Source organism: Bos javanicus, chromosome 27 (assembly GCF_032452875.1).
Source record: "Bos javanicus breed banteng chromosome 27, ARS-OSU_banteng_1.0, whole genome shotgun sequence".
NCBI classification, from domain to species: Eukaryota; Metazoa; Chordata; class Mammalia; order Artiodactyla; family Bovidae; genus Bos; species Bos javanicus.
Window position 1 is genome coordinate 17,717,111 of NC_083894.1, and position 144,179 is coordinate 17,861,289.

General features: G+C 40.0%; 1 non-coding gene across 1 annotated transcript; it reads right to left on the reverse strand.

Moving 5' to 3' along the window:
• Nucleotides 1-92,374: 92,374 nt before the first annotated feature.
• On the reverse strand, nucleotides 92,375-92,447 carry TRNAG-GCC (transfer RNA glycine (anticodon GCC)). The gene has a single exon. It is a non-coding gene; the product is annotated as a tRNA-Gly (tRNA).
• Between the last annotated feature and the right edge of the window lie 51,732 nt (nucleotides 92,448-144,179).

A 144,179-nucleotide genomic window follows, 5' to 3' on the forward strand; every position in this document is an offset into this window, starting at 1 on the left:
GGAATACCAGACCACGTTACCTGCCTCCTGAGAAATTTGTGGTTCCAAATAGGGAAAGGAGTATGTCAAGGCTATATATTGTCACCCTGCTTTTTTTAACTTATATGCAGACTATATCATGTGAAATGCTGGGCTGGATGAAACACAAGCTGGAATCAAGACTGTCAGGAAAAATAACAGCCTCAGATATGCATATGATATCACTCTAATGGCAGAAACTGAAGACCTGAAGAGCCTCTTGATGAAGGTGAAAGAGGAGAGTGAAAAAGCTGGCCTAATTTAAAACTCAGCATTCAAAAACCTAAGATCATGGCATCCGGTTCCATCACTTCATGGCAAATAGAAGGGGATAAAATGGAAACAGTGACAGACTTTATTTTCTTGGACTCCAGATCACTGCAGATGGTGACTGCAACCATGAAATTAAAAGATGCTTGCTCCTTGGAAGAAAAGCTGTGACAAACCTAGACGCCATATTAAAAAGCAGAGACATCACTTTTGCCAACAAAAGTCCATATATAGTCAAAGCTATGGTTTTCCAGTAGTCATGTACAGATGTGAGCGTTGGACCATAAAGAAAGCTGAGCACTGAAGAATTGATGCCCTTGAACTGTGGTGTTGGAGAAGACTCTTGAGAGTCCCTTGGACAGCAAGGAGGTCCACTCAGTCCATCCTAAAGGAGATCAAAGCTGAATATTCACTGGAAGGCTGATGCTGAAGATGAAGCTGCAATACTTTGGATGTGAAGAGCCAACTCATTAGAAACGACCTTGATGCTGGGAAAGATTGAAGGCAAAAGGAGAAGAGGGTGGCAGAGGATGAAATGCTTAGGTAGCATCACCAACTCAATGGACATGAATTTGAGCAAACTCTGGGAGACAGTGAAGGACAGTGAAGACTGCAGTCTGGTAGGCTACAGTCCACGGAGTTGCAAAAAGATGGACATGACTTGGTGACTGAACAACAACAGTGATGTTTCATTATAATTACAATTTCTGTTAGAAAAGTTTTTGGAGAGGAAGTAAATCTGTATTTTTCTATGGAGTATATAGTGGACTGGGATTGTCCTTTCTTAAATGATGCAACTCTTCCAGGTAATAAAAATAGTAAGTCTATATTGAGAAATCATACGATATAGCAGTGTGTAGATTTTGTTTTTTTACTTTCACTCTTTTCTTAGTCTTTCCATATGGTCTCGATTCATTTGATAGAATACTCAACTCAAGACATGTGAAACTCTGAACGTAGGTTAATAAGAAAGTTTCTCTTTCCTCCAGGTCAGGCATGGTGGACTGGCAGCAGCTGAGCAAAAGGGGTCTCGCTTGGGGGCCCCAGCATTCCCTCACCTTGTACATCTCTTGTTCTTCCCATTAGCTCACTGGAGCTTCCCCTGGTGCAGCACAGAGAGGGAAGAAGGTCACGCCTGACAACTCTTATGTTAGCAGTACAGAAATCCTCTCCTGATCCTTCACCACTGGTCAGCCACTCTCTTATGTTCTAGACACTGTGAGCGGGAGCCAGACCCTCAGCCATCAGCTCTTGAGCTAAACCAACACAGCAAGCTCCTCTGGTTCCCTCTGAAGCCAGGAGGAGACAGAATTTTCCTTCAGAGGGAATGAGTGAGGACCAACTCAGTGATGACTCCCACCAAAGAGATACTGTCTCTTGTCCTCTCTCCTCTCACTGCTCAGCCCTCTTCTCATGTCCTTGACATGCGTGAGGAGCTCAGTTGTTGTGGAGATGGTCCTTAAACACTTTCATTGAAAATCTACATATGTTGACATGAGATTTCACTTTGAAACCTCAGCATAGTTGCATCTTGGTACCTAGTAAAGAATTTACTCTTAAAAACCTATTGCACACGGTCAACATTTATATACTATAGATATCTTTTAATGTTAGTATGTTCTGCTCTTTTTCTGCAAGAGGACATTGAGGCTTAGAGATTTTAAAGATCTTGCTCATGTGTATACAAGTAGAGTATGCTGTGAAACAGGTGTTCGACCCTAAGTCACCTGATAGTAAAGCCTATGGTTATACACGATGTATGTGTTTTGAAATGGCAAACTGCTCCAGTATTCCTGCCTGGAAAATCTCATGGATAGAGGAGTCTGGCATGCTATAGTCCATGGGTTTGCAAAGAGTCGGACATGACTGAGTGCATAGGTGCATGTGCATACACATGCCCCCCATATGTGTTGTATCTGAATCTATGTGTTGTCTCCTAGCTTCTCAGAGAATACCCCAAGCTCCTGGGAAATAAAGTTTCATGTAAAGATAAAAACATTTCCCGATTTTTGTTTAGATGTTACCACGTCTCTAGGAGAGGACCATGGATGTTGATGACTTTGCAAGAAATCTGTAAATACAGGTGGTTACCAAATCACTTCAGTTGAATACAATTCAATAAGGAAGAGGGGTAAATAGACATGGCTTCTGCCTGCAAGAGGCTGTGGGCCTTTAGGTTGCTCGTTCATTGATTTATTTAATAATATTAATTGAGCAGTCTGTCACAGTAATTAAAAGAAAGACCAAGCCTCTGTCTCATGGAGCTTATTGTTTCTCTGGGAGAGATGGATACATATAAGAGGATTTCAGGTTGTAACGAAGGGTGGGGATCTGTCAGTCACACTAAGGGGATGATATGTGGCTGTGATGCTAAAGAAAGGCCTCTGTTATGGTTAGTTTGGCCTCATACCTGAAGGCAGAGAAGTAGCCAACCATGTGACAAGCTAAAGGAAGGCTCTCAGGGGGTCCACGGAGAGCAGTATCTGAGTCTGGGTGCACGTGGCTAGTCCCAGCAATTGTTGGACGGTGAGGTCAGGGCTCTGGGCTACAGCCGGTCCACGGTGGACCCCTGGGCTTGAGCCCCACGGGCGGGTCCTCTGTGGGCTCCTGTTTATCTTCTGTGTGGCCTCCAGTCCAAAGCCCCTGAGGGTGGCAGGCGTCCTTGACCTCTGCATCCCACCGCTGGTACCTTGGCCACTCCAAACAGACTACTAGGGCCTTAAGTATACATAGAATGTGCAGTCTTCTCCATTTTACAATTTGTAATCTTCACAACAGTTTGCAAGGCAGATTGTTGTTATCCTCATGTCTCAAAATTTTAATCTCGTGCTCAAAAGGACAGAGTGACACTTTCCTTGATGGGATTTGCTTCTTACTTCAAAGGAAGCACCCCAAAAGAGATTTTTATGTATTGTAGAGGGCAGAATTCTCAGAGTCCTGACTTTTGGTGTAAACACATCTTCTTCCAGTTAGTCGGTCAAACACTAATCTAGGATTTTCTGGAGTGGAGTTGGGAGATGGAATTAGGGTTCCAAATGAGTTGATCTGATGATGGGGAGGTGATCTGGGTGAGCCTGACCTGTGAACCCTTTAAAATAAGAGAGTTTCTCTGGCTGGTCATAGAGAGGAAGACAGAGAGACGTGCTCCGGCTGGCATGGACAAAAACACGTGTTCATGGTGTGACCCACCTGGAGAGCAAATCATGAGGCAAGGAGCGGCAGGTAGCCTCCAGGATGGAGGCACTGCCAGCTGGAAAATGGGACCGCCATCCTAGAGCTGGAAGGAAATACATCCTGTGATTCACAGTGAACTTGGACGAGGAACGAAGCTCCAGGTGAGGACACCTGGCCAAACCTTGATTTCAGCCAGATGAGATCTGGAGCAGAAAATCTGGCCACAGTGTGCCCAGACTTTGACCTACAAAAATGCGAGGGAAGAACATTTGTATTGTTTTAAACAACGTTTGTGGTCATTTGTTAGACAGCAAGAGGAGACTAGGGCACACAGGCTGTTGACAGGTTTTAGGGATCAGATGATCCAAAGAAGACTATTGTGGTTTGGAAGAGGGGTTTAGGCAGCAAATTTCTGACTGAGAAATCAGTCAGATGGCTGACTAGTTACTTGAAATCACAGATAAAGGTCAGTGATGTGACCAGCACAATGGAACATTTCAGAGGCATTCTTCATCTTCTTTTATTGCTGCAAATATTTGAATTCAGATAAGGTGATTGGACCTGTATTTGTTCCTCATGCTTGTTCCCACAACAAATGCCCTTACTATTAGAAATGCATTTATGATTAGGAATGCACCTATGTGTTCTCAAGTTCCAGTCTCTCCCTAAACATGAACAGATTAGCATTTATGGCCTTCACCAGAACATCTGCATTCACCATATGAAAGATAATATGGGTACCAAAAATGTAGATTGCTTGATGACCTGCAGCATTCTGTTTTGAAAAGCAAGTAAAAGTGTTAAATGATTCTGAGTAGAGGAGAGCAACTTTTCCCAATCCCACATATTTTTGTTATGCATACATAGAGAACAATGTGAACTGCTGTTTAGCAAAGATGGTTTATTTGATAACTGAGGATGTCAGCCTCGGGTGAAGAAACTGTGGATTTCATTGAACAGTCAAATACATTTAGAGCATCATCAGTGCTGACGTGTGGAAGATATATCTTGTCAGTTTTCATTTTTGAGGAACGGCAGGGCATGTACCTGTGTCTCCATAGAATGTTGAAAACATGCTGAGAATCATATCAGGAAATAGTGCCTTTTTGGAGGTGTTTCTGACTGGTTTCATAGCAGGGGAACATAGGAAAACATTGGCTCCTGTTTTTGCCACCACAGATTGGTAAGCAGCCATGAAGATAAGAACATGACCTGGGTGATGGTCAGCTGGGTCATGTCTGCGGGAAAAGGAAGCATGTTTTTTGCAATCATCTTGCAAAGCTGACCAAAGAAGTGAGCCAAACCAGATCACACAAAATAACTTCTAGAGTTATTTGTACAGCAGATTATTAAGTGCCTGATGGGAGCAGATATACTTATTATGAACTGCAGATTTAAAACTTCTATATAAAAATATCTGGGGTTGTTTTTGTGATCACCCAGTATAGTCTTTAAGCTGATGAATGTTGAAAACTTCCAGAACCTGATCACGTACTTATAATTTCCCCCCGTTCTTGAGTGGGATTTAACGTAGAATACAAAATGCTAAATGTAAAGCTTTATTTAAACCTAAACTTTAACTCTATATATTTGAACCGGTTGATTTTCTCTGACAGTACCTTTGCACATTTTAGTGCTGTACTTTGCTGAAAAATGCCTTGGGATGTGTTTGCATCAAAGGTGCTATAGAAGTTTATTTGTATTGTACTCAGAGTGAATGCATTCTCTCCAGATTGCAAGCACAATCAATAAGATGAATGAGTTTCTTGAACTCATTTAGTGCCTTGTCTGTAACAGTCCCATTACCAAGCCACCATGTAACTTGGCAACTGTTCATCAGGGGTGGCCTCCGGACTGAATAAGCAAGAAGGAAATCCAGCCACTTGCCTCAGCACTTCATGTTATACCTGATGCTCTTGGCAGGCTGTGATTGAAAGCAGGTCCTTGCCGCATGGCCCTCTTAAGACGTCTTTTCTAGAAAACTTTCTGCTTTAAAGAAACACATCTACATGATAGTTGAAAGGCTTGTGAGTTAGAAAAAGGCAAAGCCCAACTTGAAAAATGTACTCCCACTCAAACCTTTAGGATTGCCTCTGTATTTCCAAGCCACTTAACTTTCTTCTCTTTTCTACGTGGATGTTTATGTTCAGCATTTAAATTGCCAAGCAAAGAAACAAAGGATTAATTTGATTCACTAAAATAATTTCCCCCTCCCCCCAATTTAAAAACTTTTCTCGTATAAAAATTCAAGCCCAGAGATTCTCCTGCAACAACGAAAGACAATACCGACTTTGCAGTAGGCTTTGTGCCAGAGAGATGCATACCTTCTGATCAAATGGATCAGGCTGAACTAGCTGATCCCTGAGTATACAACTTGCTACATTTCAATGGGAAAATGCTCTTGACTCCAGCGGCCTAATTTGGGCCAAAGCAATGCCATTTGATCTTTTCAGATGTCATACGGGTGAAATAAACTCGATTTCTCTGAGCCCCTGGTCCTCAATCCACACATTGAGATAGCCTTAATCTGGTATCCATGGATGAACTTTAGGGCATCTTTAATCTCCTTAAATCTACTAAACATTGTTAGATCTGTGTGCAGATGTGGGTGTTTTCTGGGAATTAGGTTCTTTGTTCTTATCAAATTCTCAAAGTCGGCCATTAACCTTAAATACTTCACATTTTGGTAATTTTTTACGAATATACACACAGACATATACTATTTTAATGAACGAGAAAACAGTTCCAGCTTTCATTTTTTCCTCTTACTTCAGTCCCTGCAATCTGTCTACCTCCACCAGACTGATCCTTCCCTAGGCGTAACCAGCCACTCTTTGGGGGTAACTCATGGTAACAACTTGATTTGTATTACTCTTACTGTTCTTAATACTCGTATTATCACATATGAAATTTGAATATTTGTATATATGAATGTATATGCATACATTTGTATTTATGGGAGCTTTTGTTAAAAAGTGTATTATATTATGCACTATTTTTAAGATTCAATAATATATGATGGAAGTTCTTCTAAGTAAATGGGTATAGAAGACTTGCTTTTGTTACAGGTTACATGATATTCAAGGAAAGGTGTGACCTCATTTACTTGATTATTCTCCTTAACTGGTGCATATTCACTTACCCCCTCATTCTGTCAGTACTAACAATGCTTCAGTAAACATCCTTACACACGCATCTTTATCAGCTGTTGCTCTCACTGTTTAGGTAGACATTCCCAAAAATAGCATGGCTAGGAGAAAAGGTATGTTTTACATTTTAATAGGTGCTGCCAGACATCAAGTTAACAGCACATTTCTACCAGCGTCATACGAGAATTCCCTTTCACCTTTCTACGGTAGGTTTAATGCTCTTTTTTAAAAAAAGTAATTTATGTATTCATTTTGTTTGTGTTGGTCTTCATTGCTGCACCGGCTTTTCTCTTCTTGCGGTGTGCGGGCTTCTCATGGTGTCGGCTCTTGTGGAGCATGGGTTCTCGGGCGCTCAGGCTTCCGGAGCTGAGACACATGGGCTCAGTCGTCGCGGTTGCCAGGCTCCCGAGCACAGGCTCAGGACTTGCGACACACGGGCTTGTAGGATCCTTCCGGATCAGGGATTGCAATCGAATCTGCATTGGCAGGCAGATTCTTTGTCACTGAGCCACCAGGGAATCCTGGTTTAATGCTCTTTTAAAAATTTTGTGTGCCTGAGGTCAATAAACTAATATTTAATTTTAAATTAATTTAAGTTTGCATTTTCTGAAGACTAGTGGGTTTAAGTACCTTTTAAAATACCTACCGGCCATTTGGAATTGCCTTTCCAGGACTTTCACATTCCCATCCTTGGCCATTTTTCTGTTGGTTTCCTTGACTTTTTGATACTAATTTTAGAGATTTTCTAATATAGTATTGCTCATTAACCTTTTAGTTGTCATCTGCGGAAAAAGGTACCATTGTTGTTTTCCCAACATTTTGAATTTTTATGGAATATTTTGCTATAACTTAATTTTTAAAGTACAATTAAATATGGCCATATTTATTGGAATTTTGAAGTTTAGAAGTCTTCCCTAGCCTGTAAGGTATTCTAGAAAATCCTGAGGTAAAACTCTGCAATCTTTATAGCAAATACTTGGGGAGTAAAAGTTTGGACAAGGATACTTTATCATCAGGGCTTAGTCTCTTTATAGAGTTTTTCATTTTTTTATTGAGGGATAGTTGGATTTACAATGTTAGTTTCTAGTGTACAGCTAAATGACTCAGTTACACATGTATGTACATATTCTTTTCCATATTCTTTTCCATTGTGGTTTATTACCAGAAATGAATACAGGTCCCTGTGCTACACAGTAGACCTTGTTGTTTAACTATTTTATAGATAGTAGTTTGTATCTGCTAATCCCAAACTCAGAATTTATTCTGCCCCCAACCTCCTGCTTTGGTAACCATACGTTTGTCTTTTATGTCTGTGAGTCTGTTTCATAAATAAGTTGATTAGTATCATATTTTAGATTCCACACAGAAGTGATACCATCTGGTATTTGTCTTTCTCCGACTTCCTTCACTTAGTATGATAATCTCTAGGTCCATCCATGTTTCTGCTGATGGCATTGATTCCATTCTTTTTTATGGCTGAGTAGTAGTCCATTGTGTACACATAACTACATCTTCTTTAGCCATTCATATTGATGCTTCTTTTAATAACGTTTTAATGACTTGCAAAAGTTTTATCCCAAATTTATTACCAAACCACTGTCAAACTTTACTGTAAACAGTTTATTTATGCACTGTGGTGTTTCTCTTAGAATCTTGTCGTATACTGGGATGTTAAAAGCCTGTTAAACATCATTATTCATCATCTTTCCTGCTCTTCCCCTGTGATTAGGCCTCTGTGGGTCTCAGCATTTACCTCTGTTGATGTAACTTAGAAAGTATATGCAATATTTTAGGAATGTATATCTGTTGTGGTGTAGACCAAAACATTTCTAGCCTCTTAAGTGCAGACTCACAGATTATCATCCATTCAATGTATTGCTCAATATCTTATTCATTTAACAAATACATATTAACATTATATTATTTATCATCAAAATTTCTGTTCTTGTTATAACCCTATGAATCCATGTAGGAATTTATTTGTTATTAATTGAGATTCTTTGCTCCTAATGAATGACAGTGTATGGAGTCCATAGTGCAAAACTTATTAGAAAACAAAGTTTGGTTAAAATTTTCTCTAAATGTTGAATGGGGGAAAAAATAAAAAAACTTACCATTGTCTCATCATTATCTTTCTTTATATAAGTACAGATACTGACAATTTCTTTTTTTCCTTTTTATTTTCCTGCTTAAAACAGAAAGATAAGGGAAAGAGGAAGTTACTGAGGAAATAGAAGCATCTCAGGAATGTAGCCACGGAGTAACTCAGTAGGAATGTGAAGGAGACTGATTGTTAAAGCCTTGCCTGAGAAAGTCTAGGCAGGGCATTAAGGTATTTGATGCCCATTTTCTGTGAAGACTTAACTTCATAGTAAACAGGCTGCCTGGTTTCAGACCCTAACAAAGGGGAGGTTTAGGAAGTTGTGTAATTAGAGGGCTCAGGCAGTGAATGTGTGAGGCACTGATATATAATGCTTGCATTGCAATAATTCCAAGGCCAGCGCAGTCTGATTTCTGGATGTCCCCATGTTCCTGTGAAGTACTACTTTCTGAAATGTCTCTTAGGTGTGTGACATCACTCCTTTGTTGCTGTTGTCATGCTCAGTTGTGTGTTGACTTTTTGTGATTCCATGGACTGCAGCCCACCAGGCTCCTCTCTCCATGGGATTTCCCAGGCAAGAATACTGGAGTGGGTTGCCATTTCCTTCTCCAGGGAATCTTCCCAATCCAGGAGCACCCATCTCTCTTGAAACCCATCTCCTGAAGTGGCAGGCAGATACTTCAATCTGTCTCCATGCTATTGTTACCATGTATAGAGTCACAAGTCTTCCTCCCCAGCCCTGGATGCCCATAGATGTTGTCCACTTCTCCCCAAAGCTGCCTGTGGGAACAACAACATGGCCACTGTCATGTCCCGTGAGGAGACCAACGACCATGCCATGGCGTCCCCAGGTCTCCCCTGCTCTGTACTTCTGGGGCTGCCCTTTCTTGACTGCAAGGCTGTGATGGCATTCTTCCTACGGTGCTAGGCAGACAGATGCCATGCCCTGCTGGGTGCTGTGCCATGACCTGGGTGCACCATCAGGATCTTGTCGTGGCTCGGATCACATGCAGTGTCTTCTGCATAACCCTTAGCTTCAGATTTCCTATGGGCATCAGCTCAAAAAACATAAACTCTTCATGTGAACTCTTGATAGTCCTTAGGGAACAGTAATCTCAGTTCATGCTTTACATCCATTTCCCCTATAATAACAAGAACAACTGCAGCAGCAACTCACATAGCTGCAACTTACCCCATTACACAGATGATTTCTCCCCATTCTTGTGCTAAGCACTTTCTCTCCTTGAAGCCACAGTTATCAGCTGCTTTGCATTTGCAAAACTAAATAACGTATTCAAGTGGTTTCCAGAACAAAAAGAACAGTGTGTCTCAAGATTTTTTTTTTTTTAAACTGTTGGGAAACAGAGCATTGTTCTCTTTTAATTTTTTTCTTTCTCCTAACTCCATTCACGTTTCGAAGCAGCTCAGAGCGCCTGAGACTCCTCCTTCTCCCACCTCAGAATCTCCCTCACGAGGAAAGCTCTTTTAAGCTGAGACCTAAGATGGCCCACGTGAAGATGGCTGGGGAAGGAGAATATCTCCCTTTCAATGAGTTCAGTGTTGTTCAGTTGCTCAGTCATGCCCGACTCTTTGTGACCCCATGGACTGCAGCATGCCAGGCTTCCCTGTCCTTCACCATCTCCCGGAGTTTGCCCAAGCTCACGTCCTTTGAGTCGATGATGCCATGTAAAGTTCTGAGTTCAATGTAAAGCTCTTAGAGCAGTGCCGAGTAACCGGCAGTGTGCAGCCACCTTTAGCTTGTGTTGATGTTAGCCCTCTGTTCTTCTAGCCCTATTTCAGAAAGCTCAGCACTCTCTACCACACCCTTGCTCTTCTACTCTCTCCACAATCATTAAGTAGAGAAATGGGATCCAGCTCTAGGGCCTGGCTCTGGTGATTCAACAAGGCAGCCAATTCTTGCATCCAGAGGTCACTGTGGTCTGTGCCTTGTTCCAGGAACTATCGGAAAGAGAGATTCAGTCAGGAGGAAGCCTGTCCAGCTGCATACAGTCAGGCACGCCATTTAGACTCCAGGGTCAGGCTGGCTGTGCAGATCTTCATGTTTATGGAACCAAGATACTAGGTTGGAAGTTGGGTGAGGACCGCAGGTTTAGACAGCCATGTGGTTCCTAGGAGAGCACTGTGATGGGAGTCAGCAATGAGGATAAAGGGCAGAGGCCAGTGCCTCCTACCAGATCATTCCTACATGGAAGGACAACAGTGTAGAACTCAGAGTCCAGCTAGTTGACTGATTACAAGGCCAGCTCTGCCTCTTCTTTAATGAGTGACTTAAAAAAAAAATTTTATTTGGCTGTGCTGGGTCTTAGTTGCAGCATGTGGGATCTTAGTTCCCCAACCAGGAATCAAAGCTGGGCCCCCTGCACTGGGAGCTTGGAGTTCCAGCCACTGGGCCACCAGGGAAGTCCCTTGATGAGTGACCTTACTTGAGGTGTCTAATCTCAATTTCTACGTCTGTAAAGAGAGAACTGTCCTACTTCAGAGGGCTGTTATAAGGACTAAGTATGTTGTATACGCCGTATGTTTAGAACAGTGCCTGGAACGTTGTAAGATATTAGCACTTGTTAAGTATCGTGGGGTCTTGAGAAGAGCTGGGATGCATGGTAGGAGAAGTATCCAGCACTGGTCATAGGGATGGAAGGCCCCGCTCGGGAGAGGGGGCTGGAGGGCTTGTGGAGCATGGCAGTGGCTCTGCCGCCAAGGAGGGTACGTCCATCGTGGGGACCCAGTTAGTGGTGAATTTCCTGCTTTAATCATGTTTACTTGAGGAAAATACTTCAGTATTAGCCAGAGTTCTCCAGAGGATGGAGACATATATGTAGAGAGGTAGAAAGATTTATTATGGGAATTGGCTCCTGCGTTTATGGAAGCCAGCCAATCAGTACCATGATTTTTCAGCTAGTAGCTGGAGAACCAAGGAGGCCAGTTTTGTAATTTATTCTGAGTCTGAGGCCTCACAATTGAGAGCCAGTGATACAAGTCCTAATCCAAAAGCCCACATGCCAGGAGCACTGAAGTCCAAGGGCAGGAGAAGGTGGATGATGTTGCAGCTGCAGTAGGGAGAGTGAATTCAGTTTCCTTTACCTGTCTGTTTCATTTGGACACTCAGTGGATAGACTCATGCCCATTCCCCTTGGGGACAGATCTACTCAGATCCCCAAATCAAATGCCAGTCTCTTCCAGAAGCCCCCTCACAGACACACCCCAAAATGTTTCCCCACATATCTGGTCATCCATTGACCCAGTCAAGGGGACACAACATTAGCCTTCATGTCTTTATTTCAAGTCTTTACTAACACAAATCACACCCCTCTTGGGGGGATCATCTCTACTCTCTGTTCGAAATTCCAGTCCGCCCTGCCTCCCATTTGCTGCCGTTCACATTTCCTACCTCTGCTCGTTCTTCTTGGCACCTTACATCCATACTAGATAGAATCACTCAAATACCATGAGTGTTAGTCGCTCAGTCATGTCGGATGCTTTGTGACTCCGTACACTGTATCCCCCCAGGCTCCTCTGTCCATGGGATTCTCCAGGCAAGAATACTGGAGTGGGCAGCCATTCCCTTCTGCAGGGGATCTTTTTGACCAGAGATTGAACCTGTGTCTCTTGCATTGCAGGCAGATTCTCTACCATCTGAATCACCAGGGAAACTTCAAATACCATTTATTTTGCCTATTTGAGATGTTTGTTCTCTGAATATGAGCTCCTCAGTAACAGGATTTTTCTTCTGTTTTGTTCAGCGTTTTGTCACTTTATCCTCAGCACCTGTGGTAGACTCCAGTATATAGTAGGTGCCCAGGATGTATTAGCTGAAAGAATGACCGAATGAATTAGTGAATGATCACAGGACCGAGTCCTCATACAGATGCACAGACATGGATCTAGCTGGAAGGATGGGAGGGGGAGGGTAAGAGAAAATGCCCTCTTTTATGAGTGGGAGATATATATCACTTGAAGAGGTGAAGTTTTTACCACGTATTTTTAGTTCACCCAGAGTTAAACTGAATGGTCCTTACAGCCATAAGCCAAGAACTTGAGTATTAACTACTCAGTTGCTCAGTGATGATGAATATCACAGTGACTCACATTATAAATAGGATATGCTGTAGGGGAAATTAACTGTGTCTTGTTGCCTGGTCACAGAGGTGCCACCAACATCTGCTTTAGAAAATGTGCCTTGGAGAAGGAAATGGCAACCCTCTCCAGTATCCTTGCCTGGAGAATCCTATGGACAGAGGAGCCAGGTGGGCTACAGTCCAAGGGGTCGCAGAAGATTCGAACATGATATAGTGCCCCAAACTATAGCTAAGTCATTTTGCTATACAGCAGAAAGGGACATAACACTATAAATTGACTATACTTCAATAAAATATATAAATAGAAATTAAAACATAAAAGCTGATAAATTCCCCAAACATCATCACGATGTCCAGGAAAATAATATTTTTTATCATCTTGAGGTGATAAATTGAGGCTGATAAATCTGCACTGATGCGATGTCAGATTGAGAACAGTGAGAAGAGTAACAGTGTCGTTATTCTCTGGTCCTAAGCACAGAATAGGATACAAATTAAACTTTAGCAATCCTTGTCTGTCTTCTGTAGTCATAACACATGTATTTGCAGTTTATTTCTAAAATAAATGATTTTCCACAGAGGAGAAAAAAGGAAAATGTACATGTTCCCTTCTGGACTCTAAGCCTTAGGAGGGCAAGAGAGATAGCTAGTCCACTGTAGTCACCGCACCTAGAAGAATTAAGTGCCTGTTAATCGGAGGTAACTGCAGTTTTTTGATTAACTGATATAGAGACATTAATGAGTAATTTGATTGAGACAGTACATTGAAGAGACAAAAGTATTTTATCATAGCAAGCTGTTAGTGTGGCTCAGACGGTAAAGCGTCTGTCTACAGTGCAGGAGACCTGGGTTCGATCCCTGGGTTGGGAAGATCCCCTGGAGAAGGAAATGGCAGCCTGCTCCAGTATTCTTGCCTGGAGAATCCCATGGACGGCGGAGCCTGGTAGGTTACCGTCCATGGGATCACAAAGAGTCGGACACAACTGAGCGACGTCACTTTCACTTTCAGCAACCAGAAAGACTGACTTTAGTTGAACCAATTGAGAGAAGTTGGCAAAATTCCTTAATCTCTTCAAAACTTTCATAAATACGTATGTGCTTTAAAATGAACCATAAAATTATGCTTTGTAATTTAGGATGAAAAACACTACTTATTTTTGTTCTTCAGATAAATCAGAGAGTAAGTGACCTGAAGCATTCCAAATTATTATTTTGTGATGTCAACGGTATTTTAAAGAAACCATTAGTTAATTTTATCTGTCTGTAAAGTAGTAATAACTCAGATTTTACCTTCAGAGTGCAAATAAAATGATACACAATTTGCAGGCTGGGAAATGCTATTAAAAAGTATACTATTAAATTGTATTTTAGCTTCATTTATTTCTCCAGTAATAAGTACAATTATCAAAGTTTTGATTTAATATCTCTTCAGTTTTCATATTTTGGTTTTAATAGTATGACTGTATAGCTTTCAGGTTATTACTGAGTTAAAATTTTTTTCTTTCTGTAGAGTTCCTATAAAATTTTGATGAATTCTCTGTGTAACCCATGTTTTATTGTCTCTGGGGTTGTTATAGTTAAATGCTTTAGGTCAAGCGTTTTATAGGATACACTTATTCCAAGTAAATAACTCAGTGGGAAGCTCATTTCTGCATTTTTCTTTCTTCCTTGATTATCTACTGTGACAAAAGCCCTTTCAAAAGATTAACAACATTGAATGTTTAAAAATCTTAGGAAGTGATAGGAAATTAGCTTGAACCACAGATTTTGAATATTTAATAAAGCATTAGTGTAGAAACCAACCAGTCAAATTAAAATCAGCCAATTGTTATTTTGACAGATCTCAAACAAAAAAACTCATTTAAAATGGCTGCAGTCTTTCCATTTGTGCCATTTATGGTTAGAAGTTTGCCAGTAATTCCATTATAAACCCAGTTTACAGAGAGTGTCTACTTGGCAATAAAAAATTAATTCTAGTTTTAAGAGTTTTTATTGTTGTTGCTGTAATATACTGTGAGATTACTGTTCCTAAATTCATATAATTAGAGAATACCACTAGCAGTCTCACCTCTCCTCTGATGACCCCCTCCCCAACAACGTGGCAGAAAAGTGACGAGAGAAATTTTCATTTCTCTTTCTGGGTCTTTAAAATATTTAACACGCAATGGTATTGTTTGTTACACATATTAAAGTATTTGATATACTTTCTTTTTGTGCATACTTTATTTTTTTTAAGTTCTTCTTCTTTTTTTTTTTACTTTACAATATTGTATTGGTTTTGCCGTACTTTGACATGAATCTGCCACGGGTGTACATGTGTTGATATACTTTCTTGAAGTAACAATCTGATGATAATTACTTTTCTGAGTAAATAGTATCCATATAAGCTAATTCAAATCATTAATAAACTTCACAATAAGGGGCTGATTTGGGGTAGCTGGGAGATATTATTCTAAGTTTATATACTTCTGATCCAAATCCCTCCATAGTTGTGTGCATAGAGTAGTAGGAGTAATGCTAGCTTGTATAACAACAAAACTCCCCACACAATAACCGTTTATTTAATGCTCATGGAGTGGTATTGGATGGGAACCAATCAACAGGGAGGCTGTCTTCCATATTATAGCTGTTTAGTGACCCGGTTCAGAAGAGACTGTCATCTTCCCCACACAGCTTCCAAGATCGTCATAGTCGCCTTATTTCCTGGTATCTTGGAAGAGAAGAAGAGCATGCAAGACTATGAATGAGAGTTTTGTGGGTCAAGCCTGCAGGTGCAGCATGTCGCCTGCATGCAAATTTCACCGTCCAGAACTCCTATCAGCTAGGGCGGCTGGGAAAATGTCATCTGTTGATTGCATAGGAAGAAACACAGAAACATGAAAGCACAGATTCCTGAAGGTCACTTACTAATCTCTGCCACAGCCTGTATGATTGATTGACAGCACGGAGGACAAAGAAACATAGCTTCATTTAAACTTGATAAATTATGGTAGGCCTTTCTATTCTTCTTAAAATGCGGATACAACTTCTCTTTCCCTAAGCTTGTAAGTGTATATTAGGATCTGCAGAGAAGAGTTCTCCACTGTTCTGAAGTTTTCTTATCGATCACCAGCACTAGCCATAGTGGTCTGGCTGTGAAATATTTAGAGACCATTACTAAGTTGGTAATGAGAGTAGCCTTATTGTTACCTATTTTATCCTTGGTATCTTAGGGTAATAAACAGTGAAGGTTTCAGATGACCACTCGTCCTCTCTCCCTTCCTCTCCATATGGCATTCTCTAGGTTGATTTTCCCACCATGAACTCATATTGTGAAATTTCTTTCACTATTTCATCTCATCAAAAGTTATCTTTTCTGGAAATGATACAAATGAACTTCTTTACAAAAGAAGTTCTTTACTCACAGCCTTAGAGAACAAACTTTTGGTTGGGGGGGAGGAGGAGGAGAAAGGACAGTTAGGGAGTTTGGGATGGACATGTACACGCTGTTATATTCAAATGGATAACCCACACGGACCTACTGTATAGCACAGAGAACTCTGCTCAGTGTTATGTGGCAGCCTGGATGGGAGGGGAGTTTGGGAAAGAATGGATGCATGTGTATGAATGTCTGAGTAACTTGACATACAGATAATATACTATCATACACCAGAATATAGCAAAATAGATGGAATGATATTTATGTGATTAGATTATAAAGTCTCTGATTTCCAATTTACTGGAAGGCTGTCTCTGCTGCCTTCTTGGCATGCACGTTTTGATGAAGAAAGCTGCCATGTGGGAGAAGCTCACGGCAAGGAACTGAGGCTGACTTCTGGCCAACAGCCAGTAGGGAACTGCATCCCCCAGCCTGACAGCCTACAGAAAATTATGGCTGCCCAAAACTCCCGAAACCGTGGTGGAATAAGATCCTTCACTAGTTGAACCTTCAGATGGAACCACAAACTCTGGGCCAACATTTTTTAAAAAAAAATTATTAATTTTTTAATTTGAGAATAACTGCTTTACACAATTTTGTTGCTTTCTGTCAAATCTCAACATGAATCAGCCATAGGTATACACATATATCCCCTGTGAGATGTATATAGAGAGTAACATGGAAACTTACATTACCATATGTAAAATAGATAGGCAATGGAAATTTGCTGTATGTCTCAGGAGACTCAAACAGGGGCTCTGTATCAGTCTAGAGGCGTGGGATGGGGAGGGAGGTGGCAGCGAGATTCAAGTGGTACCAACATTTTGACTGCGGCCTTGTGAGAGACCCAGAAGCAAGGGCACAGCTAAGCCATGCCCATATTCCTGATAAATAGCAACAGTGAGATAATATATGTGTGTTGTTTTAAGCTGCTAAATTGAGGGCAGTTTGTTATTTTCAGCAATAGAAGACTAATACATGCCTCAAACAGTGCCACTTATACACTCTGTTACTTGTAAGTGACCTTCTAAAAGTAGCAACTGTATCTTTTTGATTTTGGTGTAATTGATGCTCAACAGTCAATATTTGTCTATTAAGTGCATGAGCTAATATATTTGTGTGTGCAAAACCTCTAGTCCTCAGTCCTCTGAGCTGTGCAGCTTGGGAAAAAAGTGCATCCTTGGAGTCTTCTTTGGCTTGACAGGGATGGGTATTGGTGACTCCATAACACTGGTAAAGATCAAGGGATAAGACCATGTGGTCTTGTGTCTTTACACCAATTCCTAACCCCCACAGTCCCTTCCTGTTCCCACAGACTTCCTGTTTATTTGTATCATTATGGAACTTTTCCACATATAGATGTTTTGTATCTTTTAGTTGTTACAGATTTAGCTTTCTTTTAGAGATGACTATGTTTTAGATTTTGGAAGCACATTATATGGTTGTATAACAGTGTATTATCTGCTTAATTATGTATTAATTATAAAACTTTATTATTCTATAAGTGTATTCTGCTTTAGAGCAAAAGAAGAATTACAATATACAAATGCACAATAAATTTGCGGATGTAAAACTCGGGGTATAGGTTTGTATTACTTTATGTTTATTATTAAGCAGTTAAATTATAAAGCCCACTGTGTTGATTTTGATAGAGTGTCCAAATTGATAATAAAGAATAATAATGATTAAAATCAATTGCAGGGCTTTATGGCTTGCCAAGGGATGGAAGCTCTTGATATTTTGAAATGAGGGTATATAGGAATAAAGCAAATTCAAACTGATGTGTTTGCTTTCAGCTGAAGAATATGAATTAGAAAAATCTAGAGGTGGAGAAGCAGTACTTGCTGCCTCTGTTGGAGATTAATGTTTATTCAGCAATAAACTACTTCATTGTAAACCATATGTCTGGAGGAATTTAGAGATTCACTGATTTTCCATGCAGTGTTTTGATATATGGGTGTTGTAAGTTTCTGAGGGCTTTTGTTAGTCAGTAGCATTTTGCAGTTGTTTTGAAATACTTTATGAACAAAGAGTGAAAAAAAAAGGTAGAACATAAGAGTAAAACTTACTGACAGTACTTACTGACAACCAAAAAATTGAAATATTTTCTAAAATAATTATAGTCTAGCATTGTCTATAATTTCACAGAAGTTTTAAAATGTTTAATTTTAGTGTATTTTTTAACCTATCCACCGAAGTCAGATACTTGTTTTAAATATAATGGTTTTTAAAGGCTTTTTTTATATCACAGAGTAATATTTGAGCCAGTGCAGTTATTATATATAATGATTATTAGCACAGTTACATTAATATAACAGAAGAGAGGTCTGTATTGTTCTTTCTCCTATAGATTTAATTTTGATATAATTTTTGAAGACAGGGATGATTGTCAACTTTTTTTCTCATTGAAATTAAATATTTTAAAGTTCTAGTACTTAATACAATGAAAGTTGCATAATGGTATAAGATCTGCATTATTCCCCTGAAAGAATCTGTAGAGCAGAATAATACATTCCTTAAAAGGAATATTATTTAAACAGAATTAGTGCCAACTTTGTCTCTTCTTTGGGGTAGTACCTAATTAGGTAGTACCTAATTCATGTGGATGAAGTACTAAGTGGACTGTATTGTAGCCCACCTCTGTCCGTGGGATTATCCTGTCAACAATTCTGGAATGGGTTGCAATTTCCTCCTCCAGGGGATCTTTCCAACCCGGGGATCGAACCCATGTTTCCGCATCTCCTGCATTGCACTTGGATTCTTTACCACTGAGCCACTGGGGAAGCCCCTATTAGGTGATACTTGGTCTTAAATAAAATAATATTTATAAAGTGCCGAGAGCAATGCTAGGTAGAGGGTAAGGGCTGGATAAACTTTAGATTCTCTTTAGTGGCAGAAGAATCTCTATTTTACCCAAGCTTAGCTCACACACAGAAAGTTCTGTCTCGAGATCACATCTGCTCTTCCTTGTGAGTCCCTGTATTAGTTGCCTCGGACTTCTCTCTCAAAGTACCACAGCCTGGGTGGCGTAAAACAACAGAATTTTTTTGGTCCCAGTGTTAGAAAGTCTAGAGACCCAAGGTGTCGGCAGGACCGTGCTGCCTCAGAGACTCTGGGTAGAAGCCTTCCTTGTTTCTTCCCAACTTCTGCTGGTGCTCCTTGGCTTGTAGCTGTGTCATTCTTTTTTTTTTTTTTTCCACTTTTATTGATTTTTTTATTGTAGTATAATTGCTTTACAATGTTGTGTTAATTTCTGCTGTACACAGCATGAATCAGCTCTACATGTACATACATCCCCTCCCTCTTGAGCCTCTCTAGCTGCGTCATTCTCATCTCCTCCCTGTCATCACATGGCCTCCTTGCTGTTTGGCTTGTCTTCCCATAGGAACAGCAGTCAGTTTGGATTACGGTCCTCCCCTTCTCCAGTATGACCTTTTCTTAACTAATTACGTCTGCAGCAACCGTTAGTCAGTCAGTTCAGTCGCTCAGTTGTGTCCGACTCTTTGCGACCCCATGAGTCACAGCACGCCAGGCCTCCCTGTCCATCACCAACTCCCAGAGTTCACTCAGACTCACGTCCATCGAGTCGGTGATGCCATCCAGCCATCTCATCCTCTGTCATCCCCTTCTCCTCCTGCCCCCAATCCCTCCCAGCATCAGAGTCTTTTCCAATGAGTCAGCTCTTCGCATGAGGTGGCCAAAGTACTGGAGTTTCAGCTTCAGCATCATTCCTTCCAAATAAAAACATTCTGCCAGGCTGGTGGTTAAGGACTTCCAACGTATTTTTTTGGAGGACATAGTTCAGCTCATTAACAGACCCCATTACCTGAAAAAAAGAATTTAAAGTATACATAAACTGTGTAACAATTTTGTTATAACTCAGAAAATGCAACTTTCTTGCAGTTACAAAAATCACCCCTTTTTAGGTAAAAGCACATTCTGTTTGGATAATCACATGTTGTTGTTGTTGTTGTTCATTCACTCAGTCATGTCTGACCCTTTGCGACCCCATGGACTGCAACGTACCAGGCTTCCCTGACCCCATGGATTATAGCATGCCAGCCTTCCCTGTCCTTCATCATCTCCCGGAACTTGCTTAAACTCATGTCTATTGAGTCAGTGATGCCACCCAACCATCTGTCCTCTGATGTCCCCTTCTCCTCCTGCCTTCAATCTTTCCCAGCATCAGGGTCTTTTCTAATGAGTCAGGTCTTTGCATCAGGTGGCCAAAGTATTGGAGCTTCAGCATCAGTCCTTCCAATGAATATTTAGGACTGATTTCCTTTAGGATGGACTGGGTGGATCTCCTTGCAGTCCAAGAGACTCTCAAGAGTCTTCTCCAACGCCACAGTTCAAAACAGTTCTTCGGTGTTCAGCTTTATTTATGGTCCACCTCTCACATCCATACATGACCACTGGAAAAACCATAGCTTTGACTAGACGGACCTTTGTTGGCAAAATAATGTCTCTGCTTTTGAATATGCTATCTAGGTTTGTCATAGCTTTTCTTCCAAGGAGCAAGCATCTTTTAATTTCATGGTTGCAGTCACCATCTGCAGTGATTTTGAGCCCAAGAAATGAAGTTTGTCACTGTTTCCATTGTTTCCCCATCTATTTGCCATGAAGTGATGGGACTGGATGCCATGATCTTAATTATTTGAATGTTGAGTTTTAAACCAGCTTTTCCACTCTCCTCTTTCACCTTCATCAAGAGGCTCTTTACTTCCTCTTCACTTTCTGCTATAAGGGTGGTGTCATTGGCATATCTGAGGTTATTGATATTTCTCCCAGCAGTCTTGATTCCAGCTTGTGCTTTATCCAGCCCGGCATTTTGCATGATACACTATGCTGAACTGATCTCTGCGTATAAATTAAATAAGCACATAATTTCTCAGAAATGGTGAGGGAGGCATATTAGAAAAAATGGGAAGAATGAGTAATGTGTGCAGATGACTGTGACCTCAATGTGATGATTCTTCTGACAGATTTCCTCTTATTTTATGTAACTAGTTAGCTGCCCATGAGGATTGAAAACTCTTGGTTTAACATTGAAGGTCAGATTTATTCATGGTTTACATCTCTACTCCAGAAAAGTTGGAAAGCATCCTAGGATTATTATTGGAGGTTCTGCTTGCTAGATAAGAAATTCAGGCTGCAACAAGGCTGGAATATTGCCTTGTCTAGGAGAGTAATGGTTATTATCAGGATTAGGCTCATAAGCTATAGCTCCAATCCCATAGCTTAATTGGGAAGTCTAATTCAATTGGTTGTTACCTCCTTATTAAACCAATATATGAGCATCATCTTTAACTGGAAGAATCACTGAAGAATATTGCAGTGTTTAGATTGAAGAGAAATTTGCTTATGCTTGCTTCCTTAAGCTGATTTCCAGGCACATATTTAAGGTCAGTACCTGTCCGTTGATTGAATGAAGTGACAAGATAATGCATAAGTTCAATGTGAAGGCATGAACAGAAATAATTACAAAGATATTCCAATAAAACATCCCTTGCATGCCTGAAGTATGAGGCAAAAGTTACTCCAGTTTAGATTGTATGTTATTTCTTCCCTTGATTTATGTTACTTCTCCATTTGATTGTTCTGTGTGTGAATACATAGGAGGAGGTTATTATCTAGTTCAGCCTCAAGATCTAGTTCTTTTGTTTACTTGCACCTTGTCTCATAGACACACGCTATTGGTATTTATCCGCAGGCTTTCTGTACTGCATTCATATGAACGTCATGTGATTCCTGAACTAAGGGAAATATAGTGTGAAACCCATTTTATCTTTCTCATTGCTAGGACTACAAATTTCCAGCTCTTCATGTTTCTCTCAGAAAACGGTCATAGTGTTCCTATTTAGCTATTTTAAAAGGATATCACAGCCCCTAGAGTTTCAATCAATAGTTTTGCGTTATAAAATTTCAAGAACGAAATCCTTCATTCATAGAAAATGTTTTCAGGATATTATACTAAGTTACATGAGTGTTGAATCCCGGTAGTGGAAGGCACCTCACAGTATCCAGCTCAACTCCCTCATGTTTCAGAGAAAGAAACTAAACCACAGTAATAGGAAGTGTATTTCCTTAGGTCACACTGCCAGATAAAAAGCTAATGCATTTAAAATGAAAATCATAAAGTGATACTTTTTTGGGAGGCTTATTTAAAATTGTTATTTTTAACAATTTCCTGCCTCATTTTTCCCCGTGTCTGCACAAGCATTTTGTAACAAGAACACAGACAACAAAATATTAAGTCATAAAAGAGTAGAAACAGAAATAAATTTAAAGTATACCAAAAAATCAAAAATTTTTAAAATACAGGCTCTAAATCTTCACACATTAGCCATCATTTCCATCTAATGTTCAAATTTACTATAATCCCTAAATCTCAGATTTCGCCAGCTTGTGCTTAAAAAAATCCACATTTACCTTTAATATCCAAGGTAGTGCCAGTGGTAAAGAATTCATATGCCAATGCAGGAGACACAAGAGATGTGGGTTCCAATCCCTGGGTTGGGAAGATCCCCTGGAGAAGGAAACGGCAGCCCACTGTGGTATTCTTGCCGGAGAATCCCATGGACGGAGGACGGGTCACAGAGAGACACAACTGAAGCAACTTAGCATGCACGCTCACACATGTGGTAGTATGAGGTGCCACTGGCCTCATTTTTGGAAATTGCATTATTTCAGAGTGACCCTCAGCATTTCCAAGAGGTCTCCAGAGTTTGCTTCATGTTGCCTGGGAAGCTTCCCCAAGTTCTCCATTTGTCTCACCACCCCCCCGATGGCTGGCCTTGCAGCTGCTTCGGTGGGCATGGATGTCCTTCTCCTGTGCCATAGGGGTCGTGGGTTCTCCATCTTCCATCTAAAGAATGGGACCTGTTTTACCTTAGTTGCTCACAGTACAATGAGGTCGAGAGGAAAGCATAAAATAAAATTGTTTCAAGTTTTTCGATTAAAAGGGAATTACACACAAAGACTAATAGCTATCATGGAGGTTCAGGATAATCACAAAATCCCTTGTAGACCAGCTCTCAGCCTCACTTCCGGTGGTCAGAGCAGCTCCTATTCACCAATGGGAATGACTCAGAAATTTCTATGCCTTAGATTCTTGAATTCAGGTCAAAAAGAGTCATAAGTCCTAAGGGAGAAGGATGCTTTTCTCATCTCGGTCTAAGGACTGTGTTTCACATTCTCTTCTCCTCCCCAGTGTTGACACCCTGTCTGTCCCAAGGGTGGTCCCATCCTCCAGCACAGTGTGTTGTCTATCCTAATAGCAACAACATGAGTCTCGCACAGTTCTTCATGAATGTATTTTCCGAGTCTGGTTGACTGAGGCTCATTACCATTGGGGGACATGACATGCCTGGATTTCATAGGATAATACCAAGCTTAGCACAATTTTGTTTTATACCCTGTATATAAATGATTCAAAATATTCTAATCACACCCAGGGTACTTTTCTCAGATTCCTTCTAGCCAAAACAAAATTATATTTACATAATTCATGTGATCAGAGGGAAAATATATTAGTTCTTTTACAGAAATGAATACAACTGTCTCGTTAGGAATATGTGTACTACTCTTACGTTTAAAGATATGAGAGCAAAAACTTCCTACCAAAACCAACTACAAAGAAAAATGAAGATAATAATAGGTATCAGGAAAAAGCTTTATTAAATGAAATCTATAGCCAAGTGAGGAAAAATAATTTTTGGCTTGAATTATCAGAGTATTTTCTTAATATTCTAGGTTCCTGTTGTCACAACTTGTTCATGCATGAAAGCTTTCCATAAGAATTTCCTGGACCATATTTTGACTTCATAAGGAAGGCTGAATGGGCATGTATTGTGGATTTCTGTCTTTTATTGGAGATTGGGTTAGAAGCGCTCCAAAACAGCTTTTGATATAACAATGTGTGATTTGGGGATTTCACAAGTCAGTTCTACCAAAATAATAGATAAGTGACTTCTCACCTAATTGTGGGACTGGAAACTAGTGTTCACTCAGCATACATAGGTCAAAGCATCTATGGCAAAATGACATTCAACAGTTATATGCTTTCACTTTTATGTTAATATTTCTACTTGTAAATTTCTCTCTAGATCACTTTCTTCACAACCGCCAGCTCTGAGATCGCTCAGAAGTAAATACCATTATTACTTGGTATTTGTAATCAAGCACTGTGGCTTCGGAGTTGTTTTCATTCATTTGGTTTTGTTTTCTCAGTGATGCTTGTAGCAGACGAAGAATGCAGGTTGCTTGCCTTTCCAGTGCTGACAGTCATAAATAAAACTGAAATGACAAGTGAGGGAGCGCTGATATTTACAATGACAAGGTCAAGTTTTACAGTTGATGATCCTTTTCCACTTCTCATACCAATAAAGGCACAGACAATTTTGGAATAATGGAGAATTTATATATTTTAATAAACATATATTCCTGACAAGCATTTGTTTTATATGACATTGCTCCTTAGGCTTAGTCAACTAGAACAATAGCACTCTCATATTAAATTGTGCATTTAATATCTTTTGGAGTTATTTTATATCTACATTTATGGATTTTTTTTTTCCCATGTGAAACCAGGACTCTACATCTATAACGAAACTGTTAGCAAGTCTCTAGGTAACTCAAGTTGTTCAGGCTCCTGAGAAATTTTTCTACTTGAATTATTGTTTATATTGTGAGAATTCGTTGAACATTTAATCAGTTTCATTTGTGTTTCTGTAGACACTATGCATAATTTTCTTCCATGTTATCTTGAGAGGAATCTGGTGTAATTATTAAACATTAGAGTCTTTTTTGAACTTTTTACTTTTTATTGGAGTCTAACTGTTTAACAGTAGAGCCACGGTGTCAGCTGCACAGTGAAGTGACTCAGCCGTACATATACATGAATCTGTTCTCCCCCAAACTCACCGCCCGTCTAGGCTGACGCGTAAGGTTGAGCAGAATGTCCCGTGCTCTACAGCAGGTCCTTGTTGCTTATCCATTTTAAGTATGGTAGTGTTTACATGGACGTGAGTCTTATCAAAGTGTGCAAATATAACAAAAGGGGCAATTCATGAAATTTGCAGTGTGCTGAATGATCAAAAATGGTCACCCAAGCAATCAGCAGCCAGATGAAGAAATGGAACATCAGCAGTCTCTTTGAAGTGGCCCTGAGCCCCCTCTTGCTGTCACTGTACTTCACTCCTCCCTACCTCCCCACTGGCAACCTCTGTCCTGATTTCTACCAGGGGAGATTGGTTTTTGCTGTTTCAGAACTTCATGTCAGTGGGATATAACAATACGCTTTCTTTTTACGCTGGCTGCTTTTGCTTAATGCTGTGTTTTTGAGGTTCATCTTTGGCAGTGATTTATTTTCATTGTTGAATAATAGTCTGTTGGGTATACAAAAACATATTATTGATACTACTGTTGATAGACATTGGGCTTTCTCCTTGTTTTTAATTAGCGTGAATAATGCTGTTAGGAACAAGTTTTTGCACGTCTTTTGGTTCACATTAGTACATAGCTCACTTGAACATATCCCTAAGACTAGAACCAGTGAACCCTAAGAAATGCGTTTTACTTTCTAAATAATGTCATACAGTTTTCCAAAGTATTATAAACAGTTAGCTCTTCTCTTTGTGCTTGTTTGTTTAGTTTTAGCCGTGCTGGGTAATGGTGCTTCATTGTGGCCTTGGTTGATGTTTAAATGATTGTATTAGAGTTTTTCAGAGAAATAGAACCAATGGAATATATGTAAGAGCTTTATTATGAGAGTCAGCTCACGTGATTATGGAGGCTGAGTCACACAGTCAGCCAGCTGTTTGCAAGCTGGAGAACTAGGGAATGTGGTGCTGTAATTGAGTCTGAGTCCGAAGAGCTGCAGACCAGGAGCTCTGATGTCCCAGGGTAGGAGGAGGTGGATGTTCCCCTCAAGAAAGAGTGAGTTCACCTCAAGGGATTGGGTGATGCCCACCCACATTGACGAGGGCGGGTGCTAAGGTCTTGCAGAAACACTCTCAGGGACACACCGGAAGTAATGGTTTAATAGCTATGTGGGCATCTTTTAGCCTAATCAAGTGGATACATGCAATCAACCGTCATCCTGATTCCTAGTGAAGCTGAGAATTCTTCCTATCTCTGTTGGCAGTTTCACCAAGGCAGTTTCAGTTTAAGTTGTTTTGGTGAAATAAATAATAGCTTTCCCTTTCACTTATAAGAAAGTGTCCCTGATTTGATGTTGGATATCCTTGTGACTAACAGTTGATGTTTTTTGCTCAATTTTATACAACATTGTCTCTGTTTTTCTTACGGTTTGTGGAAATTATTTGTGTACTCTGGAAATAAGTCCTTTATTGGTTTTGTTGGTTGCATGTACCTTTCTCTACTTTGTCATGTGCTTTTTGACCCAGTGGTTTCCTTTGACACACAGAAGTTCTTAAATACAAAGAAATTTGAATTCTTAGGAATAGTGGCTCTGTGTCCTGTTTTTGCCCACTGACAGACACAGAGATACTCTATTTACTTCTCCTTTTACATTTGAGGTCCTGTATTCTTTGGTTTATGGCTGAGGAAGAAGTCAAGACTAACTTTTTCCCCCATGGACTTTCAATTTATGTCCATTTATTAAAACTGTGTTTTCCCCACTGGCCTGCAATACCATCGCTGTCATATATCAAATATCCATATCTATGAGTGGGACTCTATCCTGTCCCTGTAGTGGATTTGTAATTCTTTGACCAGTAACCCATCGACTTGATTCATCTTTAAAATAAGTTTTATCAGTTTTGTAAGTTCTCGAACTTTGTTATTCAAGGTTTTCTTGACTTTATACATTACATATACTTGGTACTGTATATCATTTTCATATCCTTTGACCTATTAAGGCCATGCATAAGTGTTTACCAGAAAATAATGAGCACACAACAATTTACATAAAGATTATCACAGAAAAAAGTTTAATTCCAGAAAAAGAGCCAATTTAATAATCCAAGGGATCAATTAAAAAAAAGATAATCTTAAATGACAGAGAGTTGTGTCATTAGTAAAATAATGTTTTATATAGGTATTTAATTGAATTTGAAAGAAATTATATCTAATATGACTTCTAAATTAGTATACAAAGTTGTTTGATCAATATGATCCCAACTTTATAATTTTCTAACACATACATATGTATCTTACATATATACTGTATATATAACATATATTTGAATAAATATTAATAGAGATTTATATGGTTGTGCTTTAGGACTTTGGGGAACACTAATTTCCTTCTTTAAACTTACATTTATTTCTGTATTCTCAGGGAAAAAAATCACTTAATTAGAAAAGTTTTCTAAATCTAGCATTGTCCTTTGCCTCTAATTGTATAATTATTTTTTAATAACTGCCTCCATTTCGAGATTATTCTACATGTGCAGGAACCATATCTGTCTTGCTCTCTGCTATTCCCCCACTATTCCAAACATGTGGAACAATGTGAAACAGAGTAGATACTTATCAAATATTTGTTCAAAAACATTGTTGAATAGAGGAGTAGCTATTCATGGAATGTTGGTCATCTGAGTCCTTACTCCATGCCCAACCTAGGGGAGAAGCCTTATTTGATACTCAGAAAAATGTATTGGAGTGGTATGTTGTTAGCATTAGTACATTTAAGCCAAGTTTTGGGGGAATGAGGCTGAGTAGATACATTTTGAATAATACAAGAAATGTAGTTGTCTCAGGTCAGGGAAGCAGGCAGTCTGAGTGTGAGCTGCCTGGTGAGACCCCTGGCAATCAGAGATGAGAGTGTCAGTCCTGAGAGCTGCAAGACAGGCACACAGGTGGAAGGATCGAAGACTAGCCGCCTGTTTCAGCATTTTGTACATTTCAGGAAGTTTGTCTTACTCTTCAGGGCATTCAGGGTTTCTGGCACATGTAACTCTGTATCATGAGAATCAGTGACCAGAAGCTCATTCTCAGGACTGAATCCTCTCATGACACACAGGTCTACATTGTCTCGGTTTGAATCATTATAGAAAAAAATTATTATTTTCTGAAGACTATTTGAAATTAAACAGCTTCTTCCATTAATTTATGTTTATTGTAAGTAGGTGAAATTTGACAGGATGCTTTATAATCAAAGGCTAGTACCTACTAGACTACTTCATAAGTTTCACCATCATCACTCTAGGAGAGTCCATGAACAAGAAATCGTCATTTTTACAAAGGCATAAATGAATTCTGAAACATTAAATCACAGTTTTCCAGTGTCATTAATCAATTGCTTAATTAATAAATAACCTGTTAAATGGTTTGGCCTTCACTAGTTAGAATTACTTATGCAAATGGGAAATATTAATGTCAAATTAGAGCTGATGTATAAGTAGTTATGAATAATTTGATGGATTATAACAGTTCTTTTGTAATATTTTGAAGCACTCTGATTGCATTGAGCAGACAGTGATTGTCATATTTGCATATCACTTTTAGTTGACAAGAGGGCTCTTTTAGAAATGGAGTGTTTTGTTCTCATTGTCCTTCTGTTGGGGCTGATGCGTAATCTCTGGTTTGTCTGTCTTGCCTACTGTCATTCCATTGCTTTTTGTGTGTTTGTTTTACTTGATCATATATGACCTAAACAAAAATTGTGTTTCTTAATCGAACTGGTATAGGAGAAGAAAACATACTTAATGAAGTTGCTTCACTTGGAATCTGCTTTTCAAGAAGCAGCAAATAAGGTTGATATAAGCTGTTTGCTAGAACTTAACAACCATGCCAGCTAGTATTCAAGGCAGTAAATGTCAGAGTGCCACTCAAAGCAATGAACTTAATAACTGCCTTTCAAGGATGACATTAACTCTGATAATATTAACAGACAGAGTGCAGGCTACTATGAAACTGTGTCTTTCCTTTTTTTTTCTCCTGAAGTTAAAAATGGAAGACCTGCTAAAATCCATAGCTGAGTATACAATAGCCATTAACCCTATAAGATTCCTTTCTATTAACCCCATAAGGTTGTTATGGCATTTATAACTGCATGATGAAATGAAATTGATAAATTCAATACGTTTTCAATAAGGGACAGGATGAAATATAAATTCATTGTTAGAATTTAGTGTTTTTCTCAATAGCTAAAATGTTGCCACAATTATTTCATCTCTCAGGAAAAAAAATGTAGTGCTAACATTTCCTTTAATTTCGAAGTTCTTCTATAAGACAAATGTAATTTCAGCTTGCATAAAAAACAGGTATATGTTTCTGGGGACATCAGCTCTCCCCTATTTTAAAGTTGTGTGTGTTCTTTGTATCTTCTTATTTATAATTAGTTTTAGATAACTGTAATTATCTTTTTCAAGATTTGATACAACTACAGCTATTTTTAAAATCATTCAATTTTTGTTGCCAGGTAATTTCCTTAAAATTGGGTAATACTGTAAATATAGGCTCAAGATTTTGACTAGAAAAATAAAATTATTCTAATTATGGTTACCAGATGTATAATGAGATGTTATATTGTTTCCTTGGTATTTATGGAGAGTTCAAATGTGCTGTGTTCTACATACAGTGTATTAAGTAGCTCATGTCTTAAATTATATTCATAAGATTTCAATATATTTGTTTCTTTTTGTCTGCTTGATGTATCATTTCCTGGGAGAGGTTTGTAAAATCTCCAACTATAGTTGTTGACTTAACGATCTCTCTCCTGGGGTTTCATTGGTGATCCAGTGGTTAGGGCTCTGTGCTTTCACTGCTGAGGGCACGGGTTTGATCCCTGGTCAGGTAACTAAGATTCTGCGTTCTGCCAACCACGTGGCCAGAAAAAAAAAAAAACAATCTTTCTTTACAGTTTGATTAATTATTTCTCGATATACTTTGAGCCTACATAGTTAGGTACTTAGTGTTTAGGGTCAGAATTATAAGGAACCTGTTGTATTGTTCTCTGTGTTACTATACACGTGCTTAGTCACTCAGTTGTGTCTGACTCTTTGCGACCCCACCAGGATCCTCTGTCCATGGGGATGCTCGAGGCAAGAATACTGGAGCGGGTTGCCGCGCCCTCCTCCAGAGAATCTTCCCAACCCAGGGATCGAACCCAGGTCTCCCGAAGTGCTGGCAGATTCTTTACTGTCTGAGCCATCAAGGAAGCCCCCATTACTATGCATATATATCTAATATTTTTTCCAAAATGTTATTTTTGCTTTAAAATCTATTTTGTCAGATACTAATATTTTTACCCTTGTTTTCTTTTGAATCATGTTAGTTTATCTTTTTTTTGTTTGTTTGTTTTGGTCTTTTGGTTCTCAATTGTCTTATTATTAATATCAGTCACTTTTTATCTTTAGTAAGAAATTACCTTAGAATTTTTTCATGTCCCTGTATTGCCTAGTCCCCACACCCATACCAGTATCATATTGATACTGACTTAATTTTTGTTCTGGGTTAATTTGGATACATTTTCTTCTATTTTTTAAAATAAATACTGTTCTCACTTTATGTTTTAAGACAATAATGAAAAAAATATCCATTTCTCTTTAATTCTTGGATATTTCTTTCTATTATTCTCTATACATTTTTCAGCTTCATTTTTATTTTCCTCTCTTTTGAGAGTTTCATAAGCTAGATGTTGGCATATTTATTTCTAGTCTTTATTTCTCTTAGATTTTCTGTTATATCCTCTCTTCGTCCTTGACTGCTCCTCTCTGCAAAGTACCTAAACTTAGCTTTTAGCTTACTAATTTATTCATCAGCTATGTCTATCCTGTTCTATATTTATCTGAAACATTTTGTCCTTCATTTCAACTATTATATTTTTCATTCTTAATACTTTTATTGAGTTTAGGTTTCATAGAGCTTTGCTCTTGTTTTTTATTTAAATTACCTCTTCAGCTTTTGAAAACGTATTTATGGTGCTTAGATTCTTGGTGCATCTGTTCTCATAATTACTTTCTGATGCATATATTGTCTCAAGGTTCAGCCTTTGGACCGCTTCTCTTTCTGTCTCCATTCTTTGGTGATCTCATACACTTTCATGGCTTTAAATATAATCTTTTTATTGTGATGACTCCCAAATGTGTGTATCTAGTAGGTTCCGGGTACACACTGAATTCCAGACTCAGATATCCGTCTGCCTCCTTGATGTCTCTACTTGTAATATCACAGGCATCTTCACCTCGAGTGTTCCAGGCTAATGTCCACACCTTTTCCACACTGGTTCCTTCTGTAAACTTCTGCATTTCACTTAAGATATTCCTGTATCTCAGTTGTTTAGATCAAGAATCTTTCTACCTATGTTGGTTTGACTCCTTTCTTACTCATCCCATGTCTAGTTTGTAGAAATCTGTTGACTTTACATTTATGATATATCCATAATACAAGCAAGATGTACCATTACCTATGGTCCAAGCCACCATCTTTTGCCTGGGTTATTGAAATAGCCTGTTTGCCAGTGTTATTATGTGGACTCCTGTCTTCTCAACACAGCAGTTGGAGTGATCTCATTAGACTATAAGCTAGATCATGTCGGTCTTCGGCTCAAAATATTCTGATAGCTTTCTGTCTTAGGCATAGTAATAGTCAGAGACTTGTGACCTGTTGACTTCTCCTTGATGTTGAGCCCCTTGTACTTAACTCTGACTTCATCCTCTGCTTCTCTGTCTCTCGTTCACTGTTCTAACCACATTAATTTCTTGTTCTTCCTTAAATATGCCAGACATGTTACAGGAGATGATCTCAAAACTCCCATCCTTGCAGTGAAGTCTTCTGTTTCCTCACCCACCCACATTCAAATTTCACATTGTTAGGCATTTTGTATCTCTCCTCCCTAATTCATTTTTTCCTTAGCAACCATCACTACCTAATATATACTTATTTATCTTATTTTTTCAATTATGATATAACATACATATTAAAATTCTCCCCTTTTAGAGGACAGTTTTGACAGATGTGTGCAGCAGTGGGACCACCACCACAGAAAAGAAGTAAAACAGTTCCAGGGACTGAAAAATTCCTCCATGCCTTTTTGTGGTTGTCTCTTCCAGCATCCTACAGTCCTTGGCATCAACTGCTATTCTTCTTCACTGTAATATTGCCTTTTCCAGAGTGACATATATTTGGGATTGTAGTTGATTTACAGTGCTGTGTTCTGTACAGCAAAGTGACTCAGTTATACATAACTGAGATACATATGTTCATATGGATACTTAGGTTCTTTTTCATACTCGTTTCCATTATGGTGAGGTTACAGTTATTAACTTGGTCATCAATTTTTTATTTATGGAGTTTAGGGTAAGAGGTTTCTCCATAATCATAAATTGGAGAAATTTTTCTGGTATCCATTTATTTTTATCAGTACTAGTAACACTAAACTGATCCTTTCTAGCCAAAGGAGGAAAAAGGAGGGGCAGAGGAGGAAGGAAAGAGTGGAAGTGGGGAGAGGAGGTAAGAAGAGGGAAGAGAAAAAAAAATCTTTTTGGATTTTGAAGGAGATTTTACAGTCAGTGCTTGTGGTTGAAATGCAGTCATACAGGAAACAAGAATGAGATTGAGCAGTGGATCAGAGATGGTATTAAGGTTTTGATAATTACTGAAAATTATAATTCTTGCCCAATCTGAAATGCTCACATATATAAGTAAAAAGACTGCTATTGAGATGACCTATTAGTTATTTTAAAAGAGAAACATACTTGGTAACATACTGTACTTTGTCATCAGCTACCAGGAGTAAGTTTCTCTGTTTTATAACCAAAAGTGGATGAATATCCTGAGTTAATTTCCTAAGGCAGAAGAAAAGCATGTTGATTGTAGATTTTGATGCCAGAAGTAAAGGGCCAGACTCCCAAATCATCCTGATATTTGTTCCATATCTGTGTGTGGTAAGTGGATTGCTCGATAGTGCTAGAATTTTAGGATGAGGCAACAATATTAGGATGTTTTCTGTAATTAATATTTAAAAATATTTTACTACAAAGGGAAAACAGCAACTTTCTGGGTAGTAGTTGCTGGGAAGCCTAGAAATTAAAATTAAAATCCCATAGGGCAAAGTAAGATAATTATTTTTCTCCAATATTCATGCCCGATTACATTTCTAGCCCTATTTAAATGTATGAAAAATTAGCCATCTTATTAATGATTACTTCAACTTGTTCCAGCTTTGAGTTAAACTGATTATGTGTAATAATTGTTTCCAGCTTTAAATTAGGACAGTAGCATCATCACCACAGTTAAAAAGCAAACAAAATTCATTGAATCTCTCTGTGTGCCTAAATAGTTCCAAGCATGTTTCTCTGAAAACGCTGCATTGTTTTCCTCAAGGTTTTTTCATTTTGATTTCAAGATTCTGTTTTTCTTTTTTGATTTCAAGATTTTGTTTTTGGAAGTATAGTTGATTTACAGTGTGTGCCCATATCTGCTGTACAGCAGAGTGACTCAGTTATACACATTATAGACATTCTTTTTTTTTTTTTTTAATTTTCTGTTATGGTTTGTTCCAGGAGATTGGATATCGTTCCCTGTGCTATACAGGAGTACCTTGTTGTTAATTCCTTGTAAATGTAGTTATTGGCATCTACCAACCCCAAACTCCCAGTGTATCCCTGTCTCCCCTCCTCCCCCTTGGCAACCACGAGTCTGATGTCTGTGTCTGTGAGTTTATTTCTATTTCATAGAAGGTTCATTTGTGCCGTAGTTTAGATTCTACAGAAAAGTGATACCATGTGTCATTTGTTTCTTCCTTCCTTCCCTTAGTATGATAATCTCTACTTGCATCCATGTTGCTGCAAATGGCGTTATTTCATTCTTTTTTATGGCTGAGTAGTATTTGATTTTTTATATATATACCACATCTCATTTATTTACTCCTGGTCTATGGACATTTAGGCTGTTTCCATGTCTTGGCTGTTGTAAATGGTGCTGCTGTAAACATAAGAGTGCATGTATTTTTTGAATTATAATTTTGTCCAGGTATATGCCCAGGACTGGGATTGCTGGATCATATGGAAATTCTGTTTTTAGTTTTCTGAGGAGCCTCCATACTATTTTCCCTAGTGACTGCACCAACTTACATTCCCACCATTTTATAGGAGGGTTCTTTTCTCAAGGTTTTTTCAAATTTGATTGTTTTATTTCTGTTTATTATAAAATTGTTTAAAACATACATAAATCTAGCTATTCAACAAACCTTTTATTTAAAAGGATCTATATCTGTATTTATCAGTTAAGTTATATGGAAGCATTACTTAAAATGTTATGTCAATGTGAACATTTCAAATCCATCTACTTATAAAAATTTTCACAAAGATTTATGTTAATTTATCATATCAACACCCTTATGAATTTATACTAGTTCATTAATCTAAGAATATCCATGTAATGCATTGATAGTACTTTTGCAGTAAAGTAAAAAAAGAAAAATTATTGTGTGCCTTCCATAGCTAAATGAAACATACTTATAACTGGGACTGACTTAATGTGTAGAGGTGCAGGTGAATAGGGAGAAGGCAATGGCACCCCACTCCAGTTCTGTTGCCCGGAAAATCCCATGGATGGAGGAGCCTGGTGGGCTGCAGTCCATGGGGTCGCTAAGAGTCAGACATGACTGAGTGACTTCACTTTCACTTTCCACTTTCATGCATTGGAGAAGGAAATGGCAACCCACTCCAGTGTTCTTGCCTGGAGAATCCCATGGACGGAGAAGCCTGGTGGGCTGCCGTTCATGGGGTCGCACAGAGTCGGACACGACTGAAGCGACTTGGCGGGCAGCAGGTGAATAAATACAGAACAGGGTTGTATTTCTCTTATGTTTTCATTCTTTCTCACTCAAGGCTAGGGAGATTGCAGCCATTTGACTGAGATTTATTTGCAACACAGGATCACGAGGGAAATGAAGTTTATTTGGAATGACCTCTTAGTTTCGCAGTTTAATATATTGTTGTTCACAAGGTACGTCTTCTCTAGCTCATGACATGTCCTTCCAAGTCCTAAAGGAGGATCCCCAGGGAAAAACAAAGTTAAAGAAGACAGATATCCATGTTCGTATTTGCAAATGGGTTAAATTCCCCCAGGGAGAAAAGAAGATATACCAATTTTCAACAGTCCAGAGCAGTGTGCCAACATTATAGCATGGCAATTGTATTTATACTACAGTTTGAAAACTAATAGCCACCAGAATTCTATTCATTTTAAGGATAATCTTTCTTCCCTAATACAACATATTGTAACATGACATAACATAGCATTGTATAGCATAATATACCAGTCTACGACCCTGTAATAGCCAAAGGAACTAAAAGATATATGTGTAAGTATCTTTTTGTAATATATGTAATAACATGTTTTTCCTAAAATTATTAAATAATTCAATATTATTGAAATTTTCAAATAGCTCCTTCTGGTTTACAGCAGTTATTTTAAATATTATTCTTAAGTCTGATTAAAAGTATACTTTATTTTCTAATGCCATCACTCTAAAACCGAATCTGTTTTAGGCTCAAACTATGAAAAAAGATACCTCGAATATGAGACTAAAGAGATATTCAGAGGGCAGGGTAAAAAAATAAAGTTTCTTATATTAATCTTTGTCAATATGTAGTTAATGTTTTGAGGTTGAAAACTGAAATAAAATTAGTTATGAATTCTAAATATAAATCATATATCTGTAGGGATAGATTATTAAACATTGTTTTCTTTCGATTGATTTGAAAGGGTTTCTGTTTTATATTGTTTTTTTTTTTGATGCATGCTATGCCAGAATGTCTTGTGGGCCATGGATCTCCTTCAACAAACCTCCAGTTTAGTGGGAAGATAAACCACACGCATAAGCTCAAATATAATGTGCAAAATGAGAGATACATGTAGAGCACTTTGGAATTCCATTCAGGAAGGTGGTATGGTGGGAGAGGGAATTAAAAACCTTTGGTGAAGACAAGGTGGGTTTGTCCAGTTAGATCAAGTGTGTTTTCAAATAGCAGAGTTAGTTGAAATAGGGACTCTGCAGGAAGAATATATAAAATAGGAAAATAGGGTAAAAAGCTATTTCTTGGTAAAACAAATCACTAATAACTTTTAAATTTGTAAAAATACTAATTTTTCTTAAGAAAAAAATATTTAGGTGATATGTATAATAAAAATAGGAAAAATTATGTTGATAAGTGTAGAAATGTGTGTACCTTGAAGACCTTAAGATAGTTTTGTTTTGTAAACTATTGCATTCTTACTGTTTAACATACAGAAACATTTCAAAAACTTAAAAATGCGGTATTCAAGATGATGGCAATTAGCCTGGCAAAACCTGAAAATCTGTACTTTCATCGTCCCTTGAAAGTGTCATTAGACTTTCTCTCTAATTAAGCCTGTGGCATCGGTATTCAGGTTTATCACCTGTACCTCGTAAAAACAAACAAGAATACTTAGAAATATAGTGTGGTAGATGGTAACATTCAATCTGAGTAGGACAAAACGAGCCAGAGCAGAGTTATAATTAGGTGTGCTGAAACTCCATGGTTGACTGCTTCATAGGGCTTTTTGCCCTCAGTAGAGTTAACAGATTAATTAGGGAAAACTACAGATTTAGCAACAAACAAACGTGTGTGGCTTGCAGAGCCGGCTCTCCTTGGCACCCGTCTCTCCTTTCCCGGTCCCTTTCCCTTTGCTGCTGTCCTGGTCTTCACAGGGTCCCCTCCATCAGTCTCTGATCAGAGTGTTCCCCGTCCCCGGAAAGTCATCACTTGGAGGGTACCCTCCGCCTTCTTTGCGCATTGAACTTTCCTTTAAGAGCCGGCTCCAGTTGATTTTTGTCCCCTACTCTCCTCCGCTCCCAATAATTAGTGAGAAGCAGCTAGATTCCAGGTGGTGTGCTGGGGGCAGGGCTCCAATCACTAACATGATAGGCTTGCTCTTGGGTGCCCGGGGTCTACCAGAGCATCCCCGTGGTGGCCCACCCCATTGTGAACCAACTCATCCGTTTGCAGGGTGTTTCTCTAGATTTGACATGAATTCACTGGTTCGCTCTTCACAGCCACCGAGAGGCAGGCCTGCTTCTCCTCCACCTGGGATGCAGATGATGTCATTGCAGACACAGCCACGCCCACCCCTTAAGAAGCCCCGGCTCCTTGTCCTGAGGACTTGCCTTGTGTGCTTAGTCGCCCAGTTGTGTCTGACTCTTTGCAACTCTTTGCAACTCTTTGTAGCCCGCCAGGCTCTTCTGTCCAAATTCTCCAGGCAAGAATACTGGAGTGGGTTGCTATGCCCTCCTCCAACGGATCTTCCCAGCCCAGGGATTGAACCCAGGTCTCCCGCATTGCAGGCAGATTCTTTACTGTCTGAGCTACTTGCCTTATACTTGCTGAATGCAAGGTTCCCTGGATTCTTCTCATCTCACCTCTTGCCAAACTTTTCCCTGCCCTTACTGGGAGCTGTGGATTTGTTTTCTGCTCTGGTGATTCTGTACCTGTCCAGTCAATGACAGCTCTTAGGGCCTTGGCCTTGGCCCTGAGGTATCACTCTCCCTGCTGTATTTCACTTCAGGTAGGGGCTTGTGTGAGTCTCAGTGAACTCCGGGAGTTGGTGATGGACAGGGAGGCCTGGCGTGCTGCTATTCATGGGGTCGCAAAGAGTCGGACACGACTGAGCGACTGATCTGATCTGATCTGAGGGGCTTGTGTCCCTGTCTGCACGTGGTGCTACTGAAGCTGGGCAGTGATTTTTAATGAACTCTTCAAGGAGTATTTATGGAGTCCCTGCCTAAGGCTGGACATCATTCTCTGTGTCAAGGCTGTAGTGGTGAAAAAGGCAAGCAAGTCTCATTCTCTAGAGTATATACTGGAGGGAGGATTAAAGCCAAACCCTTTTGTACCTTATTGCTCCATTTTCATTTCTGACCCCAAGAGAAGTTGCCTGGCTTGTATCTGTCATGGTGATACCAACTAGCATTTCTTTTGTATTTACTATCTCTCTCTCTATGTCAGGATATTCATTTTATTGTGTTAATCTTCTAATAATCCCCAAGGTCGGCACCTTTGTTATCCCATTTTATTATTAGTTTTTTTTTTTTTTTATTCATCATCTCATTTTAAAGATGTGGAAACTGAGGTTCAGAGTGGTTTAAGGTCATGTGGGGAGGGCAGGATTCACTCTTTTCTCTCCAGGTGTCTACCCAGGCCCTGTGCCCAAGAGAGGGGGTGAGATGTGGAGAATAAAGAGGAGGCCAGATGCGTGCTATTCACAGTGGGGAGAGGAGATACGTTTGTGAGCAGAGAAGACACATGCCTTGCTCCTGGTGGTGCCCTGGGAAGTTGGCAGAACCTCATTAAGAAAGTAGGTGAAGGAAATCAAGCCCTGAACTTTGACTAAAATTCTCATTGGCCACTTATGGCATGGAGACAGGCATCAGGCTAGGAAGGTCCTTATGATCTTCAGCCATCAGTTTTGAGTAGTGAACAGAGAGGCTTGGGAATAACAGATCTTCCCAACTTGAGGGTCACCACTGGGTTCAGTCCTTTGAGACAGAGAGAGTCCTAGTGATATTTGTACTGAAAATTTCCTACCAGCCCAATAAAATGGATGCTCAGAATAAGATTCACTTTTATTAGAGGAAATAAAGACAAGACCATCCCTTACACATCTGAGTTTGTGGTTTGAGATTCATCACTACTACACACAGATCTTGATGGAGTGCCGATCCCATGTCAAAGGCTATGCCCTGTGAAGGGTGCACAGGGGTGAGTACAAAGTGGTGACATCTCCAGATAAATGGACAAAACTGATATTAAATAAACAAACATGCAATTAAAAGATACAGACTTTGAGAAGTGTCATAAATACCTTAGGTGCTATGGGAGAGGATGACAAGGAGGATCCACCAGAACTAGGGGTCAGTGACAGTCTCTCCTAAGGAATTAACTCCCAAGTAAAATGAAGATGAGTTACTTGGGAGCATGGGATGGGGAGGAAAAGATTCTGAGCCCGGAATGAACAGCACAAGTAAAGAGTAGGAAATGGGACTGAAAGGTGACCTGGATGCCTGACTGATGGGAGGAGGAGGATGTCATGTTGAGCTTTAGCTGAAGGGGTAGGCGATAGCCACAAACTGAAGAGCCTCCTGTGTCACATTGTAGATTTGCAGCTTAACTTTATCTAAAAGGGGGAAACATTGACGACTTTGCAGAATGGGAGGAGCACGTTTAGATCTGCTTTTTTCAAACAATTATTGGAATAATGAGTAGACATGGCGAGACTGGTTGAGAAGCTGTCGCTGTAAGGACGGGAAGAGATGTGAATGGCTTGTACTGTAGGCAGTGAGAGGGGGGCGGTAACAAAAAGAGCCGAGTGTCCTCGAAGTTTATTGAATTGATAGGATGCAGGCACGTGTAAGGTATAGGAGGGGATGGAAAAGAAGGTATCTGAAATCCCCAGATATGCAATATAAACACCGGGAATGATGGCGATGACTTGTACGGAGAGGGAGTAGAGAAACAGGTTTCAGGAAAAAAGATGCAGCATTCAGATGCAGGCATGCTAAATTTAAAAACACGGGAGGAATTCAAGAAGACATTTCATCATACTGAATATCTGGGTACTTTTCATATGTCAGGTAAAATCCACAGTTAACTTATATGCATAATATAGCTCTTTGGCTTTTTGTCTAAAGCAGGAGGAATCTGAAGATCATATCAGATGACTCTATCTTGAGGTATTGATTTAAGCAACTGGGATAAATGCAAATCAAATCCACAAAGCTTCTAGAAAATCCTATAAAGACACATCTGCATCTGCAGAATCAGGTTTATATTAGTCAGCAGAGTTTTAATTGTTTAATCGCCTTACTCATTGGCTCAAGATGGATTTTAAGTCTAAGTCTTAAAATAACAATGATTTACAGTTGTGTATTGAGAAAGAAAGAAAATAATCCACCATTTGATTTTCTGCCTCTAAGCTGCCTTATCTTCAAAGCCATAAGAGTGAAAGTGCATAAATTAAGGAAGTTTTCAAATAAATATTCACAGAATGGTGATGTCTGTATAAACTTACTTGAACGGCAAAGCCACAAGCTGGTTTCATTTACGGTATGTAGGAGTTAGTGTTAGGAGCCAGGCAGTTCTTTTGTTGACAGCCAGTAATGGTCTTTTGCCCATGTTGCAATCTCAGACACCATCTTCATTTCAGTTGTAAGGACTCTGTTCTTCTGTTTTATGTATTTGCTCTTGGTTTCTATCTCCTAGATCTTAGACCGAATGCTGTGACCAAATGAGAACCCTCGTTTCCCGCATTTACTGTACCGCACCATTTCTGTAACCTCATTGAAATGTGGTATTTTTCCCCAAGGTGTGGCCATATTTTTCTCTCATCATGACACTTAATTTGAAGGTGGCAGGCTGGAAGATGCACTGTCCTGTGACAAATTTGTAAGCCACGGATTGATCTCTGCTCTACACGCAGCAATATGCAAGCGTGGTATCTTGCAACTTATCATAAATCATGTTTTACTTCTTTGCTCATAGACTTTCTGAGAGCTGAGTGGCAATGTGGAGATGGATGGGGGTCAGTTCTTCACTGTCGTCCATTGCCGCTGGTAATTTATGGACAAGATATAACACCCGTGAGTTATGATGCCTCTTGTTTGCTTGAGTTGTCCTGTGCTGAGGAATGCGATGCCTCCATCACAGTGTTTGACTGTTTACTATCACGCACTGCAAAAAAAACTCTAACTCATAGAAGCATGGCATTGTATTCATGAGCTGTAAGCCTTATCCAATCAAAAAGTCATTTTCTCTTTCGGCACAGTGCCCTGGGGCTGAAGCACAAGGACGCTGCAGGTGTATGACTACAGGAAGGCTGACTGAACTAAGTTCTTCATTCCATGGTCATTAAGAAACCTGAGAGGGACTTCATCACAGTGTCGTCCATAGCTGGAATAGTTCCCCCTCTGCCCCCATCACCACCCTACCCCGCAAATTAAAGAGAATATTGGTGGGAGGTATTGAGTCCTTGTTATGAAAATCTTCTTTTTAAAAGTAAACATGACCAACCTGTTAAGAGAGATGGAAGGAAAAAAGTACCTTGCTCTTTGAAAAATTTTAAGTGCAATTTTATTCTCATCACTTCATTTTAATCTGCAGAAGAAAGTACCGTCTTAAGTGCACTGGCATTGTTACCATTAATTAGTATTAATTGGGCATACACACTCCCCCAAGTTTTCAAATTACACTCTGATCGTTGGCACAGCACTTCCTACGCTCTTTATAATCGTTAATGTTAACATGGCAGTGTGTATCACCGATCTAAGACCTGAAACAAATTTGCAACATCAATTACGACATGATAGATTATGTAATAGTAGATCAGTTGTTCATGAGTGACGAATATAAAAGAACAGGAACATGCCTTAGCCAATGTTAGTCATTCTCCTGCTCACCCATTCAGTCATCCCATCCTGGCAAACATAGCTAGTTTTTTTTTTTTTTTGAATCTTAGATTCTTTGGAAGACTTTTCATATAGTAGGCACTCAATTTTTAAGCAAATATATGAACAGATAAATGAATGGAATGGTGAAAAAGGGTAACAAATATATACTTCATAGATCAAAACATAGTTCTTTGAATATGATTATCAGTTTTTTCCAGTTTTGTATAATTTATTTGAAATAGAAACAACACAAGATGGTACATGAATATGTTCTGTCTTAAAAGTCCATATGTTACAAGCTATCAATGTTAAATTGGCTTTAAAAATACAATCTCAAGTAGAGGAATGTACTAAAATGGAGAACATAAACAGAGTGTTAATGCCCTTCTCTCTAGAAACCCTTTATTGAAAAAAGTTTGAGTGATCCAAGCATTCAAAATAAAATATTGTAAGCTCCCCATATAGGGGTTTATTTTTAGAAAAAAGCTATCCTAGACTGTGTAGAATAAATAACGATAAGCCATATTTCTATTTGTTTTTAATTCCTATATGCTATGATATCCAGGAAGATGTGTGAAGTGTAAGTATACTACAAGCATACTTAGAGTATAAGTTATATAGTATAATGTAGCGTAAGATTTACAGTCATTCTTGTAACTATAAGAAAGATGTTGCTTTCTTTCAACAGTTTTGTTCTCAGTCATAATTACAATACTGACAACAAAAATCAGGTGTAGGATTTTTTTTTAAGACTTTTCAGTCTTTAACCCACTTCACAATAGCTTGGTATTTTACTTCCAGTATATAATTTATTATTCCACTGTATATAAAGGGGAAACATGGAGGTATGTAGGTGTAGATTTGGCTGGTATAAACTTTCAGGGTGTGAATGTTTTAAAGTGTAAGCATTGTGATATTGTGAATTCGATTGAATTCTGAAGAAGTAACTTTCACAGCTGACCATATCTACTGTAGAAATGTCAGGACTTGGCAACCTTCTGTTTCTGGTCTGTTCAAGCCACTTCCCATTTTGGAAATGTCTGGGTCCCAGGACATAAACTTAGTGATCTCATTGAACTTTACTTATTGTGGTGTATTTTTCTTCTTTTATTTTCACATAAAGTCATGGAATTGGGGGAAAATTAGAATTAGAATCGGAGAAGGCAATGGCACCCCACTCCAGTACTCTTGCCTGGAAAATCCCATGGATGGAGGAGCCTGGAAGGCTGCAATCCATGGGGTCGCTGAGGTTCGAACATGACTGAGCGACTTCACTTTCACTTTTCACTTTCATGCATTGGAGAAGGCAATGGCAACCCACTCCAGTGTTCTTGCCTGGAGAATCCCAGGGATGGGGAAGCCTGGTGGGCTGCCGTCTATGGGGTCACACAGAGTCAGACACGACTGAAGTGACTTAGCAAAAAAAAAAAAAAAAGAATAGGAAAGAGCAGTCATTTTAAAAAGTAATGATAAATTCTACAAACTATGATAATACTTCATGGAGTTTTAAGTTATGACAAAATTCTCAAGTAAATGTTTATGGTATGGCTTATGAGCTTTTAGAAAGTCAATAGTAATTATTAGGAGGTAGGATGGATGAACCAAGATTCAGTTCAGTTGAGTGCCTGATGAACTATGGACTGAGGTTCGTGACATTGTACAGGAGACAGGGATCAAGACCATCCCCATGGAAAAGAAATGCAAAAAAGCAGAATGGCTGTCTGGGGAGGCCTTACAAATAGCTGTGAAAAGAAGAGAAGCAAAAAGCAAGGGAGAAACGGAAAGATAATAAGCATCTGAATGCAGAGTTACAAAGAATAGCAAGAAGAGATAAGAAAGCCTTCCTCAGTGATCAATGCAAAGAAATAGAGGAAAACAACAGAATGGGAAAAACTAGAGATCTCTTCAAGAAAATTAGAGATACCAAGGGAACATTTCATGCAAAGATGGGCTCGATAAAGGACAGAAATGGTATGGACCTAACAGAAGCAGAAGATATTAAGAAGAGGTGGCAAGAATACACAGAAGAACTGTACAAAAAAGATCTTGACAACCCAGATAATCACGATGGTGTGATCACTGACCTAGAGCCAGACATCCTGGAATGTGAAGTCAAGTGGGCCTTAGAAAGCATTACTATGAACAAAGCTAGTGGAGGTGACAGAATTCCAGTTGAGCTATTTCAAATCCTGAAAGATGATGCTGTGAAAGTGCTGTGCTCAATATGCCAGCAAATTTGGAAATTTGGAACTAAGATTAAGCAATACCAAATTATCAATACTTTCAAAAATTTATTTTTCTGTTGGAAAATAACAAAGGTCCGTCTATTTTATATACACACCATGCACACACATATTCTTTTTCATATTCTTTTCCATTATGGTTTAACCCTGTGCTATAAAGTAGGACCTTGTTTTTTATCTATTTTATATATAGCAGTTGTGTCTGCTAATCCCAAACTCCTAATTTATCCGGCCCCTATCCCCTTTGCTCTTTGGTAACCATAAGTTTGATTTTTGTGTCTACAAGTCTTATTGTTTGTAAATAAATTCATTTGTGCCATATTTTAGATTCCATGTATAAATGATATTGTATGGCATTTGTGTTTCTCTTTCTGACTTACTTCACTTAATATGATAATCTTTAGGTACATCCATGTTATTGCAAATGGCATTATTTCCTTCTTTTTTTTAATGACTGAGTAGTATTTCATTGTGTTTATATATACCACATCTTTTTTATCCATTCGTCTGTTGATGTAACCACAGTACACTCTTACTGTCTATAGTCATCATTGTTGTTTAGTCGCTCAGACGTGTCTGACTGTTTCGTGACATCATGGACTGGAGCCTGCCAGGCTCCTCTGTCCATGAAATTTCCCAGCAAGAATACTGGAGTGGGTTGCCATTTCCTTCTCCAGGGGGTTTTCCTGACTACTGTGCCTTAATTAGATATCAATGGCTTATTTACTACTCATTACTAATTTGTACACTTAAACACTATCAATCTTATCCCCTCCCCATCCTTCCTATCCCCTGATGACAATAATTTTACTCTGATTTTTATACATTTGATTTTTTTAGATTCCACATATAAGTAGTATTCATACAGTACTTGTCTGGCTTCTCTCACTTAGTGTGCTCAAGGTCCGTATTGAAAATGACAGAATGTCCTCTTTTCTCGTGGCAGGGTAATATTCCACTGTGTACCACATCTTTTTTAACCATTTTTCTGTGGGCATTTGGGTCATTTCCATATTTTGGCTATTGTGAATAATGCTGTGATAAACACAGGTATGCATTTATCACATCAAAAATCCCGGTTTCATTTCCTTTGGGTATATACCCAGAAGTACAATTGCCGGTAGATCTATTTTTAACTTTCGAGGAATCTATTATTTTTCTCTGTAATAATAACCTCTGTAGTACTATAGTGGTTGGGTCCGTTTACATTCCCATCAGCGGTGCACAACTGCTCCCTTTTCTTCATACCCTCACCAACATTTATCTCTTGTCTTCTTGATAATAGCTATTCTAACAAGTGAGAGGTGACATCTCATTGTGGCTTTATTTGCATTTCCCTGATGAGTAATGTTGTTGAGCATCTCTTCACGTGCCTGACAGAGATATTTTTGACAGTTCAGTGGGCAAAGTAGGTTAAATATGCACTGGATGTTTACCCCCAGTGAATGTGTAACTAACTAAAAGACCACATTACATAAAAATAAAAGAAAATACATATTTTTACTGATGATTTATTATTAGCCTGAGTAAGTGTTTGGATAGCCTGATGCAGGCCTTCGTCCTTAGCTTGGTTGTATTTACTGTTTCATGGCATGATTATCTAAAGGGGAGATGGACTCAATCTAATGAGATAAAACTTAAAGGAACTACCTAAAAGAAGGGTTGGGTGGATGTAATTAGTAGTACATAGGAAAAAGACAGCTCTCCACTTTCCTTCTTTTGTAATTTAGATTCATAGTTTCTTTTTTTTTTTTTTTAACATATATACTTGTTTGAGAGTAGGCAATCCATTTTCTTGAACTTGCAGTGTTGCAGGAAGACTAGAGCAAATAGCACTGTCTTCCGGTGAATTGCTTTGTGCTAGATTTTTGTACCATGAGAAAGTAAAGGGTCTTGTGGTTGTGCCATTTGGGGAAAGAGGATGATGTCAGATTCAAATACTTTAATTATTCTAGAATTATCAGGATTGTATTCTTTCATAACCTGAATGTGACTTCTCTTTTAAAAATTATTCTTAGCATACATAGTTAATCTTCATTAAAATAAAATACAAACTTTTAAAATAGGGGATTTACTGTAACTTGGATATGTAACTTATGTTAATAGATATGTGTATATATATATATACACACACACACATATACACTGTTGAAAAACACACAATTATAGTTGATTCATTAAGTAGAAACAGGTAAACTTAGCTTAGTAGACTTAAACACATTTCTGAAATGAAATGGAAGGGAAATGCAGCAAAATGTTACCTGAAAATGGCACTGAATCTTTTGCAGTAAACTGTTTTTAATACATGCTCATATTTAATTTTCAGAGAAGGCAATGGTAAGCCACTCCAGTACTCTTGCCTAGAAAATCCCATGGATGGAGGAGCCTGGTAGGCTGTAGTCCATGGGGTCACTATGAGTCGGACGCGACTGAGCGACTTCACTTTCACTTTTCACTTTCACACAATGGAGAAGGCAATGGCAACCCACTCCAGTGTTCTTGCCTGGAGAATCCCAGGGACGGGGGAGCCTGGTGGGCTGCTATCTATGGGGTCGCACGGAGTCGGACAGACTGAAGCGACTTAGCAGCAGCAGCAGCATATTTAATTTTAAAAGGAGAAAATACTTTCATACTTAAATATAGTAAGTTCTATCACAATTTAATGAGAAAGAGTAATATTTGAGAAAACTACAAAATCAATGATGTATATAAACCATGGTTTATTACAATTCTAATACAGATTTTTAATGCCTTTTGGCAAAATACATTTAAGAACTACCATATTAAATTGGATTGATATGTATACCTTTGGCTGATTCAAGTTGATGTTTGATAGAAAACAAAATCCTGTAAAGCAATTATCCTTCAATTAAAAAATAAAGAAATTTAAAAAAATTGGATTGACATTGTTTACAGACCCTTCTTTCCTGAGTCCAAGGTTAAATAAGGAAGTGTCTTGAGAATTTAAAGTTGAATCTAAAGACAGAAGGCTTAGTATCTCCCATTAGTATTTACACAGTTTGGTCATGTGAACTGTCTGTAATTTGATTTGACAGAAAATAGTTGTGACTGACCCAAAGCTGCTTGAATAATTCAGTAAAAGGCAATACATGGGCTTCCAAACGTTTCTGATGAATGAATTTAGAAATGGGAAAACTGTCTCAAAGTCTCTATTTAAATGAAGATGAGGTAAACATTGAATGTCTGTCAATGTGCCTATGTAGTGATTACCTTTAATACAAAATGAAAAGTTACACCATTGGTTAATATCTTTTGAAGGGACTGGTAGATCTTGGGCTGGCTCTAGAATGTAACCATGGAGATTGACAGAGGTACTTAAATTAAAATAGAATTTGATTAGACAGTTGTTTAAAAAGCTTCAGAAAAATATATCAAAGGCAAAATGTTGAATGCTTAAATCAGATATCATTCATTGTAAGTGAAATTTCTGTTCTTGCTACATTTCATTAACATGATTTCTATGGAAATTTGGTTAAATGTGAATGCAAAAGGACAGTTGCATCTTAATAGGGCTAATTCCAGCTATAGTATTTTAGATAAAAAATTGTGCAAAATCAAAATCTAAGTCTACACACTATGGCTGTACCTTCCTTCCCGTTTCATGTTTGCTTGCTTTTATGAATTTAAACTACCTTTCTAATAAAGGCTCATAAATATTATCATAAATGTATTTTCTTTCCTCCAAGACATTCCTGACAATGGATAATTTATTACCTAGCTGTGACACATTTTTAGCCATCTTTATAACTAGACTTTTTTGGATGGCATCCTTTAACCTTCTTTTAGTACATTTTAACTAGGCAATTAGGAAACAGAAAAGCAAGAAACAAAAAAACCCCAAGATTTGTATGAGAATTGGATATAGTGAAAAAAAATCTGTGGGTTAACTTGTATATTACTTACCTTTTATATTAAATTAATTTTCTGTTTCTGAATAATTCAATAAATTTGTATAAATTTCTTGAGCCACTGAAACACAAACTTAATTCACACACATTTGGGATTTAGTAAATAATTCAAAATTTAAGATGGAAAATAGCTTTGTTGAATAGATTTATATAGAAAGGAATTTGATTAACTCAATGAAATAAATCACACAGGTCTGAAAGCTACCCCGTTTAATGCTGATTCCTAAGAAGTCTTGGGCTTCCCTGGAGGTTCAGAGGGTAAAGAATCTGCCTGAAATACAGAAGACCTGGGTTTGATCCCTGAGTTGGGAAGGTCCCCTGGAGGAGGGAATGGTAACCCACTCCAGTATTCTAACGTGGAGAATCCCATGGTCAGAGGAGCCTGACAAGCTACGGTTCATGGGGTTGCAAAGTTGGACACGACTGAGCGACTAACACACAAGAAGTCGTAGGTGATCTAAGTGGAACAAGAACACTTTGGCAGGAGACATACTTCTTTGCTCTAAGTGTGCCTTCTGTACTTGTATGTTTATGGACGGTTTCAGAGTTAGAATCACTTTTATACAAGAATACTGAATGTTTATATGTTTCACCTCTGTAATTTCTTTACTCTCCAACCAGCTTGTGCCTACAGACACAACTGCAGTGAAGGTGATCTCTCCAAGATGCTTGGAGCTGACCCGACAGGAGAGAGTTGTGACTGCTGAGAGAAGCCCAGAGAGCTAGTCTCACTAGGCTCTCGTAGTAGATCTTTAGAATGAATTCATCTTGCTTTACTGAAACCTTATACCAGTTGATTAGCAACTCCCCATGTCATCTTCTTTCTGGCTCATGGCAACCATTATTCTGCTATCTGCTTCTGTGAGTTTGATATTTTTGATATGTCATTATCAGTCAAATCATGCAGTATCTGTCCTTCCTTGTCTGGCTTCTTTCACTTAGCATAATGTCATCAAGATTCATCCATGTTGTCTAATATTGCAGGATTTTCTTCTTTTTTAAGGCTAAATAATATTCCTTGTATATGCTACAGTTTCTTTATCCATTCATCTGTTGATGGATATTTAGGTTGTTTCTGTATCTTCTAGAACTTCCTAGGACTTGTTTTGTGACCTAAAATTTCCTCTTTAGACCTAACGAACCTAACAGACATATATAGGACATTCCACCCAACAACAAAATTTGCATTCTTTTTAAGTACACAGGGAACATTGTTTTTCCTGGGCCACAGAAGAAGGCATTAAAGTGAAAAGAGAGTGAGAACAGTTCTAGGGGCTGAGACATGAGGACACATTTCTTTCTGTACTCTTATAAGACTCATGACTTTACTCCTGGGAGGAGGTGCCAAATACAACTGATTCCATGTTGGGCTACTGTTCCCTAAGGTGAAACCTTACAAAATTAATCCACATGTTTCTGTATAGTTTTAAATTAACTCAGACACAGAATTGCTTTAGAATGATGAAATTAATTCCTATAAAAAGCAATCTACTTGCTGAAGCTAGGAAAACAATGATTGGAACCCATTTGTATTACATAAAAGGAAGCTGCTGAATATAGTCATCTCTAAACGAGGCTGGAAATTTCTTGATTGGTTTGTTGGAATCTTTCTCTCTTTCATTTTCCAAAAGAAGGAGCAGACGTATGTCTGGCAATTTTCTATTTTCTTTTTCTTGCTTCCCAGATTTAGTTCATTGATTGCTTGGTTTTCTCAATGTTCGTCTTTCAGGAAAGTTTACAGCAGGCAGGTATTCTCGCTGTGTGTCAGAAGGCAGTGGTTAATGCGGGAGGTATTACTTCCCCAGGGGCCAGTCAAATCAACTTAGTTGCATGGGCAAGTCAATTGAAAGATGACAATGCTAATTACAGACATGAATTGATTCCCATCCCCTGGCCCCCTTGTCCCATGCTCAGGAAACACCACAGAATTCTAAACAATCATCTGATGAGTCATAAGAAAATTTCCACTTTGCAGACTTTGATGCCACACTTCAAGTGAAGCTGTAGAGTTACCTTAATGAAACATCATTTAAACATTTTGTCATATTGATGGCCTCTTTGTTCCAAGCACACCATTTAAAAATTAGTGCTATTATTTGCTGCAGTCCATGGGGTGGCAAAGAGTAGGACACGACTTGGCAACTGAACAACAGCAACAACAAATGTTTAGTTACGCTGGAACCGAAGACATTCAGGCATCCGGCATTTAGCTCTTTCCTAATGTGGACACAGAATCATATTTGCCTCCAAAAAGAGGTATTTTTTTCTGAAACCCTAATCTAGAAATAAGATCAGATGTACTATTTGACCATGGATGAGAACTTGATATTTAACTTTTGGAACGTAATAGAAAATGTATATGTGCCACATTTAACACAACAAATTCAGTACACTTCATTCAGGGAGCACACAAACTAATGTCCAAGGGCTTAAAAATATGAAATTCCCAAGTGGTATTTCTGGGAGTTCATACAAGTTAGATGCAGTGGTAAAAATGATAAGATGGAAACCTTACAAGTCTTAACACTGGCGTCATAAATTGCATTCCCTTTCCTACCTTAAGATTTTTTCCTAGTTGCTAGAATTAGAAGAATGAAAAAAACTTAAGGCAAATAAATGATAGTGGGTTTATTTATAAGAGTTCTCAAATTTTAAAAAAGAGAGAGTGATTACATTTGAAACCATTACCCATCAGAAAGCAGCTGCCTTCTTATTTCCTTTAGAGCCCTGTGGGAGAGACTGACTTAGAGAAATGTATCAATGGAATAAGTTTTCCTCTTGTCTATCAGCTTCTTTTCATTATTACAGCATTAATAGTTGTTCATTCCTGTGTTCTTTCTCTGTGGCTTTTCTGGACTCCAGAGTTTCTGTCTTCAATCCAGTTTTTTATACAACTGCCAGATACAGCTCTCTGAGGGCCAAGCTATAATCACATTCCTATTTTGGTCAAAAAATCTTTAAACAAATGAAGCTACATGCACATGTATAACACAGATATAAATACAAACACATAATTATAGGATAGTTAGGAGAAGAATTTATTAATTAGCAACTGAGATTAGGTGATGTGACTGACTTTTTTTTTTGTTTTGTGTATATGAAATTTTCTACAGTGAATAATTATAAATTTAGTAACTGGATAGAAAATATTTAAAATAGATTTATATTTAGAATATAATTATGTGTTCTTTTCTTTGGGCTTCTCTTTTGTTTTGTATAGTGGGCGCAGTAAGATGTACCTGTGCATGACTTTTTTTGCCCTGGTCTTTGAAAGATAGATAGGGTATGAGAGTGAACAGGGGGAAGGAAACCTGCACGGAGTAGTTTAGAGACTTAGAATAGACGGAAGGAGATGTTTATGGTTTCTCTACCATTCATTCCACCTCATGATTTAAGTATCTGCATAAAAAACTAGAACAGGAGGCTACACTAGTAATGAGAAGAATTCTTCAGGCTGGAATGTCCTTCGGGAACAGATCCTTAGGGAACCAGTGTGGTGCTGGTGATAGGAGGCTGGTCAAAGATGGGAGATCCTGGCCATTTCTTTGTAAGAACCACTACTAACAGGAAGCTTCCATCAGTCACAGGGAAGAAAATCTCATTCTGGGGGAAAAGGCACAAAAAGAAATGGGTGGAAGTGAAGGTCTGAAATAACGGATCAGTGTTCAAGAAAATAGTTTCAGTCCTTAAGGTGGAGTGGATGGAGGATTTGGGCAATCAGCATGAAAGTCAGCTGTGATCAAGAGGGTCTTACGAGATAAAGCTATTCACATTGAAGTTTATGTGACTGATGCCCCACAGTTGTCGAGTGCAGTGTCCAGACCGAGCATTCTGTCTAGTGTTACAAACGGGGTTCCTGTTTAGCAGAGTGAGTACTGGGGCTTAGAACTACCAGGCCATGGTCTTGAAGGGAGGGTAGAAATTCATAATAGCTGATGAATGATGTGGGCACAAAGGACTTTGCAGTGATAGCAGAGGTAGTGGATCCTTGCTCTGGAAGAAGGGTTTAATTCACTGTAGAGAAAGATTAGGTAAAATATGGTTGAAAAGAATGTTGGTCCTGGTCCCAAATTTCTTGGGATGGTTTTCTGGCTCTGGAATATGCCAGACCTCGTGCAGTCTACTTAACATCTCAGTGTCTCATTTTTCTTATAGAGTTGTTCTTAAATGAATAGTATGCATATGAAGCACTTGGAACAAAGCCTGGTCCAAGGTAAACAATCAACAAATGTCACCAACTGCCTTTAGTACTGCCCACCTCTCGGAGTAGAGATGTGAGCCTTTGACTGGACAGTCTTAGGGAATCCAGCTTAGAGGCAGAGGGGTGAGGAAATTCAACCAGGGTTAAGATAGGAACACCTCACTCTAACACCTCCCCAGGTTCCTGAAGCAGGCTGCTATATCCATTTGCAGGTTTAAAAAGAAGTCTTCTTTTAAAAAATAGGTGGTTAATTTGGCCGCACGGGTCTTGGCCGTGGCAAGTGGGATCTTTGGTCTTTGCTGCAGCATGAAGGTTCTTTGGTTGCAGCACGCAGGTCCTTTGGTTGCAGCACACAGGTTCTTTGGTTGCAGCACGCAGACTCTTAGTTGCAGTTAGTAAGGCCTAGTTTTCTGATCAGGACTTGAACCCGTGTCCCCTGTATTAGAGTCTTAACCACTGGACCTTCAGGGAAGTTCCAAGAAATCTTTTCCCGGTGGTCCTACTCTACATTCTAATAATGCCTTTCTGTGAAGAGAGTAGAACTTGTTCTTAAAACTTGACCCATTCCCTTCTCTTTGGATCTGGTGGGTTGACATTCTCATTGTACAAGTTTGTTGAAAGCAAAAAGAATCATCACAATCATTTACCTAAAGGTAGTTTTGATAGTTAATCAAAGATGTGTGTGTTTAGTTGCTCAGTCATGTCTGACTTTCTGCGACACCGTGGATTGTAGCCCACCAGGCTCCTCTGTCCACGGGACTTCCCAGGCAAGAATACTGGAGTGGGTAGCCATGCCCTCCTCCAGGGTATCTTCCCGACCCAGAGATTGAACCCAGATCTCCTGCACTGTAGGCGGATTCTTTTACCATCTGAACCACCAGGGAAGCCCTAAACAAAGATGGTTTGTAGTTAAAAGAATGGAATATTGGGAACAAAGTCATTGTATGAACCAGGCATGTATTGGGATACTGTGGATTCTGCCCCCAGCGTTCCTCTGTGGTCACTGGACACAGGCTTTCTGGGTCTGGCACCTGACTTCCGGAATGCTGATATATCAGAGATAGGTTCTCTGTTCTTGATGGGTCCCTGTGCATTATGACCTAGAATCCCAAATGGTGACTGCTCAACTGCCAAACAGCACTTGGCCCCTTAGGATTGGTGTATTGAAACCTGTAAAGCAGCCAGTCCCCTGTTCCTAGCCTTCCAAAAGGAGGTCCCATGGTCCTTTGTTGGCTGGATTTCACATGCTAGAAAAGCCTGTGATTGACTGCTACAATTGCAGTATTAGATGATACTCAGTGGGAAATAGAAAGATTCCACCTAGTTAAAATTAGGTTCATTACCTTACAAGCAGAAGGGCTAGAGGAATAATATATGCTAATACTTACTATTTTATTGAGGCATACTTCCAACAGTTCTTTTGTTTTGAGTATCAACTCATTTTCCTAGTTCAAAAGGTCAGTGCTATGGCAAAGGACATTTAGATGAAGGAAAGAAAAACTGTGTGTGTGTGTATTATAAGTGAATTAAAAAAGAATTGTAAGATATATGTCTCTTGGAGTTTCCCTTTACCCTTAATATCTGCTGCTAAGTCGCTTCAGTCATGTCCGACTCTGTGCGATCCCATGGACTGCAGCCTACCAGGCTTCTCCATCCATGGGATTTTCCAGGCAACAGTACTGGAGTGGGGTGCCATTGCCTTCTCCCACCCTTAATATCTAGAGAAGATGAATTTAAAGCTGCATTTCTATATCTTCTGAAAGGTTCAGTGCCCTCTGTAGTAATTCTGTGAATTTGTGGTTATAATTATGTGTGTATGTCTGTGTGTGTGTATGTGTGTGCACGTGCATTTATGGGGTGATTATAATTAGTGTAATTTTCTGGATCCTAATTCTTCTGTTAGATTCTATGCTTTTATCTCCAACCTCACATTCACACAGATGTTGAACTCATTCCTAACCTTGGTTTTCCAACCAAAAACAAAACAAAGCAAAGCAAAAATAAAAATAAAAACCCAAACCTTTATATACAGCTATAAGCATTTGGAAGATTTGGTGAGACCTGTGTGTGCATATGTGCCCAATCATGTCTGACTCTTTTAAGTCCCCATGGACTATGGGCCGCCAGGCTCCTCTGTCCAGACAGGAATACTGGAGTGGGTTGCCATTTCCTTCTCCAGTGGAGAGCTTCCTGACCCAGGGATCAAACCCACATCTCTTGTGTCTCCTGCATTGGCAGGTGGGTTCTTTACCAGTGAGCCGCGTGGGAAGATGTTTATCACTGCAATGTGAACAGCTCAAAGCCCAGCGGTAGGCATCGCTGTTCTTAAAACAGAAGTTCTACCGTGCTTTCACGGTGTGCTGTGCTCTCCTCCCTGTCCCGCTGTATGTTAGGGCAGATAAGCGTTTGCTCTGCTGGGAGAGACTGGCTAGCTCTTTACCAAATCGGTTTCTTTCTTCTTGGATATACATTTTCTAGGTGACATTTCCCCATCGTCTTGTGCTGTGGTCCAATGCCATAAATCATTATGACTGAAAAAGTGATTATTGTCCAGTCTCATTATCTATGTATTTTGACTGATTTTCTGGCCATTTAAGGAGGGAAAGTAAATTCAGTCCCATTACTCCACTTTGCTGAGAGTGTAAGTCCAGGTTGGGGCTGCCCAGGTGAACTGTCCTAGCTGCTGACTTCCCTGTAGATCAGGTGAGGTGTCTTGGCAACTGCATTGCAGTTCACTTTCTCCCTGACCCACTTACTTTCTGTTCAAGTGTTACTGAGAGAGCTGCTCAGAGCACCACTTGTGTGCAGATCTTCACCTGTAGATCTGTTCACTGGGGAACCCACCCTAAAAAACTTCTCGTATGTAATTCTGCAGACTCTTTGCTATCCACTTGCTTGCTTTAAATGGAAATTTAGAAGACCTAGTAGATGATAGAGGCCAAAGAGGAAGGAATATGGAATCTTGAAGAAGAGCCAGTTCCTCAGTCACAAACATCGATTTGCTTTTTCTAAATGTTCTTTCTCTTTTTTTGGCCATGCCATGTGGCATGCAGGATCTTAGTTCCCCGACCAGAGATTGAACCAGTGCGCTCGGAGGTGGAAGCGCAGAGTCCTAACCACTGGACCAAGGGAGAAGTTCCATGAACATCTTTTTGAACTCAATGTGAATAAGAAATAAACCACTCTTGTGTTTGAGTGTATAGGAAATAAATGTGTTTGAAATACAGGAATACACATACATACACACACATACGTGTGTGTGTGTGTGTGTGTGTGTATATATATATATATGTTGGACACATATTGGAATTTGTTAGCATAGCTGCATTGCTTCTGTTAATATAGTTGTCAGCTACCTGGCAGGCATGTCTATTCTGGGTGAGTTAAAACCTGTCTCAGGGGCCTCAGCTCCATCACTTATTCAATGGCTGCCATCAAGGCTGAGCACCGGGATCAGTTCCAGGTTGTAAGGCATGGACATGCCTTTCCCTTCCAAGATCCTATCACCTTCCATAACACTTCATGGGCATGACACACAGGTCTCAGCATCTAGTAGAATGGTAGTATGTCTGTTCTTTCCCTTTCCATTTCCTTGAGTCGGGCCCTCTTTTATGCTTATAAAGCACCAGCCTCTGTGCTCCCTCTAGTTCGAACAAAGGCTTAATGTGATTTCCCGCAGTCTTAAGCATGACACTTCTAATCAGAAACGTTACAGTTGGCATCCCTGGTGGCTCAGAGGTAAAGAAGCTACCTGTCAATGCAGGAGACATGGGTTCAATCTCTGGGTCAGAAAGATCCTCTGGAGAAGGAAATGGCAACCCATTCCAGTATTCTTGCCTGGGAAGTCTCATGGACAGGGGAGCCTGGTGGGCTACAGTGCATACATACGTTTGCAAAAAAGTTGGACATGACTTAGCCACTAAACAACAATAACGTATTTCAAAACATGTTGTATGAATATGAAGATCCTAATTCGGTAAATAAATCTAAATCACTTTTACATAAAAGGGACATACATATCTCATGGGTTTTTTGTTTGTTTTTAGCTCCTTATTATTACTTTGGAATTGCTCTGTGAGCTAAACAAAAGAGATCTTCAGGTTATAGGCAATGTGTTGTCTCTGACTTAGATCCTTCTCTCACTGAACAAAAGTCTAGCACCAGTTTTTTGTAGAGTACTGTTCTAGGGGCCAAGGATGTGGCATGGAACAAGGCAATGAGACACCCACCGCTGTCGGATTTCTCTTTTAGATATTCTCGTATGATAACGAGGATACTTGGGATGCCATGGAAAGATGGTGATGTTGTCTGGCTGTTATCTTTTAATCCTTCCCAGTTTCCTATTCTAGCAATGAGAACAAGAAAAGTCCATAGGTAATCTTGTTATCTGTGACTACAGGGATGCTGCTGGAGTGGTAAAACTCCTATAGGGCTTGAAACTAGCAGGAGAAAGCGGAACTAGTTTGAGAAATAATATCTTGTAAAAGTGAAGTATGGGGGTGCAATTGTCAGTCAAATTTACTGAGCATCTATTAGATGACAGGGCTTTATATATACTCTCTAATAATGGCAGTGCTGCTGAATAGGAATTATTGTGCTAATTTCCCACATGACAGAATTAAGAGAGAGGCTTGCTCAAAGCTAGATACCTAGTAGAGGTAGAACTTCAGTCTCTAAAACTCGGGTTCTTTTCTAGTACTGCCTCAGAGAAGAAACGGAAGAATTTTACAATAATTAAGTCTGAGTTTATGGGCATCATATCATGAGAGAGGCTCTCTCTGTGAAAATGCAGGAGTTCCAAAGACATCCTTCTCAAACCATTATCATGGGCCTAATGGACAATGACTACTAAGCCAGAATTTCCTCTAAGTTTTGATTATTTTGTTTTTCTAGCTCAGCGATGGGCAAATAATCGCCGCAAGTCAAATCCAGCCTGCTGCCTGTTTCCTGTGGCCCATGAACTAGGACTGAGTTTTACATTTTTAAATACTTGAAAATTCTGGGAGGTGAGTCATAGAGGATCTTGCTGTGATTTATGTCAGAGAGTGTTTTGCCTATGTTCTCCTGTAGGAGTTTTATAGTTTCTGGTCTTACGTTTAGATCTTTAATCCATTTTGAGTTTATTTTTGTGTATGGTGTTAGAAAGTATTCTAGTTTCATTCTTTTACAAGTAGTTGACCAGTTTTCCCAGCACCACTTGTTGTGTTGTCTTTAATCCATTGTGTATTCTTGCCTCCTTTGTCAAAGATAAGATGTCCATAGGTGCGTGGATTTATCTCTGGGCTTTCTATTTTTTTTTGGGGGGGGTGCTTTCTGTTTTGTTCCATTGATCTATATTTCTGTCTTTGTGCCAGTACCATACTGTCTTGATGACTGTGGCTTTGTAGTAGAGCCTGAAGTCAGGCAGGTTTATTCCTCTAGGTCCATTCTTCTTTCTCAAGATTTCTTTGGCTATTCTAGGTTTTTTGTATTTCCAATTATTTAATAAACAAATGGGACCTAATTAAAATTAAAAGCTTCTGCACAACAAAGGAAACTATAAGCAAGGTGAAAAGACAGCCTTCAGAATGGGAGAAAATAATAGCAAATGAAGCAACTGACAAACAACTAATCTCAAAAATATACAAGCAACTCCTACAGCTCAATTCCAGAAAAATAAACGACCCAATCAAAAAATAGGCCAAAGAACTAAATAGACATTTCTCCAAAGAAGACATACAGATGGCTAACAAACACATGAAAAGATGCTCAACATCACTCATTATCAGAGAAATGCAAATCAAAACCACAATGAGGTACCCTTTCACGCCAGTCAGAATGGCTGCAATCCAAAAGTCTACAAGCAATAAATGCCGGAGAGGGTGTGGAGAAAAGGGAACCCTCTTACACTGTTGGTGGGAATGCAAACTAGTACAGCCACTATGGAGAACAGTGTGGAGATTCCTTAAAAAACTGGAAATAGAACTGCCTTATGACCCAGCAATCCCACTCCTGGGCATACACACTGAGGAAACCAGAAGGGAAAGAGACACGTGTACTCCAATGTTCATCGCAGCACTGTTTATAATAGCCAGGACATGGAAGCAACCTAGATGTCCATCAGCAGACGAATGGATAAGAAAGCTGTTGTACATATACACAATATTACTCAGCCATTAAAAAGAATACATTTGAATCAGTTTTAATGAGGTGGATGAAACTGGAGCCTATTATACAGATTGAAGTAAGCCAGAAAGAAAAACACCAATATAGTATACTAACACATATATATGGAATTTAGAAAGATGGTAATGATAACCCTGTAAGCGAGACAGCAGAAGAGACAGAGATGTATAGAACAGTCTTTTGGACCCTGTGGGAGAGGGAAAGGGTGGGATGATTTGGGAGAATGGCATTGAAACATGTATAATATCATATATGAAATGAATCACCAGTCCAGGTTCGATGCAGGATACAGGATGCTTGGGGCTGGTTCACTGAGACGACCCAGAGGGATGACATGGGGAGGGAGGTGGGAGGGGGGTTCAGGATGGGGAACACGTGTACACCCGTGGCAGATTCATGTTGATGTATGGCAAAACCAATACAATATTGTCAAGTAATTAGCCTCCAATTAAAATAAATTTATAAAAAAATAAATACTTGAAAAGAAATTTCCGAAGAATAAATTTTATGACACATTAAAACTGTGAAATTCAAGTTTCATTTCTTTAAGTACAGCTTTATTGGAAGACAGCCATGTTTACTCATTTATGTATGTCTGGTGGTTGCTTATGTGCTACAAAAGCAAAGTTGGATAGTTGTTGCAAAGACCTTATTGCTCACAAAGCTCAGAATATTTACTTTCTGTTTCTGTTTTTTGTTTTTTTTTTTTAACAGAAAAAGTTTGCTGACCCAAGCTTTATGAAAATGGTCCTAAGGGGCACTCTTCTTTACCAAGAATCTGTTCAGTCTCTCTTCCATTTCTTCACTTGTTTCTTCATGTATTTTTCCATCAAAAATTTACTAGGTTCCTCCTTAGTATCAACCACTGTTCTGAGCACTGGGGTTAGAGGGGAAAAAAATTGGAGAATTACCAGAAGTCTAGCATAAAGAGGAAAGAAGGAGGATGTTATATGAAGAAGGAACATGTGAAGGCATGGGGTGATGAAATAATGATAAGGATAGTGACCACCCTTTAGTGAACAATTACTATCGTTTCCTGTTTACTTGCAACATGAGGCAGGTGTTGTGCTAAGCCATTTATATGATTACATCATTAAATACTCAAAGTGCCCCTTTCAGGCCGATTAATAATAATTAATCAAATTTTATAGATGAAGAAACTGAGATTTTAAAATGGTTATTTAATCCAAAGCACATAGCTAAACAGCACTGTCTTCAGGATTCAACTCAGGTCTGTTTTATTCAAAGTCCCTCTGGCTATACTGGGTAGGTGCTTTCATAAGCATTGTGATCACACCAGCATCTGACAATATATGTATTATTATTATTTAATTAGTAGGTTAGTAGTTAGTAGTTGAAAGTGTGATTTCAATAGGATGATTTTTGACATCCGTATGTGAAAAGAGATGTGAGATTAATTCATTTGGATTAATATATACTGACAGCGGCATGAGGGACCTGGGATGTTCTTTCCTTCCAGTGAAACTGTGATTGTGGCAGAAGAGCTCCCCTCTTGTGCTCGAGATTGTCTGTCCACAGTCAGTCCACACGAGGAGGAGGAGATCAGGCAGAAGTGGACTTCAGAGTATGATTTGAATCTGTATCCTAATTTTTCCATCTAAATGTTTATAATGGTTCTTCTTTGTTCATTATTTCTTAAATTTAATTTTTCACATGTTCCAAATAGCTAGATGTGAAATTTCTCTTCTGTTACATCCAAGTTAGGTATTACTGAATCCAGTTTTAGATAAGGACACAGGAATATATGACTCAGAGAGATTATGAAAATCTGACTTAGCCGTACGAAGTAGTAAGTGATAGGAAAGGGGATTTAAGACTAGTTTGCCATTATAAAATAAATAAAAAGCAAAAACAAACGCAGAACACTTTGTGTCCCACTGCTATAATAGCTTGTATTAAAAGTATGGAATGGTGAGTGTTTTAATATGACTGAGTTAAAGACCCATGGATAAGAATGGTAGGAAATGAAACTGGAAAAGTACTGTGGGCACTCTGTCATCGTCTTAAATTCCAGATTATTCTAGGGTTTACCTGGAAAGTGAAAGTGCAAGTTGCTCAGTGGTGTCCGACTCTTTGCGACCCCATGGACTATACAGTCCATGGAATTCTCCAGGCCAGAATACTGGAGTGGGTAGCCTTTCCCTTCTCCAGGGGATCTTCCCAACCCAGGGATCCAACCCAGGTCTCCTGCATTGCAGGTAGATTCTTTACCAGCTGACCCACAAGGGAAGAACAAGAATACTGAAGTGGGTAGCCTGTCCCTTCTCCAGTGAATCTTCCTGACCCAGGAATTGAACTGCGGTCTCCTGCATTGCAGGTGGATTCGTTACCAACTGAGCTATCAGGCAAGAGGAGACTGGCTCATTAGTGAATAACTTTATGTGTATATCTAAATGCTAATGGGCTTCCCTTGTGGCTGGGTTTGATCCCTGGGTTGGGTTCGATCCCTGGGTTGGAAAGATCTCCTGGAGAAGGGAAAGGCTACCTACTCCAGTATTCTGGCCTGGAGAATTCCATGGACTGTATAGTCCACGGGGTCACAAAGAGTTGGACACAACTAATCGACTTTCACTGCATGCTAGTAGATATCTTTTTCTCCTTCTTTAGAATAAAGGATATTTAAGAGTACCATACTTCTCACCCCTTATGCTCTCTATCAGCATTGTGGTTAATGCTGTATGTCCCTTTCTTTTTTTTAACCTTTTATTTTGTATTGGAGTATTTGTTGTTGTTGTTCAGTCACTTTGGAGTATAGCCGATTAATAATAGTTTCAGGTGAAGAGGGAAGAGACTCAGGCATACATATAGGTGCATCTATTCTCCCACAAGCTCACCTCCCATCCAGGCTGCCACACAGCAATGAGCAGAGTGCTCTGTGCTCTGAGTAGGTCCTTGTTGGTTATCCGTTTTAAATGTAACAGTGTGTATGTCCATCCTAAATTCCCTAACCATCCTTTCCTCCCATCCTTCCCCTGACCCCCTTCTATCTTTAACAGTGTTTGACATGTAATTATGCCATTGATTGAAGAGGTAGGGGATGGTTATGTATCTCCCTTTGCTGCCCTGATAAGGCTTTAATATATAATGCTTCTTCTAGCCATTATGTAAAGATGAGTCAAGATGTCTCTAGAATTTTGGAAGTAAAGTTAAAACAGGAGGAAATAATATGAAATGGATAGGATTACCATCTGAAGTGTGACTTATTTTAAGAGATCCATTCATCTTTGACTAATCGGAAATATCTAATTCCAGTTAAGTTTTTTAAGGCAGTGTCTTATGAAAATATGAGCAAACTTAAAAAAATAGTTTGTTACTCTGCCAAGTTCACTGTAAACTTCCCTAAGGACAGAAACTTGTAATCAAAGACACACTGTTTATGTGGAAAAGGAAAGATTAAAGCACAGATTTAGGAAGGATTAATTTATTTCTGTTTAGAATGGGCATAGAATTCTTAGGAAAAATGCATTATTTTCAGCAGAGCTGTATCCTTAGTTGTGCAGAAAGATATTTTTAAATTTCAAATTTCACCATCATGTAAACTAAAATATTCCTCAACAGTATCTTCTTTCATTTGCTTGGACCCAAGTTGACCAATAAAATTACTGAAGACTAATTCCATTTTCACAGTACATTGATTACATGGGAGCTTGCTCATCAGTGTTGAAGTAACTGAAAATAGATAATGTGCATCCTCATTTGATTCTAGTAACTCATAAGAGTTAGCCTGTCTTACTGAGTTGACTCAGTGCTATGTTCCCTGAAAAGTATTTTGTTTTCAGTCCAGGCCCTAATCTGTGATGAGAAAGGAATGTCCGGCCTGTAAGGGTGGAAGGCCCTGATAGGATTGACAAGGAGTTGTTCCTCCTTGACAACTTTGTGGTCTCAACCATTTATTTTATGATATTTTGCTTTCTTGTTCATTTAGCTATTTTGTGTAGCCATGTTTAACCATTGACCATACTGCTGGCCAATTTATTTGCTTGTTTTTGTTCTTTGCGACCCCATGAACTGTGGCACTCCAGGCTTCCCTGTCCTTTACTAGCTCATGGGGTTTGCTCAAACTCATGTCCATTTGCTCTCCAACCATCTCATCCTCTGCCACCCGCTTCTCCTTTTGCCTTCACTCTTTCCCAGCATCAGAGTCTTTTGCTGTGAGTTGGCTCCTCACATCATGTGGCCAAAGTATTGGAGCTTCAGCATCAGCATCAGTCCTTTCAATGAATATTCAGGGTTGATTTCCTTAAGATTGACTGGTTTGATTTCCTTCCTGTCCAAAGGACTCTCAAGAGTCTTCTCTAAACACTACAGTTTGAAAGCATCAATTCTTCAGCACTTAGTCTTCTTTATGGTCCAAATCTCACATCTGCATGTGACTACTGGAAAAACCATACCTTTGACTAGACAGACCTTTGTCAGCAAGGTGATGTCTCTGCTTTTTAATACACTGTCTTGGTTTGTGCTTTCTTCCAAGGAGTAAGTGTCTTCTAATTTCATGGCTTCAGTCACCGTCTGCAGTGATTTTGGAGCCCAAGAAAACAAAATCTGTCACAGCTTCCAATTTTTTTCCCCCATCTATTTGCCATGAAGTTATGGGACCCGATGCCATGATACTAATTTTTTTAATGTTGAGTTTCAAGCCAGCTTTTTCACTGTCCTCTTTGACCCTCATCAAGAGGCTCTTTAGTTTCTCTTCACTTTCTGCCATTTTATTTGCTTAAAAGGCCCATATTCTAAATTCACTGAAGAAACACAACAAAAACCCAAAGCAAAACGAAACTGGAACCTACCTGTTAGTGCTTCTGGCGCCACGGATGAAAACATTAGCAGGTAGACTTATCTGTGTTCTGTTTGTGACTTTAGAGAGAACAGAATCATATTTTAATGATAAAGAGAGAGCCAGAAGTCAAGTAAAAACAATCAGCTTTCACGTTGCATTTTCCACTGAGGTGAAACCAAGAGATTAGAGGAGTTTTAGTGGGGCTGCTTACATCAGCAGTTCAGCTATTTAAACAAAAACAGCACCTAATTCCATTTGTCTATTTGTTAACATTTGACATCCCTCTGGAGTTCTGTTCTTTGGATGACTCCATTTTGAACTGTCCACATACACTTGTTCTTAATGAGGGATGACCTCCCAGATCGTCTATACAGCCTCATAGGATGTGATTTTGGTCCGAGATGAGATGCTCACATCAGTAGAAGCTCCTAGAATACTTCATCCATCTTGTTAATGAGCCGACTATTGGCCTCTCTCGGGTATGACATCCTGGCACCCTTGATCTTTTACGGAAGGAAATTAGGGCTGGCATTCAGTGGAAAGCTCCAAATGGGCTTAATTGGAATTTTTCAGGATAAGATAGAATGTTCAATTTTTAGCTTAATGATGATGCTGGGACTATAAACATACCAGATTTGAGTTCAGTTAAGATAATTGCATGGGCAAAAATGAAAGTGCAATTAGGCTATCCCAGCATCTACTAAGTGCAGTTATTGAGCACACTAACCTAACCTGGAGAACACAGATTCATTCTTTAAATTTGTTCTAAAATTTTAATGTGCCTCATGGGTTTGATTCTCTCATTTTCACCCACTGGGGCAGAGAGGGGGAAGAAGTTTCCAAGACACTTTCCAAACAGTGATTTCAACTATTCTTTCTTTCATAGGGAATATAGTGTTAAAAAGTAGATCTAAAATATATATCTCAAAAAGAGCTTTTAAGAAAGTCTCCTCCCTCTTTTTTATAAACAGTGAAGTAAAGAATGTAAGAGAAGTGTATTTTTGTGTGCTGCTTGTTGAATTGAGGGAATAGTCAGGATGTAGAAAAGAAAACAGATGAGCTACTGGGAAAGTTTGACTGTTTTGGCCAGGTTGATTACTTTCAGGTTAATTACTGATGAATCAATTGGTCTGTCACACACGAAAAATTCCATCTGATTGTTAAACCATCCCTAATGTCTGAATGAGAAGGTGATTAGTCTAGTCACTTTGATTCTTAGGATGGTTGAATGAGGTTGAGATTATGAGAAGCCCTGGGTGGTGTAAATGACAGGAGAACGCACACATGACAATTTCTGTTTCTCTGTGAAATGCAAAGTAATATCCTTTTCTGAAAGGTCAGCTTGACAGAGTTGTTAGTTTAACAAAGTATAAGTATACATTGTCAAGGAAATTTGAATTTGTTTAAGATTTGGTGATTGTGGTGTCTTTCATGTGGGAGGATTGATGTGTGAACAAGATATGGTTCCTCATCCTCGTTCTCCATGGACCAAAACTGAATCTTCTCAGGTGCTTTCTGTTGTACTGGCTCTACCCACTATAAATACGCTGTATCATGAACTGTCTTGTGTGCTTTAAAAATTACTATATGTCCATATACATACATGTATTATATATACATCCTCCCAGCATTAAATTTGGTAACAGAAATTTATCATGCTTCCTTTTTCAATGAAGTATGTATGTCCGAGTATGCTGCGGCTGCTAAGTCACTTCAGTCGTGTCTGACTCTGTGCGACCCCAGAGACGGCAGCCCACCAGGCTCCCCTGTCCCTGGGACTCTCCAGGCAAGAACACTGGAGTGGGTTGCCATTTCCTTCTCCAATGCATAAAAGTGAAAAGCGAAAGTCAAGTCGCTCAGTCGTGTCCGACTCTTCGTGACCCCATGGACTGCAGTCTACCAGGCTCCTCCGTCCATGGGATTTTCCAGGCAAGAGTACTAGAGTGGGGTGCCATTGCCTTCTCCTATGTCTGAGTATAGGAGTAAGTATAAGAAGCTAAATTGCATTCAAGAACTCAGTTTTTCCAGACATTTTCATCTGTTATTTTCCTGATGTTATGAAAGAGTTTAACTGCTGAATCAACTGCATTTGCTAAGTAACATAAATAACAGTGTTTTTTTTTCATTTAATACACACAGTAATCTTAGAAGGTTAATATCACTACTGTTTTTTATAAAGGAGAAAATGAAGGTTAATTAATTTGCCCAACATTGTGCTACTGTTAAGTGGCTGAAGCAATGAGTCTTTTTCTTTCTCAGTTTGTATAATAGAAGCATATGTGTAGTTTACAGTTTACATACTGGAGTCAGACACATTTAGATTTGAATTCTTACTCCATCACTTACTGACTCTGCAGCCTTGCATAAGATACTTAATTTACTTTCCTAACCCTTGGTAAATTCATTTCTAAAAAGGGATAATACCAGTATCACCCCCTGGGATGTGGTCATGAGGTTTAAATGGGATAACACATGCAATTTTTTTAGTGTCATGCCTGGAAAGTTTTACATTCTCAAAATGTGTTTATATTATTACAGGTATAAAATTAGTAGAAATTTAGCTCAGGGGAAGTACCTGATGTTTTGAGTTTGCTTGTGCATTTTTAGCATGAGTTTGTGTATATGAACCTAAGCTTTTAACATACAAAACATAATCTTAGAACTCCTGGAATCTTGAGAGCCAGGCTGGAAATTCTTTCTAAGAGCATGGTTTATCAGTTATTTTTTATTTCATGACCTGTTAAATATTAAAACTTCAGCTTCAGGACGGGCAAGAATGAGTGATAATGATGGAGTAAAGGTGGAGTGTGCTGGTGAAAAAAGGCCCACATAGAGGAGCATTGAAAATAAGACTTTAAAAATTCCTCCTTTATACTTGTAAACTATGTCTAGGATAAATCGTGAGTAGAAAACCTATGAGATGGTTCACAATAAATGGTAGATTCAGAAGTATGAGCAATGGTATTCATTTGCTAAGTCTGATGCAACCAGGTACCACCAAATGACTGACTTAAACAACAGCAGTTTATTTCCTCACAATTCTGAACCCTGGGTGTCTAAGGTCAAGGCGCTGGCAGATTGGAAGGCAAGAATCTGTTCATGCCTCTCCTCTAGATTTTGGTGGTTTGTTGGCCATTTTGGCATTTTTTTCGTTTGTAGAAGCATCCCTCCAAACTCTGCCTTCGTCTTCATGTAGCATTTCTTCTGGGTGTTCTCTGCATCCAAATCTCCCCGTTTTTGAAAAGCAAACCAGTTGTAGTGAACTAGGAGCCTGCTCTATTCTAGTATGACCTCATATTAACCATTAATTACATCTACAATGACCCTGTCCCCACATCGGGTCACATTCTAAAGTACTGGGGGCTAGGTCTTCAACATATAAATATTGGGGGAACACAGTTCAATCCATAACAGCAATCATCACAGAAGGATATGATAAATAAATTTAAAAAAGTAAGTGTAACTGGAGCAATCATAGTTCTGTATTTATTTAAGCTAAAAGTTGCTTTCTGAGAAAATAATTTTTAAATGGCAAGAATGCATCAGGAAAGGATCTGAGGGGTTTCATTAACCACAACTTAAAAGAAGCTGACAGATTGATGTGATTGCTAGAAAAATATTAAAGCAAATAGAACCTGAATTATAAGACTTACAGTGTATAGAGTAAGGGAAATTGATATTCACCAATAAAATGTGTTCCAAAAGAAACAAATAATGCTAATTGATGAGAGTTGGTGGCTCAGGCGGTAAAGAATCTGCCTGAAATGCAGAAGACCCAGGCATGATCCCTGGGTCTGGAAGATCCCCTGGAGAAGGAAATGGAAACCCACTCCAGTGTTCTTGCCTGGAGAATCCCATGGACGGAGGAGCCTGGTTATCTATAGTCCATGGGGTCATGATGGAATGAATAATATTCTTGTTATCTTTCAGACCCTTAAACTTTTGAAAACTGCCACATAAGTGCTTCCTGGACAATTTACCAGACGTGGCTGGTTTCTGTGGTTGAACTCCCAAGTTACCTGATGCATCTGGGTGTGTTCTCTTTTGATTCAGTCTGATTCACTATACCTCTCAGGCTCAATTTCCTGGCTAAACTTCAGTCTGGGTCCCTTCAGTGCAGGAGAGCATCTCTCCAAAGAGGGTTTGTAACTCAGCTGCCACTGAGCCAGGAAGCAATTTAGCCTCAGTTCAGTTCAGTCGCTCAGTCGTGTCTGACTCTTTGCGACCCCATGAATCGTAGCACGCCAGGCCTCCCTGTCCATCACCAACTCCCAGAGTTCGCTCAAACTCACGTCCATCGAATCGGTGCTGCCATCCAGCCATTTCATCCTCTGTCGTCCCCTTCTCCTCCTGCCCCCAATCCCTCCCAACAACAGAGTCTTTTCCAATGAGTCAACTCTTCGCATGAGGTGGCCAAAGTATTGGAGTTTCAGCTTTAACGTCAGTCCTTCCAAAGAACACCCAGGACTGATCTCTTTAAGAATGGACTGGTTGGATCTCCTTGCAGTCCAAGGGACTCTCAAGAGTCTTTCTCCAACACCGCAGTTCAAAAGCATCAATTCTTCGGCGCTGAGCTTTCTTCACAGTCCAACTCTCACATCCATACATGACCACTGGAAAAACCATAGCCTTGACTAGACGGACCTTTGTTGGCAAAGTAATGTCTCTGCTTTTGAATATGCTGTCTAGGTTGGTCATAACTTTTCTTCCAAGGAGTAAGTGTCTTTTAATGTCATGGCTGCAATCACCATCTGCAGTGATTTTGGAACCCCCGAAAATAAAGTCTGACACTGTTTCCACTGTTTCCCCATCTGTTTGCCATGAAGTGATGGGACTGGATGCCATGATCTTAGTTTTCTGAATGTTGAGCTTCAAGCCAACTTTTTCACTCTCCTCTTTCACTTTCATCAAGAGGTTTTTTAGTTCCTCTTCAGTTTTTGCCATAAGGGTGGTGTCATCTGCATATCTGAGGTTATTGATATTTCTCCCAGCAATTTTGATTCCAGCTTGTGCTTCTTCCAGCCCAGTGTTTCTCATGATGTACTCTGCATATAAGTTAAATAAGCAGGGTGGCAATATACAGCCTTGACGAACTCCTTTTCCTATTTGGAACCAGTCTGTTGTTCCATGTCCAGTTCTAACTATTGCTTCCTGACCTGCATATAGGTTTCTCAAGAGGCAGGTCAGGTGGTCTGGTATTCCCATCTCTTTCAGAATTTTCCACAGTTTATTGTGATCCACACAGTCAAAGGCTTTGGCATAGTCAGTAAAGCAGACATAGATGTTTTTCTGGAACTCTCTTGCTTTTTTGATCCAGCGGATGTTGGCAATTTGATCTCTGGTTCCTCTGCCTTTTCTAAAACCAGCTTGAACATCTGGAAGTTCATGGTTCATGTATTGCCGAAGCCCGGCTTGGAGAATTTTGAGCGTTACTTTACTAGCATGTGAGATGAGTGCAATTGTGCAGTAGTTTGAGCATTCTTCGGCATTGCCTTTCTTTGGGATTGGAATGAAAACTGACCTTTTCCAGTCCTGTGGCCACTCCTGAGTTTTCCAAATTTGCTGGCATATTGAGTGCAGCACTTTCACAGCATCATCTTTCAGGATTTGGAATAGCTCAACTGGAATTCCATCACCTCCACTAGCTTTGTTCGTAGTGATGCTTTCTAAGGCCCACTTGACTTCACATTCCAGGATGTCTGGCTCTGAGTGAGTGATCACACCATCGTGATTATCTTGCTCATGAAGATCTTTTTTGTACAGTTCTTCTCTGTGTTCTTGCCACCTCTTCTTAATATCTTCTGCTTCTGTTGGGTCCATACCATTTCTGTCCTTTATTGAGCCCATCTTTGCATGAAATGTTCCCTTGGTATCTCTAATTTTCTTGAAGAGATCTCTAGTCTTTCTCATTCTGTTGTTTTCCTTTATTTCTTTGCATTGATTGCTGAGGAAGGCTTTCCTATCTCTCCTTACTATTCTTTGGAACCCTGCATTCAGATGCTTATATCTTTCCTTTTCTCCTTTGCTTTTCACTTCTCTTCTTTTCACAGATATTGTAAGGCCTCCCCAGACAGCCATTTTGCTTTTTTGCATTTCTTTTCCATGGCGATGGTCTTGATCCCTGTCTCCTGTAAAATGTCACGAACCTCCGTCCATAGTTCATCAGGTACTATCTATCAGATCTAGTCCCTTAAATCTATTTCTCACTTCCACTGTATAATCATAAGGGATTTGATTTAGGTCATACCTGAATGGTCTAGTGGTTTTCCCTACTTTCTTCAGTTTAAGTCTGAATTTGGCAATAAGGAGTTCATGATCTGAGCCACAGTCAGCTCCCCATCTTGTTTTTGCTGACTGTATAGAACTTCTCGAACTTTGGCTGCAAAAAATATAATGAATCTGATTTCAGTGTTGACCATCTGGTGATGTCCATGTGTAGAGTCTTCTCTTGTGTTGTTGAAAGAGGGTGTTTGTTATGACCAGTGCGTTCTCTTGGCAAAACTCTATTAGCCTTTGCCCTGCTTCATTCCGTATTCCAAGGCCAAATCTGCCTGTTATCCCAGGTGTTTCTTGACTTCACACTTTTGCATTCCAGTCCCCTATAATGAAAAGGACATCTTTGTTGCGTGTTAGTTCTAAAAGGTCTTGTAGGTCTTCATAGAACCGTTCAGCTTCAGCTTCTTCAGCATTACTGGTTGGGGCATAGGCCTGGATTACTGTGGTATTGAATGGTTTGCCTTGGAAATGAACAGAGATCATTCTGTCATTTTTGAGATTGCATCCAAGTACTGCATTTCGGACTCTTTTGTTGACCATGATGGCTACTCCATTTCTTCTGAGGGATTCCTGCCCACAGTAGTAGATATAATGGTCATCTGAGTTAAATTCACCCATTCCAGTCCATTTCAGTTCGCTGATTCCTAGAATGTCAATGTTCACTCTTGCCATCTCCTATTTGACCACTTCCAATTTGCCTTGATTCATGGACCTGACATTCTAGGTTCCTATGCAATGTTGCTCTTTACAGCATCAGACCTTGCTTCTATCACCAGTCACATCCACAACTGGGTATTGTTTTTGCTTTGGCTCCATCGCTTCATTCTTCCTGGAGTTATTTCTCCACTGATCTCCAGTAGCATATTGGGCACCTATCAACCTGGGGAGTTCCCCTTTCAGTATCCTATCATTTTGCCTTTTCATAACCTAGTAATTTAAAAATGTGAATGTCAGTGTCAGACCTGGTTTTAAGGCCCAACTCTACACCTTGTTATTAGGTAGGTCATTACATATTTTAAGCCTTATGTTATTATTTCTTCAAATTTGAATACAAGTGATGAGTGCACATCACTGCTCTGAGAATTAGGTAAGATAATGCATTCAATGCATTTAGTACAGTGTTAGCGGAGAGAAAACATTGTGAACTTAGAGTTATGAGAAAAAAGAACAAGGAGATTGAAGGGCAGGGCTTTAGAGACGGGGATGAAAGAGGAGACATGGGCACCTATGCAGGAGTGATGTCTATAAGGAAGCCAGAGCTATAATTTAAATCCACCACAGAGGACCTCTCTTTATGGACGCAAATAGGATTTTCTGGTTCAAGAATAGCTCAGTCTACAAATGACCCGATACTGTTCCTTTCCAATGGCTGAGTAACATTCCATGTGTACCACATCTTCTGTGTCCATTCATCTGTCAATGGCTGTTTAGGTTGCTTTTGTGTCCTGGCTATTGTAAATAGTGCTGCAATGAGCATTGAGGTGCATCTATTTGCAGGACAGGAATAGAGACACACTGGTAGAGAATGGATGCATAGATGTGGAGCAGGGAGATGGCGTGGGATGAATTGGGAGGTTGGGACTGATGTATGTGCACACCCACATGTACAACAGATAGCTAGTGGGAACCAAGTGTGCAGTGCAGGAAGCTCAGCTCAGTGCTCGGTGGTGACCCAGAGAGGTGGGAGGGAGGCCCATGGAGAGGGGGATGTATATATATATATATATGTATAGCTGATTCAATTCATTGTACACAGAAACCAAGACAACACTGTAAAGCAATTATACACCAATAAAAAAGAATAACTTATTCTGGGAGGGGCTGAGGACTGGTGTTTAGATGAGTGCAGGTTCAGCTGGAGGTAACAGGAGGCTTTGCAGCTGGGTGGAGTGCTAATAACTATGAAGTGAAATTAAGTCGCTCAGTCGTGTCTGACTCTTTGCGACCCCATAGACAGTAGCCTACCAGGCTCCGCTGTCCATGGGATTTTCCAGGAAAGCATACGGGAGTGGGCTGCCATTTTCTTCTCCAGGGGATCTTCCCAACCCAGGGGTCAAACCTGGATCTCCTGCATTGCAGACAGACACTTTAGTGTCTGAGCCACCATGAGTGGGACTCAAAGCAGATGGTTCAAGTTAAGGATGTCCCAATGAGACTGAAGGTGGACAGAGAGGAGTGAAGAATAGGCAGTAGGTGGCTAAGAGAAAGGTGGCTAGTAAGGGGTCTGGTCTCAGTGGAGGTACTTTGTGTGTGTGCGTGTGTATCAGATTTCCTTATGTGTTGTTTCTGAACTGAGGTGTAATTGACACGTAACATTGTGTAAGTTTAAAGTGCACAACTGTTGATTTGATATGCCTCTATATTGCAGTATGATGACCACCACAATGTTGGCTAACACCTCTAGCATGTCACCTGGTTATCATTTCTTATCAGATCTAGTCTCTTAGCAACTTTCAGGTGTGCCATATGGTAGTGTTAACTAAAATCACAGTGCTGTACATTAGATTCCCCAGGATTTATTCATCTGCGTTTTTACCCTTTGGCCAGCATATCCCCCAACCTCCCCGCTCCTGATAAAAATGATGACAGCAGAGCCAGACCCAGGCTGGTGAGAACTTGTATAAAGGTTATACAAATAAGAGATTTAGGGGTCTAGTTATTGTAAATAGGATAGTGTCTTAGTCCATTCAAGCTGCTATAACAAAAGCACCATAGACTGGATGCTTAAACTGCAGCATTGATTTCTTACCGTTCTGGAGGATGGGAAGGACAAGACTATGGTTCTGGCAGGTTAGGTTTCTGATGAGAAACTGTTTCCTAAATTATGGTCTTTTTGTTGTCAGTTCACATAGCAGAAGAGGGCAAGAGAGCTTTCTCAGGTTGCTTTCATAAGGGCACTAATCCCATTCATGAGGACTCCACTCTCACGACCTAAGTACCTCCCAAAGGCCCCGCCTCCTAATAACATAACATTGGGTAGTAAGTTTCAGTAAATGAATCTGGTGGGGGAGAGGGAGGAGGGAACAAAACTCATGTCCATAGCAGATGGTCCTTTAAGGAAATAAACTAGATTCCATTTGGTACAGAATTTCATCGTTAAATTAGGGAAACTTATTGTTATCTTTTGAAGGAGCTGAATCAGTCTTTCCTAAATTGTGTCACTTGAATTGCTTTAATTTCTCTGACACCAGGGCCAAGATTGTCTTAGAGTCTCAAGGGAAGCTGAGCTTATTAAAAGAGACTAAGTAATTATCTATTTTGGAGAAGAGTGTAAATAAGGCAAGGGGACAAAAATCAAGGTCTTCCCAAAAGCCCTTGAAAACCTGCAAGTTGACTTGAGAACTGAATGAAAATAATAATAAAAGCAGGAGAGAGTCACTCAAAAACCTTTGAGCAAAGACGAGTCAAGTCAACAGTTAAACCCATGAAGGGAGTTACATTTTTGATGAGCTACAAAGTGGACAGTGGTCAAGTCAGAGTAAAGCCAGGCTATCCTTTGGCTGACAGGAAGGTCTTTAATCTCTTGTAATATCCACGTGTTCCTAATCTTTCCAGTAGTCTATACTGTCAGACAGAAGTGCCTGTAAGACTTTCATGGGTGTACTCAGTTATTTTGTAAGGAGAGGTGACTGGTCCTAGACATATACACACACACACCCATATATGCATTTAGTTTATTAATTTGGTTGCACTGGGTCTTCACTGTTACACACGGGCTGTCTCTAGTTGTGACAAGTGCAGGCTACTCTGTTGCAATGAGCTTCTAGTTGAGGTGGCATCTCTTGTTGCCTAGCACAGGCTGTGTAGATGTGTGGGCTTTAGCAGCTGCAGCACCCAGGCTTCCACACTGCATGGCATGTGGGATCTTTCTGGAATCAGGGATCAAACCCCTGTCCCCTGCATTAGCAGGCAGATTCTTATCCATTGCACCACCAGGAAAGTCTAGCGCTAGAGTTACTTAATTTGTTGATTTGAAAAGCATAATGTTGTCAACAGTCCATATCTCTGCAGGAAATGCTTCGAAAAGATTAGAAACAAAATGTCTCCCAGATATACCAAGTTTCCTTCAGTACTTCACTGGGCACAAAGAATGGAGTGAAACTTACCTTGGGCAAGACTGAAAGGGACCTGCTTTTCTCCCCTTTCAGATTCCTTCTTACATGTCTTTGGTAGGCAGAGCAGAGGGCCTGGACAGACTCTGCAGCTTCAGACTTATGCCTCTAACATCTCCCTATCAAACTGCATCATTTTATGATTTTTTTCCAATGTGGAAAAAAAAAAAAAAGATTTTCTTCTTCAGGCCATTGGGTGAGGTCTTTTTGGTTATCCTTTTGTTTCAACATGTAGACAACTGTCCCTTTTATTTGTGTTGTTTGCTATCTATTTTCTGAAGTTGCAAGGATAAATTGTATTTACTCTTTAAGCTACTTTTGCTAAAATATTATATTTATTTACGTGGGTCAGTGGAGCCCATTGACCTCTTGATGTCTCAGGATAAAATGGACATACGTATCTGATTATATAGTTCTTTGACATTTTTACAGGAAAAAACACTCAAATACTTCTTTTTAAAGTTAAATATTAGACTTCTAGAAAAACAGCTGTACCACTCTGTTAACTTGTACCTCTTTACTACTTTCTGCAGGTAATATTTTATTTACAACACTATCAAGATTTTTTTTAACAGAAATATTTGAGAACAGCAAAAAAAAAATAAAATGGTAATTTGATTTTGAGGCACCTAATATTTACATGGAGAAGTAGGAAGAACGTTTCTATTTTATGATATAGAATTCAATTTAAAGGAAGGTAGTAAATTTGGAATTCATAGTCAGGAACAAGACTGACAAAAATACATCATACAGCTCAATTCTAACTTACCAAACATTCATTTTATGTTGCTCCTCCCTCTGATTTTTATTTTCTTTAAAATAATTTCTCTCAAGGGATTAAATTTACAATTTAACATGTGCCTATTTATTATGTAACAGTATTCTATATACTTGTCTTTCACTTGTACCCCCATCAGCTGTTTATTAACAATCTATTGTATACACACCACTGTGGCAAGAACTGCGAGGCACTGAGAAAGTCTGACATGGGGTCTCCTCTTCTGGAACCTTCCTTCTACCAGATGAGGCATTGAATAAGAGATTGTGACACTCTGGTGGCCCTCATGCAATCTAGAAGACAGGGTTCCTGGAAGAAATGACATTTATATTGAGAAAATGAAGGATGAGAGGGAAATACTAATGGCAGGATGGTATGGGATGGGGTTGGAAGAAAGCATGTCAAGCAGAGTAGCATAGCCAAAGAAAGACCTAGAGTCTGCACACGTGTTGGACTTGGGTCTTTAACCTGGGAGAAAATGGAAGCCGTTGAAACCCTTTATAATGTAAGTGACGTGGCAGGCTGCTGTGTATCGTATGTGTGATTATACATGTGATGCAGTGAAGGAGAGGACCACTTTTAAATTGAAGTATAATTGGTGTGTAGTATTATATTAGTTTCAGGTGTACATCGTAGTGGTTTGATATTTAAATACATTTAAAACTGATTTTATTTATTTATTTGCGGCTGCACTGGATCTTATGAATAGTTGCTGCACCTGGGCCTTGTCTAGTTGCGGCCGCAGGGCCTCCTCTAGTTGTGGTGCTTGGGCTTTTCATCGTGGTGGCTTCTCTTGCGGAGCAGGAGCCCTAGAGTGCACGGGCTTCACTGTTATGGTGTGTGCCCTTGGTTACCCTATGGCATCTGGGATCTTCCCGGACCAGGGGTGGAACCCACGTCCCCTGGATTGGCAGGTGGCTTCTTAACCACTGGACCTCCAGGAAGTCCTTTATATACATTTCGAAATCATCACCATAATGTCTGGTTACCAAGTGCTACCATCCAAAGTCATTCCAATACCATTGAGTATACTCCCTCTGCGAGAAGAGACTCACATATAAGTGAGTGATATTCACACCTTATATTTATATTTTTATTATGGTGATTTTCTGGTAGACGGTGATAGAGTGTTCTAAAAAAATATGTCTCTTACAACAGGGTTCTGCCAGAAGTAAATCGTCTTGAGAAAAGTGCCCTTTAACGATACACACAAAGGCAATGCATTTTGGTCAGCAGCAGGCTCTGGCTGTACCTGTTTGCATTTTAAAATTATACCCCTCTGTAGTGAACATTTGGAGAATGAATAGGAGGAAGACAGAAGTGGATGTGGGGACACTATTTTGGAGGCTCTTGCTTTTTTTTTCCATGTGGGAAATGATGGTGGTTTTGCATTAAGAGAGTGATTTAAGAGTTACAGGGGAGTAAATTTGAGAGCTGTTTAGTAAATAGAATCGACAGACCTTGATATTTGAAAACTGTACGTTGGAGACTCCCAGATTACTGACACTTAATTTATCAATTTCACTTGTGATTTTAAAAGAAATTTATCATTTAGCTCTCAGACATTCAGTTTCTATTCCCAACCCTTGACTTCTTTATTCGCAGTTGAAATACATCTCTTGGTATGCTGCTTCAATCGGCTTTGGCTTTTCTTTTTTTGCCTGCCAAAACTGCTGTCCAGTTGGTGTCTGCTGTGAGCCTGTGTCCCCTTGTGGCCATCTTGTTCTTCATGTCCCTCCAGCTGCTATCTAGCTAGGTTTCTGCTGGTGACATCCTCTCCCTCCCTTGTGCTCCCAGAAGCTTATGCTCCTGATTTGCCTTGGAATTCATTTAGTCCTTTCCTCCTGGTTATCATAAACTCTTCAATTGCTTTTGAATTTTTCTTCTGTTTTCGGACTGGAGTTTCACTGCCTGCTTAGTTGGTACTGGCTGAAAATGTCATTAACCTGCTGCCGTTTTCTATCTTTATCATTAATAATAATGTTGGCCTGAAGAGTGAGCAAGGCACCCCCTCTCTCTCACTCACTCTCCAGCTCCCAGGCATTGCAGCTGGAAACTCTACTCCCCTTTAGGCCTTTATAAAGATTGTTTATCCTAAGTGCTGATGGCGACCCAATTCTGATGGATTAGGTTTTATTTCAAAAAGAAACATCTCATGTACATTCAAATGTCGTATTTGAAGTCCTTTCTTAATAAGCTATGTCACTGTGCAAAAAGTTACTTTATCTACAATGTTTAAAGGCTGCACATTTTATTATGTTTCTTTTTCAATCAATTGAATATAACCATTTCTCTGTCTAATAATTTCTGATGAATCAGAAATGATAAGGTTGGCCTTCGCATTGGATTTGTCTGAGGATTCTGCTGCTGCTCCTATCTAGTTGCCAAGTCATGTCTAACTTTTTGCAACCCCGTGGATGGTAGCCCACCAAGCCCCTTTGTCCATGGGATTTTCCAGGCAAGAATACTGGCGTGGGTTGCCATTTCTTTCTCCAGGGAATCTTCCCGACCCAGGGATCGAACCTGCATCTCCTGCTTGGCAGGTGGATTCTTTACCACTGAGCCACCAGGCAAGCCCCATTTGAGGATTCTACTTTAATGCAAAAGAGGAAAAATGATGAATTTATTATTAAATTCTAACCAGAGACTTATTAATGAACAAACTATTTACACATTTCATTGAGGTATTTATTGGGGGGTCATATTTGCCAGGTGGCTCAGTGGTAAAGAATCTACCTGCCAATGCAAAAGATGCAGGTTCAATCCCTGGGTGAGGAAGATAACTTGAAGGAGGAAATGGCAACCCACTCCACGGAAAATCCCATGGACAGAGGAGCCTGGCAGGCTATAGTCCATGGGGTCGCAAAGAGTCGGACACAACTGAGTGCACACACACACACACACATGTATTTGCCACATGACATATTGACTTCTGATGGTCAAACTATAATCTGAGGCAGTTTGTCACTGACTGCTTTATTTTTTAATTAATTAATTTTTAAATTGGAGGATAATTGCTTTACAATGTTGTGTTAGTTTCTGCCGTACAACAGCATGAATCAACCATAAGTATACATAAATCCACTCTAACTGAGCCTCCCTCCCTCGCGCCCTTCCCATCCCAGCCTTCTGGGTTATTACAGAGCACTGAGCTGAGCCCCCTGTATATACAGCAGCTTCCCACTAGCTGTCGCTTTCATACATAGCAGTGTGTGTATATACGTAAGTGCTACTCTCTCAACTCGTCCCACTCTCTCTTTCCCTCACCGTGTCCATAAATCCACTCTCTCTGAGTCTCCATTCCTGCCCTGCAAATAGGGTCATCAGCACCATTTTTCTAGGTTCCATATATGTATGTTAATATGCTATATTTATTTTTCTCTTTATGACTGGCTTCTCCCTGTATGACCGACAGTAAGTTCATCCACATCACTACAAATGGCCCAATTTCATTCCATTAGTAACACTCCACTGAATGTGTTTTAGTTGCGATGCCATGGACTGTAGCCTGCCAGGTTCCTCTGTCCATGTAATTCTCCAGTCAAGAATACTGGAGTGGGTTGTCCAGTCCCTTCTCCAGGGGATCTTCCTGACCCAAGGACTGAACCCAGGTCTCCTACGTTGCAGGCAGATTGTTTACCATCTGACCTACCAGGGAAGCCCATTGTGTATATGTGCTGCAACCTCTTTATCCTTTGATCTGTCGATGGACGTCTGGGTTGCTTCCTTGTTCTGACTATTGTAAATGGTGCTGCAATGAACTTTGAGGTATACGTGGTCTTCTTGAATCATGGTTTTCTCAGAGTATATGCCCAGTAATGGGATTGCTGGGTCATATGGTAGTTTTTTATGAAATATTCATACTGTTCTCTATAGTGAGTGTATTGATTCACATTCCCACCAACTGTGCAGAAAGGTTCTCTTTTCTCCACAGCCTCTCCAGCATTTATTGTTTGTAGGTTTTTTGATGATGGCCATCCTGGCTGGTGTGGGGTGATACCTGACTCTTGTTTTGATTTGCATTTCTCTAATAATGAGCAATGTTGAGCATCTTTTCATGTGTTTGTTGGCCGTCTGTATGTCTTGTCTGGAGAAATGTCTGTTTAGATTTTAGATATACTGTGTCTTTTGCTTCCTAGAAAGCATATTTTCAATAAGAACTATGGGAGGTATCCTTTAAAAAATTATAGAACAGAGTTGCGGGGGCTGGGGGGAGTCGTTGGTTAACACAGTTAAAGATTGTTCAAAAAAGAAGGGAAATAAAAGTATAACCAGAATATTTCATGTAATTGAGCTTTTAACTGCACACCATTTTCTATTATGAACTCTCCATTAGAAAATATTTTCTCATTACAGGTGATCACAGCTTTTTAATTTTCTTCCTCCTATTTTCCCTGATGCCACATTTTCTACATTTAGTCAGTAAAATAGATCAGATTGGAAAAAATAGAAGCAAATGATGCATAAAGCTGTCTCATTTATTGTATGGCATTCTCTAAAAAATATGGAAGTCGAGGAAAAATTGTCTCAAATTATTTGGGGATTATATGTAGATTTCTATTTTGAATCATTATCTAATTTTCATTTGTATGAGTTGCTAAATCAATTGTATTTAAACCATACAAATGAATATACTTCATAAAAAATTACTTAGCTCTGTCTTTCCTTTCAGTTAAATTATGGGTTTTGTATAATGCAGACCTCTGCATATATTGGTTTTTCAAGAAAATGGTATGTCATGTTGGGGTATTGATTAGAATTCATCAGGAATTCTACATCAGTGGTTCCTAGAAAGCAGAAAACAAGCTTGTTACAGAAAACCTTCAGGGATGAACTGAAATCCAGGGTCAGGCCTTTCAGGAAGGGTGTTAGGAAAGCTAGTTTAGAAGCCAAATGAGCAAATGATGAACAGGAGGGACACAGGGACGTGTGGTGGAAGGCGACGAAGTCAGAAAATCTCCCGGCCAGGAGCTAGGTATTTTGAAGGTTTAGAGCAGAGACATGTACCAAAGTCCAGGTTTGAAAAATCAAAATCATTGAAAGGTATTTAAGAAAGAGATTTTGAAAACTTCCTTTGAAAATATTGTTGAGTACTTCTGGTTGGTGTTTCACCGATGAGCGTCAAAAGATTTTATGACTGAATAAGCATCTAATATGGTGTGTGCGTATTTGGGCAGGAGTCGGGGGTCGGAGGAAGGGAACTTTTATTTTTCTGGGTAAAAAGTACATTGCTTTCATTAGATTTTCAAAGGGGTTTCTTTCATCCCAAACAACAGAAACCACAGTGTCTTAATGGATGTCTGAGAATCCAGGGATACGTGTTTCATTAAATTATGATATCTGGAAGAGACATCATATGATATCTCTTATCATCATATGATAAGAGATATAAGAAAGTAAGATCTACAGTCACACGTTGATAAGAATCGATATAATCTCACCTGAAGGGAAGACATTTTATTGTTAGTCAAATAGATCGCACGCTGATTTTCTCTGTGTGGGGAAAATGTATGTTCTGCTAATAGTTAATCTACACTTGAGAACACTTCTGCATTCCATTCTGTGCTCAGTCGCTCAGCTGTGTCTGACTCTTTGCGACTCCGTGGACTGTAGCCCACCAGGCTCCTCTGTCCATGGGATTCTCCAGGCAAGAATACCAGAGTGGGTTGCCATTTCCTTCTCCGGGGATCTTCCCAACCCAGGGATTGAACTTGTGTTTCTTGCATTGGCAGACAGGTTCTTTACCACTGAGCCACCTGGGAAGCCCACTGTGTAGAAGGTGATTAAATTAAATTTAATGCTACATGTACCCATTAATTCACAAGAGAAACTCAGATTTATAGATGCTAAGTTGAATATGTGGAGTAGGTATAAATTATTATGATGGTACTCCTATGATTTAAAGGAGACCCTCCCCCCCACCCCCAACAAAGGGTAACTTTGCATCTGTGATGTAACTGGCCTGAATTAGAATTACATTAGGATGATATCAAAACACAAAATAGTTTATATTAATTTTTCAATTATTCTGAAAGCTATGAGGTTAGATAAACATTTCCAGTTAGAACCCAGTGATGATTTAAGATTTTTTTATCCCGTTTTTCCCATTGTGTCCCATTAAATTGTATGCATTTCTCATTTTTGGAAATAAGTAGAAATAATACTGAATAGATTTTTATTTAAAAGCCTGCAAAATTCTTTTATTATTATTTTAGTCTAAAGTTTATCACATTGAGATGTAAATGAAGGGGAAATTGAAAAAGAAATAAAGATAATTGATATAAATAGCAGAAAAGAGTAGAAAACAAGAAGACTGCTTTAGGCTACTAATTAAAAGAGACAAGATAATTTGCAGCGGGTGTGGATTCAAGAATAAAGTGAAAAGAATACAGTAAATTATTCTTGATGGAAATTAAGACTGCTTTTAGTAGTAATTCTTATATTAAAGTGTAAGTATGACTCTAATTAAAATAATACCCACAGTTGTCAAGTAGAAATATGCCTGTGAAATTAGCATATTAACAAGACTCATCTTTTTCCCAAAATGTGCTTGTACCATTATTCTTGGAAGAGTCTAACACATTTAATAGCATTTGAGTCCTATTAGAAATGTTGTATTTCATTCCAAAGGCTATTTAAAGCCTTTCCCCAAAGCATATAACTTCTCCAAGTCTAGATAAAAAACTTTTCTTATTCTTCCTGATGTTCATTAACACAATTTCACGTGCCTGCAGTGTACTGCCCCATGCCATGCTGTTGGTGTTTTTTTCAATTTAAATGAAAAGATGATGGTCGATAGCTCAAGTGAAGAACATGATGGTGGTTTGTGCTGTCAGATATTAGAGAGACATACTTGCCGGAAGAAAAGAACTCACAGTTTTAATCCCAGTATTATCTTTGTTTACTTCACTAATAACTCACAAAATCCCTGTGAAGTCACTGTTACTATTTCTACCACTTTATAAATGAGACAGCGGAGGCTCAGAAAGGTTATCTATTTGTGTAACATTTCCAAGTTGGCAAACTACAGAAACAATTACAAGAATGCTTTGGCTTTCTCCCACGGCATTAGAATAATTGATCTTGAGTGAAATATTAAATGGCTAAATATTTAATCTCCTGAATTACTTAAAGATACTATATAATTAATTTGAATGAGAATTTATTACTATTTTAAAAAGTTTACCTATTATATATGTTATAGGAGATAATTAGAATAAATATAAAAACAAAGGAAAGAAAAACACAATATTCATCTAATCCAAAGCAAGCCTCTCAGTATTTTTTTCTGTTAGATTTTTTGATAGATTTAGTCAAAAATTTTTAAATTAATTTATTTAATTGGAGGCTAATTATTTTACAATGTAGTAGTGGTTTTTGCCATACATTGACATGAATCAGCCATCTGTGTACATGTGTTCCCCATCCTGAACCCCCCTCCCACTTCCCTCCCCATCCCATCCCTCAGGGTCATCCCAGTGCACCGGCCCTGAGCACCTTGTCTCATGCATCGAACCTGGACTGGCTTATTTAAAAGCTTGTTGTTCAGTCGCTCAGTCATGTCCAACTTTGCGACCCCATGGACTGCAGCATGCCAGCATTCCCTGTCCTTTACTATCCACTGGATTTTGCACAAACTCATGTTCATTGAGTCAGTGATACTATCTAACCATCTCATCCTCTGTTGCCCCCTTCTCCTCATGCCCTCAATCTTTCCCAGCATCCGGGTCTTTTCCAGTGAATTAGCTGTTCTCATCAGGTGGCCAAAGTTGAGGCTTCAGCATCAGTCTTTCCAATGACTACTCAGGGTTGATTTCCTTTAGGATCAACTGGTTTGATGTCCTTGATGTCCAAGGGACTCTCTAGACTCTTCTTCAGCACCACAGTTTGAAAGCATCAGTTCTTCAGCACTCAGCCTTCCTTATGGTCCATCTCTCACATCCGTACATAAATATTGGGAAAGCCATTGCTTTGACTGTTTGGACCTTTGTTGGCAAAGTGATATCCCTGCTTTTTAATACACTGTCTAGGTATGTCATAGGTTTTCTTCCAAGGAATAAGCTTAGCCAACCCATGTTAAATAGATATATATTAAAATGCTGTATTACCTTAGTCTGAGAGATGTAGTCACATAAAAAGTAATACTTCATTTTCATTTCTTTGATCTCTAGGGACCCGTTTGTTCCACAAGTTTGTTGAGTTTAGTTCAGTTGCTCACTTGTGTCCGAGTCTTGGAAACCCCATGGACTGCAGCACTCCAGGCTTCCCTGTCCATCACCAACTGCCAGAACTTGCTTCAACTTATGTCCATCGCATTGGTGGTGCCATCCAACCATCTTATCCTCTGTCATTCCCTTCTTCTGCTTTCATTTTTTCCCAGCATCAGGATCTTTTCTAATGAGTCAGTTCTTTGCATCAGGTGGCCTAAGTATTGGAGTTTCAGCTTCAACATCAGTCCTTCCAATGAATATTCAGGACTGGTTTCCTTTAGGATGGACTGGTTGAATCTCCTTGCAGTCCAAGGGACTCTCAAGAGTCATCTCCAACACCACAGTTCAAAAGCATTAGTTCTTCTGTTTCAATTCATCTTTGGAACTATCTGATGTGTTTTTTTGTTTATTTTCTCTAAAGTCACAATTTGGCAAATTGGTTGGTTAGATGCTTGGGATTCAACCTGCAAGTACAATGTTTTTTTGGAGGTGATGGATATGTTCATTTTTTAAATTGGAGAATTGTTGATTTACAATGTTTCGTTCGTTTCAGGTGTGCATCAAAGTGAATCAGTTATACATGTACATAGAGCCACACTGTTTTGATTCCTACCCATATAGACCACTACAGAGTATTGAGTAGAGGTCCCTGTGCTATGCAGTAGGTCTGTATTACTTACCTGTTTTATATACAGTACGTGTATGTGTCAGTCCCAATCTTCCAATTTATTCCTACTCCTTCATAGCCATAAATTTGTTTTCTGTATCTGTAACTATATTTCTTTTCTGTAGATAAGTTCATTTGTATGCTTTTTTGGTTTCCACATGTAACTGATATCATAGTCTTTGTCTGACTTTTTTCAGTATGACAGTCTCTAGGTCCATCCAAGTTGCTGCAGATCGCATTATTTCATTCTTATTTATGGCTGAGTTGTATTCCATGGTATATATGTTCCACATCTTCTTTTCCATTCCTCTGCTGATAGACTCTTAGGGTGCTTCCACGTCCTAGCTGTTGTGAATAGCGCTGCAGCAAACATCAGGATGCATACGTCTTTTTGAATTATGGTTTTCTCTGGATGTATACCCAGGAGTGGGCTGATAGCTCATATGGTAGCTTTGTTTTTTTAAATATACAAACAGCTCATGAAGTTCAGTATGAAAGAAACAATCCAAAAAATGGGCAGCAAATCTAAATAGACATTTCTCTAAAGAATACATACAGATGAAAAGATGCTCAGCCTCACTAATTATTAGAGAAATGCAAATGAAAACTTCAAAGAGATATCACTTCACATTGGTCAGAATAGTCATCATCAAAAAAGTCTACAAATAATAAATGTTGGAGAGGGTGTGGAGAAAAGGGAAGCTTCCTACACTGTTGGTGGGAATATATATACACTGTTGGTGGGAGTATATATAGTGGTATAGCCACTATGGAGCCGACTACAGAGCTTCCTTAAAAACTGTGAGTGCATTTGAATTCACTAACTTCTTAGGTTGACCACTTCTTAGGCAATGCTCTGTGGTCTTCTTTTTCCCCTGTATAATACAATTAAATTCAGTGTCTGTCTATCATGTGTCTCGTCCCATGTTAAGTCTGAGAGTTTAAAACTAAATAAGTCTGAGTCTTGGCTGATGATGTATATTTTAAAGCTGCAGGAGGGTGCAGGTTCTTAAAGAGACAACTACCATCATATCTATGTAAATATCCCCTGAAGGCAGGTGTGAAACAGTTAATTGGAATATTCTCGTACAGACCCTTTCTATTTGTTTTCTTTTTCTTTTTTCTTCCATTAATGCTGTCAGTAAAGAATATTGAAAGAAAATATACGAAATAAAATTTCTGACTTCTCAGTGATACATTTTTTAAAAATTTTATTTTATTTTTAAACTTTACAAATTGTATTAGTTTTGCCAAATATCAAAATGAATCCGCCACAGGTGTACATGTGTTCCCCATCCTGAACCCTCCTCCCTCCTCCCTCCCCATACCATCCCTCTGGGTCGTCCCAGTGCACTAGCCCCAAGCATCCAGTATCGTGCATCGAACCTGGACTGGCAACTCGTTTCATACGTGATATTATACATGTTTCAATGCCATTCTCCCTAATCATCCCACCCTCTCCCTCTCCCACAGAGTCCATAAGACTGTTCTATACATCAGTGTCTCTTTTGCTGTCTCGTACACAGGGTTATTGTTACCCTCTTTCTAAATTCCATATATATGCGTTAGTATACTGTATCGGTGTTTTTCTTTCTGGCTTACTTCACTCTGTATAATAGGCTCCAGTTTCATTCACCTCATTAGAACTGATTCAAATGTATTCTTTTTAATGGCTGAGTAATACTCCATTGTGTATATGTACCACAGCTTTCTTATCCATTCATCTGCTGATGGACATCTAGGTTGCTTCCATGTCCTGGCTATTATAAACAGTGCTGCAATGAACATTGGGGTACACGTGTCTCTTTGCCTTCTGGTTTCCTCAGTGTGTATGCCCAGCAGTGGGATTGCTGGATCATAATGTGATACATTTTTTATATGATATTTAGTATAGGCAAACAGATACTTCATTTAGATCCACAGAAGACATTTATAGAAATGCACAAGAATTATACTTCTGCACTTGCTCAAACTTGTACAGTTACCATTGAAGACAGAAATACCCAGGGATGTTTATCTTATAATTAAAACAATAATTTCTTTTGCGTATGTCTGAACTTCCAGCTGTAGACGGAGAGGAGGAGTCTGATTGCCCTGTGATCCCTTCAGCTAAGAATCCAGTGACTCCTCCCTCAACAGACCTGCTTTAGTATGGGGATCCATCTAACACAGGATGCGAATAAAGATCAGTGAGAACAGAGACCAGAATGATGGTGGAAGATGAAGATTTAGAATGAGCTCTTACAAATAGATATTTTAAATAGCTTGTTCTTGTTAAATGATAAATGGTGGTTAATGTCAGAATAATATTTTGCACAATTTCTCTCTCTCTCCAGTACACACACACACACAGTTTCTGTTCACTTGCTCAGTTGTATCTGACTCTTTGAGACCCCGTGGACTGCATAACGCCAGGCTTCTCTGTCCATCACCAACTCTCGGAGCTTGTACAAAGTCATGTCCATTGAGTCAGTGATGCCATCCAACCATCTCATCCTTTGTCATCCCTTTCTCCTCCTGCCCTCAGTCTTTCCCAGCATCAGGGTCTTTTCTAATCAGTCAGTTCTTCTCATCAGGTGGCCAGTGTATTAGAGCTTCAGCTTCAGCATCAGTCCTTCCAATGAATATTCGGGACTAATTTCCTTTAGGATGGACTGGTTGGATCTTCTTGCAGTCCAAGAGACTCTCAAGAGTCTTCTCCAACACCACAGTTCAAAAGCATCAGTTCTTTGGCCCTCAGCTTTCTTTATGGTCCAGCTCTCACATCCATACATGACTACTGGAAAAACCATAGCTTTGACTAGACGGGCCATTATTGGCAAAGTAATGTCTCTGCTTTTGAATATGCTGTCTAGGTTTGTTACAGCTTTTCTTCCAAGAAGCAAGCATCTTTTAATTTTATGGCTTTAGTCACCATCTGCAGTGATTGGGACCCCCAAAAGTCTGTCACTGTTTCCATAGCTATTTGCCATGAAGTGATGGGACTGGATGCCATGATCTTCATCTTTTGAATGTTGACTTTTAAGCCAACTTTTTCGCTTTCCTCTTTCACTTTCATCAAGAAGCTCTTTAGTTCCTCTTCACGTTTAGCCAGTGTCATAAGGGCCGTGTCATATGCATATCTGAGGTTATTGATATTTCTCCTGGCAATCTTGATTCCAGCTTGTGCTTCCTCCAGCCCAGCATTTTCCATGATGTACTCTGCCTATAAGTTAAATAAGCAGGGTGACAATATACAGCCTTGACGTACTCCTTCCCCAATTTGGAACCAGTCTGTTGTTCCATATCCAGTTCTAACTGGTGCTTCATGACCTGCATACAGATTTCTCAGGAGGCTTGTTTGTGGTCTGGTATTCCCATCTCTTTAAGAATTTTCCACAGTTGTGATCCACACAGACAAAGGCTTTAGTGTAGTCAACAAGGGAGCAGTAGATGTTTTTCTGGAATTTTCTTTCTTTTTCTATATTCCATCAGATGTTGACAGTTTGATCGCTGGCTCCTCTGCCTTTTCTAAATCCAGCTTGAACATCTGGAAGTTCTTGGTTCATGTACTCTTGAAGCCTAGCTTGGAGAATTTTGAGCATTACTTTGCTAGCATGTGAGATGAGTACAATTGTGCGATAGTTGGAACATTCTTTGTTGCCTTTCTTTGGGATTGGAATGAAAACTGGCCTTTTCCAGTCCTGTGGCCACTGCTGACTTTTCCAAATTTGCTGGCATATTGAGTTCAGCACTTTCACAGCATCATCTTTCAGGATTTGAAATAGTTAATTCCATCACCTCCACTAGCTTTGTTCATAGTGATGCTTCTTAAAGCCCACTTGATTTCACACTCCAGGATGTCTGGCTCTAGGTGAGTGATCACATCATCGTGGCTATCTGGGTCATAAACATCTTTTTTTGTATAGTTCTTCTGTGTATTCTTGCCACCTCTTAATATCTTCTGCTTCTGTTAGGTCCATACCATTCTGTCCTTTATTGTGCCCTTCTTTTGCATGAAAGGTTCCCTTGGTTTCTCTAATTTTCTTGAGATCTCCAGTCTTTCCCTTTCTATTGCTTTCCTCTATTTCTTTGCATTGATTACTTAGGAAGGCTTTCTTATCTCTTCTTGCTATTCTTTGGAAATCTGCATCCAGTTGGGGATATCTTTCCTTTTCTCCTTTGCCTTTCACATCTATTCTTTTCTCAGCTATTTGTAAGGCCTCCTTTTACAACCATATTGCCTTTTTGAGTTTATTTTTTGGGGAATGGTTTTGATCACCACCTCCTGTGTAATGTTATGAACCTCTGTCCATAGTTCCTCCAGCACTCATCTAATCCCTTGAATCTATTTGTCACTTCTACTGTATAATCATAAGGGATTTGATTTAGGTCATACCTGAATGGCCTAGTGGTTTTCCCTACTTTCTTCCATTTAATTCTGAATTTTGCAATTAAGGAGTTCATGATCTGAGCCACAGTCAGCTCCTGGTCTTGTTTTTGCTGACTGTATAGAGCTTCTCCGTCTTCAGTTGCAAAGAATATAATCAGTCTGATTTCGGTATTGACCATCTGGTCATGTCCATGTGTAGAGATCTCTCTTGTGTTGTTGGAAGAGGGTGTTTCCTGTGACCAGTGCATTCTCTTGGTCCAGCACAATATTGTAAAGCAGTTATCCTTCAATGTATAATAAATACATTTAAAAAATATACACATAAGTTGTTATAAGAAAATATAGAGAGAGCCATTGTTTCTACTTACAGATAGCAAGGAAAGCTACTGAGATGATATGACATTGAAATGGGCTTTAAAGTAAGTGGGAGTTTTCCAGACAGACAAGGGTGGAGGAAATGATGTTCCAAGAGGTTGGAAGAGCATGAGCAGTTTCATAATCATAAAAATGCATGACCCACATTTTCAGGGGCAGCAGGTTATTGGTCTGAACTGACAAGGGCTTAGACTGTTATTGAATTAACAGGAAAAAGAGGTTTCACTTTAATCTTTTACTTTTGGGCTCTAGCCTGTGAAATAAGCGAGGTGGGATCTGTTTCTTGCTTTACCCCTGTAAGCTCTCCTGAACTCAGTAGCCACCACACAGGCAGTGAGAGAAGCTGGACTAAATCAGCAGTTGGCAAACATTGCACAGATCCCGGGAGGAAGCATTTTCAGCTCTGTGCTCCACGCAAGCTTTGTCTTTTATGGTGTGAAAAGAGCCACAGACGATCTGCAAGCAGATGGACCAGGTTGGGTTTTTACCTGCAGGCTGCATGCACTTGGTCAGCCCTGGGTGAGTTAGTCTCTAAAATGCTCTTCTCCATTAACATTTAATGGATCTGTTGTTTTATCTCTATTTCCCAAGTTCCATTGTTTCATATAATTGTAATTACAGAGAAGCATATTTTTGGATTAGGGCGTTTTGGATCAAGGGTGGAGTTGAATATCATCTCACGTGCCTTAGACAATTGGTATGGACTCTCACCTTTCTACACTGAAAAATCTAAATTCCAAACTCTTAGGCAAGAGGCCAGAAACGACAGTCACATAGTAGCTGAAGCAAATGCTTATGTGGAGGAGTAAAGTAAAACAGAATATGCCTTTGGCTTCTTGGTTATTTTGAATTAAAGTTACTTAAATAGCTGGTTCAAAGGAAGACGCTCTGACCTCCCTTTGTCCCCCTTGAAAGCTGAAAATAAATCTCCTGTGTGAAAGATACTTGGCTTGTACCTGGAGATTGGAGGCATCCTTACCCCCAGAGTTAGGGGATTTAGACCAAGAAGGCTAAATAAACCATGTTACATGTTACATCTTCACTAGGTTCGTATTCCAAACCCCGACCTCTTTGTCTTGTCAGTTCTTCACAAATTTATTGTTTCCTTGTCTGAAAGGTATAAAAGCTACCTGCTGCGAGTCTTATATTTTATATGGGGCTCCTGGGCATAGGAAATTAAAAATTTCTCCTGTTAATCTGTCTTTTGTCAATTATTGGGTTAGCCAAAGAACCTAGAAGGGAAAACGGGAAAAGTTTTCCACTCCTGCAGGAATATGACTAATCTTTTTCTGGCAAAATCTAAATAATATAAAATATAAGGTAATAATAATTTAATCTTGAGTATAGCTATAGGGTTTATTTTAATGGTAGATGTGTTTTCAATTATTTTGGTCTTGTACAGATCAGAAGCAAGGGAATGCAAGTCTCTGATGTACTATTCCATTTAGTGATTTTATTAAGCCAAACTTAAACATGTATTTGGGTAGTGCTCAACTAATGAGATTTATCAGGAAAAAGTCAGATTATTAATTTTTCCAGTCCAGTATAACCTAAAGCAGCTCTGGAGGTGGCATAAAGACAATGAACTCAGTTCTTATCCTGATAATCCTATGGAGGCCGAAACTCATTAAAATAGTTTTGCTTTAATAATTTTCGTGTGTCTTTCTGCAGAGTGAACACATGTTGAGGAGTTGCATGGAAGCAGTTGAAGGAGGAGGAGGGAGGAAAGTTCTAGACTGATGAAAAATTTTGACATGTCAGTAACTAGTATCAAACAAAGATAATGTCATTTTTAGAACCAGTTTCTTCAGCTTCTCAATGTAGATGATAAGATATATTGGTCTCAGTTTTCCTCGTTTAAAGAGTATTTTCAAGAAACACACACCAGTATTTGAAAGCAAACAAAACATATTTTTGCACTTTGTATTACACGTCTCTCTTATTGTTTTGTGAGAATAAAAATTCTGTGTATGGAGACAGAAGTTCAAGGTCAGAATTGAGAATAAGGACGCACTAGAGGGTCAGCTTAAAGGCCTCCAGTTTGGCTGTATCTCCTATCAGAAAGACAGTTTAAATTGGACACCTGGCCTCCCGACTAGAGAGCGCATTAGTCTCTGTGTCCCTCGCAGCCATGTTCGCTCGGTGAATCAATACAAGTAATTGTGCTATAGTGTGCCATATCCACTCTTCCTGCCAGCTGGCACCCCGATGGCCAACAAGCTGAGTTTGAGCTTGTTTAAGTTGGCGATGCTGCCTCTGGCAGCTCAAGTCCCTCGATGACTTCACAGGGTAGAGCTGCTCTATCATCCTCAACTCATTAGACCAGAAGTCAGTAGGCATTTCAGGCTTCCCGGGTGATTCAATCTCTGTCACAATTACTCAGCACTTGTATGTAGGAGCATGGCCATGTTTAATAAAACTTTGTGAACTCTGATATTTGAATTTCATATAATTTTCAGGTATCACAAGATACCAGTCTTATTTTGATTTTTTATTCAATATTAAAAAATATAAATTTCATTTTTAGGTTGCAGATTATACAAAAGCAGGCAGTGGGCCAGAGTTGACCCGTGGGCTCTAGTTTATCAGAGTCTGGACTAGACACTTTTGGGAAAAAAAATAAACTTCATTTTTTAAAAGTCATTCTATATTGAACCTGTTGGAAAGAGTTTAGCCATAACTCTAACACTGTTAATTTGTTGCATTGCTATCTGTTTATTCAGAAGTATCTTCTGTTCTCTCCCTTTGGACTAGAACCCAGAGATGAACTGTCTTGTTTCTTTTCCTTTAATCCCTCCCTTCTCCTTTCCTTTACAAATGACATGGGATACACCTGCCGAGACATCTTTAAGAGCATGCTAGAGACACCTCCACGTGTCCCTAAATCACTGCAGGGAGTCAGAATGCTTCGTCCTTCTGATTAAATGTGATTGTGTGCTGTGTGTGCTCAGTCACTCAGTGCAACCCCATGGACTGTAGCCCACCAGGCTCCTCTGTCCACGGAACTTCCCAGGTAAGAGTACTGGAGTAGGTTGTCCTTTCCTCCTCTGGGGACCTTCCTGACCCTTCACTGCAGGCAGAGTCTTTATTGCCTCACCACCTAGGAAGCCCAGAAGTGTGATTTGCTGCTGTTGTTTGGTTGCTCTGTTTTGTCTGACTGTTTGCAACCCCATGGACTGTAGGCTTGCTTGCCCTCCACTGTTTCCCTGAGTTTGCTCAAACTCATGTCCCATTGAGTCAATGATGCCATCCAACCGTCTCATCCTCTGTGCTCCCTTCTCCTCTTGCCCTCAGCCTTTCGCAACATCAGGGTCCTTTGCAATGAGTTGGGTCATTGCATCAGGTGGCCAAAATAATGGACCTTCAGCATCAGTCCTTCTAATCAATATTCAGGGTTGATTTCTGTTAGGATTGCCTGGTTTGATCTCCTTGCAGTCCAAGGAACTCTCAAGAGTCTTTTCCAGAACCACATTTACAATTCCTCACAAATTATTTGCAGATAATTTGCATAAGTTGTGACCCACTGTATGGACTGAATTGTGACCCTCCACAGTTCATATATTGAAGCGCTAACCCCCAGTATGACTGTAGTTGAAGATAAAACCTCTAAGTGAAAGTGTTAGTTGCCCAGTTGTGTCCAGCTCTTCGCAACCCCATGAGTTGTAGCCCGCCAGGCTCCTCTGTTCTTGGGATTCTCCAGGCAAGAATACTGGAGTGGGTAGCCATTCCCTTTTCCAGGGGCTCTTCCTGAGTCAGAGATCAAACCCAGCTATCCTGCATTGGCAGATAGATTCTTTACCGTCTGAGCCACGAGGGAAGCCCAAAACCTCTAAAAAAGTGTTTAAGATTAAATGAGGTCATAATGATAAGGAAGAAACCCAGAGGGCTCTCTCTGTCCCTGTGTGTGTGCACAGAGGAAAGGTCATATGCGCTTTTGGCGAGAAAGTCCCCTTCTATGAGTCAGAAAGAGAGATCGTACCAGAACTAACCCTGATGATATCTTGATCTTGGGCTTCTAGCTTTCAGACTTGTGAGAAAACAAATTTGTGTTGTTTAAGCCCCTGAGTCTGCAGCATTTTGTTGTGGCAGCCTGAGCAGACAAATCCATCCATTGATGAGTTATGATACCCATATATAGTTATGATAACAGTTTGCTAGTGAGCTATGTTATTTTCTGTACTTTGTTTTCTATCCTTAAGCCCATTAGTCAAACCATGTCAATAGTCTTCTGTATGTTCTTTCCTTAGAAGAAAAGAACATTGATTAAGAACACATGCGTCACTGCCCAGCTTTGACTTTGAAAACAAACTTTGAAAAGAAACCCAGAAGGAAGAATAGTCTGAAAGGCTAGGCTCTCAGTTGCAAGACAGAATGGAGTTTTCTAAATCCCAAGTTTCCCTTTAAACAAGAGCCATATTCAGGAAATATAAAAATATCAATTTCTTGGTATATATCAGAGACTATGGAAGGATTTTATATAAGGATGGATTTCTGTGACAGAGTGAAGAAAATAAGAGGTTTCCCTGGGTTGGGAGAAGGAACTTGGGGTGGATTTAGTGGATGTATTGAAGGAGGAAACCTCCATCAATTATTTTTTAAGAAAAATTTTTGGCTGTGCCAAGTGGCATGTGGGACCCTAGTTCCCCAACCAGGGATCGAACCAGCACCCCCTGCATTGGCAGTGCAGAGTCTTAACCACTGGACCACCGGGAAAGTCCCCCAGCTGAGTTTAGACATCTCAGGGGGGCCAACAAGTAGAGGCCTGAAGCCCCTACCCCAGTATGCCTGTCCTCTTATAATCCTGTTGCCCTTGGATAGATTCTAGGAGGAGGAGGAGGGAAGTGTCTTTAAGATTGGGAAACAGTCCAGATACAAACTTAAATTTTTAATTGTGAGAGACTAAAATATTCAATTTGTTTAAATATTTACCTAAGAATCTAAAATTTAAATCAGAAATGACTGAGTTACCTTGAAATGGCAAGATTCAGGTCAACATTAGCAGAAGCTAAATGATGTGGAACCAGAGTAAGTTGAGTTCAATTATGAAAAAATTAAAATTTTATGTCTGCTTAACTAAATTTTATCTATAACTGTCGTCCAGCTGCAGTTATTGGCTAATATCTATTAAAGAAATGATTGTAGACACTTACCTAAACTACTTCATGAAACAGCCCTGATAAACTTGTAAACAACTGCTATTCATAATAGTGACTCAGATACGCTACAGGTTTCTGAAATTCTTTGTGAATCCTAAAAAAGGCCACATTGTATTCTCTGAATTTGCTATGTTAAATAAGTGTTTCTGTATGCTGCTGCTGCTGCTGCTGCTGCTGCATCACTTCAGTCGTGTCTGACTCTGTGTGACCCCATGGACGGCAGCCCACCAGGCTCCCCCATCCCTGGGATTCTCCCGGCAAGAACACTGGAGTGGGTTGCCATTTCCTTCTCCAATGCATGAAAGTGAAAAGTGAAAGTGAAGTCGCTCAGTCGTGTCCGACTCTTAGCGACCTCATGGACTACAGCCCACCAGGCTCCTCCATCCATGGGATTTTCCAGGCAAGAGTACTGGAGTGGGGTGCCATTGTATGACACCCCGTATGTATGTATGACACCAATAAGTTGGTGATACGCATATCCTGTTAAGCTAGATATTTGGTCAAATGTAATATAGTTTCCAACAACTACAGTAATGAATCTACTTTAATGAAGCTTAATGAATCTTCTCTCATATTGATATTCTGTTTACGAAGCTGACTGATACATTTCAATCATGCCACTCTTTTGTTCTAACACCTTCACTGGCTTTCACTGTCCATCAGTTTTTTGAGAAACCCTTGCCCATGTACACTTGAAACTCTATGACTTAGCTCCAGTGACCGTTCTTGCTGTATGCTGTTATTCTCTTCTTTTATTTTAATATTTACCTAGAAGGGGTTATCTACTCTTCCCCAGTATCTTTATATCTCCTGATTAGCTTTCATCGCTCTTACTTTCTCTGTGGAATGCCTGTCCCAACCTTTCTCAGTCTCTCTCTCTTTTTCTCCCCCGTCTCTCCTTTACTGTTCTTAATACTTATTTGGCTGCACCACGTCTTAGCTGTGGCCCACGGGATCTTTAGTTGTGGCCTGTGAACTCTCAGTTGTGGCAGGTAAGATCTGGTTAGCCAGCCAGGGGTCGAACCTGAGCCTCCTGCATTGGAATTGTGGCGTCCTAGCGCCTGGACCATGTGGGAGTCCTTTTCCTTTACTATTCATTTCATCAGTCTCCAGTGCACCCTCTTTATTGAACACGTCTTCTTTATATCCCACAGGCCCCTTCTAGACCACTCCTAAGGTTCATACTATTCTGTTTTCATCTACTGTGATACTGCCTTAACTGCACCCCATATGGTAGGTTCCTTGTAGGTAATTATTATTTCATTTGTTTTACTCTCCTTGCCTCATATTACTGTTAAGCATAATCTGTGAACAATCAGTACGTTTTTTGGAAATAATGCAACAGTGACCCTCCTTAAGGTGCTACTATGCCTTCAGTTTTAAAAAACCTGTATTTGTTCCATGAAAGAGTGTGCTTTGGGGGAATAAAGAAGACATGCATGAATTTGCATTTGATTAATCACATGCCGGAGAAGGGAATGGCAACCCACTCCAGTATTCTTGCCTGGAGAATCCCATGGACAGAGGAGCCTAGTGGCTACAGTCCATGGGGTCACACAGAGTCGGACACGACTGAGCGACTGAACAATCAATGCCACTCTTTGTTTTCAAGTTTCTTTCTAGGTAGAAAAAACAAAAAGGTGCAGCGTAGAAGTTTTGAGGATTCTGTAGGACCACCCAAGGACACAGAAAATGAGGGAAAGTGATAAAAGGGAAAACTAGGGATAGGATAGATCCAGGGAAGGAGGAGTTACTACTGATGGCTAAGACCGTGAGAACAGATTGTGGATAGAACAGAGAGCTAGGAGTCGGGGGAATAAGGGAGGACAGAATTTAGAATACAGATGTCTCAAGGCCACAACTCACAGGGAAAAGAAGGGAGGGAAGAAAATGATAGTCATACCGAAAAGATACAGTGCAGAAATATAGTACGTGGAGTTAAGTGGATGCAGTTAGCTTCCTTGATAAAGAAAGTCACCATTGAGTACTGAGATATGCTGGACATATGGTGGGAACAGTTGAGATATCTTAAATATATGGTGCAGCTTCCTGGGTGTTGGAAGGCAGATTGTTGGGCAGAATTCTGTGTAAGTAGGCTAGTTGTCAGTTTTATATATGCCTATAATGGTTTCTCATTTCTTTACCTGTAGGAGAGCTAATCAATGAGGTAATTGGTACAAAAAACTAACATTATTTTTATACCTTATCTTTAGAAGTAACCCAAGACACCGAAGCACAGGAAGGGCTGTAGACATTGAAACAGGCCACTCAGAGATCATGATCCCTGTCAATACTGCTGTCAGAGGGCGTTTCTGGTGCTGGCAGAGGGCCAGGGTCTTAGAGTATTCTCATAATTAGGACAATGATTAAGTGTAGGATGCAGCTGCCTCAAAAATCATTCTTCATGTGGGATCTACAAGGCTGTGGGTGAAAAGAGTCATTCAGAAAACCTCCACTCGGCCCCTCCCCTTGGAGATGAATTCTTCCTCCCCAGATGCTTGCCTTTCTCCTCGACAAGTGAGAATTGCCCTTGGGTTTCTCCAAAAGGCTCTTCCCAGTCACTCCATACTTGTTTTGAGAGTGGATTATGGACCTCCCTGATGGTCCAGTGGCTCAGACTCCATGCTCTCAGTGCACGGGGCCCAGGTTCCATCCCTGGTCAGGGAACTAGATCCCGCGTGCTACAGTGAAGGCCTGGTGCAGTCAAAATAAAACCAGTATTTTTTTTTAAAGTTGTAAATAAGAAAAGATGCCTTAGGATGTGAGATAATAATTAAAAAAGAAAATGAATTAGATTATGTACAAGAATGTAGTTTGCAGTTTTAAGTTAAATTTTAAAAGGCAAGTTTTAAAAAGTCATCCTTCAGGCCTGTGGGACCTAAGATATTTTCAGTTGAGTATCAATAATCAGCTCTCCACCTTTTTTTGAGAAATAGTTTGGACAATTGGGATAATTTTCCTTACCTATGAAACATTCATTTAGAATTGACTTCCTCATGTTCACTACATACTCCCTCTTTTCAACTCTGGACTGTGTTTTCATCATCAATCAAATCACTAATGAATCATTTTCCACTGTGACCCAGTTTTTGAGTGTCCTCCAGCTCCTTCTACCGTCACTGTATTTCAGCTTTACTAGGTGCTGTACTCTCTTCTACATGCATTTTATCTCAGGTAATTAGCCCTTTTCTCTAAGGAACAAAAACTGCAAAACAGTATTGTGCCTGGAAAAGAAGGAATAACTGTTGATAAAGAAGGTTGTAAGTTATGTATTCAACGAATGCAGTTTTCTTTTCATATAATTACTTGGTAACTCTTCTCAGCTCACTCCTGCTCTAGAGTCCTTCCTCCCACCCACCCAACCCCGACCCCCTATCCTGACAAATGGTCATTTAAAATGGGATTTTATCAGTCAGGATGCTCCAGAAGTGAAAGTGAAGGTTACTCAGTCATGTACAATTCTTTGGAACCCCATGGAACCCGCTTCCTCTGTCCATGGGATTCTCCAGGCAAGAATCCTGGAGTGGGTTGCCATTCCTTTCTTTAAAGAAACAACCAATAGGGTCTCTCTCTCTCTGTCTATCTGTGTAGACTGAGTTTATTACAAGAAGTCAATGTGATGGTGTAAGTTAAGTCTCATGATCTTCTGTCTACACACTGGAGACCCAGGAAAGGCAGTGGTGTCATTCAGTCTGAATCAGAAGGCTTGAGAATCAGGGGAGGTGATAATGTGATTCCCAGTCTGAAAGGAGAAGACACATGTCAGGCACAGACAGAACATTCTCCCTTCTCTGCACTTTCATTCTACTCAGCCCTCCATGGACTGGGTGATGCCCACCCACATTGGAGAGGGTCGTCTTCTTTACTCAGTCTACTGATTCAAATGCTGATCTCATCCAGAAACTCTGTCACAGACATGCCCAGAAAAAATGTTTAGCAAAGTATCTGGGCACCCCATGATCCAGTCAAGTTGACACCACGTAAAGTTAACCATACAGAGATGCTTCCAGGATGAATCAGGTTTAGCCACCCAGTATCTACTCGGTGCATGAGAAGCCTTGCTCTGCTGTGGGTAGCAGGCCAGCTCGCTCCTGCTTGCTCCTTCTCTGTCCTCCCACCTTCAGTGTTTTGTCGTTTAAACTCAGCCACTAGTTGGAGACTCGTGTAAGCCCTGAGACTTTTGAGGATGCCACTGAAGTGCTCTCTTCTCAGAAGCGTATGGAGTGAGTCCCTGAGTTTCCGAAGCTTAGCACACATGCCGCGAATGAGATGCAAGTCTCTCCTTATTCTGATAACCCCAGTCTCCGTGAGAGGCATCTGTTTGACTTGAATTTGTGGGGAGCGGGAATGGTAATGGGAAGATGCCATAGCAGTTTACCCTTGTGAATTCTACTCAAGGAAATCTCTGTTTCAGTGAATCTTTTTTCAGAATTACTTTCTAGCCCTGTCATATGTGGCTTAAAGGGTTAGGTGATTAAGATTGATAGAGATTTTGCGGCTACTTCTTGCTGAGTTCTGCTTTGAAACTATAGTCATTTATCATCCATATAGTCGCCAACTGAGAGGAACTCAGTCAAAACTTTGAGACAGAAGGAAAAAGTCACATGACATTATTCTACATATGCTTTCATGGCATTCTGATCTTAAAGCTCATTGCAGTTATTCACGTTGTAATTTTAATGGTATGTTGGCATTTGTTTGACTGGCATCTGCTGCGCTGCACTGTAATTCCATAAGGGTGGTGGTCAAATCTGTGTTGTTTACTATCATAATCCTAAAGTCTTACACAGTGCCTCGCATGTGGCATTTTTGAATTAATGATTGGATGAATTAGTCAAAAATCTGTGTCTATTCATTTGTTTCTGGTCACTACACTTTCTTTCATTGAAAAAAGTTGTTGTATCTTACGTATAACTAGCAGGTGTCATTGTAAGAATTTACATGCAAACATCCTAGAACCTGTCAATTTTTAATTATAATTCTAAAAACTCTTCTTAGTGGTCATTTTTGAAGAATAAATATAAATTATTCATGCATTCACTCAGCAAAAGTAATAGCCACTTAAGCACTGGGATTATGAAGATGGAAAAGCAGTTGTTGCCTCCAAGTTTGTACGCTGGCATGGATGAAATAGACAAATAGTCAAGATGACAATAAAATGTCATCTATTAAAATACAGATATCTATATATGAGGTAATATTTTTTGAATACCTTGATGTTTCAGGCTCTTTGCTCAATGTAATATCTTATTTGAATTTTCACTACCTGAGTTATGCCTAATATATCCCCTTTCCAATGAGAAAACCGAGTCTCCGTGAATTTAAACCTCTTGAAAAATTAATACACTGTTCAGGCTTGAGTCTTTCTGATTTCAAAGCAAACACTTTTCTTTATGGTACATTATGAAGAAAAACTGCTTTTAACTTTGTGTATGGAGAGCACCCTAAGCTGATGAAGGGACATAAGTGAGAGGCATAATAGAAATAATAATAATAACAATAATAATAACTGTATCTTCTATTACTGATCTTGTACACTGTGCCAAACATCATGCTAATTTTTTAAAACAAAAAATAACTCATTTTAGCCTAAAAATAACTCTAAGATATTGGTATTAACATTATTTCCCATAATAAAGTTTATCAAGTTTAATTAACTTGCCCAAGTCATTCATTCATTCATGTATACATATGTATATATGTGTGTGTATGTGTATATACATATATGTTGTTTTAGTCACTAAGTCATGTCCAGCTCTTTACAACCCCATGGACTGTAGCCTGCCAGGCTTTTCTGTCCATGGGATTTCCGAGGCAAGAATACTGGAGTGAGTTACTATTTCCTTCTCTAGAGGATCTTCCCTACCCAGGTATTGAACCCACTTCTAAACTGGCAGGTGGATTCTTCACCGCTGAGCTGTCAGGGAAGTCCTGTATATATATACACACACAAACTAAAATTTGCTCATTTTCTGATGATTATAAATCTATACTTTTTAAGAAGTTTTTTAAAAATGGTACTTCTGGGACTTTTTTTGGCATTAACATGGGCCAGATGAATATAATCTGGTTGATGACAGGTAGACAAGAGCCTGCAGGATTTTAAAACCATACTGCATTTCAATACCAGAATCTGAAAAATTGTTTTTTTCCTGGCTCCATATGGACCCCTGGGCTTTCGGTTTCCCTAAAGATATGTTTTATACCCTATACATTGTCAGGATAACTCAGACGATATTTTCCACTGATCAACTGGTGTGGAAAAATTTAACTGCTCCCTAAGGGAAACAATGGAACATTGGTTAGTATGAATATTATCAGCAAGGACCTCAGAGGCCCCTCATGTTCCTCTTTCTTAAACCAAAATTCATTCATCCATGGACCAATCTGCTCCTAAATTTGTAAACAGCTGTCCAGCAATAAACTCACTAAAATGAATAATATTCCCATGCAGTTGCATGCCGTTTCACAAATGTGCTGATCGTCCTCCTTCCCATCTCAGTGGTATTTATGGGCTGTAAAGGCAATGAAAAGAGGAGAATAACATTTTTTTCATAAATGTAAACATGGTGACTTACACTCCAAGGTTCTGATCACCCTTCAGGCTTTTAAAACATGTATTTGTCTTTCTACTTTAGATAGTGTGTCTCTTGAGCACTGAGTGCGTATTCTTTATGCCTGGAGTCATACCAGATCCATCAGTGTTAAAGCCAATAATTAATCTTCATAATGAGCATTTGCAGGGGTGGTCCTGCAAGTATTGAAGGGCACCTTGACATTCCAGGGAAGTCTGCTTTGAAAAAAATACAAGTGTATATCAGATAACAACTGTTTATTTAGGTAAATGATTTTAGTTGCGAGGTTGTCAGATTTCTGGTCTAGAAAGTAAGGGTTGTTAGACTATAAATTCATGAAGCTAGTCCATGTATAGTCTTTGACAGTCTAAAAATGTGTTTATATTTTAGATACTCTCATCTTTTGAGGCTCCATTCACTTTCTACTCAGGTGTGTGCTATTCACTGGAATCTGATTGGGTCTCACTATGTAACCTTTGAGTCTCTTTACCTTTCATCCCGTTGTCTTAGTTGATTAAATATTGAAGAACAGATACACTTTCCCACAAAGTGGTATATTATGCACTGGCCTGGTAGCAGAATTGCATGGTTTCCACATAGTTTTGTTATTTTCTGATAGCACTGCTGCTGCTAAGTTGCTTCAGTCGTGTCCGACTCTGTGCGATCCCATGGACAGCAGCCCACCAGGTTCCTCTGTTCACAGGATTCTCTAGGCAAGAATACTGGAGTGGGTTGCCATTTCCTTCTCCATCTGATAGCACAGATAGCATGTATATGTACTTAGGAGGCTATGGTGGAAGAACAAGGGACTTGGGTTTCAATTCAAGTCTGGCTATCATCGTTTTTAAGGTATATATATTTGACACCTGAATTTACCAGGTTTGTTAAAGTGCACTGTTAAAGTACACACATAAATGTACTGTTTAATGAGATGGAAAGTGGGGGGAGAGTTAATCTCTTTAAACTCATTTCTTTTTCCTACATAATGAAGTGTTAGTTGCTCAGTCATGTCTGACTCTTTGCGATCCCATGGACTGTAGCCCACTGGGTTCCTCTGTCCTTGGGATTCTCCAGGCAAGAATACTGGAGTGGGTTGCCATTCCCTTCTCCAGGGGATCTTCCTGACCCGGGAATTGAACCCGGGTCTCCGGCATTGCATGCAGATTCTTTACCATCTGAGCCACTAGGGAAGCCCTTCCTACGTAATAAGGGTACTCTAATGACCTCTAGAATTTTGTGAGAAGTAATGTATGTAAACTGCTTGATACACAGGACGTACTAGGTGAAGGTTAGGGTTAAGATCCTTTTCTCTTTGTCTTTGTGTTCTTTCATTCTAGCCTTTTTAATCTGCAAATTTTCATATTGTTTAAAACAAACCCCACAGATGAGACCTGATCGAGTAGTTCAGTTGTAATAAATCTGAAACTGTTGAAATTAAAGTGGTTATGTCTATGGAAAACTTATTTTTGAAGAAATATTTCTAGTTGATTCTTATGTGCCCCAGTAAGCGTCCTATTAACATTTTGTCCAAAGTCATCTTTGGAGGAAGGGATTAAATGCATCTGCTGAAGTGCAGTGGTGATGCCAAGTGTGGGGGACCAGTGAGGCTAAACCTATGGGGCCACCTTTGTCTTTCAAGAAATATGCAGTTGGGGGAAAATGTTCCAAACATCACACTTGACCATGGTATTTCCAATATAATCCTGATGAGAAATACTGTCAAAGGAGGCCATCGTTTCTCAAAAGATGCTTATTTGATAAGTACTGTTAGACAGTGAGACGAAAAGAAAGAATAATACAGTTCAGTTCAGTTCAGTCGCTCAGTCATGTCCGACTCTTTGCAACCCCATGAATCGCAGCACGCCAGGCCTCCCTGTCCATCACCAACTCCCGGAGTTCACCCAGACTCATGTCCATCAAGTCAGTGATGCCATGCAGCCATCTAATCCTCTGTCATCCCCTTCTCCTCCTGCCCCCAATCCCTCCCAGCATCAGAGTCTTTTCCAATGAGTTAACTCTTCGCATGAAGTGGCCAAAGTACTGGAGTCTCAGTTTTAGCATCATTCCTTCCAAAGAAATCCCAGGGCTGATCTCCTTCAGAATGGACTGGTTGGATCTCCTTGCAGTCCAAGGGACTCTCAAGAGTCTTCTCCAACACCACAGTTCAAAAGCATCAATTCTTCGGTGCTCAGCCTTCTTCACAGTCCAACTCTCACATCCATACATGACCACAGGAAAAACCATAGCCTTGACTAGACGGACCTTTGTTGGCAAAGTAATGTCTCTGCTTTTGAATATGCTATCTAGGTTGGTCATAACTTTTCTTCCAAGGAGTAAGCATCTTTTAATTTCATGGCTGCAGTCATATAATAAGCCATCATCAAAACAGCTCCTATTAGTTTTCATAATCCCTTATGAGACAGTAGTATGGTCTAGGGCAGTGGATGCGTTCAGGTCCTTTCCGCCCATCCCTGAGTGTGCCTGTTGTCTGAGGCACTGGACGTCGTGTGCCACGCCCAGGACTAATTCAGTCTGAATAGCACTGAGGGGATGCAGAATTAAGAGGAGAATTGCTGGGGCCCAGGGTAGAAAGACTCAGAATAGCCGTGTGGTTGACAACCTGTTCAGCCAGGGCCGACATGAGGACAGGATTCTAAAGGAAGTTAGAGCCCAGACATGAGGGGGGGACTACACATAGAGAAAAAGAGCAGAGACTTCCCTGGTCGTCCAGTGGTTAAGGCTTTGCTTCCATCTCATGGGCTGTGGGCTTGAATACCACATGACTCGGGGCCAAAAAACCAAAACAAAACAAGCAATATTGTACCAAATTCAATAAAGGCTTTAATTAAAAATGGTCCCCTTCACACACAAAAAAATCTTAAAGAGAGCAAATTGAAGATAAACTTCACTTATATATAGTATTATTCAGTACAACCTTGATATGGATTTATGATAAGCATTATCCTTTTTTTAGAAACAGACAACATAATATAGTAGAAAGATCACAGGATTAGAAATAAAGAATATCTTTTATAAATCTTAACTCAACCACTTGCAAGATATATGTGGCCTTGTGCTAGCCCCTTGACCTGTCTGAGCATTAGTTTTGTAGCTGTAAAATGGAATGAATAATTCTCATTTTCTTTCACAAAGGGGTTAGTTAAAATGCTTTGATGATGATAGACTATTTACTGGCTGTTATTGTCAGTGTGCTTAAGATGACATCGATGACATCTGTCTGGATGCCTGTGAAAGTGTTAGTCACTCAGTTGTGTCTGATTCTTTGCAACCCCGTGGACTGTAGCCCATCAGGCTCCTCTGTCCATGGGGTTCTCCAGGCAAGAATGCTAAAGTGTGTAGCCATCCCTTTTCCAGGGGATTGTGCCGATCCAGGGTTCAAACCCAAGTCTCCTGCATTCCAGGCAGATTCTTTACTGTCAAAGCTACCAGGGAAGCCCTATGGATAGTTAAAAGTGACAACATTTTTCCTCATTACCCTCAGATATAGAGGAAATAGGCTTCCCTCATGGCTCACTGGTGAAGAATCCGCCTGCAATGCAGGAGACGTGAGTTCGATCCCTGGGTCTGGAAGGTGTGCTCGGGGAGGAAATGGCAACACATTCCAGTATTCTTGCCTAGAGAATCCCATGGACAGAGAAGCCTGGCGGGCTACAGTTCATGGGGTCGCACAGAGTCAGACATGACTGAGCATCTGAGCACATACCCAGGAATACAGACCCTCAACTTTTTTTTTTTTTGGTCTTTTTTTTCTGTTTTCCTGTCAACATTAGATTGCTGTGCTGTTTCCTTCCCTTTCCCTCTTTTGTCTACACCAGGCGAAGGGAATTTAAGGAAATGCACAACCAAGTGGTTAGAGGGAAGATGGACAAAGATACAAGTTGAGTTTGAGAGTGCTGGAAACCGATGGGATGAGCTGGAGGGTGTGTGGAGCGGGCAGTGGGTGGAGGCAGTAAGAAGGAGCTCTGAGGACACGGAGCAGAGGACAGAGAGAAGTGAGATTGGGAGACTAGGGCCTGGAATGATGAGGACCAAACAAGGCCCATTTTGTTTGATAATTCAGAGCTCATTAGTGCCTGACATTAACTAATCTCATTCTTTTCCTGCTGATGGTTCAGATCTCTGATTACCTTTTCTCTGAAAGGTAGTGATGGCATCTAATTTATAGAAGAGCTTCTGTAGGCAAGGTTTGCATAGGCAAACCTGTGAAGTGCTTAGCGTGTGTTTTTGGGAACTGGTGCTCTTTCTCTCTGCATTTTGAACGTACTTCAGAAACATCTCAACTCCCTTATGGTCCTTCTCTATCATATCTCGCTTTCATAGAACCTATCCTAAAGCGGGGACTGTTATAGTCACTTACTTTGAGATAAGCATGCCTGGTAAGTTTTAAATTGTTTTCTCTCCTAAGGTTTTGTTTTTTTCCCCAAGGTGGGAGTGAGGAGTGCTGAGAGACAGATGAATATATCTCGTGTTAGAATTCCATAGATCAAAACTACTGGAAAAGGAAGTCTAAAGTAACTCTCTGTCTTCTCAGAGAGTATCTGATTGAGAGGGAAGATTGTGTAGCAATTAAGAACATGAGTTTTGAATTTGCCTTTGGGCAACTTGACTTCCCTGAGTCTTTTTTTTTGGTGTGTGTGTGTATGTATAGAAAATGGAATTAACAGTAATCCCCATCTCATAGATGTATTTTCAGAATTTCATAAAGCACAGTTTTTTACACTAGACATTGTTCAGTTCATTGCATTACTATCATTATTGTTATTCTCCAGCTCCTTTGGGCCACGGGCACCAAACTATAAAGTGGATATTCATGGTTCCCCAGTTTTTGAGCCGATTTGGCTTAAAATGGTTTCCGACTTAATGGTGCAGAATGTGGCATTATTACAAGAAGGATCTCCGTGACGTCTGGAGGGAGCAGACTGTAACACAGCCATCCCCTAACGTGCACTCTGATTTTACCTTTTGGAGAACAGATGAGGGCTGGGGCCTGTTCCTAACTCCTACCTCTCACCTTTCCTTACCTCTGACATCTGCTATTAAGGGAGTTGTACGTACAGCAAGTAATACTCAGATACCAACCAGGAGTTTATTTCTGGCTGAACAAATACTCAATAGACCCTTTGGACGGCTTTCTGGTTAAAACTGTCTTTGAGAACCTGGCTTTGGCCAGGAGACACAAGTGAAGACTCTTGCTTAATCTCCTTCCTCTTAAGTCTAAGATGCTGGGCTGAGAAGGTCATTTCTTGCCCTCCTGGCCTCAGACAGAGATGATGGGAAATAATGGAGGAGAAGGAAACTTTCCAGGTTGGTCTTTAAAGAGCAGCCCCTAGTTGACAGCTTACTGTTGAGAGGCCAATATCAGAGAGTGGCTGGGCTGATAATCACAGACTCCTGAACTAGGAAGAGAGCAGGCGAGACCCTGGATCTCCTTTAGCTTCTAGTTACGCCATCTGTCTGCAAAAGAGGCTCAGTGAATGACCAAATGGAATATGAATTCTTTCTGTGGGCAAAAAGAAAGAGCATGGCAGAAACATAATGGTGGGCACTATCTCCGTTATAAGAACAGTATAAAATTTAAAATATTATATCCATCTCAAAACTTGAGTGAATCATTCAAAAAGAACTGAATCAGTTCTTTTTTATTTAAAAAAAAGATCTGAACAAAATAAGGAAATAATGAATAGAAACCGCATGTATGAGAAGTTGTCAGTAATGAAGAATGAATAACAATGCATTTCTCTGACAGCATATTGATACACAGACAAAAATTAATAACAATACAAAACAAACATAGAAACAGCAAATTAAAAGGTATGGAGAGAATCTCATTAGATTATTCTTTTGTGTATATTATGCTATGTTGGGTTCACAAAAATATAATAGACAATGTTCTGGTACATATCATACATTTCAAACTAGTGTTGCATTAATAAATAGTACTCACACAGTTAGAGTCACTAACATATTTTTTATTTGCATATGTTACTTGAAAAAATATGATCACTATCAATTTCCTCAGAGATCTGTCTATGCAACTAGTATTTCAGTGTTGACTTTGAGCCTTTATAAGGTCACATGCTCGTTTTTCAAAGAAAAAAAGAATTTCCACTGTATAGAAAGATGTCTGTGGAGAAAATAAATCTCCCATAGGCACAGTTTAAATTTCAAAACATGAAAACACCCAGACCCCAGTCCTAGCAAATACTAGGAAAAAAATGGTACAAGGAATTAGCACTATCAAAAGAGTAAGGATTCTGAAGGCCATTTCCAAGGCAAGAGCAGCATTGTTGAAGGAGAATCTCAAAGGAGGACTAATCTCAAAGAGCAGTGATGTCTTTTTGCTTTAAGTACAGGAGAGAGCATGGAGCAAGATTGATTGTCAGGTTTAAATGTAGTCAGGGGGAGATGAAAAGGAAGTGAGCTGCTTAAGAGTTGAAGGCAAAGACCTTAAGACAGGAATCAATGGAGATTAGAGCTTTTGTTTCATAGCTGTATCTACTTTCATGTATACACATTCCTGATGAAGACAGACAGCATGGTTACTTAGTGACTTGAAAGTAGCTAATTTTCCTGTTACTAGAAAAACACTGCTAGGTGTGCAAATATGAAAAAAAAACACTGCTAGGTGTGCAAGTATGAAAATATCCACTGCTTTTAATTTACCGTGCTAATATGTCAGGTTTTTGTTTTTTTAATTTTATTACCAGTGTGAGCAATTAGCATCTAGGCCTCCAGGTCAGCTTGGTTTAATTATTATTCCAATTAATCCATACGATAAATATTCATTGAATGGCTCTCATATATGGGACACTACAATATTATGACACAGCAGTGAATCCAAAGATAAGAGTCCGTGTCTTCCTGATGCTTATGTACTAACAGATGAGATGAAATAAGTCAAATAATCAGGTAAAGAGTGAGGCACATCCAGAATCTATCAGAACATACAGAATAGGGTTTCCAATGTCTGTGGAATGAGGATGGGCCTTTCTGAGACTGAAGTATGAATCAGAGTTAATTATGGTGGGAAGGGGGGAGTAATTTGATTTACTTGGTACAAAAGCATTGAATTAAAAATTATAGTTCAGTTCAGACTGATTTCCTCAAGGATGGACTGGTTGGATCTCCTTGCAGTCCAAAGGACTCTCAAGAGTCTTCTCCACTTTTCCTAGTTCAAAAGTATCAGTTGTTCAGTGCTCAGCTTTCTTTATGGTCCAACTCTCACATCCATATATGACTACTGGAAAAACCATAGCTTTGACTAGATGGACCTTTGTTGGCAAAGTAATGTCTCTGCTTTTTAACATGCTGTCTAGGTTTGTTACAGCTTTTCTTCCAAGGAGCAAACATTATGGTAGATACAGTTATAAATACTGTAATCTTGCACTTATGGAGCTTACAACTGGATAATAATGATAATACCTAAATTTATTGAATGTTTATTATATGCTAGTTATTAGAAGACTTCTTTGTATTAATTTTTTCAACCTTCATTACAATTTTGAAAACCTGTTATAGATGAAGCAAAGGAACAAGGATGTTAAGTGACTTTTCAGATACCTGAAGTAGCAAGTGGCAGGCCTAGGATATGAACAGAAACTGCTGCTGCTGCTGCTGCTGCTAAGTCGCTTCAGTCGTGTCTGACCCTGTGCGACCCCATAGACGGCAGCCCACCAGGCTCCTCCGTCCCTGGGATTCTCCAGGCAAGAACACTGGAGTGGATTGCCATTTCCTTCTCCAATGTATGAAAGTGAAAAGTGAAAGTGAAGTTGCTCAGTCATGTCTGACTCTTAGCGACCCCATGGACTGCAGCCTACCAGGCTCCTCCGTCCATGGGATTTTCTAGGCAAAAGTACTGGAGTGGGGTGCCATTGCCTGTAGGACTCCAAATCTTGCACACTCAGTAAATACATGACTCTAAGAGAAGATCAACAGACATAACTGCAAATATGCAATTAGCTCCAATGCCAGGAGTGATGAGTGTGGTAACAGAATCCCACACGGGAGCTCAGAAGAACATCTAGGGCATGGGTTTGGCCCCAGCTGAAGATCATTGCCTTCGTCTCTTCCTTCCAGCCTGCTTCCCTGATGTACTTTCTGTAGGCATGTTAGATGGCGCACAGTCTTCCCTGGAAGTGAGGTTGTTCTCTTTGAAAGAAGACCAGTGGCCTCTAGATGCCTGCCACAGTCTGCAGATACAAAAAAAGTTGTAAGTTGCAAACATATGTGTCTCTTAATGGAAGTCCATTCCTCTTCCTACACAAGAGTGGGTTGCCAAAGCTCCTGCCAGCTGGACCCAAACTGTTCTTACCAAGTATTTATGAATCTATGGGAAAGCTTGAGCATCACTGGTTGACATCTCAAAGTGATGCTGTAGTGGAGCCTGTGTTGCTAAAGTGTAAACACGCTTGCATCATAATGACTAAAAATGTGACTTTGACTACCAAGGACAATGGAGGGATCTTCTAATATTATTTTCAATTATACTGAAATGTTTCACCAATCACCATCCTTAAATACTTTTTGTATCTAGAAATATAGGTTATTTGGTGAAACTTAATCTCATTGGAAAGCTTTGATGCTCTGTACCAAATTAAAACTAATTTAACTAAAGCATCTATGCTCTACATTAATATTAAGCAATTACATTAAATGGAAGCACTGTGAATATGTTAATTGCTTTCATTAAAAAACTGATTTCCTTAATTACTTTCTAAGCAAATATTCTCTCCTAAGCTATTTAAGCATCTGCGGTGCTCAAATTCAATAGGTATTGGGGGTTTCAATTTTATTAAATATGTATTTTAAAAAATCTATTTTGCTTTGAAAGTTTAAAAATGTATTTACAAAACCAGAATTGGACATGATTTTAGGAGACTTTTGATTTGAATAATGATATACATTTTATCTTACACATTTTATTCACAAAAGATTCTCTCTCATTTTTTATCCTGTAATATCTAAGGCTTCTGAGAATACTCACTCTCTCTCTTCCAAAGATAAAGTCTCTCTTGTTTCAGTATCAGCGTTGACTGTTGCTCGGATCTCCATGGGTTCAACCTTGCTAAGACCTAAGGAGAAGGAAGGCTTAGGAGGGGTGGATGAATAGATAAAGAAGATGTGATATATGTATATATTTGTCTGAAAATGAGAGGATCTTCTCTTAGGCTCATAACGTTGGTCTGATCAAGGAGTACCACAAATGAGCTGGGATTTCATACCAGCTTTGCCGTATGGAGACTTTGAGTCAAACTAAATTAATTTAAAGAAAATGGGAGAATGTAATATGTCTTGTACTTGTGAGTTTCAGGACTGAAACTGATACACACTATGTTATATGAATTAATTCGAAGTTTCATAGTTTCTTTATTTTCTTTTTGGGAATCGCAGCATGCCAGGCCTCCCTGTCCATCATCAACTCCCGGAGTTCACTCAAACTCATGTCCACCGATTCGGTGATGCCGCCATCCAGCCATCTCATCCTCTGTCATCCCCTTCTCCTCCTGCCTCCAATCCCTCCCAGCATCAGAGTCTTTTCCAATGAGTCAACTTTTTGCATGAGGTGGCCAAAGTACTGGAGTTTCAGCTTTAGCATCATACCTTCCAAAGAAATCCCAGGGCTGATCTCCTTCAGAATAGACTGGTTGGATCTCCTTGCAGTCCAAGGGACTCCAACACCACAGTTCAAAAGCATCAATTCTTCGGTGCTCAGCTTTCTTCACAGTCCAACTCTCACATCTATACATGACCACAGGAAAAACTATAGCCTTGACTAGACAGACCTTTGTTGGCAAAGTAATATCTCTGTTTTTGAATATGCTATCTAGGTTGGTCATAACTTTCCTTCCAAGGAGTAAGCATCTTTTAATTTCATGGCTGCAGTCACCATGTGCAGTGATTTTGGAGTCCCTAAAAATAAAGTCTGACACTGTTTCCACTGTTTCCCCATCTATTTCCCATGAAGTGATGGGACCAGATGCCATAATCTTTGTCTTCTGAATGTTGAACTTTAAGCCAACTTTTTCATTCTCCTCTTTCACTTTCATCAAGAGGCTTTTGAGTTCCTCTTCACTTTCTGCCATAAGGGTGGTATCATCTGCATATCTGAGGTTATTGATATTTCTCCCGGCAATCTTGATTCCAGCTTGTGCTTCTTCCACCCCAGCGTTTCTCATGGTGTACTCTGCATATAAGTTAAATAAGCAGGGTGACAATATACAGCCTTGACGTGCTCCTTTTCCTATTTGGAACCAGTAGTATAATTTAAACATCAGTTTTTGCTGGACTGGGGACAATGACTGGAAAGCTGGCAGTTTCAAATGGAATGTGATGTCCCAGAACCTTTCTTATCAATTTTGCTAAAGACACGTCTTCCCTTGGCTTTCAGCGTTCATCCCTTTCAGGTAAGAGGTGGGCTAGGTTCACTGTGACCTTTTAGGGCTGTGTGTGTGTGTGTGTGTGTGTGTGTGTAAAACTTAAGTAGTGTTTATTGCAGAATAATCAACTCTGGGAAGCAATTTCAAAACTGGTGACAGTTTACCTTTTCTTTTTTTCTTTCTGTCTGTTGTACCTGACAGTTTCTTTGAGTTAATTATTTGCAGTACCAGAAAATTAAAATGGTGCATGCAAGAAGTTCATTGGTGTATCAGCTTTCTAGTTTGTTCTTTGACCAAGTTTCACTGGATGTATTTGATAAATATTCTGTACAGTGTGTGGTTTGGGATTGGAGCCATTTTCAACTTCATTATATAGATGGAAGTGTAGGTCCTGGTTTTTGTTCATTTAAATGGGCTTCCATAGTTTTAAGAATAAATGTTTATTCTGCTGCTATTTCAGCAAAGTGTGTGTGTGTGTTGAGAGAGAGAGGGCGAGAGAAAGAGAGTACCACCATAGATTCAGTTATTTTCAAACAAGTACTTTCACCCCCCACCAACTCCATTTTCCCTTTCTTGAGAGCAGCCAAAGGCAAAGTAACAATGTGAATTTAGTTTATAAAATTCTGCTTCTCTCATTACTCATACTTTGGTTTTGTTCTCATATCTGGTTATTTGTCCTGTGGGTCATTTCCTCGTCTTCTGAATCTGAGTCAGGGTTAGTTAACAGTGCTCAGCCAACACTCCTAATTAGTTTTCTACTATATTTGAACTCTACCTCTCAGATGAACAAAGCTCTCTCTCATTGACAGCAGTTGAATAGCGAATGGTACTAATGAGATTGAGTTAGATTTCTACTGTCACCTTAATTTTAGTACCTATAAAATAAAAAAAAAAAAAGATGAAGAGTTTCTAAAAAGGGACCAAAGGCTGCATGTTGAAGCTCTATGAGCTGCTTATCCCTAAGGCTGAGATTGTTTAATTCATTTCACTTAGGTCAGACAGAATACTGGAATTTTAACCTAGGTCTCTCTTATTTGTAATACATTAGATCCTGTGTGAGGTATTTTCTTCTGTTATTATCATGGGATGTCACGAACTATATTATTGAAACTTACCCCATGGGCGTAACTGTCTGTAGAATAATAATGTTACTGCACTTCAATCTCTGGATTAACTTAATATACGAATGATAAATTCTCACAGTTTAGCCATTATTTTAAACAGAAATTACCTTGCAAAATTGTCCAAAACTTTGATTAAGACAAGCACAATGAAATAGATTTTATACAAATAAAAGCTCAGAGCTCAAAAAGAATGACACATGATCAAAGCATGTATGAAATTTCTGTTAGCAACTTTAGTACATATATCCATCCAAACTTTTACTTTTTAAAAAACCCACCTCCTTTTCTCCCAGTTAACATCCAGGTATTGAATAATGCTACTGCTGCTAAGTCGCTTCACTCGTGTCCGACTCTGTGCGACTCCATAGACGGCAGCCCACCAGACTCCCCCGTCCCTGGGATTCTCCAGGCAAGAACACTGGAGTGGGTTGCCATTTCCTTCTCCAATGCGTGAAAGTGAAAAGTGAAAGTGAAGTCACTCAGTTGTGTCTGACTCTCAGCGACCCCATGGATTGCAGCCTACCAGGCTCCTCCATCCATGGGATTTTCCAGGCAAGGGTACTGGAGTGGGGTGCCATTGCCTTCTCCGTGAATAATGCTAACCAGATGTAACTTAGTGATCTCCATGACTGTTTGTCCAACAATTTGAATGTAGGGTAAAATCAAATGCAAAATTGCAGATTGACTTTAATTACTTACCTATCTTTTAATGATTGGTGACTGGAAAGATCCAAATACACAGACATTTTTAAGACCTTTGAATAACTTATGATAAGTGCTGCTGTCAGTACTTTAGAGGGAACTGTGTTTCTTCCTAGTCAGTGAGTTGACCTGGTATTCTAATCGTCTCAATTGGAACAGTGAGATACAGGAAATATTTTTCTTGGTTTAAATGTAAAGACTTTTAAAAACTTCCAAATTATATTGGTTACAACTTTTTTTTGGTACAAATACAACTTTATTAAACACATTTTTTTTGGTAGAGACTTGGCCTAATAAATCGAAATTTAAAAAGCAGTCAGCCATATGTTTCAAACCAGTTGCCCTGATTATCAATATGTGGCTTTTAAAGTTCTGAACAGAGTTGAGATGCGTTCCTGTGACTGATGGACTGTTCTCATGGACTTGAGCTCATTCAAATCATGCTCCTAAATAAGCTTCCAGTTATAACAGAGGCACATGCAGAAGAGAAGGGATTTCACATTCAATCAGGGTACAGGAAGAGAAAATTCTTCCTGTATAATGGAAATGATAACCTTGAAATACTTGAGCACTCATCCTTGAGAAAAGCAGAAAGACCCAATCTCATAAGATGATGAGCCCGTGGAGCCCAGAATCATAGAGGGGATTTAATTTCATGGCACCAGACAGAAGAGTATCAAATGGTCACTCCAAACTCTAGATAGCCTTTAATCATCCTCATTTTATATGTAAATTCATACCTAAGGCTTCTTTACATGCGCGGACAGACCTTAAATACAGGTAATTTGTAGCACAACTTCTTTACAAAATATTTAAACAAAATTTCTAAAATTATTCATGGTTTTATCCTATTGCACAGTTAGAGTCCATTTCCCTTACAAAATACATGTCAAGTTGAAAGGTGTGAAATTGTTTTTTAAGCTGGTACTATAAATTGTATGGCAGAAATAAATATAAGGTCACTTTCCCTGGTCATAGCAATGTTCAGGTAGCAAGTTACCTTTTTGAAAGCTCCTTTTTAGATGCTGCATGGAAACTGACTATCTCTCTGCATCAAGACCCAAGGCGCGTATATAGTATTGGTGAATTCCCGATACAGTCAGTAATTTCCATATAGGTCAGGGAAATATAGTAGAATACATACTACACGTGGAGATGGAACCAGATTGGAGTCCTAGCTTTGTTAATTTCTAATTAAAAATTATCAAGCTATATTGAGTATACATGAAAGTTATGTTTTTACCTGAAAAATAAAATAATGCACACCATAAAGTGTTGTACTGTGAATGCACTGAGGTGAGGTATTATACACAATTGTAGGGTAGGCAAGGTAGGGAACCCCTTTCCTTCACTCACACAAAAGAGAAGCCCTCTTCAGTTCAGTTCAGTTCAGTTGCTCAGTCGTGTCCAGCTCTTTGCTACCCCATGGACTGCAGCACACCAGGCTTCCCTGTCCATCACCAACTACCGGAGTTTACTCTGACTGCCTCCATTGAGTCGGTGATGCCATCCAACCATCTCATCCTCTGTCGTCCCCTTCTCCTCTTGCCTTCAATCTTTCCCAGCATCAGGGTCTTTTCAAATGAGTCTTCACATCAGGTGGCCAAAGTTTTGGAGTTTCAGCTTCAGCATCAGTCCTTCCAATGAATATTCAGAACTGGTTTCCTTTAGGATGGACTTGTTGGATTTCCTTGCAGTCCAAGGGGCTTTCAAGAGTCTTTTCCAACACCACATTTCAAAAGCATCAATTCTTCGGTGCTCAGCTTTCTTTATAGTCCAACTTTCATATCCATACATGACTACTGGAAAAATCATAGCCTTGACTAAATGGACCTTTGTTGGAAAAGTAATGTCTCTGCTTTTTAATACGCTGTTTAAGTTGGTCATAACTTTTCTTCCAAGGAGTAAGCATCTTTTAATTTCATGGCTATAGTCACCATCTGCAGTGATTTTGGAGCCCCCCAAAATAAAGTCTGTTTCCACTGTTTACCCATCTATTTGCCATGAAGTGATGGGACCAGATGCCATGATCTTAGTTTTCTGAATGTTGAGCTTTAAGCCAACTTTTTCACTCTCCTTTTTCACTTTCATCAAGAGGCTCGTTAGTTCTTCACTTTCTTCCATAAGGGTGGTGTCATCTACATATCTGAGGTTATTGATATTTCTCCTGGCAGTCTTGATTCCAGCTTGTGCTTCATCCAGCCTGGCATTTCTCACTTTCTTCCATAAGGGTGGTGTCATCTACATATCTGAGGTTATTGATATTTCTCCTGGAGTCTTGATTCCAGCTTGTGCTTCATCCATCCTGGCATTTCTCATGATGTACTCTGCATAGAAGTTAAATAATAAACAGGGTGACAATATACAGCCTTGACGTACTCCTTTCCCTATTTGGAACCAGTCTGTTGTTCCATGTCCAGTTCTAACTGTTGCTTCCTGACCTGCATACAGATTTCTCAAGAGGCAGGTCAGGTGGTCTGGTATTCCCATCTCTTTCAGAATTTTCCACAGTTTATGGTGACCCACACAGTCAAAGGCTTTGGTATAGTCAGTAAAGCAGAAATAGATGATTTTCTGAAACTCTCTTGCTTTTTCCATGATCCAGTGGATGTTGGCAATTTGATCTCTGGTTCACGGTTCACATACTGTTGAAGCCTGACTTGGAGAATATTGAGCATTACTTTGCTAGCGTGTGAGATGAGTGCAATTGTGTGGTAGTTTGAACATTCTTTGGCATTGCCTTTCTTTGGGATTGGAAGAAAACCCGACCTTTTCCAGTCCTGTGTCCACTGCTGAGTTTTCCAAATTTGCTGGCATATTGAGTGCAGCACTTTCACAGCATCATGTTTTAGGATTTGAAACAGCTCAAAATAGGATTTGAAATAGCTCAAGCCCTCTTAGCCTTGATTAAATTTGAGGACACAGATTGGATCACATTTGCCAGTGAGTAACTCTGTGTTAGAATGCCTGTACCAAGGTGTGACCGTTTCGATCTCTGCAGCTGCACTGACAAAAGCCCGTCACCGGATGTTTTTACCTAGTGCGTTGGCAGAGAACATAGCGCTTTTGGCTTTGCAAGGACTCAGGCCAGGTTTCTCTGTCACGGGCCCATATGTGCTCCTTTCAGTCAGAAAATCACACCTCTTCCAAGCATGGAGGCTGTTTGGATTGTTCTGTTTTAGTTAAAAATAAATTAGACCTAAAGAATTGAGGATAAAATGTGACCACTCCAGATGATTCAAGTTTTCTACAATGAAGTCAGCCAGCCCAAACTCACCTAAAAATAGCCCATGTGCCTTGGTCTCCTAGGCACTTCAGGCAGTGTTTTTTCTTTTGTACATAAATATGCTTTGTGGATGTTGTAGAGAGAGGCAATTCTGGATTCCTGGATCTCTCCCCACTGGCTCAATACCTTTGTATTACATTGAGTAAAGTCTTAATTCTTCCATTAATATCAACACATGTGATGGTGGGTTGCTTTATGTATTTTTGCTACTATTTGTGATTAATATGACAGTTTTATCCTTAATTTCCTGGTATGCTAGAAAAAAGGTCTGTTATTCAGTGGACTTTGTGCTAAACTATAGGACCTTTGGCTTTTATTAGTCCTTTGCCTGCTCCCTAGAAGTTTTAGGTTTCTCAGTGTTCCTTCCGGGTCTTCTCTGTTCACTTTCAGCATCATCTCATCCACTGGTATGACATAAATTACCATGTCTTCACTTTGTATGTTCAAATTTGTATTAACCTATTATTCTATCATCATTTCCTCTTTGAGATCCAGTTTTGTGTTTCTCTCTGACTATTGATGTATCTACTGGATTTTCCACAGGCATCTTAACATGGCTAAAACCAAATTCCTTTTTTATTATCCAGTATGTATTTATCTTCCTGTTTCAGTGAAATCTATTAATAGGTTTATCTCGTTTCTGACAGTCTGTCCTGTCCCAATCCATCTCACTCCATTCTGTTTCATTCTGTGTGTTCTTCACCCATTCTCTTCTGTTCCCTCTTCTTCACTTTGACGTTCATCCAGTTGTAAAATTTCACTTAATTCTGTCTCTGAGTAGAGCCACTGCTCTTTTTGACTATCACTGCCTTACTTCAGATTCTCAACAAATGCTGCTGCTGTTCAGTCGCTCAGTTGTGTCCGACTCTTTGCGACACCAAGGACTGTAGCCCACAGGCTGCCCTGTCCTTCACATCTCCTGGAGCTTGCTCACACTCACGTCCTTTGAGTCAGTGATGCCATCCAACCATCTCGTCATCTGACACCCGCTTCTCCAGTGAGCCAGCTCCTCGCATCAGGTGGCCAAAGTATTGCAACTTCAGCTTTAGCATCAGTCCTTCCAGTGAATATTCAGGACTGCTTTCCATTAGGATTGACTGGTTTGATCTCCTTGCAGTCCAAGGGACTCTTAAGAGTCTTTTCCAACACCACAGTTCGAAGGCATCAATTCTTATGCACTCAGCTTTCTTTATGGTCCAACTCTCACATCCACACATGACTACTGGAAAAACCATAGCTTTGCCTATATGGACATTTGTTGGCAAAGTTATGTCTCTGCTTTTGAATATGCTGTCTAGGTTTGTCATAGAATATGCTGTCTAGGTTTCCTTCTTCCAAGGAGCAAGCATCTTTTAATTTCATGGCTGCAGTCACCACCTGCAGTGATTTGGGAGCCCAAGAAAGTAAAGTCTGTCACTATTTCCATAGCTATTTGCCATGAAGTGATGGGAGTGGCTGCAATGAACTTTGTTTTTTGGATGTTGAGTTTTATGCCAGCCTTTTCACTTTCCTCTTTCAGTATCATCAAGAGGCTCTTCAGTTCCTCTTCACATTCTGCCATAAGGGTGGTGTCATCTGAATGATCTTGTCTATTTCAAGAAACTACTTCCTGCCTCTCCTCTCCTCCCATTCCATGTTTTCCTCCATTTTGCTCCCAGTTATTTTTCTAGAGCAGAAAGCAAAAGTGTTAATGTCTTGCTTAAAATCTCTGCTTGCTTCCCATACTCTACTCAATGAAGTCTCAATTATTTATCATCTTACACATGGCGTGTAAGTGTCTGTTGCCTACCCAGTCCTCTGGCCTCTTGGCCACGGTATTTATCTCTTTGACTGATGGCTCAGAACATGCCATTCCCAAAGGCTAGTAAATTTTCACAGATTATTCCTTTCCATCTGGACCTTTCCCTTCTTCATCTGGCAGTTTCTATTCATCACTGAAGACTCAGGTTAATTTTTCCCATTGTGAAGCTCTTTCATATTATTCCCTAGTTAGTCACTAGGATCTTTAAACCTATATTGCTGTATTAAACTTGTATTGTGACATTAATCAGCTACATAGCAAAAGAAAAGGAGATATTTATTTGTTGCTGGATTGGTTGAATAGCAAAGAATTTTGCCATCAATATTTTTTACATTGCTAATTTTAAAATCCTTTTATCCCTAATCCCCACTCCTCATCTCAGCCCCCTAGCTACCCTGCAGATCCAATGCTCTATACAGCAACTTTTTTAAAAGGTCAAATAGGTCATATGTAGATATGTTTTAAAGACTGAAAATAAAGATTAAGAAATATTTTAAAAAGGTAAGAAATAATTCAAGAGAATTTATTTTCTTCAGCATTAATTCAATGTGTCAGTTGAAAAAAAATATTTTCTTCATCTATATTGAGATATAATTGACATACTGTGTAAGTTTAAGGTGTACAGCATAATGAGAGATGTTTTCCTCATGAACTGATTACCAAAATAAGGTTACCTCACATAATTACTGTATAAGGGATGGGGAGGGTAAGAACTTTCAGGATTTACTCTCTTAGCAGTTTTCAAGTATATAAAAATAGTACTGTAAACTACAGACATCATGATGCACTTATTTGTGTTATAACGGGAAGTTTGTTCTTTTTTACCAGTATCTCCCCGTTTTCCCCAACCCCCAGCTGTTAGCAGCCCCCATTCTATTCTGTTTCCATGAGCTCAGCTTTTGTAGATTTCACACATAAATGACATCAACAGTATTTATCTTTTTCTCTCTGACTTTTTAAAGTTAGTATTAATGCCATTTTAAATGCTTTTGGTGTCATAATTTACCTATTTTTATGCTGTGTATGCACTAACAACCTGTTGTAGCTATAGTTATTTTCAATACTTTTGTCCTTTAAACATTTTACTGGTGTTAACTGGTTAACACAGCACCGTATTGTAGCATTGGAGTGTTCTGGATTTGACTGCACACTAAGCTTTAGAAGTGTGTTGTCCTTTTTCCTGTTTTCCTGTTGCTAATTAGGACCCTCGTTTCAGCTGGAAGCACTCCTTGTGATGTGCTGTGATGTGATGACTTCCCTCAGCTTTTGTTTGTTTGGGGCAGTCTTTCTCTCTCCTTCGTTTCTGAAGGACAGCTTTGCTGTGGAGGATATTCTTGTTTTGGCTTTTTTGTTTTTCTTTCAGCATTTCAAATTCTTCATAAGATAAATTGGTGATCTCCATGTCTTCAGGGTCAGTTACTTGAAATTTTTTTTTTCTTTGCTAGTGTCTCATTTCGTTGATTTTTTCTTGTTCCTTGAATTCTGGTCATTGTTGTCTTCACATTTCAAAGAGCCATCATCTGCTGCAGTCTTTACTGCCTGACTTCGGAAGATTCTGAGGCTTTCTCGGTCCTTCTGTGGCTGTACCTGCTCTGTATGTCTTTCCTGCTCTTGTGGCAAAATCCTTAGGCTGGTCTGTCATCTCTCCATCCTCTGGAGCCTGGTCATGTGTTGGAGAACCTCGCTTTTGCTTCCCCGAGGGCCATCTCTCCCAGGACTGCTGAATCAGGTCAGCTTTCTGTGGTACTCAGCTGCCATGGAAAGGAAAGGCCACCTGGGCTGCCCTTGGGAATGCATGCTGGGAGTTGGCCACCCAGCAGAGGGGGCTGTGGATGAGATCAGTGAAGCGCTGGTTACCCCTGAGTCTGCATGGACGAGGTGTCCCCCGTGGTCCCTGGGCAGGCCGGCTGATGGAGTCTCTGATGCAGTTCGTAGGAGCCCTGTCCTCCTAATGCACCCCGCTCTGAGCCGCGGCTGCTGCTGTCCCAGCTGCCAGGGCCCCCCAGTTGCACAGCTCCTGACTCAGTGCTCTGATGAGGGGGGAGAGAAGTGGGTTTCTTTGGCAGTGTCCTGCACGGTTCGGGAGGCTGGGGATTCACCCATCGGCTCTCACTTTTCCCCATGCGAGAAATCACGGGCCCAGAAGTCCTCCCCTGGCACAGAGCTCTGCCGCCTGAGGTAGAAATGATGCTGTGAAGTCACACGGTTCTTCTTAGCCTCTCCACTGCAGCCTGTGTGGGATTTTTGGATTCTTTTGTCCTCTCCTGAACAGTATGCTCAAATGTCTCTGCTGGACTTGTGGACATCCACAAAGGCTCCCTGGTCCCTGGGTGATGTCTAATTCAGTGTCCTTCCAGGGTGCTTGGATCACAGCTGAGGAGCTGGAGCCGGTTCCTGGGCCACATCTAGGGCCACAGAGGACCTTGGTGAGGTCTCTACTCCTATTACACGGAGCACAGTAGGGGAGCCTCCTCCCGGGTTCCCTGGCCTGTGGTGCTGGTGACAGAGCCAGCACCAGATGGTGCCGTAGTCGAGTCCTCAGGAGTGTAGGGCTGTTTCCAGATCTAGAGTCAAGACCATGTCCATTGAGTCCACCACCTGGGTGCAAGCTTGCCTTTCCTTGCCCACCTTTCCCAAATGGCTCTGCTCCTTCTTTCTTGTTTAGTTCTTAATTCTTGTCAGACTTTTTGCAACCCCGTGGACTGTAGCCTGCCAGGCTCCTCTGTCCATGGGAGTCTCCAGGCAAGAGTACTGGAGTGGGCTGCCATTTCCTCCTTCACTCCTTTTTAGACTGTGCCAATTTCCTACCTGGATCCCACAAAGGCACTTTCGTTCATGGACGGATGCCGAATTATTGTTAGTTTGGGGAGGGGGCATCTTTTTCAGTCGTTTTATTGACATCTCTTCCCAAAAATATCATTTGTTTTTTGTAATGTGTTTGTGGAATGACTATTAAGTATCACTATTATGTCTATAGGAAGTCATGTAATCAATTTAGTATGTAAAGATAAAGTAATATAACCTCAAAATCAGATTTTTAAATTCTAAATTGTGATCATTTTCACAATTATGAGTTCACATTTTTGATGTTTTACTATACATTATTGCTGAGTAACACTGCATAGACTTGAAGCCAGAAGTCATAAGTTTGTTGTATAAATTGGTATCCAAAGCTGTTCAGTAACATATTGAAATGGACAGAGTGCTCAATGATTATTTTTAATATATGTGTGTATGAATGAAAAATTAAATGGAAGAATGGATTCCTAGGATCTGTCTTGGGAGGTAAAAGACAACAGGCAACTAAGTTGAATTCTCTACTTTGACAGGGGCTAACTAAACAACTGGTATATTGCCAGACAGTGATTTAAGCTATGGTCATGCTGCAGCAAGCATCTGTTTTATAAATAAATGAAACATCTTGTTCAGATGGCTAAGAGGTATCTTCAGTTCAGAACTGACCAGTCTTTGGTGAAATACTTCTAATTAATCTAATTGATTAATTAAGTCCATGCTTGAGGGATGTTTTTCAACCAAAGCCTCCTAATTGTTTATCAATGGGTGTGATTCACATTCAGCTTTATCTGGGCGCTTCTTCTTGAGCTCCTTAAAGATAGCCAAAGAGAGAAGAAAAAATATTTTAGAAACTCTTTAGAATGGACTTTAGTCATGGGTAGAACAGCAGCTGGGAGATCACAGCACTTGCTAGAATAGAATACAGTTTGTTTCCGTTCTTTTATTCCTTCTTTTTTTTTTTGGCTTGAGAACACTGTGCCTCATTCATATGTAATTCTGAAAGACCTCCTGATCATTTAGCTGTCCCTGGAGCTCTCTAATGTGTGTTGAAAATAGCAAGCACTAGGTAAATAATATATCCTGTTAGAAGTGTTGCATTCAAGTATACCACTGGAATGTAGTCACTAAAATTCTCTTTGCAACTGGAAATCGAGATGATTATATATAAGAATATACTTGATATGCCATTATAAGAAAAAATTACGTTGCTGAAAAATAGCCCAACATAGACTTTGGCTTTGGGGACATAACACAGCAGATGGTCCCTTCAGCGTCCAGTTTGTGAATCAAAGTACCAGAGGGCCTTGCTTCTTGGCCCAGTAGAGAATTAGGTGTGGTGAAGTTGCTCAGTCGTGTCTGACTCTTTGCAACTCCATGGGCTGTAGCCTGCCAGGCTCCTCCAACCATGGGATTTTCCAGGCAAGAATACTGGAGTGGGTTGCCATTTCCTCCTCCAGGGACTCTTCCGGACCCAGGGATCGAACCCAGGTCTCCTGCACTGTGGGCAGACTGTACCATCTGAGCCACCAGGGAAGCTCATTAGGTATGGATAGGTTTCTAATTTAATAGGCGTATCAGAATTGGTAGTGATTTAAATGTAGTGATTTTTATTTTCAGAGAAGGCAATGGCACCCCACTCCAGTACTCTTGCCTGGAAAATCCCATGGACGAATGAGCCTGATAGGCTGCAGTCCATGGGGTTGCTAAGAGTCGGACACAACTGAACAACTTCACTTTCACTTTCATGCATTGGAGAAGGAAATGGCAACTCACTCCAGTGTTCTTGCCTGGAGAGTCCCAGGGACGGGGAGCCTGGTGGGCTGCCGTCTATGGGGTCGCACAGAGTCGGACATGACTGAAGTGACTTAGCAGCAGCAGCAGCTGCAACTTTTTAAAGTTGACTTTTACCTTATTAGGGTATCTACTTTATCAGAATTAGAACCGATTGTTCAGTTTCTCAGTCATGACGGACTCTTTCTGGCCCCATGGATTGTAGCCTGCAAGTCTTCTCTGTCCATGGGGTTCTCTAGAGAAGGATACTAGAGTGGGTGGTCATTTCCTAGTCCAGGAAATCTTCCCAACTCAGGGATCGAACCCGTGTCTCCTGGTTCTCCTGCATTGCAGGCAGATTCTTTACCACTAAGCCATTGGGAAAGCCCCATAGAACCACTGTGTTTGCTTTTAGTTAATTGGTGAGAAAATCATCTAAGGGTTTTCTTAAAACATGTATCTAGGACTTCCCTGGTGATCCAGTGGTTAAGACTCCCATGTTTCCACTGCAGAAGGCAAGGGTTCAATCCCTGGTCAGGGATCTAAGAGCCCACATCTAAGTGGGATCTAAGACCCCACTGCTAAGCTGCTAAGTCACTTCAGTCGTGTTCAACTGTGTGTGACCCCATAGATGGCAGCCCACCAGGCTCCCCATCCCTGGGACTCTCCAGGCAAGAACACTGGAGTGGGTTGCCATTTCCTTCTCCAATGCATGAAAGTGAAAAGTGAAAGTGAAGTCACTCAGTCATGTCTGACTCTTTGCGACCCCATGGACTGCAGCCTACCAGGCACCTCCGTCCATGGGATTTTCCAGACAAGAGTACTGGAGTGGGGTGCAATTGCCTTCTCCGCTAAGGCCCTGAATTATGGCCAAAAAAAAAAAAAAAAAAAAAACCCGAAACAAAACCCACAAGAAAAATGTATCTAGAAAAGAATGTATTAGCATAACTGAGTGTCCAGCACTGTGTGAGAAGTCATAGAAGTTACTAAAGAAATAGTTGCTATGTCTTGATATAGATTATAATTTAGTTGGGAAGAAAAGATGTATACCTTGAAAAATTAGAAGTAAACTCCAGGGTATGTTTTTAACTTTCTGGTTTATATTTCAAGAGTCATAATTCCAATCCTGATCTCAAAACCATGATTCAGTTCTGTGAGTCCTGCTGACCACAGTATATCACTTCCCGGCTGTACTAGCCTTCCATGGCTGACAGTGCACAATGGAGCAAGTGGCCTCCTCTCCTTAAAAACTCCTTATCAACTGCCCTTTCCATTAGCAATAACAAGTATTTTTTTTAAGGTGACGAGACATTTTAATATACTTTACCTCTTACTTTCTTCTCTTCTCAGCAAGAGTGGCATTTTTTACTCTTAAAAAAATAAAACCACAACAGTTTTCTCTTGTCAAATCTTGTGGCTGAGGCTATCTCTTGCGTGTTTATTACACCCCAATCTAGATCTACTGAACTCAGTCACATGTAAGTCATTTAGTTCATGGTTTGGCACCTGCTAAATGCTGTCAAGGTTTTGGCTATTATTGGTATATTATCATCATCAGTATTATCATTCATTATTGCTATTACTGCAGATTGCCTTAGAGCAAAGCAAATGCACATAATAAAATCTTCTCATCTTCCTGTGTTTTTAAAAATGTGGAGTATTAGGTTTAATCCTAAAACTTATCAGTCTTTCTCCTTCATTCTTTATAATAAATCACTATTAATCATTTGTCAAGCTTTGTCAAATTTTTGTATCCATTTTCTCCTCTCTGTGTACCACATTCCTTAGTTTAAATATTCATTTCATTTCACTTGGAATTTGCTGTAGACTCTCAATTCTCTTTGCTGCATAATTCATTTTATGTCTGGTGACCAGATAATCTTTTAAAGCATAGTTTCATTTATATGAAGTAATATAATGTTCTCAAAAAATTTCAACAGTTTCCTTGCCTACTGAATACCCTTCACAGCCTTTAACCTAACATTGGTGTCCTTAATATTCTGCTTCTGGCGATGTCTCTTTATCACCTACCATCTCCTCCTGTAGTGCGGCATATCAGAATAGTAGTTAATTCTCATTCATTCAACAAGTGTGCAGCAAAGACTCCCAGCAGCGGGTTTCATTCTGAGTGTGCTGATACAACGTGAGTCAGAAAGACTCAGGATCACTGCTTCACCACTCACATCGCTTTGTTCACAGCATCTCTGCTTCCACCTCTGAGACATTTTTGTTCTAATTTATCCCCATCTTACTTGATGGATTTGAAATAGATATTCGCCGTCTAATTTACAAAGCATCCTGGTCATTCTGACCGAAAACTCTGTTTTTCTCTCTTGTGCCCACTGTATACATCTTTTTCATCACACTCAGCACTTTTACTGTTGGTCTGCCTTCCTTTCAGTGCATGAAGATTCCTTGAACCCTGGACAAGTAACACTGAAGATTGAATATTTCTTCTAAAAGCAGGGCTACTCTCTTCCACTATATGCACCTTTCACAGTTTTCCATCCTATATGTGGGACCAGCTACAGCGAAGTCTGCTGCTTCGGAAACTTACGGTTATAAGATTCAGTGTAGAAACTGCTGGCAACCAGAGTCCCAGGCTGGCATAAGTGGGCATTCTACACTGTTATATTTTTTCCTGTGAATTTTGAATTTTTTCCTTACTTAAATTTCTCCAAGTAGCAGACTGCCAAAGGGCTGCAAAGAGGTAAAGATCAGCAGTTGCTGAAATTTGTAAGCCGAGGACATTATATTGCTTGAAATATCCATATAATTGAAGGAAAAGTGGTCTTTTAGCTTGGCTTATCTGTATAATAGAGCCAACTGTCCACTTCATGGAGCATGTGCAGGCACGGCTTATGTTGCAACCCTGTCTTAACCACTTACCCTTTCTATAATTTCAGCAGCACAAATATACTTCTTTATTCCTTCTCATATCATATTACCACATAGTCACCAATTTGCTGAGGAAGTAGTTTCAAAAGAATCCTGATTTGCAGAGCCCAGATTTCCTCAGCTCAAGGTCGTGTATGTCCTAAAGTAAAAACAAAATCCGTTTCAAAGAGTAAACTCAGTGGAGCTGAGTGTACAGTTCAGGGAACTTTAATAGCTGTTTCATGGGGAACACAGACTGCCTCCTTCTGATTAAGTTTGTATATAATCTGGCCAGGAGGTGAGAAGCCCTGCCTCATCTTTATCTACTGTCCAAAGTGATTTAAAAGCAAATAGTCATTATGTGTCTCTGTTAGAGAATTCTGTCTATAAATATTATTATGTTTGAAATTATTTGTAGAGAATTCATGAGAATTCACTAGTCCAATAATATTTTATTGTTTAGAAAAGTTATCAGTAGTAAGATGAGATAATGATAATAGCCAGTTGTCATTTAAAGTTGATACCAGGTTTCTTTTTCAGCATGTGTGATTTGTCAAGGGCAGAGGTCTGTCTGTAGTATGTAAGTGTGCAGTCCCTGAAGACAGACAGTGGATTTGAGTCTGGTCTCTTAAGATTTCCTCCTTGTGTGGCCTTAAATGGTTCATTCACTTATCTTTTTTCTAAGCCTTCCCTCCCTCCATAGTAAAATAGGGATAATAATTCTACTTAGCTCAGAGTAAGTACTCTATAAATTTTTAGCTCATAGCATTTATTAAGAAGGCATTAACTATATTGAAGGAATGATGATATCTTTCAACATTCTTTGTGACCTTTATATCTGTCTACTGATTTAATGCATCTTTCTGAATCAAAATATACAACCTATTTTTTTCCTTGTTCATCTGAGAGCAGCACCATTTGAATATACAGCTGGTACTGATTCTCCCAGGTAATCAGTGAACAGTAGTGGTCATCTAGCAATTAGAGGAGATGGTTAATTACCTGACATGAGGTTTGACTTTCATTGCCAAATAGCATTTTAAATGTATTTTTAATAGATGTTATGAGCAATCTTAAGTTCACAGAAAAATTTGAGTAGAAAGTAAAGAGTTCCCATAAATCCCTCTCCCACCAAAAGCATTTTTATTGACAGTGTAATTATAGAATGAAGGTTGCTTGCTGTCATGGAATCCAACATCTTTCTTGTTTATTTTCCTAAGTTAATAAATGTTATCATATATGTCCTAGTTGAAAACATAAAAAAATATAGTATTAAGTTTAAGGCATACATTCAGGGTATTTGTATTTCAGAACAGTAAAAAATATTCATGAAATCTATAGAACATCTGAATCAGCAGGAAAAACAAGGTTTGAATCTTTGTGTATGTTGATGATACTCTGTTTATCAATGTGCTTGAGAACACAAATGGAAATCGTGGTTCAGATGACACAGTATCTATTTCTTTAATCTATGAGTTCTGAGCTAGATTAAAATACAAAATGTGACTCATTATAAATCAGTTTTCACTTTTCATAGAGAAAGTGAATCAGTAACTCTCATAGAATATATTGGATTAAGGGGAAAGTATATTACAAAAGAGAAAAGAAAAATGCCGACTGGCTATCCAAATATATTTACATATTAGCACAAGCAAAACTTCTCAATTAACCAACACATCTCTTCTGTTTCACTAGACCTTCCTCCCAGGACAAGCTCTTGCTTCTTAGACTACCAGTGAGTGCTGTAAGCTTTAGTGAGATAAAAAAGGCTAAAACCTAAACCCGGCCATTCCCGCTTGTTTCTAAGACTGCAGCTCAGCTTCTAGTTCTCTGCTCCGTACCAAATGTACCTGCCCTTTCCCTTGCGGTCATACTGCTCTGACTGTTAGGGCCAACTCCCACTGCCCCCTGATCTCCTGTTAGTCTCTGCCCAGACAGCTGGCTCAGATGGTAAAGAATCTGTCTGCAATGTGGGAGACCTGGGTTTGACCTCCGGGTTGGAAAGATCCCCTGGAGAAGTGAATGGGTACCCACCCCAGTATTCTTTTTTTTTCACCCCAGTATTCTTGACTGGAGAATTCCATGGACAGAGGAGCCTGGCGGGCTGTAGTCCATGTGGTCTCAGAGAGTTAGACATGACTGAGCAACTGACACTGTGACTTTTTTCACTAAACCATTTTAGACTTTCAGCAGCACAAGTCCTAGTGGCAGTGTTTTGTGAACTTCAGTACCCAATCCCTCATGAAATTTGGCCTGGATCTGTCAGTGGATACTAGGATGGATTTCATTTTTACAATGAGCACAACCATTGGTTACAAAACTTTTCCAGAGTGAGGCTTTTTAAAAGAATGTTCGAGGATTTCCAAGTTGAATTCTTTAATTGTTTTCTTTCCCTTTTATGGCTTTTGGCAGGGGAACTGCATTGCTCTAATATATAAATATTTTTTTCTAATTTTATTGTTTTGAGTTGCTTGAATATGGCCTATATAATTCTAGATTTTGTGTATTAATTTTGATTTTTCTCGTGGCACTAATGCACGTTTGTATGTGTGTGTGTATAGTATTGTCCCAGAAAAGAGAAAAAAAACTGTTTTCACATAGAATATCCTTGTGTGCATTTGGCACACACACCCACACACAACATGTAATTGTATAGTCATTATGGTGAACGAGCAAGACTTTAGGACCCGGGTTCGATCCCTGGGTTGGGAAGATCCCTTGGAGGATGGCACAGCAACCCACTCCAGTATTTGTGCCTGCAAAACTCCATGGACAGAGAAGCCTGGTGGGTTACAGTCTATGGGGTCACAAAGAGTCGGACACGACTGAGCAACTAACACACACACAGAAAGTGAAGTTACTTCTTCCTCTCACTGTGTTATTTCTTTAAATGTCTTCAATCAACTGTTTTTCTTCTTTCCCTTGAATTTCCATTCACATGACTTTCCTGATGATTCACATATACCAGAAATACACCCTGATCACTTTTAGATAGAAAGACTTATTTCAGTGACTGTGGAATCCAGCCCAGTGTAGAAATGAGTGCTGAAGACTCATACCAGATGAAAACTTCTCATCTCCTCCAGCTTGTTCTGCTTCAGACCTGAACCCCGTGGTAGGATGAGAAAGGCAGCTCCTTTCCTTAATTTCCCCAGTGGGCCTTTTCACCCGCTTACACTCTCACAGAATTAGGAGGAGGAGAGAGGATGGAGGAGGGCTAAGGAGCAGGGAGGGTCTCACTGCTTGGCCTTTGCAGGACCTACTGGAGTTGACTCTGCCTGTGCACAGGATTAAAGCTCTCTCCTGTGGGTATTTTCGTGGTTTTCGTGAATATTCTGCTCTTGACCATCTGACCACAGGTCCTTCATCTCAGGCCTCGCCTCTAGTTCTGCTGGCAGCTTGGGGCTGTCCTGCAGTTTCTGCAACAGAATGTTCATTTCCAGTCTCTTTCTGCTGAGAATGTCTCATTTTTGCAAAGTCTCTTTTAGGCAGAACTTACGATTTTGTAAACAGGACAAACTAGTATCTACACAGGTTCCACGTCTAGATGCTGAGGAGTAGACAGACAACTTAACTGCCCTTGTGAGGACGACAGTGGCTCCTTAAGCTGGTCTTCCAGAGGCCACTTTAGTCAGTCTTCTGGTTTCAGACTGTTCCTTATGTGCAAGGTACCAGTTCTTAGTGTCACATCGGCTTTAGCAAACACATGTCATGAGCTCTCCAACAGGGCTTACTGAAGGTCTTTGTTTAAGCTAAGAGGAGAGGGAAGCAACCCTGACAACTTTCCAAAGAATTACTCTGATTTTCAATTCATAGCCCCTTCAACTGTAATGTATTTTCAGATTGGAGGAAGGGTTATAAAACAAACATGTTGCCAACAAGGTGGTCTTCAAGCCCTCTGTGGGCAGTCTAGTGCCTGACTTTGGGTTGTGGGGAGTGGTTTGCTGTTGTTTTGGGGCATCAGTGGAAATTGAGACAGAAATTGTTTAATTTAAATATTCTTTTACAATGGTGTTATTCACTTCCTTTTGTGTCTTATTTATTTTTTCCTACTCCATCTGTTAATTTCTAAGAGAGTCTTTAACTTTGCTCATGATTTCATATGTATATGTGTGTATATATGTGTATGTGTGTAATAAATATACTTTGTTTTCTCTCTCTCTCAAATGTCAGCAAAATGGTAATCATATAACCTACATGTTATCTTCTCTATTCATGGTTACATACGATTACTTTGTTAGTTGTTTCAGTAAATGTAACTTGCCTTGCATGCTAAATCGCTTCAGTCCTTTCTGACTCTTTGAGACCCCAGGGACTGTAGCCCGCCAGGCTCCTCTGTCCATGGGATTCTCCAGGCAAGAATACTGGAGTGGGTTGCCATGCCCTCCTCCAGGGGATCTTCCTAACCCAGGGGTCAAACCTGTGTCTCTTATGTCTCCTGCATTAGCAGGTGGGTTCTTTAATCACTAATGCCACCTGGGAAGCCTTATGTTTCTTAAATCTTTTAAAATAAGCCCCAGGGTCTTTGAAGCAGAAACCTTGTCTTGCGTGACACTTGTGCTGTGAAAATTTGGAGGAAAAAATAGAGTGAATTATTCTTTAATAAAACTGTTACAGAATAAAAAAAAATTGTAGCTCAATGAACACAACATTAGCTTGGAGTTACTCTGCTGGAGTTCAGCCTCCCAATATTGCTGTTTAAGTTAATGTCAGTTCTGTAGGTTCTACAAGTCAGCTTCTCCTCTGGACCTTAATCCCATTTATAAATGAAGTGGTTTACTCAGACTGTCTCCAAAGTTTACTCACTTTTACAATTATGTTACTTTTCAAAAATAAAGTCTGTTTCAGAAAACAGAATAGCTCAAAATCCAAATTTTCTCATATTCAAAAAGGGACTCAGTTAAAGCATCATGCCAAGTCTCAGTCTTCAAAAGCTCTAATACATTTGTTTTCTTTTTGTTATTAGAGTATGTTTTCCATATGTTTGAATTTGCTTTTTACAGCTTAGATGATGAAATGACTCATCCCTGGGACAATTCATTGCCTTAGGGTGTGTTCTTGATAATCTGCCTCTTGAAATTTGTCTCTTTATAACACATGTCAAGTAAGGACTTTCCTAAGATGACTTTTAAATTCCAAATAACATTAGAGGAATACAGCAAAAAGTTCTTAGACATAAATCATATTAGACCACTTTTAAGAAATAATTAGTTGTTAAATCAACTTCAGACATGAGTTCTTATAGCTTAGCTACCAAAATAATAAGCATTTTATCAAACCTCTCTCTCCATAATATGCACTCTTCTAAGAATTATTCTAACAATATTCTCAAAGAGCTACTAGACAGGCTATTAAAATGCATACTGTGGCAAATGGACTCAGAATATAAAACAAATACAAATGGTCACAGTTCATTTGTACCCATTTACACAATGCATTTATTTTATTTTACAAATAACTGATAGATTAGTGGAAATAATAACCGCTCATGATTTGAAGAAAAGGGAAGCATACCTTTCATAATCCCAGAGGAAAGTATTTCCCAGAGACTGTTAATATCTAACATATTGTGCTATCAAAAGACATGACTTTATTTTCAGTTCTTATTTGACATTTATTTGGGGTTTATTCAAGAATTCTTTGAAAAACTCCTTGCATATTTGGACCTTTAAATACATTGAAGTTATATTTGAAGTTATCATTGTGGGAAATAATTCTCATTTTAGATTCGGTTGGGGTCAGGGAAGGTCTTCCTGAGGGCAAGACATGAGAACAGAAACTCAAAAGCAGTAAAGGGTTTTTCATGTGGACACTGGGGACAGGAGCGTTCTTGACCTCTGTGTGAGAAAAAAGGTGTGGGAAGATTCTGAAGTGGGCCTGTGTCACGTGAACTCAAGTGCCAGCAAGGAGACCAGTGTCACAGGGGCAGAGGAGGAATTTGAAGAGATGGCCAAAGGCCACATTTTTAAAGTTTCGGGGCCCTGGTTAGATTTGGTTGAGCAATGAGAGGCCGCTGGAGAGCTTTAGGGAAGGGAGGCGCACGAGGTGACCTATGCTTTCAAAGGCCCCTCTTGCTGCTACAGGGGAGGGAGGGAAGGGGCAGGGAGAAATAGTAGGGTCAGTAGCCCTGAAATGTGTGTGTCAGGTCGGGTCTTCTGAGGCACAAATGCTAAACAGGATTAGCTGTTGCAAGATCTAGCTAAATAACTGGACGAGAAAGGGACAGGGAGCAGAAGCAGGCATCGAGAGCCTTCAGACAGCAGTGAAGAGGATGACCTGTGAAAGGAGAGGGGAGATGAGACTGCAGCAGGGGTCTCAGCAAGCCCGGTGGCGGTCCCCTAGTGAAAGTCGCTCTGTAGAGGAATCCTGTGTCACGCACGAGTGACCATGTTCTAGTTCCCCCTCCCCTGCCACCGAGCCAGTCATTGGAAGAACCTGGGGGAAAACTGGAGCCGAAAAGTGTGGCAGCTGGTGGCGGTCCGTCAGTGTGCTCCTTGAAGGGAACTGTCATGGCCACCACAGTGTGGATATTTTGTTTTTTCTTCGTTTTAAGCTTTTAATTTTATATTGGAGTATAGCCAGTTAACGGTGTTGTGATAGTTTCAGGTGGGCAGCAAAGGGACTCAGCCACACATACGCATGTGTCCATTCTCCCCCAAAGTCCCCTCCCATCCAGGCTGCCACATAACCTGGAGCAGAGTTCCCCGTGCTATACAGTAGGTCCTTGTGGGTTATCCATTTAAAATACAACCAGATGTACTTGTTGATCCCAAATTCCTCAGCTATCCCCTCTGCATGAGGATTTGGGGTTAGGATGGCAGGTGTGGAGGTGGTGAAATTTGGTTAGAGTTCAGATATGTTTTGAGGAAAGAAAAAACAAATTTTTGACTTAATGTTGGATGAATGGTTATGATAATTCCTGAAATGAAAAAGATTTGGAAGGAATGGGTTTCTAAGTCAGGGAATGAGCAGGATGGTGAGGAAAGAAAACAGTTTTACACATGTTAAACCTCAGATTATTATTAAGCATCCAAGTGGATTTGTTAAAATAGGCAGTTGGATAAATTTCACTGGGAAAATATTGAACTGTGGGTATTAATTCAAGAGCCACAGGTGGGTGAATGGCTTATAGAGTGTTAAAGGTTACCTAGATGGTGAGTACAACTGGAAAAGAGAAAGTGGTAATTCATGAGTCCAGGGTGCTTTTCAAGATTTAGAAATTGGAATAAGGAGGAAGATCCAGCCAGATTGAAGTCATAAAGAGTATATATAAAATGTGACACTGTGACTCAAAAGATCAAGTCATACAGATTAAAAAGGAAAGAAGATATTTGATAAATATTCATCCAGGATAATCAAGGAAAGAAAGGACTTCAAGAAGGAGGGAATGGTCAGTTGTTTTATTTTCTTGAAACAAGGTATACCAGTTGGCATTTATTTTATTTCTGTTTTTTTTTGTCCAGGCTGCATGGTTTGTGGGATCTTAGTTCCCCTATCAGGGATCAGAATCCATACTCCTTGCAGTGGAAGCACAGAATCCTAACCACTGGACGGCTAGGGAATTCCCTGGTCAGTTGTTTAAATACCGATGAGAAGTTGAAAGGATGGTGACCTCAAATAAATATTGGATTTAATAGTGTGGAGGTCAGTGGTGACGCAGAAAGAAGTGGTTTTAGTGAAACACTGGTTGAAAACCTTACTGGCAAGAATATGAGAGAGAATGAGAAGAAGAAAGTGGAGACAGTGGCCATAGAAACTTTTGAGGAAATCTGCCATAAAAAAGAAGTAAGAAATGGGGAATTGGGATTGTCTTGCCAAGGGAGAGCTTTTTGTTTTAGGATGGGTGATACGAAAGCATTTTAGATGTTTATAGGGATGATCTATTACAGCATAATTTATGGTCCAAGGAAAAAAGGGGAAAACTACCTGAGCAGGATTCTTGAATATATGAGAGGAATCCAGAACATAAGGGAGACCTTTGGCCTCAGAAACAACAAAGGCCATTCATATATTTTAAGCAAAGTATACAAATCAGGGGGCTTTTCAGATAGCTTAGTGGGTAAAGAATCAGCCTGCAGTGCAGGAGAAGCAGGTTTGATCCCTGGGTTGGGAAAATCTCTTGGAGGAGGGCATGACAACCCACTCCAGTATTCTTGCCTGGAGAATCCCCGTGGACAGAGAAGCCAGGCGGGCTAGAGTTCATAGGATCGTAAAGAATCGGATGTGACTGAAGCAACTGCACACACAAACACATACAAGTAAGAGGCAGTTAAACTGATTTATTTATTTGTAGAAGTTCTCTTCTGAGGGCTTTAATATTTCTCGGTGACATAGGATCAAAGTCATTATTAGGGAAAAGCTGTAAAGTAGGCATGTTGGAGGTTTGAGGACGAAAGATATGAAAGTCATTCAGGAGAGAAGGACTGTAAATTTGATAAATAAAGGGAATACTGTTGTTGGGCAGTCCTGAGTGTCCTCTTGAAGTTTATTTCCTCACATTTAATGTGAGGCCAGTCTGCATATTAAATGTTTTTCTCTATTCATCTCCAGTTATTTGGGTGTGGACAAGTAATTGGCTTAGGTTGCATTTAATTATTATTGTGGTTTTGCTGGGAAGCTGTGACATAGGAAAAAAGGGCAAGGAAATGCAGAGTAGAGTAACGGAGTGATTACAATGATGGATGTGAGATTTAAGCTGGGTTGTGAAAGAAGTGAGGGCATGCGGGGCAGGCTAGGTGGAATGTGAGTTTGCAGATTCAAAGTATTAAAATGGGGGGTGGGAGGTGGAAAGTGAGATAGACACCAAGACATCATTCAGGGTGGGGGATCTTCCTGTCAAGATTACAGAGGAGATGGAGTGAGTTTGGAGTGTGCAAAAAGTCTAGGAAATGACCGTGGGAGATAGCGTGGAAGGTCAGAGGAGTGGAATAGAGGAGGAAATCTCAGCGTGCTGGATATTGGTAAGATTGTCCACATAGATAAAGAAATCACCAAGAAGAGCAACAGCGAGCAAAATAGCCTGTTGTTGACTAAAAATACCTATGGTAAAGAATATTATAAGAGCCTGAGGAATGTGACAGAAGTTCCGTGTCAAGTCCTGTGCTTTGAAGGAAATCGGAGCTGTCAGGCAGGGACCAGGGAGAGTGGCCTTGAGGTGCTGGGCAGTGCACAGGATGGAAGAGGGAAAAGCACACGTGAAGGTGTGCTGGTATCCTGGGACTCCTGTAGCGCGTTACCACAAATTTAGTGGCTTAACACAACGGAGAGTTACTGTCTCACGATTCTTGAGGCCCAGAGTCTTGAAATCAGTGTCAGGGACCAAATGGAGGTGTGAGGACATACAGCCATACTGCTTGGAGTGGCACGGGGGAGAACCTGTTTATTGCCTCTTCCTGCTTCTGGTAATGTCCAGCATTCCTTGGCTTGTGGTCACATCCCTTGAATCTTTTTTATTTTTTAAGTATTTATTTATATTTATTTGACTGTGCTGGGCTTTAGCTGTGGCATGTGGGATCTAGCTCCCTGACCAGGGATCGAACCAGAGCTGCCTGCATTGGGAGAATCTTTAAGGCCATCATTCCAACCTCAAAATGTTCCATCTTCATATTATCCTCTCTGTATGTGGTAAAATTCCTCTCTGTCTCTCTCTGCAAAGGATACATGTCATTGCACTTAGGGTCCATCTGGAGAATTCAGGATAATCTCCTTATCTCAATATTTTTAATTTAACAACATCTGCAATGACTTTTCCCCCTCCTTTCCCTCCCCAGGTTATGATTCCCTGTAAAGGGAGATGGGCAGTCACCTAAAATGTGTCTCGATGTCAAGACTGACATTGCCACGTGCAGACCAAGAGGATATGAAAAGCTTTCATGGTTGAAGTTCCTGAGGAAGGCAGGTAGGTCACTCACATTGGTCTGAAATGTCCTGAAAAAGCAAGTGAAGGAGACTGGCCTCAATATTTCTTGTGATTAGGGGGTGGGGCCAGGGTCTAGTGAGAATTCATGTGTGCTAGAAGGAGATTGGGCTTCCCTTGTGGCTCAGCTGATAAAGAACCCACCTGTAATGTGGGAGACCTGGGTTTGAACCCTGGGTTGGGAAGATTCCCTGGAGAAGGGAAAGTCTACCCACTCCAGTATTCTGGCCTGGAGAATACCATGGACTGTATAGTCCATGGGGTTGCAAAGAGTCAGACACGACTGAGTAACTTTCTCACTCCAGAGGGAGATTAGGTGGTGTGAATTTCCTACCAGCGCGAATGGAGAGAAGGTTCAAACCTTCTTATTGGCGTATCCCAGTGTAGGTACAAATGAAGAACCATGGGTAGACTTGATAACTGTCAGCAGTCAATCATCCAGAAATGAGATCAGACTCCTTTTTAAACCACTTGAAGTTTCGTTCTCAGGTTCCAGAGATTAGAGTTTGGATGTGGCGGTGGGGGTGGGGGTGTGTGGTTTTCAACCTATCACAGTGGGTTATGATACATAAGTATTGTACTCTAGGGACAGTCTAGAGTCAAATATAATCAGAAATTGAAGGATATAGTACAGAAGTTAATGCTATAGGAAGTTTTTCATGAGCTAATCTCTTTGCCTGTTCTGTTGGTTTTGTTCATTGCTTTGTTTGCAACTTGGACACCAGTTCCTGGGATATTATTAGTTGGCACACAATACATATTTTCTTGAGTGAATAAATGGATGAAAAATGGACCTCATTTCTTAGAAAAACAGAAATTGTTGGAAAATAACAGCAGAAGGTTGGACTTAAAATTTAGGCATTTTCAAAATGTGCATATACATGATTAGTTTTTAAATATTGTATGGTACAGGAAAGGAAGTTTGGAGCTGGCATGTCACTTTGTAGAGTTGGCTTTTTGCTCCCCCATTTACTGAGCCAAGGAATGAACCCTGATGAGCAGATGGAGAATTCTGAGGCAGAACACTCTGCCTTCTACCTGACATAACTGAGTTCTGTTTACCATTTTCTGTTCTCTTGTCTCCACGCTGATGGTCTCCTGGCCAGCTGCTCTGTTGCAGGTCACTGCTCTGGCTCCCTAACCGCTCTGAACACTAAAACATCTCCCTAGGTGTCATGTGGAAAGGAAAACTTATTTAAAAAAGCAATTAAGACATTACCTGAACAACACACAGAGACAGAGAAAAGAGAGATATAACGTCACAGGGGCTATAGCTCTAGAAGGTATTGGATTCCTGAAAGGTGAGGGGGAGAGAAAGAAAGATAATTAATCCTAACAATAAAGCAAAATCAAGGACGTTCCTGCCCATTCTCTTTATCCTCTGGAGAGTAATCGCAACAAAATACGGCCTGTCTCTTCACATTTTCGCCCACTGGGCACCCGTTTACCAAATGACTCATTTCCAAGGTGTCTCACTCTTCCTCTTCAGAAACAGCTTACGGATGATGCCTCAGTTGCCGTTGGCCAGTCCTTTATCCACTCCTGTGCCCTGTGTGATGGTCCATCTTGAATTCTTCCTGTTCAGCGGATGCTAAGCAAACAAGTAGGCTAGGGAACAAACAAGGCGTCTCAGCGGTCCTGCCCCAGGCATTCAGGGACATCAGCAGTTCATTTCATCATACAGGGCGGGCGCGTCATCAGTGAGAGGGTGTCCACTCATCTGTCTTGTTCTGCTGCCCTGCATGTCAGGGTACCATTATTTGACTCCTTTAAATCTGATGAAAGGAGGAAGTCTGAGAGACTCGTGTAGCGGCTTCAGTCCTGTTGCCTGACATGAGGTACTCTGACACTTGCGGGTTTTGTCCTCCTGTAATCACGCCGCTGCCTCCCTCTGGGAAGGGCCTCACCCCTGCATCTCGGCCAGGGTTCCTGGAGAGAAGTCTCCTCTCGGGCCTGCCAAAGGACTCAGAGAAGCTTTCAGATCCTTCGGGGTTTCAGTGTTCTTTAGTCCGGTTCTGCCCTCTGTTAGTTCCCTAGGAGTCTAGATCTTGCAGGGTTTGCGTTAGTGGTTTTCCTTTTTCGTTCTGTCCTGCTCTGGGTTTTCTGTTGGTGACAGCGCGGAGTGGCGGAAGCCGCAGCCAAGAGCCTCACCTCCTCATCCCTTTGTATGCTTGGCAGTGCGAACGCTAGGGTGGTTGGGGGGCAGTTTTCTCTGGAGCTGGAGACTCAGGGGTAGCAGTCATGAGGTGAACGATGCCACCCAGACTCTTTCAGGGAAGGAACAGGATTGAGGCAGCCATGGCACCTGAGCAGGGCAGGGTGCCCGGCTGTGATCCTCAGTAGACAATGCTTACAAATACCTTCCTTATTACTGTGGAGTGAAAGCAAAGTCACGACAAATGGCCATTTCCCAATACCGAATGTCCTGTTTTGCTTGCTTGTGTACGGTACTTTGGCCACTGGTTACGTACAAGGATTTCAGCTATTTTATTTTCCAGCAACAGTGGTCTTTTAGGTCTAACAGTCAATTTCATGGCGCCAATGACCATCAAAACAAAGAAAATTACACAGTAACTCTGTCTGTCTTTCGGAAAGGGAATCATCTGCATTCATTGTGGTGCTGAGCATCGTCTTTTTTTCCCCCAATGCTCCCTGTAACCCGCATTCACACAAGAGGGCCAACCAGGAACCCCAAGGGCATTTTATTTTCAATGTCTTGCTTCAAGCAGGGAAACTTTCTATAGCATCACTTTTAGTACTGAGTGAACAAAGTAGAAAATAGTATCTTTCTAGGAAGGGAAAAGCAGAGTAAGCCTCAGGATGGTGATGAATGTTGTGCACGTGGAAAAGGAGTAGACACACAAGTGTGCAGGCGGGAAAACCTCTGTCCCTCAGATCTGTGTGCAGCTTTCATCGGGTGAGTGCAAAACACTTCAGTGCTTTTATGGAAGAAAGAGACAGGTTGCATGAAGGAAAAAAAAATACATGGACATGGAAATAAAATGTTGCTTGACTCAGCTGTATATTTTAAAGGGAAAACTGTGTGATTGAGTTGTACCAACGGACGTTTGGTTTAAAAATCCATTACCTAAGCTGGATGAACATTTTCAGGGCCCTAAAGTAAGCAGTAGGAAGAAACAACCAAACAATTGATGGTACCAAAAAAAAAAAGAATGTTCCTATTGTCATTAGTTGTTGGGTTCCTTTTAACCTAGAAAGGAACCAATCTTGATTTTAAAAAAATAGGTTACTAACAAGCATTTCAGTTCAGTTGTCACTCAGTTGTTTCCTACTCTTTGCGACCCCATGAATCACAGCACCCCAGGCTTCACTGTCCATCACCAACTGCTGGAGTTTACCCAAACTCATGTCCATCGAGTCGGTGATGCCATCCAGCCATCTCATCCTCTGTCGTCCCCTTCTCCTCCTGCCCCCAATCCCTCCCAGCATCAGAGTCTTTTCCAATGGGTCAGTTCTTCGCATCAGGTGGCCAAAGTACTGGAGTTTCAGCTTTAGCATCAGTCCTTCCAAAGAACATCCAGGACTGATCTCCTTTAGGATGGACTGGTTGGATTTCCTTGCAGTCCAAGGGACTCTCAAGAGTCTTCTCCAACACCACAGTTCAAAAGCATCAATTCTTCAGCGCTCAGATTTCTTCACAGTCCAACTCTCACATCCATACATGGCCACTGGAAAAAAAATAGCCTTGACTAGACGGACCTTTGTTGGCAAAGTAATGTCTTTACTTTTGCATATGCTATCTAGGTTGGTCATAACTTTCCTTCCAAGGAGTAAGCGTCTTTTAATTTCATGGGTGCAGTCACATTCTGTAGTGATTTTGGAGCCAAGAAAAATAAAGTCTGACACTGTTTCCACTGTTTCCCCATCTATTTCCCATGAAGTGATGGGACCGGATGCCATGATCTTCGTTTTCTGAATGTTGAGCTTTAAGCCAACTTTTTCACTCTCCACTTTCACTTTCATCAAGAGGCTTTTTAGTTCCTCTTCACTTTCTGCCATAAGGGTGGTGTCATCTGCATATCTGAGGTTATTGATATTTCTCCCGGCAATCTTGATTCCAGCTTGTGCTTCTTCCAGTCCAGCGTTTCTCATGATGTACTCTGCATATAAGTTAAATAAACAGGGTGACAATATACAGCCTTGACGTACTCCATTTCCTATTTGGAACCAGTCTGTTGTTCCATGTCCAGTTCTAACTGTTGCTTCCTGACCTGCATAGAAATTTCTCAAGAGGCAAGTCAGGTGGTCTGGTATTCCCATCTCTTGAAGAATTTTCCACAGTTTATTGTGATCCATGCAGGTAAACGCTTTGGCATAGTCAATAAAGCAGAAATAGATGTTTTTCTGGTACTCTCTTGCTTTTTCCATGATCCAGCGGATGTTGGCAATTTGATCTCTGGTTCCTCTGCCTTTTCTAAAACCAGCTTGAACATCAGGAAGTTCACGGTTCACATATTGCTGAAGCCTGGCTTGGAGAATTTTGAGCATTACTTTACTAGCGTGTGAGATGAGTGCAATTGTGCGGTAGTTTGAGCATTCTTTGGCATTGCCTTTCTTTGGGATTGAAATGAAAACTGACCTTTTCCAGTTCTGTGGCCACTGCTGAGTTTTCCAAATTTTCTGGAATATTGAGTGCAGCACTTTCACAGCATCATCTTTCAGGATTTGAAAGAGCTCAACTGGAATTCCATCACCTCCACTAGCTTTGTTCATAGTGATACTTTCTAAGGCCCACTTGACTTCACATTCCAGGATGTCTGGCTCTAGGTGAGTGATCACACCATCGTGATTATCTGGGTCGTGGAGCTCTTTTCTGTACAGTTCTTCTGTGTATTCTTGCCATCTCTTCTTAATATCTTTTGCTTCTTTTAGGTCCATACCATTTCTGTCCTTTATCGAGCCCATCTTTGCATGAAATGTTCCCTTGGTATCTCTGATTTTCTTGAAGAGATCTCTAGTCTTTCCCATTCTGTTGTTTTCCTCTATTTCTTTGCATTGATTGCTGAAGAAGGCTTTCTTATCTCTTCTTGCTATTCTTTGGAACTCTGCATTCAGATGCTTATATCTTTCCTTTTCTCCTTTGCTTTTTGCTTCTCTTCTTTTCACAGCTATTTGTAAGGCCTCCCCAGACAGCCATTTTGCTTTTTTGCATTTCTTTTCCATGGGGATGGTCTTGATCCCTGTTTCCTGTACAATGTCACGAACCTCATTCCATAGTTCATCAGGCACTCTATCTATCAGATCTAGGCCCTTAAATCTATTTCTCACTTCCACTGTATAATCATAAGGGATTTGATTTAGGTCATACCTGAATGGCCTAGTGGTTTTCCCTACTTTCTTCAATTTAAGTCTGAATTTGGCAATAAGGAGTTCATGGTCTGAGCCACAGTCAGCTCCTGGTCTTGTTTTTGCTGACTGTATAGAGCTTCTCCATCTTTGGCTGCAAAGAATATAATGAGTCTGATTTCAGTGTTGACCATCTGGTGATGTCCATGTACAGAGTCTTCTCTTGTGTTGTTGGAAGAGGGTGTTTGTTATGACCAGTGCATTTTCTTGGCAAAACTCTGTTAGTCTTTGCCCTGCTTCATTCCGTATTCCAAGGTCAAATTTGCCTGTTACTCCAGGTGTTTCTTGACTTCCTACTTTTGCACTCCAGCCCCCTATAATGAAAAGGACATCTTTTTTGGGTGTTCGTTCTAAAAGGTCTTGTAGGTCTTCAAAGAACTGTTCAACTTCAGCTTCTTCAGCATTACTGGTTGGGGCATAGACTTGGATTACTGTGATATTGAATAGTTTGCCTTGGAGATGAACAGAGATCATTCTGTCTTTTTTTTTTTTTTTAATTTTATTTTATTTTTAAACTTTACAATATTGTATTAGTTTTGCCAAATATCGAAATGAATCCGCCACAGGTATACCTGTGTTCCCCATCCTGAACCCTCCTCCCCCCTCCCTCCGCGTACCCTCCCTCTGGGTCGTCCCAGTGCACCAGCCCCAAGCATCCAGTATCGTGCATCAAACCTGGACTGCCGACTTGTTTCATACATGATATTATACATGTTTCAATGCTATTCTCCCAAATCTCCCCACCCTCTCCCTCTCCCACAGAGTCCATAAGACGGATCTATACATCAGTGTCTCTTTTGCTGTCTCGTACACAGGGTTATTGTTACCATCTTTCTAAATTCCATATATATGCGTTAGTATACTGTATTGGTGTTTTTCTTTCTGGCTTACTTCACTCTGTATAATAGGTTCCAGTTTCATCCATCTCATTAGAACTGATTCACATGTATTCTTTTTAATGGCTGAGTAATACTCCATTGTGTATATGTACAGCTTTCTTATCCATTCATCTGCTGATGGACATCTAGGTTGCTTCCATGTCCTGGCTATTATAAACAGTGCTGCGAAGAACATTGGGGTACATGTGTCTCTTTCCCTCTGGTTTCCTCAGTGTGTATGCCCAGCAGTGGGATTGCTGGATCCAAGTACTGCATTTCGGACTCTTTTGTTGACCATGACAGCTACTCCATTTCTTCTTAGGGATTCCTGCCCGCAGTAGTAGATACAATGGTCATCTGAGTTAAATTCACCCATTCCAGTCCATTTGAGTTCGCTGATTCCTAGAATGTTGACATTCAGTCTTGCCATCTCTTGTTTGACCACTTCCAATTTGCCTTGATTCATGGACCTGACATTCCAGATTCCTATGCAGTATTGCTCTTTACAGCACTGGACCTTGCTTCTATCACCAGTCACATCCACAGCATTGTTTTTGCTCTGGCTCCATCCCTTCATTCTGTCTGGAGTTATTTCTCCACTGATCTCTAGTAGCATATTGGGCACGTACTGACCTGGGGAGTTCCTCTTTCAGTATCCTATCATTTTGCCTTTTCATACTGTTCATGGGGTTCTCAAGGCAAGATTGGAGCCCCCCCAAAATAAAGTCTGACACCGTTTCCACTGTTTCCCCATCTATTTGCCATGAAGTGATGGGACCAGATGCCATAATCTTAGTTTTCTGAATGTTGAGCTTTAAGCCAACTTTTTCACTCTCCTCTTTCACTTTCAACAAGCTTTTAGAGGCCACAAATGAAGCTTGTATAGGCAGAATGAAACTGCTCAGCTACTCTCCCTATAAAGAGTTCAACAAACATATCTGCTGGGCTCCAGTCTTCTAACTGATACTCTTCTAGGTCCTCAAAATCCAAAGATAAATAAAAATATGATACTTGACTCCAAAATGGTTCCAGTGAATGGAAGAGACAGACACATAAGCACATACCTGACACATAAGCAGTACTGTTTATAGCACGGGGTATGTGTTGTGACAGGGATATTCAGAGGGTGCTCTGTGAGAAGAGACATGTGCTTATTGCAGCCTGTCACGAGCATTCAGAAGAGAGTTCTTGAAGAAGCTGGTCACCGAATGTGATTTTGAAGGAGATTGATATGTGAAGACAAGTGAAAAGAGTGTTCCTGACATACAGTAATGTAAACAAATATAAAGAAACATACAGTAGCACAATATATAATCAAGCAACCGAAAACAAGCCACTGTTACTAATCTGTGAGGCTCATTGCGGGAGGGATAGGAAGCTGAGGCTGGAGTTGCTTCATATGCCGTGCCCAGTTTTTATACTTTATGCTATGTGCCTCCAGACATTTTTTGATTATACATCCATTTTAGTAAAGTTTTTTTGAATAGTCACCTCAACTATATCTACGTGTATCTATACAATTTACACATGCTGTTATCTCTCTGTGTATTCAGTTCAGTTCAGTTCAGTCGCTCAGTCATGTCTGACTCTTCGCGACCCCATGAATCGCAGCACGCCAGGCCTCCCTGTCCATCACCAACTCCTGGAGTCTACCCAAACCCATGTCCTTTGAGTTGGTGATGCCATCCAACCATCTCATCCTCTGTTGTTCCTTCTCCTCCTGCCCTCAATCTTTCCCAGCATCAGTGTCTTTTCAAATGAGTCAACTCTTCGCATGAGGTGGCCAAAGTATTGGAGTTTCAGCTTCAACATCAGTCCTTCCAATGAACATTCAGGACTAATCTCCTTTAGGATGGACTGGCTGGATCTCCTTGCAGTCCAAGAGACTCTCAAGAGTCTTCTCCAACACCACACTTCAAAAGTATCCATTCTTTGGCACTTAGCTTTCTTTATAGTCCAACTATCACATCCATACGTGACCACTGGAAAAACCATAGCCTTGACTAGATGGAGCTTTGTTGACAAAGTAATGTCTCTGCATTTTAATATGCTGTCTAGGTTGGTCATAACTTTCCTTCCAAGAAATAAGCGTCTTTTAATTTCATGACGGCAGTCACCATCTGCAGTGATTTTGGAGCCCAGAAAAATAAAGTCTGACACTGTTTCCACTGTTTCCCCTGTTTCCCCATCTATTTGCCATGAAGTGATGGGACCAGATGCCATGATCTTAGTTTTCTGAATGTTGAGCTTTAAGCCAACTTTGTCACTCTCCTCTTTCACTTTCATTAAGAGACTCTAGTTCTTCTCTACTTTCTGCCATAAGGGTGGTATCATCTGCATATCTGAGGTTATTGATATTTTTCCCAGCAATATTGATTCCAGCTTTTGCTTTCTCCAGCCCAGCATTTCTCATGATGTACTCTGCATAGAAGTTAAATAAGCAGGGTGACAATATACAGCCTTGATGTACTCCTTTTCCTATTTGGAACCAGTCTGTTGTTCCATGTCCAGTTCTAACTGTTGCTTCCTGACCTGCATACAGGTTTCTCAAGAGGCAGGTCAGGTGGTCTGGTATTCTTATCTCTTTCAGAATTTCCACAGTTTATTGTGATCCACACAGTCAAAGGCTTTGGCATAGTCAATAAAGCAGACATAGATGTTTTTCTGGAACTCTCCTGCTCTTTCGATGATCCAGCGGATGTTGGCAATTTGATCTCTGGTTCCTCTGCCTTTTCTAAAACCAGCTTTAACATCTGGAAGTTCACGGTTCATGTATTGCTGAAGCCTAGCTTGGAGAATTTTGAGCATCACTTTACTCTGTGTATTAGAAATTAGTAATTTATTTCATTTTGTGACATAAAAATATGTGAAGTTTCTACTGTTTTCTTCTACATCCCAATTGTCTTTTTAGTCCCATTAAGAACACTCATTTAGGTTGTTTACAGGTTCTTGAGGAGGGGTAGTGAGCTGATTAGATTTCCTGCTTCAGTCACTCATTTTATCCGTAGTGTGGAGAATGGAGGTAATCAGGCTTGATGAAAGGAAGGCTAATAACCGAGCTATCACAGTAAGCCAAACAACAGAAAAGGAGGCTCTGACTCAGAGCAGTTGTGGAGATGAAAAGGAGAAGATGATTTGAGAAACATCTGGGAGTTAGAATTGACAAGACCTGCCCATTGAATGGGAGTGAGGAGTGGATCTGAGAGGTGAGGGTGAAGGGATGGGAGAAGGAAATGTGGAAGTTTTGTTTGCGTGAGTAAAGAAGTGGTGATGTGGAATGGGACGAGAATTCCGTGGTAAGCAGATTCAGGGGCAAGAGACTGAACTCATTATTATAGAGATTGTTTCCTTTTGATTCTCTTTATCCATGATCTTCTGAAATTTGCTGTTTTTCTCCTAAACAACCTTATCATTCTCCTTTATTGTTTTTTCCAGATCGCCACATTTTGTTCTGCTCTGTGTTCCTTAGTGAATATTTGTCTTTCTCTTGAAATATGAGAACATCTTTTCCAAGTTCCTTCTTGTTGTTGATAATACATCTTTTATTCTAGTTTTATAGATGAATGTTTGCCCAATGTATTATTTTTAGCCAATATAGGCTCTGTTACTGTTTAGAAACAAATGACCTCATAGTTTTTGTGGTTTACTATAAATAATGTTTATTTTTTGCTCATGGAATTTCACTTTATCTCATGTGCTTTTCTTCCAATGCCCATGTCAAAGTGGGTCCCAGAACGAAACAGCCAAGTGTAAGTGATTTATAGGTGATCCCAAGAGAAGAAGAAAGCAAGACAGGGAAG